Source organism: Ruditapes philippinarum, unplaced genomic scaffold (genome assembly GCF_026571515.1).
Source record: "Ruditapes philippinarum isolate M1 unplaced genomic scaffold, ASM2657151v2 ctg608_1_1_1_1, whole genome shotgun sequence".
In the NCBI taxonomy this organism is placed as follows: Eukaryota; Metazoa; Mollusca; class Bivalvia; order Venerida; family Veneridae; genus Ruditapes; species Ruditapes philippinarum.
In genome coordinates this window covers 873,515-1,006,872 of record NW_026859254.1, presented here as the reverse complement: position 1 = coordinate 1,006,872, position 133,358 = coordinate 873,515, and the positions used below count along the sequence as shown (strand labels likewise).

General features: G+C 32.0%; 4 protein-coding genes across 9 annotated transcripts; 1 reads left to right on the top strand and 3 right to left on the bottom strand.

Annotated features, from left to right (window-relative positions):
- Positions 1-32,586: 32,586 nt before the first annotated feature.
- Positions 32,587-39,487, bottom strand: LOC132755836 (zinc finger protein 883-like). Its single transcript, XM_060746766.1, has 2 exons — positions 39,368-39,487; positions 32,587-35,048 (listed from the first exon to the last, which is right to left on the bottom strand). Exon 2 carries the CDS (start codon positions 34,699-34,701, stop codon positions 32,902-32,904), a length of 1,800 nt encoding a protein of 599 aa, XP_060602749.1. The 5' UTR covers positions 34,702-35,048; positions 39,368-39,487; the 3' UTR covers positions 32,587-32,901.
- Positions 39,488-46,377: 6,890 nt separating this feature from the next.
- LOC132755835 (neurogenic locus notch homolog protein 1-like) lies at positions 46,378-57,955 on the bottom strand. Its single transcript, XM_060746765.1, has 12 exons — positions 57,833-57,955; positions 57,472-57,582; positions 56,788-56,841; positions 55,902-56,054; positions 55,178-55,207; positions 53,919-54,071; positions 53,371-53,481; positions 52,027-52,137; positions 50,910-51,043; positions 50,313-50,412; positions 48,147-48,311; positions 46,378-46,656 (listed from the first exon to the last, which is right to left on the bottom strand). Exons 2-12 carry the CDS (start codon positions 57,566-57,568, stop codon positions 46,415-46,417), a joined length of 1,350 nt encoding a protein of 449 aa, XP_060602748.1. The 5' UTR covers positions 57,569-57,582; positions 57,833-57,955; the 3' UTR covers positions 46,378-46,414.
- Positions 57,956-62,260: 4,305 nt separating this feature from the next.
- On the bottom strand, positions 62,261-77,568 carry LOC132755834 (fibropellin-1-like). 6 transcript variants are annotated; one of them, XM_060746759.1, is made up of 16 exons: positions 77,461-77,568; positions 76,941-77,051; positions 76,236-76,289; positions 75,234-75,386; positions 74,545-74,574; positions 73,548-73,700; positions 73,146-73,256; positions 72,110-72,220; positions 71,100-71,210; positions 70,614-70,724; positions 69,954-70,064; positions 69,633-69,743; positions 67,744-67,877; positions 67,105-67,204; positions 65,846-66,010; positions 62,261-62,596 (listed from the first exon to the last, which is right to left on the bottom strand). In XM_060746759.1, exons 2-16 carry the CDS (start codon positions 77,035-77,037, stop codon positions 62,355-62,357), a joined length of 1,794 nt encoding a protein of 597 aa, XP_060602742.1. In that variant the 5' UTR covers positions 77,038-77,051; positions 77,461-77,568; the 3' UTR covers positions 62,261-62,354. The 6 variants fall into 6 exon arrangements, with proteins under 6 accessions (XP_060602742.1, XP_060602743.1, XP_060602744.1 ...); XM_060746760.1 differs by lacking the exon at positions 77,461-77,568 and adding an exon at positions 77,312-77,439; XM_060746761.1 differs by lacking the exon at positions 69,633-69,743.
- A 2,967-nt stretch (positions 77,569-80,535) lies between these two features.
- LOC132755845 (uncharacterized) lies at positions 80,536-116,954 on the top strand. The gene is made up of 7 exons (XM_060746775.1): positions 80,536-81,234; positions 107,962-108,046; positions 111,692-111,754; positions 112,757-112,927; positions 113,485-113,655; positions 114,050-114,214; positions 115,950-116,954. The coding sequence occupies exons 1-7, from the start codon at positions 80,536-80,538 to the stop codon at positions 116,192-116,194; spliced, it is 1,599 nt and encodes a 532-aa protein (XP_060602758.1). The 3' UTR covers positions 116,195-116,954.
- The last annotated feature ends 16,404 nt before the right edge of the window (positions 116,955-133,358 follow it).

The following is a 133,358-nucleotide window of genomic DNA, read 5'->3' as shown; positions in this document are numbered from 1 at the left end:
GTGTCACAGGGTGAGAAAATGTGCAGCCTGACCGGAACTTGAACCCGGGACCCTCGGAATACTGTACTGCGGCTCCTAGTCATATAAGCTATCCGGCCGCTTTCAAATCATCTCTCCTAAATAGTGAACAGTTCTGAACTGTGACATACTCCCCTGCAATATTTAAGTTCATCCTCAAATTTACTGAGTTACAGAGAAATGTTAATTAAACTCTGAGCTATATTCAGTCACGGTCCCCCGTTTGGCGCCAAGTGTCACAGGATGAGAAAAATATGCAGCCTGACCGGAACTCAAACCTTGGACCCACGGAATAGTGTACAGCATCTCTACCACCTGAGTTATCAAGCCACTTACACATCATCTCCCCTAAATAGTGAACAGTTCTGAACCGTGACTATAAAAAATCATTTTGTTGCCCCATATTTAGCGTAGAATCGCCTTAAATTTGGCGTTTAATCATACTGTCACCTGTGCGTGGCCAATCGATGACTCTCTATCTTTTTCATTATTTTCTTCTGTTGCAGTCACTGTAGAGAAACTGATAGCGAACAGCATAGATCCTGATCAGACCGCGCGGACGCGCAGGCTGGTCTGGATCCATGCTGGTTGAAACCCATTATGTTGGTTTTGTCGTGACGCGGCTTATTTGTAATTGACTATGCACATGTTACAAAAATAAACAACTTCCTTCTTTCCTTATTATACATGTATATATAAATGTGTTACATACCTATTCGCCACTATTAGTGACTCTGAGACATTTATTAAGTTAAAAGGCCAATAATTTTTACTTTTAAATGTCCAAGTCATTAGATAAAGACCTTCGCAGTACCTAGGCCGGTGCTTAACAACTGGATGACAGCATAATATGTTTTGGTAAGGGAGTACACTAAGAAGACAATTGCATGAAACTGACACGTATATATTCCATCCCAGCTCATGAACGTATATTTGGGGGTAGGTGCAGCCCTTAAGCCAGGGCCTGGACCCGCCACTGTACGTATAACTGCCCCATTGAATAACTGTTTACGAGCATATTTTTTCTATTAGACTGTATACATATATAAAATTATATTGCATAATCCTTTACTACTTGTATTTATATTCTTTCAACTGCAATTTATGTATTAAGCGCTTACTACGTATTTTATTTATATATACATGTACATCTATACGGAAAATTCCGATGATAGGCGAATCGTGGAAAAATTCCGTTGATATCGATAACAGAGTTCTCGCCCCTTAACAGTTCACAAATCGCGACATAGTTTAAATTGTTTATCATAATGAAAGATGATCAAACATAATCCACAAAGCCTCGGACACCGAGCTTTATTAAGCATAAACACTGAATAATGGATATAAGCGCATCCATCAGGGAACAAAAAATAGTCAATCTTAAATGACTTCTACATAAAAGTAATACAAAAAACTAAACCGTAAATGGTTTGTTTAGAGCATGCATGAAGAAAGGTAATTTATACATAAAGGTATATGACGTTAACATTTTAGTATTCCAAATGGCTTGTTCCAGTTTCATTGTTATCACTCAATGAAAGAATTGGTCACTACGAAATGTTTGAATGAAATAATGAAAAATGGAATCCAGCATAATGCAAAGTTTAAATATCACAAAGCAAGATGGAATTAAGCATAATGCAAGTTCTAATGTCATGTAGGAAGATAGAATTAAGCATAATGCAAGTTCCAATGTCATCAAACAAGATGGAATCAAGCATAATGCAAGTTCCAATGTCATCAAGCAAGATGGAATTAAGCATAATGCAAGTTCCAATGTCACCAAGCAAGATAGAATAAATGCATTAATTCTGTTCCATAGAATTCTAAAAAAAATTACCATTAAACGCAGAACTGGTTTTAGAATAAAATAATCATCATTTATCATTCGGATAAAACTGATTAATTATAAAGTCGTGTCTGTGATTATCACGGCACTACCCATAACCGTGCCCATAAAGTCGTGTGTGTTGATTATCACGGCACTACCCATAACCGTGCCCTTATTACGCCGCCGCACAATAATCACACGCTGGTCACAGAACCGAACCACTTTATAAATTTGAACACAGTTGAAAATTCAAATTGTAAAATTTTGTGTCAACGTTGCTTGAATAGTCAGTAGAACCCCGTGACCTTAAATATATATCAATAACCTTCTCATTGAACTCCCTTCACTTTTACGTATGTATTAATATGTTCCAAGCACTAAATATATAAATATAACTACAGTCTAAATAAAAAATACACTCGTGAGCAGTTAAACGTTATTTAATGAGGTAGTTTTTTAAAGGGGACGTAACTTTGTCAATAATCAATTATACTGAAATTAAACAATTTTGGCTCATTTGTACATATATTTTTACCGTTGCCCATTTATCATCATAATCACAACTGTGTTTTGTCTTAAACTTAACCTGTTGGATGCGAATGTGTGTATTCAATGTTCTCAAATGGAAAAATGACACATCAATGATTGTCTATTTACATCCCTGGCAAAATATAAAAATCACACATAGCTATTATCAATATTTAAAATCACAACTGTCTTGAACACGAAGTGAAAACACGATAAATATAACACATTCTAAAATTAGAACTAAAACTTTAAAAAAAATATTTATCAGAACATAATAATAATTATAATTATTCATAACGAAGGTTGTCATAATTATTTAAAAATCGCTGCAATACATGCTTTTTAAAACACTCCCGTGTGTTAGAAAATTAATTAATTCTCACAAAAATTATACTATTAGATGCGGAATTCATTTGTAAATAAAATGGTGTATGATTTAACTATTTTGGAGTAAATCTAAGACCGTACGTGTGATTCTAACGGCACTACCCCTAACCGTGTGATTATTACGCCGCCGCGTAATAATCACACGCGTGGTAATATTAAAGCTGTAGCGTAATACTCACACTGGTGGAAATATTTCTCATAATCACTAACACAATGATTATTATAATTACTAAGAGGGTCATCATAACTATGTGGAGCTGCATGTCGACAACCAATATCATCATTGCCATTCAATGTGGTCAGTACCAGTACTATCGTCATTGAAAGATATTTTCTTTGTAATAAAAAAAACTTTAAAAACAAAACAATGATTATTCATTACGATCGGTCGTCTTGTTGTCATAAAAAAGAAATCCATAAAATGCCGTATTATTGAAAAAGAAATTATTTTGCGGAAAACCTTTTGGAAAAAAATGTATTACCAGTATGTCTGATTAAGTATATGACCGTACGTGTGAACCACACACCACTAGAGCGAAATTCATCACCAACACAATGAATAGCTTTTGCTACTAAGAGGGTTATCGTTATTTAGTAGCATTGAAACAACAATACCCTTATTATATAGCTTACATGTTTTCCCCTTCATTTCGGACTATTTAGCCAGCATCAACCTGCACCAATTTATCTTTACCTTAAAAGATTAGAAGATGTGTTATCAAATTCTTAAGGTAAACTGATGAATAATAAGAGCTAGTTTAACATATACTGAATTTAAGTTACTTTTATATCATATTATATTATGTAATTAACGCGAATCCTTAATTGTGCCTTTTTTACAATTCACGTGAAAACTGTTGTAATTAAGAAAATTTCATATTCATTATATGAAATACGAAAGCAATCTTTTTTATTTTTCATAATTAAACTACTGAAATAGTGTTGATGTCTTATTTGTTGAAAACTTCTATTATGATATATGTAATGGATATTTCTGAAATAATTGACAATTTTTTCGCAAACATATCCCTGACATATGAGTTACATTGCTATTCTATTCTTTATTCCACTCAGATCATGCGAACATGACAACATGAGGTAATAATACATTTGCAATAAACATAATAAACGAGGCTAAGAACGTTATATAAATATAACACAATATATTAACTATAGCGGGAAAGTTCATAATCAACAAATATAACTTCGAAGTTATACAGATCAACACTTTTTTCAGGTTCATGAGTCAATTGACAGCATATACACATGTACATTCTTTGGTGTATCAAAACGGAACGTGGTTTTTATATAAGTTTAATATTATGGAAATGTCATGCCAATTAAAAAAGAATTCACACCTTCATGGACCTCTGCTTTCCGTATACTTAACCCTTTTTCACACCATTACTATAACTAGATCTTTGCCATATCGAGTCTTCCTTTTACTTATTTACTTATTTATTTATTTATTTATTTATTTTATTTATTTATTTATTTATTTATTTATTTATTTATTTATTTATTTATTTATTTATTTATTCTTTTCATTTAATTTTGGATTTTACTAGTATCTTGAATTGCATGCAAATACACAAAGCGCAACAAATAAGACTTAACATATTTCAGTTAAAAAAGGGGGACAAATATAAATTTAAAAAAAACGGAGGGAAATCCATGAAACAGACTTTTTTTAACTATTTTAAAAGAGAGAAACCTAAACTGAAAAATATTTTTCAATTGTATCAGGCATTATTTATATTAATGTCTGTATCGAAAGATTGCACGCTGATATTTAGGAAAGAACATTTTCTGTCTTAAGTTTACACTTTAAAATCATAGCTTTTTAATAAAATTTACACCATTAGACGCGGAAATCATTTAGGAAAAAAATGATATATAATTGAAGAATATTAAGTGTAAATATAATACCGTCCGTGTGATTATCACGGCACTACCCCAAACCGTGTGATAATTACGACCCTGCGTAATAATCACACGCGTGGTAATATTACCACGCGTGTGATAATTACGCGACACCGGAACATTCTGACGCGTAATTTAATATCTGGAACGAATTAAGCGGACACTATAGCTATCTCATCGTAATGGAAAACATGATGTGCAGAAGTACCATGTATACAACATTTATAAGAATGTGGTAGCGTGTTATTGTTTTATAATAAAATGGACTACACTTCAATAGAGCGAAAGATTATGCGATCATCAAATGCAAATCAAAGGTATTAATTTCAGTTTTTCTGTTCAGGCGATATGATATTTATCATTATCATGATTTAATAAGTTGACTTTTTATGCAATATATGTTCATTGTACATTATTTTATGTCGATTATCGATTATATTAAGACCCAAAAGACGAAAAAGGTTACTTTCTTTTGAATGAGGAAATAAAAACTGAGAAGAAATCTCTGTTGTTTCTTTAAAAAATATAAATGATTTAGTAACATTTTCTTTATCTTTGCACATTGTAAGAATATTGATATAATATCTTTAGATACAGAAAAAGATAATAACATAATAATCAAGCGATTAAAAGGATATTATTAAAACTTTTAGAATAAAATTATTTTAAATGCGTATTTTCTTGTATCTATTATAGGCCATGTGAAGAAACTAACAAATAAGTTCGCTGAAAGTCGTATCTTCATTAGCCATGTTGAAAATTGTTACAAATTGCAGACACTTGTAAACAATTTACACGAGGTCATGAACTTCGACTAGCCGATAAATTATTAATGAATTCTCAGTTGTGGTTACATCAGCTGTAATGGAACTTACTGGTTTATTAGCTAGAACGATTCAAGCGTTTGATTAAAAAATAGGCGGAGTTATTCCCTTACTGTTTTATATTTATGACACCTTTATACTATGCTAATGCAGCAGGTTGCAAGAATTTTCACTTATTGTTTCATTTTATTGTAGAATATTAAAATAATACTTTAAGCAAATGTCAGTGTACAGGGAAAGTGTAAGGAAGATATGTTTTATACAATCCTTGTATAATTATATGAATGAAATACATATGCTATGAAATCATCGTATGGGAGTTATTTTCTTATTTATCTTAAATATATATATAATATTTGTCACGACAAAACCAACATAATGGGTTTGCGACCAGCATGGATCCAAACCAGCCTGTCTATCCGCGCAGTCTGATCAGGATCCTTGCTGTTCGCTATCAGTTTCTGTACTTGTATTATATTTATAAATACAGAATCTGGTTTTACATTTTATAAATCCATACAAAAATGAAGTTACTTTATTCTTTTATTTCATTTAAATGTTTGTGATCAATAAAACAAATGATGACGTTAAACTAGGTTGTATTATACAACGATTAACCGTTGTTTCAATATTTGTTTTCAGATAAAGGATCTTTGATGTGAAGAAACTGATGTAATAGAAAAATACAACAAGATATCACACCATACCTAGATTTCACCAAGTGCTGCTTCTCTATTTTAGTTGTTTTACTTTTCAGCAATTAACAAACATATCTTGGGCAATGAATTACACATGTATCGTACTAAAAATAAAATAATAAATAAGTGACGACGAAATCATTTTCATTTGTTTTTTAATTTGCGATTCCTATAGAAGATAAAAGATGATTCAATTTAAATATGTGATGGTTAAGTTTCTTTCTATAAATACAGGAATTCTAGTATGAAAATAGATATTTCACGACGAGTGAAATATCAAAACTTTAATGCAACAATGTGAAAATTAATCATGTATTTAGAGAGAAAAAAAATCATTTTATTATATACAATTTCTCATGTTCGACTTTTTGAAATTTGAAAGACAATGCTTTAACTTTGTGATGTGGCTGACTTCAGAAAAATGTTGTCTGGCAAGACACTAGTGAAAATACGGGAATAAGTTTCCCTGCTGTAAAAAATAAATTCTGAAAGTTTAAAAACAGGAAAAATAATAATCTACGCATTTTATGTATGCAATATTAAGGGTATTTCAGAATATAATGTAAAGAAGATTTTAAGGTGTTTTTTTTCCTACTGTTTACTTGATTGAGAGGTATGAAAATAAATATTTCACCAGTCGTAAATACACGGATAAGATATGATAAATTGATAATCATAATGAAAATAAAATTGAGCCGTGTCACGACAAAACCAACATAATGGGTTTGCGACCAGCATGGATCCAAACCAGCCTGTCTATCCGCACAGTCTGATCAGGATCCTTGCTGTTCGCTATCAGTTTCTGTACTTGTATTAGAGTTTCTAAGCGAACAGCATGAATCCTGATCAGACTGCGCGGGTGCACACGGTAGTCTGGATCCATGCTGGTCGCAAACCCATTATGCTGGTTTTGTCGTGACGCGGCTCAAATACCGTAATTATAGAAAATAGTAAATTTTCGGTCAAATATATTCTTCCCTCTGTTTTAAAATGAGTGCAGCTATTACAGCCCTCTTTTTTATTTATTTGTAATATGCATATTGACGAAAAATAGGCTATACTGCAGTAAAAGAAAGCTTATACAGACAAAATACGAAAAATGATAAAAACGCATTACATTTCGTCAATATTTCTGAATGATTTATTCATACGTGTAAAATAAATAAAAATATGTTTTACATTACATGTTTAATATAGTATAAACAATAGCATCAAGATAAACATGCTTATAGTTTTAAGTAAACGTGAAGGGTTATTTGATTCACATATTTATGTCCTTAACAATTTGATGACAAAGGGACTCCACTGAGGTTTTTTGACATGACGGGACTGCAAATAATATTTTGAGACTAGTACTCCATTTGATGTAGATCTATACTAATAACTTATGTGCAAAATTTCAGATCATTTGCTCGCTCCGTTTTTCTAGGATAATTATTATAATAGTGATAAATGACCCAAAATTGAAAAGCGTTTAAACGCTTTTCACTCAAATCGGATTGAGCATAGCACAAACATATGACTTTCAGTGTATTTCGGGTGTATCTCTTAGTTATATGTTATCAATATTTCTGTTTAAAGTGCTCATGTTTATCTATGTGAAAAATTAAAATGTTATGTTTTAAGCTTATAAACCTCAGTGGAGTTCCTTTAACAGATAAATGTCATCATATTTTATATAGCAAATTATTATTTTATCTATTTTATGTGAATTAATTATTGTATGATTTTTTTTCTCTACTATATATTTTCAAAGAAAAGTATGTAAGCATGTACCGAAAAATTATCAGATATTTTTGCATTAGTTTTTTTAACCCTCCTAATTCATATTTTAAAAAAGTATTGGTCGTCTTCAATTTATTAATTAGGCATTAATATTGACTGTTTAAAAGTAAGAGAAATATTTTGCTCTATGACTATTCATCAAATAACTCCGAGCAACGATTCCAACATTATCCTTAGAAAATAAACCCATATAGAAAATAGTGGAATATTATCCGCAGAACGAACAGGTGCAATGCGTTTCGTCGGAGGTTTAAAAGATAGGGGGATTGTTTCCCTATGTCAACATACACTCTCTCTATCTCTCTATGCATGTAAATTTGTTGCTGAAAAAGTGTCTGTAGGTCGACCCCCGGAAAAAGGACATCTGGAATTTCCTTTTTTTATTCTGGAACGCATTATTTATGTTTTATTATTATTATTTATTATCTTTTATTTCACATGTTACAAAATATATACATACAGTTTATACTGGAAATAACAATAAAATGAATATTTTAGCCATTGTATTTATTTGTTTTTTATTTTTGTATTAGATGTCTGTTTCTTAATTTTAGTATTTTTATCAAATAACTGTCCTGGAATTATTGAACTTATCCCTTTTACATATCCTGCACCTAACTGAGGTGTTTTGTTCCTTTTTATGGCTATCAAACTGGCTGGCGTGTTAATGTCCTGTAGAACTGAATAAAATTCCTCACTTCCTTCCGGGTGAATTGTAGCCAATGGTGATACGGTATATTTGATTAAATCCACAATATGTGTGTTTGGAATGATTCGGTCATGTATTTTAATACGACCTGATTGATCCCATGATATAATGTTAAGAGCGTTTTGTTTCAAAAAAGTATATAATGCTTTTGCCTTATTTACAATGTTTTTAGGCAAAGTCATCTGTATCAATTTCAAAATAAAGTCTTCTTCATCCGATACTTTACTATCATCCGGTAATTGTAAAAACTGTTCAGTACGTTCCTGTTCTGACATAGACGGTTGTTTTAATGTTTCACTATTATCTCCCAACATAGATTGCTTTTTAAGCTGATCATATTGAGCCTTGGGTAATAAAATTAACTCTCGACTCATTTTTAATGACTGGTAAAATAATATTTAAAAATAATGATAATAAATTCTGTTTCTTTATTAGCAAGCTCCTTTTTTCTATCCTACTTATAGTTTTGTCTGCAAGCATATACATTGGCTTTTCAAATGATGACATGATTTGAAGATCGTCAGTATTTATAGGTATTACACCGTTTAAAAAGTTGAAAAACAAAGCACATATTACATCTACTTGATAATTGGTGGAGTTTTCTATTAATAATTTTCTATGTTTAGGACTAGAGACTGACAAATAGTTTAAAAAAGTAATATTTTTCTCTATTAAAGTTTCCATTGTCACTTGTGAAATACATCTGATATCAATGTAAGTTACATATCTTATTTATAGTTTAAAGGAAGGAAACATCTTGTAACCTCACCAGGAAAACCATTAGTTCTTAACTGGAACCTTTGATCAGTATTTGCCGATATATCTACAAGTAGATAGCCATAAGACTGCGATACACATTTCTCATAAGCATCTAGAAAATAACCAGTTTTGCCAGGATATAACTGAGAGGCAAAAGTGACAATTTGTCTTTTATCTCTTCTATTTCTAAGTAGGAAATAATACTGTACTTGTAAACTTAATGTTTTTGAATACCGACCTGGCGGATATAGAGACTGGGTCAAAAATATTACAGATATCTTCAAATGGTGACTTAGTACAGTAAACAACTGCACAGCATCTTCTGACTGTGTCACTTGCATGAATAGGTCATCGATACATAATAGCATGTGCTGTCGTTCACATCCCCAACCTTCTAATGTTGCCTTGATGAAACGTAATTGTTTTAATACATTGTTTCATATCATCAAATAGAGGTTGCCATTCTGAATAACAATAAATAATCTTCCCTGGCGGTTCGCTGAACATTTTGTTTGCATTTTCCAGAATTCGTTTGGTTAAAACAGATTTTCCACTCATAGCAGGTCCGTTAATATAAATAATTGAGGGGGTAGTAAACTTAATTAAGCTTTCTTCTTTCCACCAGTCTTCCATTTTTAAAGTTGTTACCTTCACTATGTCAATATGTAGAATGACAAATCATATTCTATTGCTATGATAAATAACAAAACATTATTTTGTGTAAACTCTATTTTATTAACTACAATTATAATTTTACATACATTCACTAAACAAATTTTGAACAAATTCATATACATACATATCATTCACAATTTTATCTAAGGTAAAATATGACATTATTTCTTTATATGTTTTATGTTTCATTTTCATCAATACAAAAAACATAACATAATATAATATCCACAAACAGAAGAATACAATTGCTGTACAGCTATTTTATTATAGTAGAAAAATGTTGCATTGATTGTTAAAAACTGATTAAAATTACAGCAGTAAAATCCTGGGCTTTTTCCTAAACTGTCGAAAAATAATGCATTATCTTTATTCTCAAAGTAAAACAACACCCAATGTTTTCCTTTATTATATGAAAAATCGGTGTTTACTATGTATATACTTGGGTACTTAACAACATATTTTGGTAAAGTATCTTTAGCATAAATGCCCATTACAATATTTTGCGTCCCGGGTATTTGAGACAAAATATGTGTCATTGTATTAGAATTCATGGTTGAATAAAACGAATATCTCTATACTGGTCTACTTGTAACAAGGCGGGAAATTCCGCAAACATTAAACAACTTATCGGGGTGGACGTTGGAGTTTTAAATCTGACCTCTAGACGAGTATGGCCGGTTTTTAGGAGGTTTAAATATTTGCCACCTAGATTATTTGGTTCATTCACAAAGCAAAACAAAGTGTAACCATTTGCAAAATAGGACCTTTCAATTGTAAGTCCAGCGTTATTTTGTTTACTTTCCGCGCAATCAAATAAATTTAAATAAGCTGTTACAAATTGATTTTTATCAAAATCTAACTGTAATGGCCGACTAGGTACACTAACACCGTCAACATATAGTCCAATACTTGAAACATTACTATGTAAGAAGTTAAATGGATTATAAATGTAACTCCCATTCACAGCTGATTGATTAACAAAACCAATGATAATTTTGTTTGGTTAAGCATTTTGAAATAAATTATCCCATAAAAATTCTGAGGAATTAATAGATATACTATTCATCTTTAGTTCAGTTTTCAACAAAGGGTATTGTGCAGGTGTTATTCGCATTTGTTTTTCATGAGCAAGATAAATCCCAGGATCTATTTTCACCTTGCATGCTTTAAAAAGAACATTTAACAATACTAATTTGTAATTAGGAGATGCCTCTTTCGACATACACATAAAAGCATTATTGCTTCTGTATAACTTTAAATTAATATCAATTCCATTAACTAAATATTTCTCAAAAGAAAAAATATCTTCCATCAATGGACCTTCCAGCTCGAACTCAGCACTGTTTTTAGTATGAACACATCGTTTGATAAGTCCACCATTGCTTCCAGACATTCTGTCATTGTCTGATTGGATTTTTGACTGTTTTTTGAAAATAGTTTGACCATTACCAAACAAGTTGTGTTCAGGTTTCATGGATTGATTTACTCGCTTTTCCCAGTATTTCCAATCACTAATATACATGTTTTCCATTTTTTATTCAGTTAGAATATTTGCTGTTTTAGATGAAATGTTATTGTCAATGTACCATCTAAAAGTGAAGCCAAATTGCTTTTATGGTCTGTTATATATATATGAATTTCATTTACATAACCTAATTTTACAGGAATGTAATAGGGGTTAGCAAAGGTCAGTGCACTATGAACTTTATTGTACAAAAATACATTCCTTAATAATGGTAAAGAAGAACAACCAACGAAAGAATCTTTGCAAATGTTACTGCAAAAGTATAAGGATTCTTGTCTAGGAAAATTTTTAGTACAGTGCTAAATGCAAAATCTGTTAAAGCTATTTTCCAGCTTCCATCTAAATTTAATGGTTTATTAAGCTTGACACGAAAATTGTAAGTTTTATTATCTTTATAATAATCAACGCAGTCTGTAGATCGTAATATGATTCTAAGGTCATTCATTTTCAATAATGTCTTCAATAAGTACCCAACTATTATACTTTTTTGGCCAACCTAGCCAGCTGACTAAGGATTGTTTTACACCTTTCACTGATCGAGTTTTTATAATATTGTCTATTTGCCACTTTGTCTCTTTAGCTTTATTCACTTTTTGTAGTTCCTGTTCATAAAAAGTCCCAAGTACGGGGGTCTTTCTGTCAAATTCTATTATCTTGTATACAGGTATTCCTTGCCTTTTATATCGTTTTGAAATATAAAATAATTCACTTGTTCATCGATCATTGTATTCTCTTTGAAAAGGATGCTTTAAATGAGAAATGCGTAGTATGTCATCTATTTTATACTTGTAGTTTATCACTTGTTTTGATGCGGTTTTTCGTTTCTTTTGACGGGTGATATATTGTAAATAATCTGACTTCACTTTCGTTCGATTTTGTGACGTCAGCAGGGGTTAATCCTTTCAAGCTGGAATGACTTCTATGGTTATAGTTATAAACGATTTCTTGCAAGATATTTGTAAAATTAAACGTATGTTTACTTGCAAAGTATCTGTACATGGCCTTTTTAAGAGACCTAATGGCAATTTCACTGTAGTTTGCATGATTATCGCTTTCTGTTGCGTAATAATTGATATCTTGTTTGTAAAGGTACGCTTGAAATAGGCGACCTTTCCATTCTTGACCCTTATCACTTCTAAGAGTTACTGGACGTCTACTTGTTGAACTCAAAATTTTATTGAGCCCTCTTATAGTTTCCTTATTTGTTTTATCGTATAAGGGTACAACCCACATGTATCTTGAAAATACATCAATCGCTACCATTAGAAATCGTACACCAGAGTTATATTTAGATAAGGATTCGCATGAAGCTAGATCTATGTCCCAGAGCGAGTCCATACCATTTACTACAACATGGCCTCTTTTGAATTTACGTAGGACTCTTTTTCTGACACTATAACTGTCTTGATCACTCAACCATTGTTTAATTTTCTTAAGACTAATGGCGTACTTTCCATCTTTTTTAACATAACGGTATAATGTTAATGGTCCAGAATATGAGGCTGGATTTTTAATATCATACCATATACTTTTGAGGTACTGACTTTGATCAGCCATACTTATAAAATGAATAAAGTATAGGGGAACATTTCATTTAATATAAGGGAAACATTTCATTTAATATAATATAACAACATTTAAATGATTAATACATTTATTGTCACAGAAAACTTTACAGTAAATAAAGCGTTTACAGCAATAGTAAATCAATATGCTACAAGTATTAGGTATTACAACTTAATCTAATAAATTTGTGTGATCTTTATATCCTGTAGGATTACAAACATAACAAGATAATGTACCTAATACATTTGCATGGTTAGTTTGCATTTAACATGGTTGAAATTCATTAAAGTTAGGTATACATGCATTGATATCATTAAATAAGTCTTTCATTTTATTATACATGTCAAAGGATAGTATAATGTCCCTGTTTTGTTGGATGAATATTTATTGTTCCAGGTGGTGTCTAATACCTTCTTATGTTCACAAAAGGGTAATTACTTTGTACACTGATGTACTAGTTTTTCCCAAGATGGCATTTATAGTCTACATTCTGATTTCCCTGCTGTAATTGTAGGATATTACTGTCTAATTCTGAGATATATCTCTGAATTTCCCACCACATCTGTTCAGTCAAGGATATTCCATTTCTTGTTGGTTTCCCGTCCGACCATGTACGAATATGAATGTTGTGTTGATCATTAAATTTAGACACTGATTAAAAAAATCCCTTTATCAGCATTGAGTTCAAACTTGGTTGGGGTTTCCATAGATTTCCTCATTTCAGATAAGTTATATTGTACGGCTTGTTTTATATTAAGCTTCAGTTTCTTGGAGTTTTTCTGAGTTGCCATGACTAATTTCTGTTACAAACTGTAATTTATAAATATTGTTCATGTAATTATTCTTCAAAATTTCCAAAACTTGATGACATATCAAAGTATAGGTTATATGGATGTTCCTTCCAACAAAAACAACACCATCCTCTTTTCATTTTGTAGTAACATCCTATGCAACATATATGTGCACACTTTGGTATAGATCTTATATTAGCATGTATTGATATTATTCCACATAACATACATTGTTCTGTATTTGTATTTATCCAGTTTTGAGATACATTTTCCAAGTCAACTTTACATTCAATCCATGGAACATCTTCATAATTTGGTTATTTTGTAATGGAGCATTTACATGACCATCCTTTAAAAATGTTGGAATAACAGTTTCCACAACATAGATGCCCACATGAAAGTATTAGTTTAAAATGAGCTTTCAGCACTAACTTGCATAAGTAACACCATTCTGTATTTTTACTTCCTGAAGACGGAGTTACGTAATCAACCTGCTCGGTAGCCAATATGCCTTCATTAATACTATTAGCGGATGACATTTTAACACTTTTATATGTGTGCTTAAAGTTAAGAATTATATTTCTTTTTTAAAAAAACAAAAAAGATTTAAACCTTTTATTTAGAAGGCCTCTTGAATCCACCAGATAATGTACCAAAGTCTGTAGCAGGTTTATCAGGACGTCCCACAAAGCAATTGGCAGGTGCCGGATGTCCAAATATATTTGATGTCTGTGTCGTTGGTAATAATGGTTTTTGCGGTTCTGAAGAAAATGGATTGTTCACTTGATTTTTATTATCAGACTGGTCATTACATCCGTATCCAAGCATTTTAAGAAAAACACACTGAGGTGAAAATTTTAAGTGTTCATCTAAGGCAATATCAGTTGTAGGCCAATCCCGCACTTTTACGTGACAGGCAAAACACTCTGTCATGTCACCACAGCGAGTATAAAAAAGCAAGCCTTTGCCAAAGTATATTTGTTTGGTATTATTTGATTAGACCAGGTTTTAAAAGTTTCAAGTCTGTCTTCGTAAAACATCATATTTTGTGGAACCATTGTCGAAAAATCTATTTGCTCCATTATGAATGTCTAAAATAATAAAAAAAATGATTTTTAATATTATTTGTAAAAAAAAGAAATATTTATATTAAGGTATGATTTATAAATTTTATTTTAAAATAATGTTAAATAAATATATAATATAAATGTAACGTAAACCTAAGATTTTTAAATATGATAAAAATGTATAATACAAATACATACCTGATAGCTAATTGGTTGTAAACAGTGCGAAAGGGATCTGATTAAGTTATCAGTTGGAGGTCAACACTTGTAATGGTACGGCAATAAATCTACCTCATTATATAGCAATAAAAATCTGTAACGAGTCTAGGCTTGTTATCAGATAGTTGTACAGCTTCATATTTACAATATAGCGTGTGGGGGAAAAATGTAAAGGATTTCCATTCAAAAAAAATGGACATTGATTACGTCATTAAAAATGTAGGGTTTTCTATTCAGAAAACCGACATTTATATTACGTCACTATAAATGTAGTACTTTTTATTAAAAATTTGAACATTCAAAAAAAATGTCACATTTTCTATTCAGAAAATCAACATCGATTATGTCATTAAAATTGTCAAGTTTTCTATTCAGAAAATCGACATCATGACCTCATTAAAAAAATGTCCAGTTTTCTATTCAGAAAATCGACATCGATTACGTCATTATGTAAACAAATTGCCTGTGTATCCCCCCATTCATCATTCATTGACTCAAAATATAAAATGTCTCTTGCTGTAACTTAACGTTTACATTAAATTTTACTCCTATCAGTTTATTTGCAAACTCTCATTTAAAACGACCACAAATTAAAAAATAAGTCGTTGCTGTCATATTTAAGAATATTGAAGAAAAATTTAAATTAACTTATAGCATATTATTACTTTATTAACATAACATGAAAAGTACCTGACAAACATAAAAGTCCTAAGAATTTACGAGATGAAAACCAAAATTTACTGTGATGCATTCACTGATAGAGTTATCAAGGTCATCATCGTGTAGAAGTTATAAATTGTTTTAAATTTTATTTTTTATGAACTGGTAATACTTTTTCGACATTGTATACATTTTCATTTGCGATATCATACGGTCCAAATATTTAGGAATATCGAAAATTGTGAATTAGCTTGAAATGAAGTGCAGCAACTGCTGTAGCCGTCAGGCAACTTTACTATGATAATTTCTTTTTTAACCTTAATTAAGTCATTTAAACAGAAAATGAAATGCACTAAAATGATATTAACTGCATTTAATTACGTCATATCTAAAATGGGGTTCAATATGGCACCAGAAGTTATCGAGTAAATAGAGGACAAAACAGGATATTTTTCGAAAAATCTTTTATTTTTAGGAATACATTTACAATTTAAGTACTACTGTAACAGTAGTTTGTTATATGGTCACAATTCTTCAAATATTTCAAGTCGTGAAATTGATAAAACATTTACTAGTTAAAGATGAATTTATAATTTAAGTACAATTATTGTGGCAGGGAGAGTCCATTTAAAACCCGAGAGTAATTTCCCCAAAAGTTAATAAAATGTCGCTGGCAGCTTTTATGTCCGAGACTATTTATGTCAAAATTGTAAAAATTGTCGCGGCTTATAGAAACTCGTGACATTTTCTATATCACTTCTGTCCTTAAAAGTCAAGTTTTCTGTTTACAAATGAACGTATGGATGCAAGGTAATCTTTTTTCTTTTAACATTTGTTCGAATTTCACTGATAGTTTCTTATTTTTAAGTCAGAAAAATGTAAATAACTCTTACCAGAAAGGATTGCTATCATTTAATTTCAAATACTAAAATTAAGGTATTATATGTATTACCTGAGTGATCAAAGAAAGTATATTGTGTATGCTTTTTCTTAAAAAAAAAATGTTTTTTTTTCTTTCTTTTTTTCTGATTTTTTTTGTTGCTGTTCCTTTCTATCAGAAAACTTTCACAATAGTTTAAGGTCTAATATTTATTCCCTTGGTAATGATACACAATAATGTCAAATAAAACCCAGTAAGACAAAAGGAACTTAAACTCAGACCATTTAAATAATAAATAACGTTATTAGGGTGAGTCGCTTAAAAATCGTTTTGAAGACATGAAACCAATAGCAACGAAGATACATGTACGAATTTCACATAATTTTAAAAGTTTTACAAGCTAACCTTTTAAATTTTAAGACAGTGGGGTTTATACAGGTGCATTGGTAGATTACTAGGTTGAGAATGACGTTAATCGACAACAACACAACTGTTGTCTGTCGTTTTTTTGTGTTGTTTTTTGGGGGGAGGGGTGAGAATCATCATTAAGTCGAAAAAAAAACACAAGTCATTATAGCTGCTGTGTCAAACAAAACATCTTGATGATCATTATATCTCCTCCACATTTAAATAATTCTGCTATAATTTATTGCTTTCCTCTTATCATTTAAACTGTAATAATTTATTTAATTACATACTTATAAATGAAATAAATATAGAAAAAGATTGATGAATTTAAATGCATATTTTCATTTTCGTATTTTCACTGTAAAAGTTGTTTTTCTCTGCAGGTGTCTTGCCTGACTACTTTTGTTTTACATTCAGTCAATACACAATATCTAAGTGACATTCTTTCAAGTTTATTTCTATGCATACAGGAAATATGATAAACAAGATCATCAAGAAAATGCGGCGTACAATGAACGTAGCCCCCACCCGACCCAGTATTCACACATATTTTAAACAATTTATTGGTTTTCCCTTAACATTTAACTGTAATAATTTATTTTCTTTCCTGGGAAAGGTTAACTGCACTGCCTTAATTTATTGGTTTTATCCGGAACATTTTATCTGTAATAATTTCTTTTCTTTCCAAAACATGCTTAATTGTAACACCACAAATGACTTTCTCAATATAATTTAACTCGAAATAAAAAAGATGCAGTAAAGGGTTTCTTTCAAAACAGTAGAACATAATCTTAAAAGGTGGCGCGATAGCTCAGTTGGTTAGACCACTGATTATTACTCCTGAGGTCCCGGGTTCGATTCACGGTTATACCCTTAGGATATTTCAGAGACACTTTCAGTGTACCCACCTACATAGAGGTGTACTGGTAAGAAATCTAGGTAATCCTCGCATGTATCTATGCTATACACTGGGCATGTAAAAGAACCAAGGGGTCTATTAAGAGCAAGGGACTGGTTCCAGGATTCCCTTATATCTCATACTTGTCTTTAATGTATACAATGTATGCCTGCTTAGAGTAATCGCAAGCGTTTTTAAGCAGTATGATGTAGATGTAGTTTTACGATAAAATTCCGTTTTAGTCTTCACTTATATACGGAAGAATATCCCCAACAATTTTAAACTAGCCTTAAGACTGCATGCTTTTAACAAAATGTCAACTTCATGTAGTTTAAATCGGGGATTTCTGAAAGTGAAATCGTGAATTTAATAAGTTGAATTCGTGAAGATGAAATCGTGAATTCATCAAGTTGAAACGTGAGTTCATGAAGTTGAAATAATGAATTCGTTAAGTGAATTCTTGAAGTTGACTTGTTGAAGCTGAAATCGTGAATTCATAAATTTAAGATGAATTTGTGAACTCTTGATTTCCGTATTTTGAAAACGTGAAATCATGAATTTGAAATCGTGAATGCATAAAGTTGAATTCATGAAGTTGAAATCGTGAATTCATACAGTTTAAATCGTGAGTTCATGAAGTTTGAATCGTGAATTCGTGAAGTTAAAATCGTGAATTTACGAAGCTGACTTCGTGAAACCGAAATTGTTAATTTATGAAGCTGAAATTGTGAACCCCCGAATTCCGTATTTTTAAGACGTGAATTCATGAAGTTAAAATCACGAATTGACGAATATGTCCCAACATGCCTTTTGTACCTGCAATTTATGTTCTATGCGTAACACACAGACGAATCGGCATTTCGAACTCTTTTAAAAAGTAACGTTCACTTTACACATTAATATATTATTTCTAAAAAATTAAGAACATATTTGTTTTGTTAATAAATGTATATAAATGGATTACCTCAGTAATTATATTTTATCATGAACAGTGAATATAATATCTAACATACGTAAGTTTTTATTTGGTGTATGTAGGCATGCGCATGAGATTCCGGATCATGTGCGTTATTGATAGTCTTGTTGTTTTAAAGAAAAAGCAAAAACGGAATGTCATTTATAAATTCTAAAAAGCTTAAGTTTTAAAAGCTTTTACTAGAGAATTTATGGAATTTTAAAAGCATGTTAAAATTTATATAAACGGAAGCATAAGCTCCGCCTCCTGTATAATGCATGCTTTGCCTCTCCGATACTTGTAATTGCTTTTTATATCACTTTGAAAGTAAACATTAAAAGCTAGAAGCTATCCTTCGGGTCTGTGTTATCAAACAATCCCTTTAAGGGTCTGCTTCTATTTAGAATTTGTAAGTTTGTATCCAATACCCTTTTAGCTTATTGTATACCTTTCAGAAACAAAACATTTTAAATTATTATCAAATCTTAGAAAAGCCAATGCGATTCCGTGTTTTCAGTTTGCAAATTTAAATTGACCAATGGAAATCATACTTATATTTAGCTCTTACTTTAACTTCCAAAGGTAATAAAACCTTTCTCAGACAGGCTTCGTCTGAAAAATAAAAATGATAAAAAAGAAGTTGTGGATACTTTTAGGAGTGACATAAGAAGATTAATCGAACGGTAAGCGACATAAGTTTTAAATGACATGGCATACATGAAAAATGTTGTTCTGTGCAAGGATGGTGCAATGGAATTCACAGAGTCCCTTGACAGCAATAGTCACATTTTCTGTAATGATACCAAAATTTCTGAAATTCTTGAAGGTTGCAGACACAGTCACACATCGATGTTAAGAACCTTTCAGTGTTCTAGATATCAAAGATGTTATTATGCAGTGTATTGGTATTTTCCTTAGAGCAAACTGTTTTATTATATGCACCTTATAAGTATAAATATATGGAAAATCCCTGTTTTTGGTGTTTTTTTAATACAAATAAAAAAATAATCATAATGGCATAAATGCATATTAGATATTATTTCTCTACAGCAGATTTTTCTAATCTTACTGTTAAAATCTGGGTTTAAAATTCATATCAGTGTTAAATATTCTAAAAGAAGGGATATCAATATTTATCCGCATTTCCTGACATTCTGAATTTAAATTTGGAGCATCTTATATTATTAGCACTTCACAGTTTTATATTTTATTACCTGATTATTATACAAAACAATCATATTAAATATCAATCATTTGTGTTTATTAATGCAACATTTAAGCTATAATTATATATTTTTACTTACTATAACAATTAAGTATCAAAGTACCACATCAGTAAAATTGATGAATCTATCTCAATCCATTAGGAAGTTGCAGCACTTTGAATTCAGATTTGTTGGAAAAAAAACAATCGCAAAATAGTAATTTTTGGCAATTTTGAGACGTCCCCCATTGCGTTGGTAAACAAAATGCTGTTAAAGAGACTTTGGTACAGTCAACATATGTGCCATGTTTTATCAGTATTGAAGATTTTTTTTTATAGTTTCATAGAAGTTTGGACTTGTAGCAGGAAGCTTTTCAGTGAAAACAGCCATTTTTATGCGGTGAAATGTTAACTAAATGATATTTAGTTTATAGGGAAATACTTTTATATACAATTAAAGTGTCCAAAATCATGCTGTGAATTAGCTTTTCTGAGAGAGACTGTTTAAGTGCGTTTAACCTGCTGTAAAAGGGACCCCGGGGAAAATAACAATTTGCAAATTAAAGTAAACAAGGTTGATCATAAAGAATTTTTTTACAAAAAGAAATTCTTGAAATTTATTTCAAAACTTATTAACGCATTTGTATTAAATTAAAGTCCGTGACTAATATTATCATTTGTTGAATGTTAAGATGAGAAAGATAATCTATTTCAGAATTCTCTTGCAGAGCTGTATAAAAGTTATATTATATGATATATGATTTTTCATATTCTATTTTTAGAAATGGGTTTTAAATCTAAGTGAATTTGAATATTATACCAAACTTACCATTTCGTCTACAACAGTGCACACTACATAGTATATCTTCTTAAACTTAAACAGACAGAAAACTTGTAAGAATACGCTGACATATCTCATAAGATGTTACTTAAACATTCTATCATGGTACAAAGTTTAATCTTCACTTTCAACACTTCTTCTTTTAACATCAGTATGTTTTTGGAGTGTTTTACTTTCCCTTAGTTCTTTTTTTAAAAATAATTTACTAACTGGAGGCAAACCACTTAAAATTTGGATTATTAACAAGAAAAGGTATGTTTTATGTTCCATGCTTATTAGGAGTACTCTGAAAGGCGGCGTTCAAAGAACGGAAGTCTTTGACGGAAGTATTTTAAGTCTCAAGTCTCCCTTTCACACTTAAATGTTGATTCTTTTGTATTGCTATGCCTGGGTAGAATCTAATCTTATCAATGTCAAGCTATTTATTGGAAGGTATGTGGTTATTGCTTGTACATCACCCTTTGGCAACTTACATCATGGACATTTGAGAAAATCACAAATTACATAAAATACTGGAAAAATTGTTTAAGATCAAATAATTTTACGATTTGAAAAATGAAACAAAATCTGTTTTATCCTATTAATATGTACTAGTCAGTATCAGTTTGAGAAATAAGTGTTATCAAATATTGTAATTAAGAACATAAAGGACCAACTATTTATTAGTAAAACAGAACAGTACATGTACATCAATAAAATTGTTTAATTTTATGTATTTTCAACATAAAGCTAATAGGGAGATAATTTTGATAAAAATAAGTCGTATTACAAAGTACAAAAAAGTAAAAATAATACATTAATAAAATACTGTTAAAAACATTTCTTAAAAAGCCTAGTACATAATGATATTATTATCAACAGAATTTATGAGACAGTAACAAAATCCTAAATATTACTTATTTTTTCTTTGTGAATCTATTTGTTGACAGTCATAAAGATATTTCTTTAGATCAAAGATTACTGCTATACAATTGAAACACTGCCCAGTGAATAAATGGTCTAGTGCACAAGGTGTGAGCTTCAAAGTGCACTTGATGTGCACATTGAAGTGCACTTGATGTGCATATTGAAGTGCACTAAAATTGCAAATGAAGTGCACACGAAGTGCACTTTGTGTAACCTTTAGTGTGAACTCACTACAGCTGTTGACCTGTAAAATAAGTTTCTGATCAGTTTAATATTGTTTTTGAAGTCCATTTTGCCTGACTAGTTATTACTAACATATCTTTTCTAAAACAGTTCCATACTCAAAACTAAAACTACATAAATAGATTTTCGGATCTTCACAATGTTAAGGTCATCTAATTATATCTTTCGAATTCAGGTCTTGCGCAGCAATAAAATACAAATATAACCCATTGCGTACTACAAAAGAATTAGTATTTTCCTGCACAGATACAAATGTAAGAAATAAACAAGAAATGTCGAACAAAACATATGCCCCCCTTTCTAGCCCTTGACTCACATTATTTGTAATTTTGTAGAGAAACATGCAATAAATGTGTACATTGAAGTTTCAAAAATTTCAAGACAATGAGACATTTTAGGCCCCTGTGACCTTTACCTCTGACCTAGTGACACTTAAATCAATAGGAGTCACTTACTAGTTATGACCAATCAATATTAGAAATATAAAGACTTTGTGATGAACAGTTTTCAAGATAATAAGCGGAAACTATTCTGACATTTAATGCCCCTGTGCTCTAGTGACCTCAAAAGCAATACAGATCATCTGTTGGTAATGACCAATCAATATGTGAAACATGAAGAATTTGTGATAATTATATTTCAAGATAATGAGCTGCAATCCTCTACCATTCAAAGGCCCTGTGACCTTGACCTTTGATATTTTTACCCTAAAATCGATAGGGGTTATCTACTAGTTATGACCAATCAATATGTGACGATGAAGACTTTGTGTTAATTAGTAACAAAGTTAATGAGTTAAAATCATATTAACATTCAAGGCCACTGTGACTTTGACCTTTGTCCAAGTGACCCAAAATCAATAGGGTCATCTACTAGTTATGTCAAATCAATATGTGAAATATGAAGACTTTTTGATGAATACTTTTCATGATAAATCAGCTGAAACCATTCAGACATTTAAGGCTGTAAGCAGAAATCATATTACTATTCAAGGCCCCTGTGACCTTGACCTTTGACTCACATTATTTGTAATTTTATTAAAGAAACATGTCACAAATGGGTACATTGAAGTATTCAATTATGGACAAAAGAAAAATAATGAAGACTTTGCGATAAAAGTTTTCAAGATAATGAAAAATTTAAGGTCCCAGAGACCTTGACCTTTGACATATTGACCCTAAAGTCAAAAGGGGTCATCTACTAGTTATGCCAATCAGTATTTGAAATTTTAAGACTGTGATAAATAAGAAAATGAGCGGAAATCATTCTGACATTTGAGGCCATTGTGACCTTGACCTTTGCCTAATGACCCAAAAGTAAATAGGAGTTATTTACTAGTTACGGTTAATCTATATGTGAAATATGAAGACTTTGTGATGACTAGTTTTCAATATAATCAGCGAAAATCATTTGACATTTAAGTCCCCTGTTACCTTGACCTTTGACCTAGTGACCCCAAAATCAGAAGGGATCATCTACTAGTTATGATTAATCATTATTTGGAATTTGAAGACTTTGTGATAAATAGTTTTCAAGATGATCAGCAAAAACCATTCTGACATTGAAGACCCTGTGACCTTGAACTTTGACCTTGTGACCCCAAAATCGAAAGGGGTCACCTACTAATGTTGACAAATCACTATGTGAAGTATGACAACTTTGTGTTGAATACTTTTCAAGACAATCAGCGGAAACCATTTTGACATTTAAGGCCTTTGTGACCTTGACCTTTGATATATCGACCCCAAAATCAATAGGGGTCATTTGCTAGTTATGATCAATTACTATGTGAAGTTCGACAACTTTGTGATAAATACTTTTCAAGATAATCAGCGGAAACTATATTGACATTTAAGGCCCTTGTGACCTTAGCCTTTGACCTAGTAACCCTGAAATCAATAGAGGTCATCTACTAGTTATGACCAATCACTATGTGAATTATAAAGAATTTGTGATTAATTGTTTTTAAGATAGTCAGCGGAAACCATGTGGTCTACCGACGGACAGACCGACAGAGCACAGACAGACTGACCGACATTAGCAAAACAATATACCCCCTCTTCTTTGAAGGGGGGCATAATTATCGAATTAAAGTTTACTTTTTGTTTTTGTCTTTTATACTGCCTTCCCAGTTGTTGAGACGTTAAATTTATTCCCGTTTTCATTCATTAATATGACATGCTACGAATCAGCCGAAGGGAAACCAATATATGATTTAACATAGTATAAATCGGAAGGTATTTTTTGTTCCGAATTTATTGAAGGGATTCATTGATTAAAAAAGGGTACAGAGAGAAACAATTGTAAACACAAATCGCAGTAAAATAACCTTCAATTGCGCTACACACGCTAAGTTACAGACATGACTGAATTTCACATGTAAATGTTAAAAGAAATTAAATAAATAGTAAGTCTTCACTAATTTTGGATTTTCTAGTAAGGTTAATTTAATATATTGGACATTTTCTTATAATTATTTGGATTTTGACGAGATATTTTATCATTTTAATATTAATTATCAAAATCATTACTCAATTTTGAAAAAGTAATTTCGAAGGAAATTGTTTTTATCATATTTTAATGTAACGGGGCTTATTTTTAACATTAGGTCTAAGGCACAAAACTCTTGCTTAATGCTGAATTTAATAATTTTACAAAGGGAGACAAATCTGCCGGTCTTGTCTGATACTTTTCAAGGGAGATTACTCTATTGGTTTTAACTGATTTTATTTTACAGTAGCAGGTGTCCATGTCTACCACTATGTTACATAATATAAATATTTTATAGCAGTGAAAAAACAATGACCAGGAAAAAAATCATGCAATGGGCTTTTTATAACTAAAACACTGAACAGTGTTTGACTGAAATTACTTAAAAAAGGTATGAAAGAGAATGACAAGTTAATGTTATTATGGATAATTATCGATATTATTATCGGTTATCGTTATATGAATATCGTTGAACCAATGATAGCTCTAGCGATTTGTTATTTCTGTATGCTCGTGACTGGAGATTTCGCAAGCATTTTTTGCAGAGACTTTACCCTTCTGAAACTATAGTCTTTATTATTGCAAATAGGCATGAAACAGTGGTCTTATAACTTATTTAACAAACATTGACAATGTTGCAAGTTCTGTTTGTTTGAGCCTGTTTATGGACGGTACTGAAAAATGCAAGCTATCGTCGATAAACTTAAGAGACTTTTGTTTTCTTTCTCTATTGAAAAGAAAGACATGCAAAGCTTTATACCAGGCATTGCTTAATAGTTAAAAATAGCGAAAAAAAATTTTATTAACTTTATGTTTGCAAAAGTATCAATTTCAATCAAGGCTTTATTTAAATGTCAAATACCACCGCCACAAACAAAGAATATCATACTGAATAAAAAGGACAAAAATACATTGTACACACACACGTGTGTGTGTGTGTGTGTGTGTGTGTGTTTTAATTTGAAAAACGAAATAAAAGAATGTTTTGATAAAAAGGCAAAGAATAATCCAATCAACCCTCGGACATATTATGTTTTGTCCTTATTCAGCTGAATCACGGACACTTCATTTGAATTGGCACAACTTACGATCAGTCTTGATAGTTTGGCATCAAAACATAGTCCAATGGGTGTCTTGATTCCATCGTTTTCACAATAGATGTCTTTTATCGTTTCGTTACTGAAACAAAACTGGGCGACTTTATTATTATTTGTACCGCATATATATATTTGATCCCCTTTATCATTTGTACATAATCTACTCGGAACGATCAAGCTTTGGTCTGTGATAGTTTTGACCACATTCCCTGCTAGATCTATCACAGTGATTACGTTACTATTACAACTGGTATACATTAGATATTGTTTATCTTTAACTATTGTGATGTTTACTGGGGCAAGTAATGCCTGTGTCATAGGGCTATAAACACGATGGTGTAACTTTCCCGATTTTGTATACACTTCAATAGAACCTGAACATGGATCCACAACATTTCCACAACATACGTACAACAAATCATCGCTAAAAATCATCCCTCTACAATAGGTACTTGTATTAAACGACCTGTTCAGTTTCATCTTCTTTCCGGTTGTTATTATGTTAATTTTGTTCGGCGAAACCATTGATACAGCTGCTTCATTTGCCCCTACAGCACACACGCTATGAGGTGATGATTTAAAACGATATGAACCGATGAGTTCAAATGTTGGATTCAACCGTTTCAGTTTCAGATTATAACGGTCCGTCATAAGAAAACTTCCATCTGATAATTGGCAAATGTCTTGAATGTCACATACTACTTTGTCGGACTTTTCTTGAACGTTGAATTTACCTACATGTTCTCCTTTAATTCGATCCGTGTCATTAAATTTTTCATCATGTCTAAATGGTGACATACTTATGTGTTGGAAATTTTTGACATCATGAGTATTGACGGAAACATGTTTTGAAGACTGAGGTTCGATAGATTGTGATATTTGTCTACGTTGAATTTGTTGGACATCATCACTTCTAGTCTCATCAGAATCTTCTTGTGACGACTGTTGTTTCGAATTTGTTTCAATGTCTCCACTAATTTCTCCAATAACTGTTTTTGATTTTGACTCATCATTACAATGTTCTTCGAGGTTTGCTCTAAAAGGAACATTGTTCCCTAAACGCCGCCTTTTAATGCTGGAAGTGAACAAAGAAACATGTATGAACATGTCTGAATAGCAATTTAAAGAATCACCACTTACACTGGTGATTAAAGATTATGATAAACACTTCATGTTGTACAGAAAGCAGACGTTTTTTCTCTCAGTCACCTTTGGTAGATCAAAAATAAATACGTATTTTACAAAATGAATAATTGTATTGAAACACTTCAAGGACTTAATTTTAAAATCTTAATGTCTTTTAAAATCTAATTTTCAAGCTCAAAAACATACCTGTGTTTGTCAATCCTGTCGGTGTCATCACATGCTTCACTAAGTATGTTGATACGTTTACGAGAACTTCTTTTGTAACTCTTTGTCGGTAAAGGCTTCAAATTCGACTCACTCATTGTCACTTTAAACCACTGGTTATAATTTTAGTCCTACAAATTAAAAAAGTATTCTAAATGCGTGAAGTGCACATGATTTTTATAATAATTTTTACCCGCCTTTTACATTGTTACAACGAATTAACTTATGTCCTTTCCCTCACAATGTTTATTCAACTCCTGACGCCATTTTTCATATTTTGATATCAATATTTGGTTTAGAATAAGTTAATTTTCTTTATGTTAAAATTTCAAACACAAACAAATACCGGGATATAGTGTTATAACAAGTGTACTAAATTTATGCATAAATTCGTGAAATCCAATACTTACTAAATATTTAATATCTATTCCAATATTTCACCATATTGTAAACATTATGTTAAACTTTACATTGTTATTAGTAAAATACGAAGAGTTAAAGCTGTAAACATGAATGTTATACTATAAATAATTCTATTTTTACGATAAATCAATACAAATGGTTTAAAATATTGTACACAGGTTCGATAATTTACTTTCAGGTGAAATATATGTATCAATACTGAGATTGTATGTTAAGACTTGTTTTAACCAATTAAAATTGTGTCAAAAATTCACATAAGATATAAAACTATGAAGTTGTTTATAAAATAGTAAATTTGAAACTGTGCAAAGATAGATAAGCAAAGTACATTCATTTACAAGCAATATGCACTTTAGATTATTTATGCAGTAAAATTAACTGTTCAACGCTTGGTTTGATTTTTCTTAAACCCAATATAGTTTTGAAATGCCGTTCGATTATTTAGTACTAAAACTTTTAATTAAACTTTAAAAAGAAGCCATACTTGCAAAACAAATATTCAGTACCAAAATTTAGCAAGAAACCGTGTTCTTATACACACAATTGTAATATTTCGATGGTGAATGACGGCATTTTCCCGCCAATGTTCAGCATAAAAAATCTCCATTGAGGCTGAGTATTGTGATTTTCGATTTGATATAGTCCTCATATAGTGAAATAACTTGTACCAAACCTTCTTATTATCGCCGTTCCTGGAATGCGATATATGCAATAAACAATTTTTGACCAATTCTTCATGTACATTGCCTGCTTTTAGCACTTCAGGACGAACTATTAACAATCAGTACCAGTCTTAAGTGTCTTACAGAAAAGTAAAATAACAGCAAAGTGCAATTATTTTTGCTACATGTTATTTCTTATTAGAGAATATATGATAAATATGAGTACATTCTGCTTTTTTTTCTCAAAACTCTCTGGACTCACTTAATTGTCCCCCTTCTTCCTTGCGAGTCGAATAATAAGAGTCATTGGGTCATAGCTAATATAACAGGTCAGTTATAGTCCGTTACAAAGAAAACTTCGCAAAGAAATCAGGATTTCTTTATTTGTAAATCCATTTACTTTTCAATGGACTGTACCTAAAAGCACAGCAAATAGGTTAATGTTTTGATACACCAATTACACACTTTTAGGGTTAACATGTCTCATGATTATTACAGTGTTTGTTGCAAAGTTTAACCAAGCCGATACAACAAATAAACAAAAACATTCAAGTGTAAAGACCATCATAACCTCATATAGAATGATAAACACCTTTTTAGTAGTGCATCTTTATAACGCCCCATGTTAACAATATGATCAATTTCTGCCTTCATCTATAGGACAAGTAAAGTTATGTAGTATTTCATTGCATGTGAAAGACACAAATATATAGTAAGAGGTCTTGGCATTGCTTCTTTGCTATGAGAGCAAGCACATCCATGGGGCATGATTATTTAATGCGATCCATACTTTACTTCCATTAATTGAAACAATTCAATTATGTTTCTCATATTAACAAAGTTTATAACGATAGAGGGAAATCATGAACAAAAAACACACTTTGTGGTTGAAAAATAATTTTATATACTATGTTTGCATACAATAAATTAATAAAACTGAACAAATCAACAATAAAATAAATCAAATTTAACAAACACTTATGATAGAAATATTTAGTAAATTTAACAAACAAACTATGCGAAAGTCAAAATAAACTTGATTACAACTTTAAAACAAAACTTGAATAAAACTAATACAGAATATGTGTTATTTTTTTACAAATGAATTGTTCTATGGTCACTTGTTTATTGCTGAACATTGTTCACATATAATTGCCTAACAAGTACAATCTATTTATAATATTTCATCGATATTGTAATAGATAACCTGTTACAATTCCTCTCCTATTGTAACGTTGTTTGTCACCGGATACTCATTTCGCTTATATGATTAGTTATAAATAGTTTTACCGGCTTAACGGCCCTATTTAAACAAATGTTTGTATATATTACCCTAGACGCTTAGCAATGGTTATAACACAAATAAACGTATATATACGTTTATAACCTGTCAATAAATTCCATAACGAATTTATAATACAGCAAACTTTCTGTTTTATAGAGACAAAAGAGATTGCTTCATAAATTGACAGCAGCCTTGTAATTAAAGCTATACAAACTTTATGATTATCCAATAAAAGAGACGTTACAAACATGCAGTATTATAATATTTTATCATAGTTTGGGGACCTTTCTGTTGAAAAAGTGTCACAGTTAAATCGTATACATATACATGCACAGTGCGGTAACTGGAGTGCAGGTATCAGTTACCCGCACTCCAGATAATGCCCGTTGATTGGTTCATTTTTGCTGGGGTTTACATATTGTGACGGCAGAGAAAGGGAAAGGGGCAGAAATATCATATTCAAATGCTCGTTTATTGGTTAATATTTTCTGGGGTTTCATATGATGACAACAGGGAACGTGCTGTCATGTTAGACTATGATACAAAAGAGAAAGAACACCAAAACACTCGGCAATCTTATTAATACTCGGGGGCTACGCCCCCTCGTACAAATCAGATAGCCTCGTGTTTCGGTGCTCTTTCTATTACTTAGATAATACACGGCCATATAACCTGTCAAAAATCTTTAGTACGAATCGTAGTACAGCAGACTTCCATTTTTTAGAGAGAAAAAAGAGATGAATTCAAAAATTTACAACAGCCGTGTGGTGATAATAAAACGTGCAGTATTATAACAGCTATAATCACGACTGCTGTCAATTTATGAATTATTTAATTGTTTTTCTCAAATAAATGGAGTTTGCTGTTTTATTAGTTCATTAAAAAAAGAATCGTTGCAGGTTATATGGCCGTATTTTAATGGATGTTTGTAATATAATAAACAACCAATAATATAAAGTCATATCACCTGCCAAATATCTATGTAACCTCAAATTGTGTACTGTTTTGAAATCATAAGTGGTTTTCTTGATTAACTTTTGTTTTAATATTTGATTTACTGAGAATGATGGAACTGGTATAAAATACATGCAATTTTATTTCAATAATAATCTTAAACATTCAGTGTAAGAAATTAACAGCAATTAACTATCCAATTTAAAACTTACAATTATCAAAACCGTACTTTTTGGATTAAATTTATACAAGACTAACTCAAAGGAGCTCTTTTGTCTGTTGAGGTCCAAAGTCTAAAAATTCCCATAGAGCAAAGTTATGGACCATTTGAAATGATAAAGTATTAAATTCAAAATAATATTAAAAATGTGTATGAAGTTTATTTCATAATTAAAACTATAAAAATAGACTAAACAAATACTTTAACTTTCAAAAAAAATATTTTTAATGCTGTTAGTTAATCATATCACAATATCTGTTTTACATTAAAGGGCCATTATGCCTTAAAAATGTCTTGATTTTTATTTCCTAACTAAAAGCCTTTTAATTTGTTTTGTACATATATTATATGTGTTTTTGTTTTTTGTTGTAGTTTTCTTTTTTCCTGTTTTTTTTTTTTTTTTGCTATAAACCAATTGCTATATCTATACATGTAATTCAATATAAGGTATCAATTTCTTTTTCTCAAAATAATTCAGCATTTATTTATAGCATATACGAGGATCATTTAAATATTAACACATACTCATCAAATAATTCTCTTAATTGTAACAATTAGCTCAAAATATCGTATATAATACTATAATTATGCTTTATTAATTAAATACATAAAATAATATGTATGATTATTTTTTAAACAAACTAAGATCGTTATAGTTTAATCACAAAATAAATTTAAATAATTTGAAATAAATGAATGAAAAAAATGTATAATACCTGAATCATAATATTATACGGAATGTTTCAATTAAAAATAAATTCAGCTCTCAATTATAAAAATAGATGCAATATTGTGAATACATAGAATTTATAAAATATCTATTAATCTTATTTACAAAAACTAATAAACATAACAAATTATCTAATTATATAAATAGATCGAATATACAGATGCATGTACATGACTATGTTGACATAACACAATCCTGACTAAATCTATTTTAATCTCTGGTTTCATTAACATAAACAAGTGCTTAATCGTGACTTATATAAACATAAACAATTGCTGAATCACTTTTACATTTGTTTTAACAAAAACAACTGCAAAATCTTTACCTTCACGAACAAGAAAAACAGTGCTAAAATGAGCTAAAATTTTAATATACAACTTCGAAATATCTTCTTACATAATCATAAACAACTATTAAATCTCTGCTTACATATTTATTAACAACTGCTAAATCTTTGCCTACATATTCATTTACAACTGCTAAATCTTTGCTTACATAATCATTAACAACTGCTAAATCTTTGCTTACATATTCATTAACAACTGCTAAATCTTTGCTTACATATTCATTTACAACTGCTAAATCTTTGCTTACATAATCATTAACAACTGCTGAATCTTTGCTTTCATATTCATTAACAACTGCTAAATTTCTGCTTACATAATCATTCACAAATGCTAAATCATTGCTTACATAATCATTAACAACTGCTAAATTTTTGCTTACATATTCATTAACAACTGCTAATGTTTTGCTTACATATTCATTTACAATTGCTAAATCTTCGCTTACATATTCATTAACACTGCTACACCTCTGCTTACATATTCATTAACAACTGCTAAATATTTGCTAACATATTCATTAACAACTGCTAAATCTTTGCTTACATAATCATTAACAACTGCTACACCTCTGCTTACATATTCATTAATAACTGCTAAATCTTTGATTACATATTCATTAACAACTGCTAAATGTTTGCTAACATATTCATTAACAGATGCTAAATCTTTGCTTACATATTAAGAAACAACTGCTAAATATTTGCTTACATATTCATTAACTTTATTCATAAACAACTGCTTATCTCTGCTTACATTTCATTTTGTGCTTAAATTATCATGCATAACTGCCAATTTATATGCTTGCATTACCACAATTCAATAATAAAAAAATCTCTTCTTTAATAAATTCTTTAAAATTGTAGCCATTAATTAAAACAAAAGAATACTAAAATAAAATTGATAAGAATGCACTACTCTTTCTGAGTGCTTTAAATCTTATTTTCAATGTATTTTGAAAGTTGTTTAATCTATTATTCACTGTTGTAAGTAGAGTGATCAAATCTATTAAAAATATGTTTTTTGATTCCTTAGTTACTAGTTTTTCATTTGTCATATTCCAAAAACTCTGATTTCAGAGGCAATAAAATGTCAGCAAATTCATCCATAATTTTGCCATTTTGCTCAGACTTCAACATTATCTTCGCCCTCTCTTCTCTACGTTTGTGCATCCGGCAGGTTTTATGCCGCCTAAAGCTGCCTTGCTCCCGAAAACTTTTATCACAAATAGAACAATAATAATCTTTTTGTCCCGTGTGAATAGTTATGTGATTCTTTAGTGACAACTTGCTTGAAAAGCCTTTCTCACAAACAATGCACACGTGTGAACGTTGCCCTAAGTGCACGTTCATATGTGTTTTCAAATACCAACTGTATAAGAATTTCTTATCACAAAGTTCACAGCCATAGGGTTTATCAGTACCATGAATGGCAAAATGTCGTCTTAATGTGTGCTCTTTTGAAAATGACTTATCGCAAACTTGACATACATATGGACGCTCTTTGGAGTGTGTTTGGATGTGCTGTTTTAGGACGCTTGCTTTGACAAAGCCTTTGTTACATATATGACAAAAATATGTATAGTTTTGTGTATGTATTGCCATATGAAAAGTCAGCGTTTCGGCCGTTTTGAACAATTTATCACAAAAACCGCACTTGAATTTGTTCTCGTCATCATTTTCGTGAACTGACAAATGCCGCCGTAAAGCTCCTCTCACCATGAATCTTTTCCCGCACTTTGGACACAAAAAGTTCCTTTCGTCTGTGTGAATTTTCATATGTAATCTAACACTGTCTGCACAAGAAAAGGACTTTTCGCAGATTTGACAGAAATAATTGCGCTCGCCTGAGTGCACCATTTGTAGATGGCGTTGAAGATTCGAACTTGTTTTGAAAGGTTTATCACAAACTTTACAGGTATACGGCTTTATGTCATTGTGCGTTTCAACATGACGCTTCATGTTTCCTTTCTCTTTGAATCCACGTTTGCATATTGGGCACTCGTAATTATCTACTAGCGAATGGGATTCTAAGTGCCTGGTAGCATTTCCAGGCTGGGTAAAACCCTTATTACATATGGGACATTTATACGGCCGTTCTCCGGTATGTTTATTCATATGCTTCTTCAGTGTTGCGGAGGAGTAGAAACCTTGTCCACACACCTGGCAAACATTGTGCCGCATATTTCTATGAACCATTTTTTCATGAGCAAGCCGATTACTTTGATTTGTAAATTTCTTTCCACATGTAGGACACTTCAATCTTTCTTCCAAAGTCTTAAAATGTTTCTTCGTTTTGCGTAAAGAGGGCTTTATTTCTTCCATGCTGTCAGTGTCAGAACATCCCTCATAAACATTAGTTATCTCCTCCTTAACACGTACTTCCTGTTCAATCATAGTATTTTCCAGGGAGACACCATTTTGATATACCAAAATTGCTTTGTCATCCTCGTGTTCTGAGAATGGCTCTTTAGAATCTCTAAACGGTTCCGAGTTGTCGGAATAAACACCCGAGTCATATCGATCCACGTCAACAGCAGTTGATTCAAAACCTACAACTGCTATTTCCTGTTGCTGACCACGACCGGAATTATTTGACCCTTCTGCATTTTCTTTGTCGATTGTAGCTTCAATATATGATTGATAAACGCTTTGATACCCCATACATTCATTTTCAGTTTTGATTGTGTTGTCCAATTGGCTAATTACTTCATCTACCTCATCTGTGTTGTCAAATAAACTAATATTTTTCTCGATACTTTCTTGTCTTTTGACAGCTTTTTCGCCCAGCTCATTGTCGTTTTCATCGGTCAGTTGTAGCGTTTGCTCCATTGTTATACTAGCCATATCAGTCAATTTCAGTCCGTTCTTAACTGAAATTTTACTATTTTGATATGGTCAATGTGCAAACTGTATCACACTGTTTTTTCTCATTTAATTTCCAAACCATTCATGGTTTTCAAAATGCCTGTTTAAATATTTCTTAATAATTTTTTATCCAATCAAAAAATCAATAGACCGATTCAGATGCCTTGATAGTTCTATGCATGTTACTTCTGTGTTACATGTAAGTCGCGTGCATGTTACGTGAAAGTCGCGTGCCCGTCAGATGATGTTCAGGCCATCAACGTATTACTGTATCATCTACGCAAAGAAGTGTCGGGAAACTCTGTATCATTTTATTCTGAACATCTCTGCAAATACAAATCAATCATTTAAAGAATTGTCATAGATCTAATATTTAACCATTAAAAACCTATCGACTAAAATGGTACATTTACGTGAGTTTTTTATCATTTGTATGCAGATTGGATATGGTATTAACTAGTCTCAAAAGTAAAAAAAGTAGTCAAATATTTTAGTTTTATAAGTTCTATAGCAACATCTTGTTGACTTAAATCTTTGATCGTTTGTCATACAAGTTTCTACAACTAATATGTCTCCCTTTTAAACACACAAACTGGTATTATAAAATTTTCGGAATAAAACGTTTCCCAAACAAAATTCGTGTACATTGTATTTTATTGACATTTTAGTTGGAGTTTTGCAATATCTCTCTACAAATGATATGTAAATTGATATGTATAATGTATTACAACTCGACGCGTTGACATAATCTTTGCCATGACACGCATTATTAAGTTACCGTATGATAGTTTTGAGACTTTACTATTGAAGGCGTGTCACAGCAAAATCGTTTACCAATACATGCACAGCGCATTATCTCGAGTGCAGGACTATTAGTTACCTGCACTAAATGTCTGTAAAGAGCACGCTCGTTGATTTGTTCAATTTTTCTGTTTTTTTTTTTTTTCAGACGTTTGACTTATTGCGACGACAAAGAAAGAGATAACAACTGAAACTCATATTCAGATGCTCGTACATTAGTCAGTTACTCTTTTACTTTTCTTTGGGGGGAGTAATATTATGACGACAGGGATTTTTGTTTGATACAAAAGAGAAAGAACATCAAAGCACTCGGCAATCTGTTTTAAGATTGGAGGCTATGCCCCCCGCGAACAAATCAGGTAGACTGTGCTTCGATGATCTTTGTAATACTTAACTACATGTACAACGAGATTCCGATACAAATGTTCAGTTTTAGCCCAATTGTCATGGTTTATCATACCATATGTAATATAATATATAAAGGATGATAAATGAGTGTAGGTTCAATACTGGATTTATTGCATATGTTGAATAAATTAAATCACCCGAGCGTCTAGCAAGCATAATATATTTTCATTCAAAGAGTTCATTTTATTTTGTAACGAAAGTACATGTTTCCGTTTTCCACATTTATACACAATAACAGTAGAAACAATCATTTTTGCATTAATATGCCTATAGTATACGCTAACGTTTATCGCGCGCTGTCACGCTATGCTTGTAAACGCAAATAACGTTGCGACGGAATACACGTTTAAGCATGCACGGAGTGGTTAAAATGGCATGGATATGTGAAACAATTTTACATATAAAATATTATCTGGGGGTAGGGCGGTATACACCTACAGCAGCTCTATATGGAGAATTAGCTGGCACCTACACATGTGAAACAATGGAGATCTGTATGTCAACAATGGCATAGATTTGTTAGAATGGATGTAAATAGAGTTAATTATAAGATCTTTTTCTACTTTTTTGCGCAAGAAAAGTACTAGGTGTAAGAACTGGCAATTTTGATTAATTTTTATCAATTATTATATTGAAAAGTTAAATTTAGTAGAGTATGCACGTAGTTGTGTAACATTCTCGTCTAAGTTTTTTTATGAAAAAGTTGTTCAAAAATATATGTCATAACATATGGATGAATGGGTAGCTATTCTTAATAGGAATGTTGGTGAAAATGTGAATGGTTGTAATAAATTATGAACCTATAAGTTGTTAAAAAATGATTATAAAACTTTACATTTTTGTAAACTATATTTGCCACGTAAACACATGTCTGCACTAGCGAAATTCAGATGTGGAGTAGCTCAGTAGAGACTGAAAGATATGAAAACATTGCTGTTGAAAGTAGGATATGTCCAATATGTAAAATTACAGTTGAATGTGAAAAACATGTATTATTATCTTGTAATGCGTATGAGCATATGAGGTTACCTATGTTAGAAGAAGCTCGTAACTTAATGCCAGAATTTGTTGACCTCACTGATGAAGATAAACTTATATTAATTTTATTCTCTCCAACAATGATATTGTTAAAGTCACAGCCAAAACCTGTTACAATATTCTTCAACTCCGCTACAATATATTGTACAAGTAAGGTTTTTTAGACCACTTAGTGTTTTAGTTTCTTTTTTAAATTAATTTTAGTATAGTCTTTTAACATCTTTTTCAGATGACAGGTGCTTATAGTACACGATAGTAAATTTTATTGTACAAAATGTGATGATAGTAATTTGTATGATACAAATGAAACATATCTGTTTTAACATGATAAGTTTTTTTACCTACTAATATATAAATATCACCACTGACCAATCATCCATGTTTGACCATGGGTGATATAGTTTTATTAAATTTGTGAATAGTGCCACTTTTCTTTTTAGAACACTTAGAGATGCCACTTTTTAGAACTCTTAGAGATTTATTATCAAAATATCTTACAGCATTTCTTCATTTATTTTTTATTGAAGGTCAGTGGGGATAATCTAACTTTTATGATGTAAAATGGTCTTATAATGTATCTTTACTGTTAACAATAGGAACTAAATATCAATTGTAAATGGATAATGATAAGTATATATATGATATAGTCTCTTATAATTCTATTGTAGAATGGTCATATGTATTTTTTTTATCAATTTTTAATATGTTTTATGTATATATGTATGCATATGAAAGAGACTGAAATAAACTAATAATAAATGTATAAAATAGGTTCCAATCAAAATATTTATCCATATTACACTGTACATATATGTCAGTGTTTGAGAGTCTGAGTTAGTAAAATTAAAACTGACCAGATCGTCGCAGCTGCTCAGCAGATTTCATGCAAATGTTAAACTTAATTAATTAACAAATACTAACCTACTAAGTGGTTTTGCATCTTTACACAGTGCGAGCAACGTATGATACATTACTTAAACTGGGTAGTATTTAATGACAAATTTGGGCCGGCTGAATTAATTTAATATACAAAAAAATATTTAAAAATGAAATTATATCATTGGACAGAATGTAATTTCAGGACATATGTGCATTAAATTATAACTTAAATCAAATTACAGAAATTAAGTTTTACAATTCACTACAGCAAGAAGACTTAATTTGCAATGTGTTAATTAACAAATTTTAAATCAAACAATTTAACAATCAAATAAAATGACCAGAAAACAGAATGTACCGACGAAAAATAAATATGATAAAATGATGATGCTACTAACTATTTCATGTAAGATTTACGAAATTGCACTGTTCATGTAAAGATATGCTCGGATAAAATTTCTTATTATCATAATTATATGAGAGATACTGGAGAAAAGATACACGTGGTTTCTGGTTTTGGATTAAGTTACTGAGCAATAGTCGATTGTCCATAAAGTTAAATATCATGCATTAATACCTTGAAATCAAAATCTTAAAGATATATTACGCTCAAATTTTATTTTAGAAAATATTAGTAATTGTAACCCAGTCTCTTTGTAATCACAGAGTAGATGTGTTATGTTAAAATTCTACACACTGTAGGTAGTCACAATATGAAAAATTAAAATTAAAAAAAACGGAACAAAAAAGAAACTGTTTTGATTTTTTTAAAGAAAAGACCAATTTTACTTGACCTGTAATAGGGAGCGCAGCTTCCCATAATGGCATATATAGAAATTTTATTCAATTATTTATTTAAACTAGACATATGTAGTAAGAATCTATCATATTTTTGAATCAATTTCGGTGATTAAAATATTTAACCCTGAGAGGAGCATAGTATATCTTTATTGTTCAATAATAGATCTCTAAAATTTTGTCCAGCCAATTTATTTACAATAGATTTATCTACCTTTTTACTACGATATATAATATCATTATAGCATTTTTAATTTAAACTTAGATATTATAGAAGACCTACCCTTTAATAACAAATGAAATACATTTATTTCATTGTAAATGCAAATCAAGTTTGTTATAGATCTACAAATATATTCTAACTCAGTTTAAAACATGCTTAATACTTACACAACGTTTTATAAACTGACATACTAAAATACTATAGTACAAGCACGAACAATCAATTTAAAACATGTTTAAACAACGTCGAATCTTATCGCCGTATGAACATATCGATTATGTATAGTACAACAAAAGTGGGTCAACGTTTGTAAACCTATGTCATGTCATGTATACCTATACAAACAGCGATTCATACATGAATGACATTCATCATCGGTTTATTTTACGTGACAAGTTATGCACGGTTTACCAAGTTATATTTTACAATAAAATCAAGATAATTACGATTAAATCATCATAACAACACTTTAAACTATATCATAATGAGTGCACTTACCTAAATATACAGTCAAGCCACTGTTACAACGTTTAAACATTGTTTAAATCGGTCTTAAATGTGTACGCGTTTAAACAGGAAATAACATGACTATAAATGGAGATCTGGTTAGTAAGGGAAAGAACTCTCAAAGAATTACTACGTATTTGTTCGTGTTTGTCATGAAGAATTTTCATGGAATTTGCACAAAATAAACCATTTGGTTGAAATTATATTTGGTTATTTAAACAGACGATGATTTAGATATAATTGGAGAGTATTAAATGACATGTTGCTGCAGATTAAATAAACTAATTGCACCACACAATTCATGAATAGAATATAGATGCAAAATATGATTTAATATTAAATTAAAAATCAATAGAATTACAGTTTTTCAAATGAAACGTAACACATTTACTTTGGTCAATCGGCAAACTATTGATCAGTATAGTAAATTGGTTATTAACAAAAAAATAATTTCAAACACTAAAGTGTTCATAAGTAAGTATTGACCAAATTAAATCAACCGAACAGCCTCGCCGTGCTCGAGCAATTTAATTTGGTAAATACTTCTTAACGCTAACCAAGACTTAAAATTTACATAACAAACACACCTACTTACCGGTTGAAATTATACGCATTTCGTGTATAGTACTCGATTGAATGGGATAGTATTAAAAGTTTAATGGCAATGATAAAAATGAATTCAATGCATCAAGAAATCTGAAAAATGGAACGATTTCATAGGACAAAATATAATTTCAACCACTCAATAAAACATCATACACGTACGGCAATATGTTGTAAAAATGGGGGGGGGGGGGCACTACACATTCAATTTCCATATAGTTTAAATAATTTCACATTAAAACGACATAAATAAAGAAGCGGAGTACTAGTAGTTTAAATGTGTAGGGGAATATTGGTTGCATGTTTAAAAATGGATATTTTACATATTTTCATTTTTTTTTTGTCTGCTATTATATTATTCTTGTCGTTTACAAGAACAACTTTTCGTTAACAATTTATCACATAAACCATGGCACAGGAGTGTAATGAACCCTTGTAATAAAAACGATATTACTCTATAGCCTATATTACAATTACACTTTGATGTGACGTCATTTGCGGTTGATACAAACATAGCGTTAAAACGCGCACAAGTTGGCATTATACTATAAACATTTTTTTAAACATTTTTAGAACATTGTATTCGTGTAGATTCAATGCAAATTTATTGAACAAACTGAATAAAACAATATTAGTATTATGCTCGCCAGAGGCTTGTATGATTTTATTTAACTCGTTCAATAAATTAAATACACTAATCAATGACTATTTCTCCTTTTTGCTTATTCTATATTCGCTATAAAAATGACGTAAAGATCTTTTTGCTTTTCAATATTTGCAATAAAAAATTGCTTAAATATCTTTTTGCTTTTCAATATTTGCGATAAAAAATTGCGTAAAGATCTTTTCGCTTATTCAATATTTGCAATAAAAATTACCTTAAGATCTTTTTTTTATCAATATTTGCGATAAAAAATTGCGTAAAGATCTTTTCGCTTATTAAATATTTGCAATAAAAAATACCTGAAGATCTGTTCACTTATTCAATATTTGCGGTAAAAATTACATACAGATATTTTTGCTTTTTCAATATTTGCAATAAAAATTACGTAAAGAACTTTTCGCTTATTCTATATTTGCGATAAAATAATGAAAAACCCTTTTAGCTTGTTCAATAATTGCGATAAAAGTTACATAATACAAAGATGTTTTTGCTTAGAGCTTCAGCATTCAAATAATATTAATTTTGAGATAAAAAGAAAAACATACTCACATTGATTTTAGTTATGATATAACCTGAAAAGAATAGTTTTAAAACATAGAATAAGACGCTCGTGACCTTCACTGTTGTATTTTAGAAATACATTCATTACTTAAGGTATTGGAAGGGGTATGCATTCTATTATACCGGATACAACTGAGTGTATTACTCATTTTAGTTTCTTTCAAAAACAAAAAAAAAATCAAGAAGCTACAAATATAAAAGAAAACTCTTGATTAAAACTTCTTAAAAATTGCTAATTTTAGGAAGCAAAAGTAAAAAGAGTAAAAAGAGAGTAAAAACTAGCGCAGATTTGGTCGAATTGATTCTGTTCATAAGAGATAATAAAGAAGTGCAGACGCTGTCATGCTCCCCTGTCCCCTGACTCCCCTCCCTCCCCGAGCGCAGACTTTCCGGTATTCGATCAACAGTAGTAATTTAGTTTGAATCAAATATACTCAAACATTGAGGCGAGTAATGTCAACTAACGAATATTCATATGCTTATATAAACACATTTCACAATTGCAATAAAAAATAGAATAAAGTATAATTGAATCCCAAAGGAACACTCAAAACGGCAAAATAAAAAATGTTGCAGTATCGGTTTAATCAAGCCTTTTAATGGACCGTACAGTTATGTGCATGCAAACCACGATCCGCACATCCAAACACCGGCTCAAGCAGCCCATAGCACTTAGACATGAAATTGTGAAGTACCTAATAAATTAAGCTGCATCCGCAGATGTGTAAACACGTAACCTGTTGATGACAATCGTAAATGTTTTAAAGAAAAAAGAAAGAAAAGAAGTTTTTAATATGAATGAATGAATGAATGAATGAATGAATGAATGAATGAATGAATGAATGAATGAATGAATGAATGAATGAATGAATGAATGAATTGTTAAAATGTGTATCTATCGAAAGTATATGAATGAGTCAATCACTTTGATAATTTAGTTAAATAAACAAATTTAGTTATCTTCATTTTCTAGCAATTAGGCACATATCATACATGTGTAAGTCATTATATTTTGTTCCTATATTCATGTTTTGTTGATGTTATTTTTCTATTTCAGAAGGCCACATTGGCTGATTGCTGTAGTATATTCTAAATGAAATATATTCTTGAAATGAACAATATGATCTCCTTTTTGTTTATTTAGCTAGTCATAATTGTATTTTTATATTGTGATATTAGTGATTTTTGACTGTTATTTTTCTGTTTCAGTGTGTTTGTTTGTTTGTTATAACCAGTTGCATATTATATGCCTTGGTTTAATAAAAACTGAACTGAAACTAAACGCGTTACCTTCTCTAAATAAATATATAAATAATGAAAAATATCATTTAATAAGAAAGCATTGAGGATATTCAACAGGTTTTATTTTCAATGATTTCAGTGGTATGAAAATATATATTACATGAGTGGCGGAAGCATTGCTGTTCCAGGAGAAAGAGCGACAGTCTGTGGTACCCGGCGTTTCTTACGGACACGTTAAACATGAATCACAACAGCTGTCACAACACCATAGACCGTGTACATTGTGCATATCTATATCGGTACCCTCTTTGCGAAATCTACTCGAACGGTACCCTCTTTGCTCATGCACAGGCTATTCTTGGCTGTGCTGCTTTTTAAATTTCATAAATTTATACTTCCGCACATGATTGTATATAATTTATTTGCACTTGTTTATTTATTCATTTATTTATTCATTTATTTATTTTTATTTATTGATTTATTGAATAAATGTCAAGCCGAATAATTGCGGTCAAATTCCGACTACCTGTATTATAAAGTCTTATTCCATCCTTCGCGTTTTTTGCATTCTTTATGTACTGTCATAGGACGGGTACCCGTGTATTAAAACATTGAATGAGATGGCACCTGTGATAAAAAAAATCAATAACAAAGAGGAAAGCGCGAAGCAGACCAGGTGTGTTGGAGCCCGAGTCCGAATAAGCGTGATATGGTCGGGTTTTTTTTGACCGGCCATTTGTTCTTTCGCTTTATAAAATGTACCTGTTTTTCGTGAAAAAATGGAAACCTTTCTAACACCATTTGTGTGATTTCGTTGCGGATTATATACTGTAGTTCTGATGTTCTTCTTCACGTTAATATGTGACACAAAGCTGTAGCCCAATGAATATGGCCATGACTTGTCACTTCCTCGAAGGTGCATACATCAGTAACTAAATTTCTCATTCATCATAATGCAATGATTGCATATATGGATTATGCACCAAATTAATTAATAATGGTGTTTTAATCATAATATAGCAGGAAATAACAATGATATGGGTATTGTTGTTGATGATGACGATGATGATGATGATGATGATGACTATTGATGAATAATGATGAATCAATGATGACTAATGATAAGAGCTATAATTATACAAAAATGTAACGATTACTCATTTGTTACATTTCCAGTTTAACAGGACTGTCAATTGCTTGTACTTGCGAATATATATGGCAAAATTTTGTCGTCAGCAAATGTGGCTTTGAAGTGCCATTCAATTTTTGTTCTAAAGCCGTTAGTGTAGTATCAGTCAATGTTAGACCACAAAGCTCTAGCCAAAGAAATATAGCATTGAGATTTCCACGAAGAAAGGTGTTTTTCCTAGTAGCAATGTGTTTTGTTTTTTTTTTTGGGGGGGGGGGGGGTTATTATATTTTATTTTTTACTTTTTTTTGATCGGCGATTTGTTCCTTCTTATAAATTGTACAATTTTTCGAATACAAAACACCAACTGTGCCAACAGTCACAACACAAGTTGTGTGATTTCGTTGGAGATTGAAAATTGTATTAATTTGGAGATACGTAAAAAACATTTCTGGTGCCAACCTTTCCAAAAATTGCATTAGTTTGGAGTTCTCTTTTACATCAATGTAAAAAACAAAGCTCAAGTCCAAAGAATATGACCTGGAAATTACCGCGTGGACTTGTCGTTGTTTGGACTGAAATTTTGTTCTTTCTCTATTTTTTCTATATGAAGTGTCATATTTTTCGAAAAAAAAATTCCATTGTCTTGTGCCGACCTTTGAAACAACATTTGTGTGGTTTCTTTGCGAAATGGACATAGTATTACTTTGGAGGTTTTTTCTTAACGTAATTTTGAGGCACAAAGCTCTGACAAAAGGGCTATGACCTGGAGGTTTCCACGTGTTATGGTCATTTTTTTTTAACCGGCGATTAGTCCTTTCTGTGTATAATATGTACTGTTTTGTGTAAGAATCACAGTTTTCTGGTGCCATCCGTGCGATCACCATTTGTGTGATTTTGTTGCGAATATGTAATTGTTTTATCTTGGAGGTTCTATTTACTGCAATGTAAGTCGCAAAGCTCTAATCTAGGAATACTTGCCTCCAGAATTCGCATGACAAGATCTTTTTAGACCGGATTTCTTTATATAACTGGTCACATTTTCCTTCTTGTGCCAACCGTTAATAATAATAAGTATATGTTGTTTTGTTGCGTATTGGAAATTGTATAAGTTTGGAAGTTCTCTTTTACATTAATATAAGTCACATCATGGAATATAGCTTTGAAATTTCAGCGCGTGGGATGGTCAATTTTGTACCGCGATTTGTACTTTCCCTATAAAAAATTTATTATTTTTTGTAGAAAAACGCCTTTTCGGTACCAACCTTTCCAACACCATTTGTGTGCCTTAGTTGCGGATTGGAAATTGAATTAGTTTGAATGTTCATCTTTTCAGCAATATAAGGCAAAAACCTCTAACCAAATGTATAAGGCCTCGGGATTCCTGCGAGGCATGGCAGTTTCCAGGACCGGCGATTTCTTCTTGCTCCATATAAAATGTCATATCTTTCATAAAAGAACACCAACACTTTCTCTACCAGCAAAGCTAGAGTATTGCCTGAAAGAGATAATATTTAGTATTTGTTTTCCCTATTAATATCTAAAATGATAAATTTTGGTATTATTTTCCCCCGTTGGTGCCTTTCGTGGATTTTTTCCGTGTAACTAGACATTTTCCGTAGTTGTTTCACGGTGGTCTCCCTTGTTTATATTTCCCTAATGTGTTTATATCTCTCTTATCTCCATCACATGGCCAAACTATGTGTTGCATAATACTTCAAGGTTTCAGCACAAAAACTCACTTGTAATAGACTAATACAAAAACATCATATCAGTCACGGTTATTTGTTCAAATATAAAAGAGCTTCAGAGATAAGTATATAATAATCAAAGCACAGAAGGCGCTGAATTTGTTTTGGTCTCAAAATGTCAGAAAAGTGAAGGTTGTGAGATTTTAAACCAATATATATTTGTATAGTGTCAGCAATGCTGTCTCCAGTGTTATATCTGTAGTAAATTGCCAATGAGGCTTTATGCAACACTGATATTCAGTTAATTTGTATTTGGCTTAAACAATTAAAACAATCAATAAAAAGTTGCTTTATCTGGGATTCGAACCATAGACCTATCGACTCTGAAGCGAGCGTATAATTCCTGGACAACGAGGAATTATAAGAAATCAACTTGAAGCAAACCATATTATTCTAAGTTATATTTAGGGTTTGTAATCATTATTGATTTCGAGATATTTTTTACGGTTGACCTGTTGTTTAACACTGATGTAAATAATCATGTCATGTCCTTGAGTCAACATCTTAACTTTATTTTTCAGAAAATCTAAATAACAAATGTTAATTTAGGCGATCACAATCATCCGTGCAATTTTCAATGATTAAAATGCATAACAAAACCGGCAATTTGCGGAAATGTTAAAGATTTACACAATTTATCAATCGGGAATTATTTTCTCTTCCCTCAGAGGTTTAAAAATAATGCGCCTGTCATTTGACAATCTACGCAGTGAGCTCCCCTTAATTTTCGGCATTTGTGTACTTATAAAGGGGAGTAACTGCTTCGTAGAATTCGTGATGGACTACCTTCGGATTTTGCAAATAAGCATATCAGGGCCTGAAATTTCGCTACCATTATTTGTTTAGTCTGACGACCCAAACAAATAAAAACGATTATAGTCGCATGCTAGTGATTAAGAAAACAATATACAATGAACGATTTGTTTCAAACAAAATATATCACTACATTGGCTGCATTCGTACAAATTAATTTTAATTGACGATGAATCATAACACGATTTCCGTGTGTCATACTTTACAATAAAACACAACTCATAATTGAACAACCAAAAACGTCTATTACTTTTATTTTATAAATCAAAACTTTCCTACATAGGGCGCACCATCATTCGCGCGGATTTAAGCGCAATACAGTATGCAAGGGTGTTCCAAGAGAAAGAGCGACATGTGTGTGAACCGGGAGTTTCATACGGGCACGTCAAACACGAGTCATAACAGCTGTGGAACCACCAAGCACCGTGTAGATAGACCCCGCAGTTAGATGGGTTACTGTCATTATCAACGTCTTTGTTAGTAAATCCATACCCGTTATGCTTAGAGAGCGAGTCACCTGTTGATTGTGTTAAAGCAATTTTAAATGAATGAATTTTAAAATAATGAATAAAAAGTGCTTGAAAAATATTGTTGATAAAGTTGTAATGTTTTAGTATGAACATTTTAATATGATAAATAATAGTATTCTGTTCTAGAACAATTTATAATTTGCTATATGAATACGTATATGTATATTATTTGATTTTTAACATAGAATGCATATGTAAGTCTTTCGTCGTTTGTTATTATGCCTAATAATAATAACACTATTAACATAATAGGTTACCATATTACAGACCTTATCACCTTAATGACATAGACATAGTTTTATTGCTTATAAGCCCGTGATGACATGATAATAGCATAATTCAAGACAATGAACAGTGCACATGTCGACATTACTTAACATAAATATGGGTTACTTAATATAGCATGATGACAATATCGGAGAAGGTCATAACGACAAACTCCTCAAGTATTAATACATTAATGTTGTGTTTAACTTACACATATATGTATAGTATCATTTGATATAAATGATATCAAAAACATATACTTGATAAATAATTAAAGTTTTTAACCTATGAGAAATTATATATATTCAACAAACTAGAGGTTAGTAATATTCATGTGCTGGATATATCTACGATTCTTGCAACATTTTAAGACAAGAAACATAGAATATCATTGATGCATATTTAATTCATTTGTAATGGTAATAACTTAAACATATCGGCCTTACCGAAAAAATATATTTATATAAAGAGGAGATATTTCAACAATATTATCACATCTCAAACAATGAAATACCACGCAATGTATTTTTAACATTATTCATTTGTCACAACTCTTTCGCCATAGAGACAAGAAAAAAATGAAGTGTTAAAAGTTGCCGTAGAATATATCAATCATCTTTTGGAAATATATATCACTTAAATAGTATGCATAGTTTAAAGAAAAAAGACATTTTACTTATCAGTAGACTTAGACACTATATTAATATTAATGACTACATGAGATTGTTTCTACTAATGGTTTTACAAATATATAATTTTTATCATAACAGATAATTAAATGATGGATTTTAAAAGCTTTTTCAACAAATATTTCTAGGTTTCGTATCACTTTTTTATTATCTGAAATTGATACTTCTTTAAATTTATACACATTTGGTCTGTTCAAAAACTTCTTGTGTATATAAGTGTGTGTTACTTCTGAATACAATGCATTTAATAACATAATGATATTTATCTTCAAGAGTATTGCATATTGAACATTTTCTATCGTTTAAGGGTATTAGTATATGGGAGGACACTCTCAAACGTTTTAAGGACTGAACAATGTTTTAAACTATTAGTAATGTTTAAATATTCCTGGACAGATGAACAATAAGCCAATGTGTCCTACGCATGTATGAACACCTGAAATGTAAATGTTTTTATCTATTAATGTATTTTAACACAGTCATTATCAAAATTGTTTTAAAATTACAATCGGAAAATATACCCGCATTTCCCATGTATCTGCCGACATGCAAAACAAAATCATTTGGTGGCCCGACTGAAAAGTCATCGTACGTAGCAAAGTAATTGCTTCCATTCGCCAGTACTAGTTCCACTCTTAACTGGTATCGACGACCATCATTTGTAAGACCGTTCATTTTCTTCAAGCCTAAAAAAATCAAAGTACTGAAATACAAATGGGCTTCCTATGGTATCTAATTTTGGGACACTTTGCGCGTTGCGTTGTCAATTCTTATTATACCCTCGCACAACAAGGTTGTAAGGCGGTATACTGAAATCAGCTTCCGGCCGTCTGACGTCCGTCGGTTTTTCCTTGTCCGCCAAATAACTTAAGATTCCTTAGACCCACAATCTTCATATTTGCCATGGAGGTTAGTCATGATAAGAACATGACCCCTATTAATCTTGAGGTCACCAAGTAATAGGTCAAGGTCACAGGGGCCTTGACTGAAAAATATTTGTCCGCCCAATAACTTAAGAATCCTTTGACCCAAAATCTTCATATTTGGCATGGAGGTTAGTCATGTAACGTAGATGATCTCTATTGATTTTTAGATCATCAAGTCAAAGGTCAAGGTAACAGGGGCCTTGACTGAATAAAACTTGTCCTCCCAATAACTTAAGATTTCTTTAAACCACAGTCTTTATAGTTGACATGGATGTAGACATGATTAGCATATTGATTTTGAGGTCACCAAATCAAAGGTCAAGGTCACAGGAACCTTGACTGATAAAAGCTTGTCCAATCACTAAAGAATCTTTGACCCACAGTCTTTATATTTGGCATGAAGGTTAGTCACGATTAGTATTTTTTAGGATTGATTTTGAAGTCAGTGGGTCAAAGGTCAAGATCACAGGGGCCTTGCCTGATAAAAGCTTGTCCGCTCAATTGCTAAAAAATGCTTAGATTTACAATTTTCATATTTAGTATTGAGGTTAGTTATGACTATTAGATGACCCCTATTGATTTTTAAGTGACTGTAACAAAGGTTAAGGTCACATGGACCTTTAGTACAAAAAGCTTGTGTGCTCAAATGCTTAGGAATGCCTGCATACATTGTATTGATTTTGACATTTTCACATATGAAACATGTAATTATGTTATCATAAATTTATCATAAAACACCCACAGACAAAGCCGCATGGATGGGGGGGTGGTGTTCAAGGCATGCCGTTGCAATTTCAGTTTTGACATCAGGTCAAAGGTGAAGGACACTTTGATCTTTGCCACTAAAACATAAAAACATGTAGGATACATAACTTGCACTGGCTTACTACCCTCATATTTGGGTGGGAGGTTGTCCGTGAACTCTGAATGACCACTGTTGATTCTGACAAAGTGGTATGCGGGGGTATTCACGCCATGTCAGAGGCAGTTCTAGATATTATTGTTATAATTGTTATTATTATTATTATTTTCAATTATTATTATTATTATTATTTTTATCATTATTATTATTATTATTATTATTATTATTATTATTATTAAAGTGGTGCATGACTGACAAATATGCGGTAGCTAGACTTAATGACATGGTTTCAAATATGACTGGTTTTTTTTTTTTCATTTAAAATGTTCAACTGGTACAAAGGTGAATTTAAACATCAGATTGAATTTTTTTGTATCTTCAGCCAAACAATGACACTTTGAACTCTCACCACCTATAGAACTTGAAAAGACAAAGAGAAATAGAATCACTAAAGAAAGTCCAAAACTACAAAATTTACAATGTTGCAGTCTCGGTTTAGTTGAGCCTGTTCTTGTACTGTACTGAAAAGTAAAATTTCCGTCCTCGGCCCTTAGCACCGCCTGAAGGAGATTTTAACAGGAAATGGTAGAGTTTTGAATTTTAAATCACCCGCAGATGTGTTCATCTGGTGGTTATCATGGAACTTATATCGTGACTTTGGAATGTCATTCCATTAAAAGCAGCGTGAAGTCCCCAAGTAAAAAAATATGTTTGCCCTAAACAAGAAAACAATGAGCTAAACAACGAAAATGGAAATTTGAAATAGATCAGAATTTATAAAGCATGCATAGGTGACGATTAGTCACATAAGTACAACGTTTAAGGTGTAAGAGGGACTTAAAACCCAGTCACTAAGGAGATGTTATTATTTTAACAATTTGAAAACAAATATATTTCACCTGCCCAAAAATTGCTCCATACATCTCCAAACCCTTCTGCATAGGAAGAGAAACTCTGGTCTCCAAAATTCTGTTTGTTGTTTTCTCTATTCATGATGACCTGTGATAAACAAGATCTCCGCTAAATGGAACCGCAAAATGCTCCCCGAAAGTGCATTGACAATGCCGACTTAAACCTTAATACTCAAGGAAACTTTATAACTTTTGCTTCGGAACAACAAAAAATGTTAAACACTGCTTTCATAAAACTAAACCACGGCCTAGATAGGAATTAAGGAAATCTTTTTTTTGACATTGACCTTGACTCAATTGACCTGAAGGCTTGCGCAAGAGTAGATACTCACTAATGGTGCCAGCAAATTAATTATCTAAGAAAAAGGGATAAATCTTTTTAAATATTTGCTGCAAACTTCATACGACGACCCTAATATAGACCACATTAAGACAAATTATTATATTTCAAAACACAAGAAAACCATAAGGTTTAACAGAAATAGTTATCTCAATACACTATCTTCAAATGCTTTCAATAAGCGACAATATATTAGAATTGACAATACTAGGGTTTAACTGTAACAACTATTGAAACTGTGTTACCGTCCATCCACCCCCTGACGTCACCATGTCACACATGACGTCAGTAAGATGACCATTAATCTTCACTGTATAGACTCCGCTTCCAGAGTGATTGGTCACGTGATTATCTAAAACATCCTTACAATTCTTGACATCTGAAGTAAATAGATTGTTTTCATCATAAGAAATTATTTAATTTTAATGATGAAATTGTGATTACACAATGTTCAAAACGCTGTGCATTGACTGAGAAATAGCTCTGGCTGGCACAATGGAACAACTCTTGATGGTACGATCACATAACTACTGACGTGCGATGGAATGATTGCAGACGTTAATGTGCAATATTGAAAACTCGGTTGAAAGATGATGCAATGAGATGATACAGTGGTAAAAAACGCTATTGGACGATGGTGGTGTAACGCAGTGGCATGATGGCTAGAACGCGATTGAACGATGATGGTGTAACCCGGTGGTACGATGGCTAGAACGCGATTAAATGATAGTACAACTGAAAAATTACGATAGTGTAATGAAAATCGCTGTGGCACCATGTTAAAATTGGGATATTAAGGTGGTAATAAGCTATGGTATGATAGCAAATGTGCGAGCAATGTTCAGGTGATGAAAACGCACTTTTTTACAACTACATTGCATCAGTGCAATTTTACAATCCTGTCATCATATGTGCATCATTTGCACCTTTCGACCAATGATTTATAACCTACGAGTTATTATATAAAACGAACGTAACTTGACATATTATAAATGGTAATAGATAATGCACAGTGACTTATCACTTGAAATAAAAGTCCCTACACCCATGAGCAATAGCAAATACATTGACTTTTATATTTGTTAATCCCTTGTTAAGGCCACTTTCAAAATTAGTAGGAAAAATCTCGATAAAAGCCGAGCACTTAAAACATCCCTCTTCATTTTGGCGCTAATGACCTAACTATTGAATTGACAAAGCACTTAAACAGCCGTAAAGTAAAATGCGACAACTTTCCGAAACTACCGTGTTAGATGGATTCACCAAACACAATTGATCGATGCATAGCTCTTACATTCAGTGTTTAGCATATTAAATAATTTTTATTAGTGAAATGAAATTTAATTTAATAAAAAACTTTACCTTGATCACAATTCACACCAGTATAGCCTATATCACACTTGCAAGACAATCGTGTCCCAACATTTATACAAGATCCGTGAACGCATGAACTGCTCGCGCATGATAAAATTTCTGTTGAATAAAATAAATATGCAGTAAATACAAGCGCATGTAAGTAAAATTTGAGTATTCGGCAAGAATCGCCATTATCCTGGCACACAAAGGTAATATGGCAACATTGCCATTATCATTTTCGTGTTTAAATGCTGCATTCTGTTTAAGCCGTTGCTCGGGGGCGTGAACAATTACTTGAATTTTACAGTACCGTACGCGAATATACACAGTCCTTGATGAGTCGTTTTTTTAAAAACAAAAGAAAAAATTGCGTCGAGAGATATTCATGGCACAATCGTAATAAGTTGTTAGATTTGATGTTGTATTCGTGAGCGTTTCGTAATGCTTAATTATCCTTTGGTGGTTCTAGAGTGGTCTGGATGTGGAAGGGGTGTAAAATGTCTTTTATAAAGCATGTGTGCGTAGTTAGGTGATTTGCCATTTGTGATACCCGCAAGTGCTATTACTTAATCAATAGATGACCTTGATTTCGGTGAATTGTTGCCATCATCGAATGAGGTAGGAACTTTGACTTCACTATTTATACACGATTCCCGAGCGGTGCAGGTCACTTTCGCTGTGATTGACCTTTCTTATTGGCAGGTAAAGAAGTTACCATTACTCATACTTTTGGTAGACTGAAGACTTTTCTGATCCTTTGGAATCATTGATTCCAACAATCTTAATCTTGAAAATCGAGTACCGCTATAGCATTTATTTTCATTATCCCTCATGTACATACTAGTACATGTATTACTACTAATCAAATCAAGTCTGCAATTTTTATTTAATTTTGATGTGAATAATTCTTCCGAGGGATCACACTGTTCCAGATGTTGATTTATTACAACAGAGGCTTTAGAAAGTTGGGTCATACATCACTTTAGTGTTATAATATTATTCATTTCCATCGGGATCATTTATTCCAACATTGTTGGACAATTAAGAACCACTTAAGCCGGTGCTAGGTGGCGTGAACCACTAAAAATATTTCAGACAATGTACAACAGCATTGAAATCCATAACATTGCTTAAAATCTCATGATCCTTTAAATTCGGTAAACATCGGTATTTTTCGCCCCTTTCAGTTTATCGGAAAGCGTCAAGTGCAACAGCTTGACTCTCTTCATGATCATTTCGTCGATATATATTCAGGCTGTTGACTATATAAAAGAACGGAAATAAACGGAGAATGCCGACTTGTAAGGGTCGTATCGTATTCAATTAACAATATTTAAAAAAAATACTCACGCTTATCACATAATACACCGCTGTATCCAGATGAACACGTGCACTGATAAGTGCTACTATTTTGATGACACGTACCATGAACGCACGGGTTTGAAGAGCAGGGACTAAGTGCTGAAAATATAAACGCTATATGCAATTCCTATCTGCATATGACATGTTCAGTTTTAAATTAAGTTTAAATAATCAAATGCCATTTGAATGACTTTTTTAATTAAATCTATTGATAGTTATTGTCGATTTTTTGAGACATTGAGATGACATAACTGTAAATGGAATAATAATCATTGTATTACTTTAACAACAGCAATCCTATGGAAGTTTGAAAGATGTTCAAAAATAGTCACACTTGACTTGTTTTCCAATCCATTTAATCTATCAGTATGTTTGTATATGCTTACTGTATATATTTAATGCTGTACAAATTGAAAGAAATTTTCCTTAAACTAATGAAATAGTTCAGTCAGCCCCAGATGAAAAACTTCATTTATAATTATCTTCTATTTATTAAATAAATTCCCTGTCAGAATATATAGACTTTGCAAATTTACCATGACACTGGCCAAGACTTGTCTTTAGCGAATCCCATGGCAGATTTGTACACACTGCATCAAGTCCTGTCTGGCAACAAACTTCCGTCAGCTTCTCAAACCCAGGTACACATGAAAGAAAACAAGCAGCAAACTGCTTGAGAGATGACCATGCTGTTACGAGTAAAAAAAATATTTAGATTAGTAGGACTCTATCGAAAACAAAAGCAAATGATCTATAGCATGTATAAATGCAGAGTAACAAACTACTATAATAGTTTTTGTTTTTGTTTTTTAAATAGTAGGATACATCATCAAAAGGTGTTGTGGACATTGCTTGAAAATACCTCAACAGTGAGACATTCAACAATTAATAAGGATCAGAACGAATTGTGACATATTGATGATTGCATTTGCTACTTTCAACATCAAGTAATGTAAAAAAATTCTGAACTTTTATAATTGTATAGATATAAGAGCAGTTAGTTACGTAATTCATATAATGGCGATATATTGGTTTTTTATTATTTTTGTTTTTATTTTTCAAAAGTTTATCAATAGTTATATTTTTTACCGTAACATGTTAAGATTTATTTAGAATGTGAGTAGTCACAGTGAATACTTTCATTCATTTATAATAAGGTCACGATGGACGACACAATTTCAACTGCTGAAACGTGAGATGTGGTTCCAATATCTAAAAAAAGTGCCCTCGGAAGCACTGAAACAGCAAAATAACATGTACATTGCAGATTCTGTTTGATTGAGTCTGTACATGAGGGATAATGAAAAATTGCAACATCCCTCACGCCCTCTAGCACCGGCTTTGGCGGTACTCAGTTCTCAACACTTAAATGTGCTGGACTCAATGATACCGAAGGACAAGAAAAATATAGCTACACTGAAGTGAAGTCAGCGGCCCCAACCTCTATAACCTTATGTAATTTTATAATTTACCTTAAATTCTATATGAATAATAACTTGTTTGAATATTATTATGGGACATTACACGCCATAAATCCACAAAGCCTATCTTGAATGTTGAACAATGCTGAGCAATGATCCACAGTCTAGCACTATTCAAACAAGTCTCCAGACGTGTAAATTATTTACTAACCAATGTAAAAACATTCATGCATATTTGCTGATTATTGTCAAGTATGGCTATGGTATATTAGTTCTACGTTCTTTCACTCTATAATTATCCACAAAGAGATTGTGATGGAGGAAAACTGTTATGTTGTTTTTAGAAAAGACACAATAACTTAATTTCAACATACCTGTCGTCGTAATGCCATATGCTGTTAAATCTGAAAATGCATTTCAATTCTTCAATTGAGATTAAAGATAATTTTCTTCTATACTAATCAAATGTTAAACTGATTTTGAATTTTCTCCATCATAGGCCTCGTGCACACACTATTTTCTTATATTCATGTTTTTTTACTTCCTTTTTCTGTATTAAATTTGTTAATTGTTCGAAAGATAAAATGCTACCGTCATTTTGTGGTTAGGCCATTGGTCATGCCAACATAGTAATGACCACATGAGGTCATAGAAGCTTTACTTGAGGAGAAAGATCTAAAATGTTTCTTCTTACATTATATAAGAAATGAGCTAATACAAGAGCAAAACGTCCGACCTTCATAAGCTAGATGAATATTTAGTTTATCCAATGATAGAACTGATTCTTGGCAATATTTAAAACACTTATATGTGAATAGTTAGTGAATACGTTCATTAGACACCTTTATTACCTTACCAGAAAAGCCGTCTCTTTTTGATTAAAAAATAACTTATATACATTGTGAACAAAGTAGCTATTGCGTCCCATATAATAGTAGTTCATTTTTTAAGAAAATAACCGTTTTTTTACTGTAAATAACATACGCAAAATATACAGTAACTGTTCATTATTACAATTATCTAACTCTACTATTTACAATACCTTTGGCCAAAAATGCTTCCAAGATATGCCAGCGCTAATAAATAGCAAATACGTACCAACACATGTTCCTAATTTTGCTTTGAGTGAAGTCCAAGGCAGATTGGAACACACTGCATTCAAGCCAGTGTCACAACATACTTGGGTAAGCTTCTCAAAGCCGGGAACACAAGTTAATGAACATGATGAAAATTGCTCCAACGTGGTCCAATCTATCAGTGGAACATTCAGAAAATAATAATAGCACAATATAAGAAAGAACGAGAGTATATTTATAGGTCTAATGCATTTTGATAAAGCCAAAAATGACGTGTCCTTTGTTTCAATGCAATGTTTGGGTATCAGTCTATACCGTACCATTATGACGTTTAAATTTTAGGCTTTAGATATCCTCGATGCCTTTTAAGTGTTAGCAAGGTGAAACCCGAAAGTGATACATTAGCATTACTTTGTCAAGCTAAAAGGAAGTTGTAAACTTACAAATTCGAAAGGGCCAGCCCTACTTCCCCACACTTGGTGAGTCTATAGTCTGGTCAGTATATTTGCTAAGTCTTACTTATTGCATTACTTTTTACAGGAGCTCAACAGATGTCAAAAAACCCACAATATATAATTTGAAATTCGTATATAGATTAAGTGAAACACTTACAATGGAAGCATCTGCAATGATAAACAAAACATATGCTCAAATAAATTATATGTTGACACTCAATTATTTTTCTGATTCATTATCAAATTTGAGTGAAAAACGTTGCTAAGCTTTTCATATTTGGGTCATTATGCACAATAAACATGACGATTCTGGAGGAATGATTTGCAAATATGCAAAAGAACTTCATCAAATGTTATACAAATCTCGGAAAAATATTTCCAGTACCGTCATGTCCAATAACCTCAGCGGAGATCCCTTAAATGTAGTTTTGCAGCGATATATACACTACTTACTTTGCTTGGAATTTGTCGTTAGTATAAATCTCTTGTCAAGTACTATCCCGTCATCTTAAAAACAACAGTATGTACAAATGAGCATAATATATTTTCATTTAAATGTGCGTCTGAAACAACTCTATTTCTAAAACAACAGAAAATTGATGTGAAATATACAAATACAAATTATTATTTTGGCTACTCGTTTTTTTTTATTTATTAAAGTTTTATAAAATATCAGATTATTGTTCAACGTGTGAATAACAAATAGGTGAAAAATACACATATTAGTAATATGCTTTTGCCTTCGGATATGTTTTCCTACTTTTCACATATTATATTCATTGTGTGTTCTCAATATATTTTCATCTTTGAATTTACCAACCAAGAGTTCAACCACTGCATCGTTCCTGGACAGACTTTCAGGCAGTTTATCACTACTAGTGCTTTTACTTTTGCAAGGAACTGATATAATTATGTACAAGCCAGAGGAAAGGTACGGTGCGATTGACCATAGAAAGGATTTCATGATCAATCAGAACAAAACTGACCTGCACCGTCTGGCAATTTAAATCGTATCGCCCGATTTACAGTCCAACGCATTACCAAGTGAGCAGAAGGTGTAGAACGGTGATGATCATATTACGTCGAAATAAAAAAAATGTTGCGTGTCCCGTAAAAATATATCAATATCATGATTACCTTTATCGATTCCTAGCATGTGTCCGTTTGTCCTTTCGAATAAGAACACACAAATTGATAATAAAAATATGGATTTTGTGGCTGATATATAAGTCATTTTGTGCCAGGTACCTGCAACAGAAATCTCTAAAGAGCACCACAAAAAAAACGGCACAATTGAAAATATTGCACAGTTGAGTTTAGACGGTAGTGGATAGTGCAAGCTAGAGTTCAATCCCTTTTGCACCGGCCTAAGCACAAATTTAACATTTAGATATGAAGAAATTAAATAAGACAGACCTTATATAAATTTATCTTTTTATGCAATTAATAATATATGACAATACGGATAAAGAATGAAGTATGGTTAAATGAGTTACTTTTTTTTGAGAATTCCAGCGGTATTGTTCTACACTTTTGCTAGATACATTCAACACATATCACATCCGACCTTTTAAACAGAAATAAACTTTGTGATTTACAATATTAAAAGATAACAACTCTCACCTTAAGCTTTAGTAGTATCAAGTCCTAAATTAATGTAGAATATGCGATAAGCTATCGTTTATGGTTTTATGTTGACCCGCAAGTGAAGATAAGTAACGATTTTCTTTGATTTTAGAACGTGATTCTCAACATAAACAGAAAGAATAGAAAACAGATGAGCATCTTTTACAAAGGACATGTATTTACTTGTGTGCGTGCGCGTGTGTGTGCGTGTCCAATTATGCTGCCTCATTTATGTTCTTATGTAACAGTATACTATATAGAAGGACAATTGTAAATGATTTATTGTAAACATGGGGTTTAAAGGTTGACCAACATAATACTTTATTTAATTTTTGTAAAAACTTTGAGTAACTTTCTAATATGTAACACAATTATATATATTCTTACCATTTTATTCAAAATATATTTACTATATACACTAACAAACATGAGTATAATCATAAAATGTCTACACCAACTTAGCCTGTTTGCTTCCATGCAAATTGACGGTACCGAAACCATCAGGCACCTTCTCGTTGCATGATCTTGGTCTGTGGCGTTTATCTCTATACGGTCAATACTAACAATAAAAATTAAAAATAGTCTGATATCCATATTCAAAGGGGACAACAATATTTAAGTTTTGTAGCATGTTACGGGTTAAAGCAAGTTAAACTGTCAATACAATATGTAGATTGAAGTCTTTAGACAAGTCATTGAACATTTTTGAATAATATTTTCACTTGATTTTGTTTGCTTTATTTATTTTTTATATATATATTTTATTTATTTATTCTTGCTTCAAGTTGTTTATTTCACTGTCTGCAATTCACGTTCGTTATACGTTATACGTTCCATTTATTCGTTCATCATGAGTCATTCAGCATATATAAAGACAAAGCGCGATCTCGACCACCTACCGTAGTTTTTTTAGTTGAACAAACTATCCTTCAGACTTAAGATTGATATAATTTTTATTTTTATTATTTAATGTTAAATGATGATATCTTCTTAAGCCGACTCCAGGGGAGTGTGAACGGTAGCTTGCAAATTTCAATATTGAACATGAATATGTTTAATCAATATTCAAATCGAGCCTGCAAAATCTTAATTTTTGGCATTTTTAACGTCTTAATATATCTATTCTGTGTATAGACATCTTCCAATGAAGTGATGAGGTTGTTACATTTAGAAGAACAATACAATGCAAATAATTGGTATGAACTACAATGAGTGGGTACCTTTTGAGAGAGTCCTGTAAAATTGGTCAAGGTTTTGTATTGGATTGTAGCATTTGTCTGTTTTGACCATGTCTGATTAAAAAGTTCATTAAAGATGACTATACAGAAAAACAAGATCTATTATCTAAATGGCCATTCGTCTGATTCAAAGTTGACGGTGAAATGTTTTGCCACAGCCGCATTTTATGTATGTTTTTATTGTCCACAAAAGGTGTAAATAAACGGAAAAAAAAACAGAAGTAAGTTATGTACATTTCTTGACTAGATATACGCAGATCAACTTATGTTAAGTTCAAGACTCGATGTTGCTTTAAGATTTATGTTGATGATATGCATCTCTTTTATAATGATAAATTGGAATTACATCGTAGGGTACTAGACTATTTCTGATGCATATTTATAACTTATCTGCACGTACGTTGTTTTTGATCAGTATTGCAGTTTGTATCACACCGGCATTTGTCAATGTTGAACTGACCACAATGAATTCAATTTTTTGGCAATGGTTGACACTGACCAATCTGAAAATGGTGTCTGTAGAATGGCAATATTACAACCAAAATCAATTTCTGCAAAATGGAACAAGGGTAGTGCATCAAAATTGCGCAACACTTTACTACAAATACCTTTATAGAAGTATTGTAGGTAATGTTATATTATCGTCAAAATTTACCATAAAATATCAACCAGTAAACGTTTTGTAAACGCTCCAACGCCATACCTATAAAGAATATAAAAAACAACACATTTGCTTATGCTAAATAACTTGGTTAAGAATAAACTAAACTCATAAATTTTCTGGTTTATGATTACTTAATTGGTATCACTACCAGCCGGAAAAGATATGAATATATTATGTGATTTTAATATTATATTTAATTTCCCAAAGTGTACAGTTGAATTATTCTTTTTAAACTTAAGGAAAAAGTAATTTAACTGAATTATCCACAGTGTTCGGGTTAGTTGAATGAAGTATTCCTTTTAACCTTTAGGAAACAGTTATTTAATGAATTATCCACCGTGCTCGGAATTATCCCTTTTAACCTTTTCATTAATGTCAATATCTGGTTTTAACAACTTTGCTACAATAGTTATCACACTTTTTTGAACATTTTTTCCATTACGAGATTTTGCGAAGATTTGGAAAGGAAGATACCTGCTAAATTTGGACACAATAAAGCTAAGTGTTTCTTAAAATTGAAGAATTAACTTGTTTATTTCCGATATTGTAAACACTTGTATTTGAAGCCTCTGTAGTGGGGCATGAAAACATCCGAAATTGTCTTAATTACAATATCATGAGTCCGGACATATACATGTATGCATAACTTTCTAACCTAATCCAGATAATTGCTTGTGTTTTACTATTTTCAACCTAAAACACAATATACCAGCGTCATATTCTGAAACTTTGATTATTCTATTATGTATTCTGAAAATGATTAAAGCTAGTGAAAGAGGCCAGGTGTTGCACACTTGGTGTCCAAATTTTCAATGTCAACGTATTCTTAATAGACATGTATAACTGTTAACGTTTAAGAAGGATAAACTAAATATAATTAATTCATTTTAGAAGTCCAATCTTTGTTGAACTTTAAAATTCACCTGATAAAGGTATGGACAAGACATTGAATAACATGCCTGTCGTTGCTGCGGATCAGAATTGTTTTATGGAATAATCATATGGGATTTTATCTGTGTTCTGTCCTTGTCTTTTCATGAAATAATCATTGTCAGTTTATCTTGGGTCTTTTTCTACTAGCAAAGCTAGATTATTGCCTGAAAGGAATATTTTGTTGTACTCGTTGCCCCTGTGGATGGCTTTTAGGTTAATTTTCGGTATTTTCCCCCTGTGGTGCCTTTGGCCGTTTTCCTGTGTTAATAGATATTGCCAGCATTCTCCCTTATTGATTTTCCCGCATTAATATTATTAGAAATTATTTTTGCTTACTTATTTATGTATTTGTTTCAGCTTTGTGAATTCACGATTCACGATTCAAGTGCGTAAATTTATGATTCCAATTTTATGAATTTACTCCGACTTCAACTTCATGAATTCAATTTCATTAAATTCAGGATCTAAAATTCACGAATTCCAATTTCGACTTTAGGAATTCATGATTTCACTTTCACGAAGTTAAACACGGGAATTCGCTTAATAAGTTAAAATCCTTATTTTCCGATGTTGAAATCGTGAATTCATCAAGTTGAAATAGTGAATGCAAGAGATTTGAATTGATGAACCCGAGAATTCAAGAAGTTAAAATGTTACCACTGACCTTTCGTAGCCAACACTTTAATGCTTTTTGAGGCCATGCCGGCTGGCTCGATCCTAATATTGTCAACGCTTTAACGTTTTAACGTTTAACGCTATCCACTTTCGGTTCAAGCAGAACAAAGATACATAAGTTTGATTATGTTGTTGTTGTTGTTTTTGTTGTTTTAAAACATCCACCATTTATCGCATATGTATTATTTTTCATATATAAAAAATAATAATGACAAATCTCTAATTACTACAATCCATTATCATTTATTACAACTTATTTCATATCAAAATCACAAGGACTTTAAAAGGCCCATTATGCCCAAGAAATAAATTGATATTGTGTTATTCAAAAGTTTTTTTCACTTTTGATGCCCTATTATAGCTCACAAAATGATATATTTCTATTTACCTTAAAATACGGAAAATTTGATTACACAATCACATTAACACAATCACAAAAGCTTTTCTTTCTTTTCTTTTTCTTTCTTTTCTTTCTTCTTTTACGTTCTTTCTTCCTTTTCTTTCTTTGTTCTTTCATTTTTTCTTCCTATTCCTTTCTTTTCTTTCTTTTTTTTCTTTTCTTTCTTTCTTTTTCTTTTTCTTTTCTTTCTTTCTTTTTTCTTGCTTTCCCTTTTTGTTCAAATAAAATATATCTTCAGAGATTATATTATAATAATAACGAATAAAAAGATTAATCTCGCGTACCACGGACTAAGAAAACAACATGCAAACAAAGACAGCTTTTGAACAACAACATCTTTTCATTTGCTTCACTCTTTCAAATTTATTTCAATTGACGATAAAACATTACAAGATTTCAATGTTTAATAGTTTACAATAAAACACAACTCACTATTGAACAGCCAAAAACGTCTATTACTTTTATTTTATCAAACACAATTTTCCTACATTGGTCGCACCATCATTCGCGCGGATTTTAGCGCGATACAATATGCAAGGCTGTTCCAAGAGAAAGAGCGACAGTTGTTTGAACCAGGAGTTTCATACGGGCACGTCAAACACGAGTCATAACAGCTGTGGAACCACCAAGCACCGTGTAGATAGACCCCGCAGTTTACCGAGCTACTGTCACGATCAACGTCTTTGTTAGTAAATCCAAACCCGTTATGTCCAGATAGCGAGTCACCTGTTGATAATGTTAAAACAGTTTTAAAAAACATGAAAAAATAAATAGCATTGTCATTTTTCCAAAACAAATGACTATAAAATGCTCATCTGCAGAAAAAAAAATCTTGTTTGGTTTTATTAACCTGTCAATTCCATACTCATAACACGGTCAATGCACACAATATATTAATCTTCGGAAGATTTTCGGTAATTTCCGTGAGATGCACAAAGTGAGATTTGATAAAATAAAATTTGTGTCTACGAAGTTATTATACTGATAGCGCAATAGGGTTATCAACGGGTTAATGATTTCTAAGTGTCCTACGTAATGTATGATCGAGACCGTGTACGTCCAATGTTGTTTTTTTTTCTTATTGATAACTACTTTCAACATTATTGGAACTATGATTGTTTTTAATGTTGTTCGTTTTAATTTATTGTGTTAAGCAATTATTTGTTGTAAAGTCTAAACTCTTTTTTCTAAAAAACAACAACATGGTTTCAGAATTAATATTTATAATTCATTCGGATTAAAATTAGTAAACGTCATTTCAATGGCGTAAAACACAATACAAATCGAGACAATGTTTCTAAGCTAATTCATGTATGTGTAGACAATCCTGGAAGCAGCCCGGTCATTCAATGAAAATATTCTGTAAAAATGAGAAAAAGAGTAGGCCTAAAATCAATGGCAAAAGTAGGGATCGAACTACAGACCTGTAATATATCAGACAATCACTCTTCCGTCTGTGCTTTCGCGGTTTTTATATGGTTCTTGCATTAAGCTTGTGTGACTTTCAAAACATTAGTAAAATATTCCATATTAATTCTCGTAAGTACACGGACAGAGCCGAAGTGAAATCGAATATTTAAATGAGTGCTATAATGTATTCAAAATTGACAGGTCAATAAAATCAGATTATAGCAAAAACTAAGGATAAGAGCGAAGCAGACCATGTGAGACTAAAACAAGTGTTCGAGCATCACACTAAATACCGTGTTCTGATATATACTGGACAATGTGCTTGAATGATTAAAATCAACGCTAAAATTTCCAATTTTTACCGGCAAACTGCAATTTAAGATGTCTAGTGGTCTGTTCACACCGATATATATGATAAAGAATGAAAATGTAAGAGTTGGCGAAACACGATATTCTTATACTTTGCGATAATGATTTCTGCAAGCGCCTAGAGGTAATACTCCAACACTGTAGTGAGTGTAACATATAATATAAACGATTATTTACAATATAACACTCGCCTTATGTTCTCCATGTAAAATGTAAAAATATGTTTACGAAGAATGCAGTCGAATCTTTTGTTCTGTTTATTTCAAGTAGCAGATGCAAGTTACTGGAAAGATTTATTAATTCATGTTTATGACTTCATATGTTGTTGTATTTGTACTTTAATGTGTTTATTGTATTGATAGAATGAAGACACTGCCCAATATTTGCTTAAATGTATCCGATACTTGTACATCCAAGGTTTATCATAATAACGGACATGTAGTTATTGTTTCGTTTTTGCAGATGTCTCAGAGCGGGACATAAAAAATGCAGTTAGAAATTAAACTCGCACATTGACCAAAAGAGTATTAACTTCTGTTTCTTAGCATATATTTACTGGAAAACGATTGTGTCCTCACCGTAAGTTTAAATGCAAGAAAACCTTAACATTATTTTGCGTTTGTTTTTACTCAGACGTTTACTAATTTAGTATGTTCATGTTAGAAATGAACAGTTTGTTTCCGGTACAATGTTATTACAAAAGCAATTTTGACTTAAATTCAGATCTACTTCATATATTTCTTGCACGTAGATCTGTTTAAAACCGTATTTGTTTCGCCTTCATTGTGATCCGTATTTCATAAGAAGAAAGCTTTTTTTAGCCAATCAAACTGTCCTTAACATATAGACATTAGACGAAGTGTACTAAGAAGAAAACAAATTGTTGATTTTTGTTATAAAAAAGTTTGAAGTAATTTGAAACAAATAAATTGGAAATAATAGAGTCAATTTTAATGAGAAAAATTGTTTTACCAGTTTATCTGCCGGCTTTATGGACAGCGGAGATCGTGAAAATTACCTACTCAGTATTGGTATTCAAGCGGTTAAAATTAGAAACCGCATTGCTTTCAAAATTGGCTGTTTTAATGGTGACGAGAAGGTGACCTTCTATAACAATAGCGTAGCATTAATAAGGAGCTTATTTGTATCAGATTCCTTAACAAAGACAGACAACACAACTAAACAATGCAAAGGACTAACGGCAGCACTTGGAAATTTGTGATGAATGTTGTCTTTTCATTTAGTGCATTCTACTTGATTTACTGTAGCCAGTGAAATTGAATTTTGGTTTCTTCGAATTCTTTTGATTGAAACAAAGCAAAACAGCAATTGTGTATAAGTTAAAGTTTTATGAAAAACTGTAAAAATGAAGGCATAACTATGATGAAAAATCAACAAAATAATTATAACTGATAATGAAAATATACACATGTTCACTTTATTATTCCAATATGTACGTAAAACCAATAGAGATGTTTTAATATTTAAGGACTTCTAAAAATTAAGTCTGTAAATCATGCGTTTGACCTGTACGACTATGTATTTCTTTTAACAATCAAAAAGCAAATAACATTAATTGTCTGATTGTAAACAAAAGATGCAAGCAATTTTCAATTTTGCATGGAATGCACAAATTGATACAACTGTCCATTACAAAGACAACAGAGAACATGTTTTATGTTAGAGAAACTCCTCGAAGTGTCTATTATGTGTGAGAATAAACTCGGCGCATAGTGTAATGGACAGTTTTCGGAGATTATCCCTAACATAATGTGCCCTACGTATATGAACACCTGAAGTGTGAATGTTAATATCTATTAGAATGTTATTATCTATTAGATTTTTGGGTTCCGGGAGGAGTATGGTTGCAAAGCTGAAACTTAAAGGAATGGACGGAAGGGCATTACCAGGAGTGGAGCCTGTGGCTTAATTTGACTCAACACGGGGAACCTCACCCGGCCCGGACACTGCAAGGATTGACAGATTGAGAGCTATTTCTTGATTTGGTGGGTGGTGGTGCATGGCCGTTCTAAGTATGTGGAGCGATTTGTCTGGTTAATTCCGATAACAACGAGACTCTAGCCTATTAAATAGTGCGGGGATCCTCTATCGAGCCCCGTCAACTTCTTAGAGGGACAAGTGGCGCGGTCACAATGATCATTAAAATTGTTTTAAATTTGCAATCGGAAAATATACCCGCATTTCCTACGTATCTGCCGAGATGCAAAACAAAATCCTTTGGTGGCCCGACGGAAAAGTCATCGTACATAGCAAAGTACTTGCTTCCATTAGCCAGTCCTAGTTCCACTCTTAGCTGGTATCGGCGGCCATCTTTTGTAAGACCGTTCATTTTCTCCAAGCCTGAAACAATCAAAGTACTTAAATATAGATTGGCTTCCTAGTTTTTCATGTTTTGCAAGAACATATTTTTTGGGTCAACCTGTTGAAACATTCATGTGCATTCTGAGTTTGTTTTCGTTACGTCATGCAGATAAGTCCTTATAAATACGCTAAACACACTTCCGGTTCACAGAAATAGTATGTCTGAAGATCAGTCTAAAAATAGTACAGGTATGTGTTTCCATGTTTTCTAATAACAGCATATCATTTAGCAGCAAAATATTTAGACTGAAATTTTAAATATGCCTAGAATAGGTTGCAATTTTTGTTTTCAAGTTTACAAAACATGTAAAACAATAGAAGATATTACATAAGAAAAATACGGTTACCTTATATTATTATTATTATTATTATTATTATTATTATTATTATTATTCAAGAGGTACATGCGGTAGCTAAACTTAATGGCATGATTTCGAATATGATTTAGTTTTTCATTACTCCGAGTCTATAACTGTTCAATTATTAAACTTGTACAAAGTTGAAATTGAAAATTTTAAATACAGATTGAATGTTTTGTACAATCAGCAAGACAAATGTAAGAAGGAACACTTTCGAACTGTCACTACCTATAGAGCTTGAAAAATAGAGAGAAGTATAATAACTAAAGAAAGTCCAAAGCAGCAAAATTAACAATCTTACAGGCTTGGCTTGATTAAGCTGTTCTGGTACGGTACTGGAAAGTAAAAGTACCTTCTTCGGCCCCAAGCACCGACTGAAGCTGAATTCAACATTTAATATGAAGTGGTAGAATTTTGAACTTAGAGTCATCAGCAGATGTATCTATACGGCGATTATAATGCAACTTTCAATGTGACTTTGAAGTGTCATTCTGTGAAAAGCGGCAATAAGTCCTAAAGTAAAAAAATACGTGTGCCCTACACAAGAAATGGGCTAAACTAAGAAAATGGAAATTTGAAATATATCAGAGGTTAATTGCCTGCATAGGCATAATTAGTCACATAAGTACAATATTTTAGGTCTAAGAGGGACTCAAAACCTAGTCACGAAGGGGATATATTTTAACAATCTGAAAACAAATATATTTCTCCTACCTGCCCAAAAGTTGTTCCGTATATCTCCAAACCCATCTGCATAGGAAGAGAAACTCTGGTCTTCAAAATTCTGGTTGTTGTTTTCTCTATTCATGATAACCTAAAAAACAAGAACACCGCACAATACTCACCGCAATATGTTTCTCGAAAATGCTTTAACAATGCTGAAATAGAAACCGTAATACTCAAGAAACCTTACAACATAGCCTTCATTGTACCGACTTCGATTCTCCCGAACAACAAACAAATCTTGATACAATTTTTCCTGACAGTTCTGAACACTACCTCAAGAAATCTATTTTTAAGATTTTTTGACATTGACCTTGACTCAATTGACGTGAAGGCTTACGCAAGTGTAGATATTCACTTGAGGTGGAAACAAACTAAATATCTAAGATATATTCTGAAGGAAAAAGGGATATAACTTTTAAATGTATGCTTCAGGCTTCATACGACGACCGTAATATAGACTACATGTAGGCAGATTATTATATTTCAAAACAAAAGAATACCATAAGGTTTAACAGAAATAGTTATCTCAATATATTGTCTTCAAATGCTTTCAATTAGCGGCAATATACATGTATTAGAATTGACAATACTATGGTTTAACTGTAACAACTATTGCAACTGTGTTACCGTCCATCCTCCCCCTGACGTCACCATGTCACACATGACGTTTGTAAGTTGACCATTTATCTTCACTGAATAAACTCCACCTCCAGTTTGACTGGTCACGTGATTATCTTGAACGTCCTTACAATCTTTGATAACTGAAATAAATGTATAATTGTATCATAAGAAATGATGTACTTTTGTCAAGATAGATGTCCGGCCAACCCAAATCAGATTACGATAACTAAAATGCAATGAAAAAAAAATTAATGTAAATCAAATTTAAATAATATGACGACTTGAGCCATCTGAAAGCTAATAATAACATAGATGACTAAAATAAAATGTTAAGAAATTTTTATACGAATTTAAAAATGAAACTTGGACCACTCCAGCATAAATGATAATAATACGTTCATGATAAAAACATGTATAAAAATTCAAGATTACTCTTTGGAACAACAAACTTGTTTTGATGAAGTTATGTTCAGACGAATGAAGGATACAATCTTCATAGTCAATGTATTGTATCGTCGCCTTGGTGCAGTAACTGATTAACTTCTATGAAATATTATAGGAATTTACCTGTTACTTCATTATGCTGATTATATGACGATATAGAAAATGCGATTGTACTAAAGTCAGTTTCGATGTACAAAAATGAAAAGGCAGTGGCTCGATGGTGCAACGCAGTGGCACGATGGTGAAAACGCAGTGACACGATGGCAAAAACACAGTGGCATGATGGTGAAAACGCAGTGACACGATGACAAAAACACAGTGGCATGATGGCGAAAACGCAGTGATACGATGAAGAAAGCGCAGTGGCACGCTGGCGAAAAAGCGTTTGCCGATGGTTAAAAATCAAAGTTCCATGGTAAAAAAACGCGATTGCAAGATTGTGAAAACAAGAAGGTAAAAGTGTTATGGTACTACTATATCAAAATGCGATTGCACGACTGTAAAAGCTACAAATGCGATGATGAAATAGTGATTACACAATTTTCAAAACGCTGTGATTCGGTTGAGAAATAAATCTGGCTGGCACAATGGAAAATATGTTGATGGTACGATCGCATAATGACTAAATTAAATGAGTAATGGTATGATTGCAGACGCTAATGTGCAATAGTGAAAACTCGGTTAAATAAAGATGAAATTGAGATCCTACTAGCGTAAAAACGCGACAGAACGATGGTCTAACGCGGTGGAACGACACGATTGCACGATAAAACAATGCTAGTGCAAAATTGTAAAAAACACGAAAGTGTAATGGGGAAATCGCTCTGGAAAAATTTCACAGGATTGTTAATCACCAAGCCTATAGTTGTGCAGACACTCTTGATCTTCTGCTTGATTTTATTTGCACAGTAATGGTCTATTAATTGTCCGTTTTTAGTAAATCAAGCTTGTTCTCTCTACATCTCCAAAACTGTTTCGGTAATTTCAAGGAAACGTCACAGGATTGTTTGTCAAAATGCCTAGTTGTGAATAGTATATTGGTTTTCCGCTTAAACGTTATGGGACGCATGTTAAAGCCTTTCAGTGACATCTCTTGATTTTATCATTTCACTACCTTTTCAATCTTTTATTTTTTTGTTTTCATCTTATTTATTTGTTTTTTATTTATTTAATTTTTTTTTGCTTAAAACGCTAAGCCACAAACCCAAATGCACATTTCATGTTTAATGTCTATAAAATAAAGAAAAAGCAGCCCAATACGATGTTTGTTAAAAATCAGAAGGAATATTGTATCTTTAAGACTGAAGAGAAAAAAGAGAAAAAGTGTCAATTTCAGCTTGAAATGTACATTTTATCTAAATCTTTACTGGGTACTAGAGTATTGAACAGGTATACATTTGGTTAACTTGATTTTTTTAAATTTTGATTCTGGAGGCGTGGTGCTTTGATACCTTGGTCACAAAGTAGGCCATGGAATCCCGAGATACATGTACAATGAAATTCTCCGTTTGCACGTGGGAAGCAGACGCCATTGACACATGGGCTAAATGAGCAGGGATCGACTGTAATTAAAGACAATACAATTTAAGTTGGTAAAAACGTCATTTTTACGCCCCTTTTGGTTATCGGAAAGCGTACAGCTTAACAGATTGGCAGTCTTCATGATGTTTTTGTCGATCGATTGCTTTTATAAAGAACGGAAAAAGACGGAATATGCTGAGTTTTCAAGACTGTATCACATTCATTGAAAGCTTATCAAAATCAATACTCACGCTTATCACATGATGTGCCGGTGTATCCTGGTGAGCACGCGCACTGAAAGTTGTGTTTATGTTGATGACACGTACCATGTACGCACGGATTTGAAGAGCACGGACTAATTGCTTGAAAAAATAATGCATATGCAATTATTGTTTGAATAGACTATGCTCAGTTTTAAATAAGTTTGAATAATCTAATTTTATTTAAATGATGGTACACTGTTTTTAATTTTGTTCAATTTTTGAATCATTTAGACATCAGTACTATAAACTGAAAAATTATTATTGGACCATTGTTTTTCTTACAGCAATCCATTGAAATTTGGATAGAATAGTTCAAGATATATGCACAGAACGGCATAATATGGATCCTGTTCAAGGGCTTTTTTATTTTAAAAGACCAAACCACAAACCCAAGTGCACAGTTCAAGTATGAAGTCTATAACATTAAGAAAATGCAAGTGTAGCCCAGTACGAATTCTTTTAGAAATTAGTGGATATATTTATTCAATAACAATTGTAAATGGCCGAAGAGAACAGAAAAGGTTAATTTCAGTTAAAAATGCACATAATATTTCAATCGTAACTGAATGCTAGAGTTATGAACCGGTATCCGTTTCATAAACTTTATTTATAATAATTTTGTTTATTTTTGGCTTGCTGCTTTTATACCTTGGTCACAAAGTAGGCCAGTGAATCCCGAGCTACATGTACATTTAAATGTCCCATTCGTCAGTGTAGAGCAGACGCCATGGACACATGGGCTAGGTGAACAGGGGTCAGCTGTAATTAAAGAATATATATAGGAACAAAAATAAAAATATTACTCTTTTTCTAAATCCAGAGCTAGTATCTTAAACAACAATGCAAAATTGCAACTATGCATAGGCATCACAATTAAATACAGCAGAGCAATTTGTTGTGTACAAAAACAATTATATCCTTAATATTGCTTGAAGTACTTCAGATCGTTGAAATTCGCTAAACATCGATATTTTCCGTCCCTTTCAGTTATCGGAAAGCGTAAAGTTAAACAGTATTACTTTCATCAAGATCATTTTGCCGATCTGTTTACATAAAGTACGGAAATTAGCGATGAATGTCGTGTTTTGAGAATTCTATCATATTCATTTAACGCTATTCAAAGGTAATGCTCACGTTTATCACATGATGCACCGATGTATCCCTGAAAACACGTGCACTGAAATGTGTGACTTTTTTGATGGCATGCACCATGTACGCACGGATTTGAAGAACACGGACTAATTGCTGGAAAAAGTAATGTATAATTAACTACTTTTTGCATAGAAAATGCTAATCTTCAGAAGTAAGGTTTAATAATCTTATTTTATTTAAATGATGGTTAAATATTTCTAATCCTTTCGATTTTTGAGACATTGACATGACATTACTTTAAACGGAAAATTAAAACGTTATTATTGGATCATTCTTTTTCTTTTATTACAGCAATCGTGTGAAAATTGAAAAGAATAGATTAAGAGATCTGCACCGCACAGCATATGGATTCTGTTCAAGTGATACGGATTCTGTTTTTGTTTTTTGTTTTTTTTTTAAATAAAACACGAGCCGTAACCGCAGTGCACAGTTCAAGTAAAAGGTCTTTGAAATGGTACAAAACTCCAATTGTAGCCGAATACGATATATGTTAGCAATCAGTAGAAATATGTATTCAATAACAATTGTACAGGACTGACGAGAAACGAGGGGGCCAATTTCAGCTTAAATTTTAATGTATATTACAATTAAATCGTTACTGGGAACTTGTGTAAGCCTTTCACTGTTATTTTCGGCGTATTTGCCATATGGACGGCTTTTGCCGTTTCTATAATAATCATAATAATAATAATAATAATAATAATACGTTAATAATAATAATAATAATAAATATAAAGAAAATTATACCATCGACAATAATTTTTTTATTATACTAACAGATTTGGAAACATATATAATTACTATAATACGAATAACCAATAATAATAATAATATTAATTAATAATATAGTAATTTCTTAGAAAACCCTCTGGCAAATAGGTGATCAATAAAACAATAACCCTCTGGCAGCGAAAGGGTTAAGATTAGGACCTATACGTTCAATAAACTTTTTTTATAATAATTTTGTTCATGAAGGCGTGCTGCTTTAATACCTTTGTCACAAAGTAGGCCAGTGAATCCCGAGCTACATGTACAATGAAATGTCCCATTCGTCAGTTCAGTGCAGACGCCATGGACACATGGGCTAGATGAACAGGAGTCAGCTGTAATAAAAGACAATACATAGAAAAATATATTACTATTTTCTAAATCTAGAGCTAGTATTCCAGACAAAATTGAAACATTCAATTTAATTGAAATGTATTATATATATTTAAACAAACCCTATGCTAGACAGTACATTTGCTTATATAGAATTGAAGGTTTCAAATTTGCACATAGATCAACTGGTGTATATGAAAACATTAAATATTTTTTAATTGTGTTCTTTTTTCTTGGAAAAGGAAAAAACGGAAAGAGCGAATGATCTGAAATTTTTCACACACGTTATTGGTCAAACCCTAACTTAATTGTAAACAATTCCTCAAAGATCTTAATAAAGTAATGCCTTTCTAATGCACGAGTGTAAAAGTATTTGACATTTAATTATCGTTGTTAAATTGCAGTTATCTTAATGTTCATGCCATCTTAAGCCACGTGTTATGGAAACGTAATACGGAGCCTTCTCGTGTCCTCTTTTTCTCAGTTAAACACATTTTTCTTTTCCGTTGATAAAAGCATGCGTGAGCAAGATTTATGCAAGATAAGGTACGAATGCTGATTTGTGCTATTTCATTACACAACTAAAATGCAAAATGGCACCTATGTACAAGCAGCGTAGAGTAATTAGGTGTCGTAAGAATTTATAAACGCTTTTCACGCTTATTTTGAGTCACAGTTAAATACAGAACATTTTGTTTTGTACAAAATCATTGAAATTCTAATTGAAAATTGAAGTACTTCAGATTGTTTTAATTCGCTTAACATCGTCATTTTCCGTCTCTTTCAGTTATCGGAAAGGGTAAAGTTAAACAGTTTGAATTTCTTCATAAACAATTTGTCGATCGGTTGACTTTATAAAGAACGAAAATAAACGGAAAATGTCGGGTTTTGAGGGATCCATCAAAGAACGTAACTCAAAAGAAATACGCTTATCACATAATGCACCGATGTATCCCGATGAGCACGTGCAATGAAAGCTGTTACTATTTTGATGACACGTACCATGCACACAAGGATTAGAAGAGCACGGACTTATTGCTTGAAATATCAACGAAATGTAATAACAAGTTTTAGAGTAAGTTAAATAATCTAAGTTCATTTAAATAACTTTAATTTTTTGACAGTATTTGTCGATTTTTTACTCATTTGGGCGATAACTGTTAAGGGAAAATTAAAACGTTATTATTGGACCACTGTTGGGTTTTTTTATTACAGGAATCCTTTGAAAGTTGGAAAGATGTTTCACAAAGATCATAAACATGTTTATTCTTCTCTTTTCTTTATGAAATAAATTCTCCCTTTCAGAATCTCTAGACTTCGCCAATTTACCATGACACTGGCCAAGACTTGTCTTCAGCGAATCCCATGGCAGATTTGTACACACTGCATCAAGTCCTGTTTGACAACAAACCTCCGTCAGCTTCTCAAACCCAGGTACACATGAAAGAAAACAAGCAGCAAACTGTTCGAGAGATGACCATGCTGTTACGGGTGAAAAATAAAACTGTTATAAGGAGTGGTATGACTCTGTCTAAGATAAAAGCACATGATCTATAGCATGCATAAATGCAGAGTAACAAACTATGATAAAAGTTGTTTTTTTGGTTTTTTTTGTTAACAGTAAGATTCATCATCTAAAGGTGTTGTGGACATTGCTTGAAAATACCTCAACTGTGATTTAGACATTCAACAATTAATAATGATCAGAAATAATTATGACATATTGATGACTGCATTTGCTACTATCAACATCCAGTAATGTAAAACATTTCTGAACTTATTGTATAAATATAAGAACAAATACTTATCTAATATAATGAATTTGTTTTTCAAAAGTTGATCGAAAGTTATCTTTTTTTGGCCGTAACAAGTTTAGTTTTATTTAGAATATGAGTGGTCGCAGTGAATACTTTAATTCATATATAATAGAGGCACGATGGCCGGCATAATTTCAACTGTTGAATCGTGAGATGTGGTTCCATTATCTAGAAAAAAAGTAACCCCTCGGAAGCACTAAAACAGCAAAATAACATGAAAATTGCAGACTCAGTTTGATTGAGTCTGTACATGAGGGATACTGAAAAATTGCAACACCCCTCACGCCCCCTAGCACCGGCTTTGGCCGTACTCAATTCTCAACACTTTAATGTGCTGGACTCAATGATCCCGAAAGGAACACAAAAAATAATAACAAGTTAAGTCGGCGGCCCTAACCTCTATAACCTTATGTTATTTTATAAGCATACTAACTTGTTGTTTGAATTTTTATAAAAGATATGTTATGTTATTTTAGAATAGAAACAATTATAACTTAATTTCAACATACCTGTCGTCGTAATGCCATATGGTGTTAAATCTGAAAATGCATTTTCATACTTCAATTGTGTTGAAAGACACTTGCCTTCTAGGCCAATCCAATAAAAAATGAGTAAATGATTTTGAAATTTCTACGGTATTGTCTTCGTGCAAAGTATATTTTCTTAAATTCGTGTTGTATTTGTCCTACCCTTTTCTGTATTAGTTTGTAAATTGTTCAAAAGATCTAAATATGCTACCGTCAGGTTGTGGTTAAGCTATGTACAGGTCATGTCGACATCGCAATAACCACATGAGGTCATACAAGCTTTACTTGTTGAGAGATTTTAAATGTTACTTCTTACATCATATCAGTAATGAGCTTAAACAAGAGCAGAACTTCCGACCCTTCATAAGCAAAATAGATATCTTTAATTTCCAATGATAGAACTGATTCGTGGCAATATTTAAAACCCTTATATGTGAATATTAAATGAATAATTATGTACATTAGATACCTTTACTACCTTACCAGAGAAGCCGTCCCTTTTGTTTAAGAAGACTTACAAAGTAGCTATTGTGTCCCATATACTAGTAGTTCATATTTTAAAACTACGAACTGTTAACTTGTAAGTTCTATCTACAAAGACTTTGCTACTAAAAAATAGTATTTCCCAAGATTTGGGCCCAAATGCGTCAAGATTGCTTAAAATTACTTACCAACACATGTTCCTAATTTTGCCTTAAGTAAAGTCCAAGGGAGATTGGAGCACAATGCATTCAAGCCAGTGTCACAACATACTTGGGTTAGCTTCTCAAAGCCGGGAACACAAGTTAATGCACATGATGAAAATTGCTCTAACGTGGTCCAACCTATGAGTAGAACATTCAGAAAAAAACGATGTCTTATTTCGTTCACAAAATGTCGCTCGTAAACGTGCGATAATTATCGCCTTTTCTAAAGATCGGGGATACTTATACTAGCCAATTTAACAATATAAGTACTAAATTGTGCCCTTTTGGGACAATAACTATCGCGTGTTACTTTGTCCTTTGTTCCAATGTAATGGTTGGGTATCAATCTAAACCGTACCATTAAGTCTTTCAAATTTTAGGCTTTAGAATTCCTCGAAACCTTTTAAGTGATAGCTAGATGGCACTCTAAAGTAACTTTAACATTGTCATACATTAGCATCACACTGTCAAGCAAAAGGAAGTTGCAAAACTTACAAATTCGAAAAGGTCAGTCCTTCTTCCACACACGTGGTGAGTTTATCTTTCTAGTTAGTATACTTGGTTAGTTTATCATTTGGTTAGATAAATATAATTCTTTAATCTTATATCCTTACTAATTGCATTACTTTTTACAGAAGCTCAACAGATGTCAAGAAAGCCCACAATATATAATTTAAAAGTATTACATAGATTAAGTTAACCATCTGCAATGATAAACAAAACATATGCTCAAATAAATTATATATCGACAATCAATTATTTTTCTGATTCATTATCCAATTTGAGTGAAATGCGTTGCTACACTTTTCATCTTTCGGTCTTTATGCACAATAAAATTGACGATTCTGGAGGAATGATTTGCAAATATGCAAAAGAACTTCATAAAATGTTATAAAAAAATCTTGGAAAAATAATTCCAGTACCGTCATGTCAAATAACCTCAGCGGAGTTCTCTTTAACGCAATTTTGCAGCAATGCACTACTTACTTTGCTTTGAGTTCGATGTCAGTATAAATCTCTTGTCACGTAAAATCCCTTCATCTTAAATGCAAAATATGACAAAATGAGCTACATGTATTTATTTTCATGGAAAGGTGCGTCTACAACAAATCTATATTTCAAAAAGCAATAGATAGGCAAAATTGATGTCAAATATACAAATACAAGTTATTATTTTAGCTACTCAATGTTTTTTTCTATTGATTGAAGTTGAAACAGTATCAGATTATATTAAAAGGTTTGAAAAAATAGGTGAAAGTAAAGATACACAGATAAGTAATGTGTTTTTCACTTCGGATATTTTCCCATTTTCACATATTAGATTCATTGTCTGTTCTCAATTATCTTTTATCTTTGAATTTACCAATGAAGAGTTCAACTACAGTATCGTTCCGGAGCAGGCTGTCGGGCAGATTATCACTACTAGTGCTTTTACTTTTGCAATGAACTTATATAACTCTGTACAAGCCAGATGAGAGGTACAATACGAATGACCAAAGAAAGGATATCATGATCAATCAGAACGGAAGTGACCTGTCACACTGTCTGGTAATCTAACTCGTATCTCGTATCGCCCGATTCACAGATCAACGTATTACCAACTGAGCAGACTGTGTAGAATGATGATGATCTTATTACGTCTTAGTAAATGAATGTTGCGTGTCCCGTAAAATATATCAAAATTACGATTACCTTTATCGATTCCTAGCATATGTCCGTTCGTCCTTTCGATTAAGAACACACACAGTGACAATAAAAAGATGGAATTTGTGGCTGATATATAAGCCATTTTGAACCAAGTACCTGCATAAAATAGAGAATAATAGAACTTCCTAAAGAGCACCACCCAAAACGGCACAATTGAAAATATAGCAGAGTCTAAATTTAGACGATAATGGTTAGTGCAAGGTAGAGTTCACGCCCCCTTGCACCGGCTTAAGCACAAATTAAATTTTAGATATGAAGAAATTAAATAAGAGTGTCCATATATAAGTTAATCTATTTATGCAATTAATAATACATGGCAATACAGATAAAGAATGAAGTATGGTTAAATGAGTTACTTTTATTGAGAATTCCAGCGCTATTGTTCTACACTTTTGCTAGACATTTATCATTATGTCGTCATTGTAATAAACACATATCACATTCGTCCTTTTAAATACAAATCAACTTTTAGTGATTTACAATATAAAAATATAACAACTCTAACCTTTTAGTCGTATGATGTCCTACATGAATGTAAAATATGCGATAAGCTATCGTATGTTGAACCGCTTGTGTAGATAAGTAACGGTATTCTTTGATTGTATTTAGATTTAAGAACGTGATTCTCAACGGATTTAACTCATTACAGGATTGGAGCAGTACCTCTAGACGCTTGCAAAATTATCACAAATTACACAAATATCTTTTTTTCGCCGATTATTACATTTTTCATGCATTTGCATACAAACATCGGTGTAAAAATAAGAATAAGACCTTTTAAAAATCATTCCGTTAGGTAAAAAGGCAAGATTTTAGCATTTCGTCATTCAAGCGCCTTTTCCTGTATATACCGGAATACGGTATTTAGTGTGGTGCTCCAATCTTTTAGTCTCAACATATACAGAAAAAAAGAAAACAAATGAGTACCTTTGCTTATTTATGTTCTACTAAAGTAACATACTAGTATATATATTGACAATTTTAAAGGATGTATTGTAAACTTGGGGCTTAAATGTTGAGCAGCATCATACCAAATTTCATAATTGTAGAAATCCAACTTTGAGTTAGTTCCTAAAATGTAACACAGTTACATATTTACCATTCTATTCAAAACATATTTACTTCATTGTATATAGACTAAAAATGAGTATAATCATAAGGTATCTGCATCCACATTGTTTGTTTGCGGGTACAGAATCTATCTACCCATGCAACTTGACCGGCGCAAAACCAGCAGGCACCTTCTCGTAGCATGATCTTGGTCTGTGCTGTTCTTCGTTACTCAGTCAATACAATAAAATGAAAAGTCATATGCCCATATCGAAAGAGTGACAAGATCATTTAAGTATTTAGCATGTTACGGTTAAAGTTAGACCAGTTATTGAACATTTTTTGTATATTTTCACTTGAATTTTTTTGCTTTTCTCATTTTTTTATTTTCTTTATTTTTATTTTTTATTTACATGTATTTATTTTTGCTTGTCATGTTTCACTGGCTGCAATTCACGTTCGTTTAACGTTCCATTTATTTCTTCATTCAGCATTTATAAAGACAAAGAGTGACCACGACCACCTACGATAATATCCTTTGTCGAACAAACTATCCTTCAGACTAAAGATTGACATGAACTGAACTAACCATCTCATGTTAAGTTAAATTATGAGGTTGTTACATTTAGCAAAACAAAACAATGCAAATAATTGGTATGAACTACAATGAGTGTGTACCTTTTGACAAAGTCCTGTCAAATTGATCAAGGTTTTGTATGGGATAGAAGCATTTGTCTGTTTTGACCATGTCTGATTAAAAAGTTCATTAAAGAAAAACTAGATCTTTTCTCTAAATGCCCCTTCATCTGAATTTTATTTGGGCAATGGTATGAACAACCTGTAGTCAATATGCAACAAATGATGCAAGCTCTGTATCAAGAATGGCACAATTTACCTAAAAAAAACCACATCAGACACCTTACTTGAAGTATGAGGAAAAGGGTTGAGGTTATCATCCGGGTACGTGGCGGTTACACATGCTACTAAAAATATATTGGCTACATAATTTCATTTCATTTTAGGTTACGTAATCGTCAACATTTACCAAAAATATCAACCAGTTAATGTTTTGTAAACGCTCATACACCATACCTATAAACACTTAAATTTTTGGTAAAAAACAACACATTTGCTTAAAATCCTGTATGTTGTGATCAAAGTGGTAAACCACACTAACTGAAATTATATATATATGTGCATAATAATACAACTTAAACAATTTTCAAACACCGAAGAATACTTTAAATATGTACTGCAAATATTTGTGCATATTGTATGCAATCATTTAAATAAATGCATTCATTTCTTATTGTAAAATTTGACTTAAACTTTATAGAAGATAAATTGTTTATTACCTCCCTTTATTTACATGGCATTTTAAATTAAGTAATATTTTTATAAATAATGACCTTTGGAACCTACAATATTGATAAATCTTAATTTTAGCATCATATTTATGATTTAAAACCATGAAATTATTTTTTTACCAAATTTCATGAATTTTTATAACCTTCCCAAGATTTTTGGAGAGCACTGTATATAAAATTCAAATACTGATTTCATCTTATTAATTTTATCCATATAAACAGTCTTAGCTTATCGATAAATATATTGATATAAACAGTAGTAGCAATGTCCTTGCTTAATTGAACTTTCTCTAAACTTAAAGGACACGTGCTTTTCAATTTTCAATTTTTTATTCACAAAGCTCTTTGCCTTTCTTTCTTTGACAAGCTAACTTCAACTTTACCGAACACAGTAGAGATTTGTCTCGGTTTGTAGAGAAAAAAGGAACCAATATATAAAGGTTTATATATAGTTTACAGAAATAAACATTCTAAAAAATGTTAGGAAACGCCGTTCAGCCGATTATTTATTTTTATTATCGTGAAAAACTCCCCACTAAACAAAAGAGCTTTTTTTGAATAATATTTATATTGTTAATCCCGCAGACGCATAAACACGCATATAAATTGGTTTCTTCGAGCTTTGTACAAGTGCCTCGGCAAGCTGGTCCATTGGTATAACCGTTATATTGCGTGGGGATGATGTAAACTCAATGTGAGAAACATTCTGGTCGTGAGATACATCCACAAGTTTCACATTTTTATTGGCTTTGTCTGCTATAGCGAGTTGATCAGCCGATAGAAATACTAGTCCAGTTGCATAGCACACCTTCTTGTCACTTTCGTACTTGAAATTGACTTCGGTAATTTCTCTATTGTTAACAATTCTGGTGAGTAATAAGGTTTTGTATCGGGTTTTTCTATTACTATCTTACCAAAGATAGTGTCATCTTTGATATGTTTGTTTGTTGGGATATATGTCATGTCGCTGACAAGATTTCTTCCAGAAATTCAGTTCATTTTTGCTTTCAAAATACTTGACCATTTCTTTGGCAGCATGCTTTGCTTGAACAAATAATCAGTTGTACTTTTTCTCTTTTTTGTTTATTTTTTTGTTTGCTTTAAACGTTTGTAACGGCTGATCAACTCGCTATAGCAGACAAAGCCAATAAAATGTTAAAATTATGGATGTATCTCACGACCAGATTGTTTTTCACATTGAGTTAACATCGTCTCCACGAGATATAACGGTTATACCATCGGACCAGCTTGCCGTGACACTAAGGGATGAGGAACGTATTCAGCTACTTACAACAAGAAAAGGTTTGACTAAAGCAGAACAAATGAGAACAGTCGGAAATTGTCGAGGCTTTAAATATGATGACAGGAAACTTATTGTTGCGTTCGATGGTAAAGTTAGGCCAAAAATAGAAATCTTAAGACTTAACGGAGAAGTACAGTGCACTTTCCAACTGAATGAGTTGGGGTCTATGACATTTACGGAACCAATATGCAAAGGTTTTAGCCCAGATAGCAGTTGGATGTATGTTACTGATTTAACTAAACTGTGTCTGTTCCGTTTATCAAGGTTTGGAAATGTTACCGGCACATTTGGAAGACATAGGTACATGGGTCTCGCAGTTAGTGCTGGTGGCTCTGTATACGCCTGTTCAATGTCAAGCAACTCCGTATTTCAGTCACCTGATGATCTGTCAGAAGACGAAGCAGTGTTGAACATCAATGACGATATTGAAGCAACGATAGCACTCGCTATTTCCAACGTTAAGAAAATTATCAAACTGTTCTTACAATATTTTCTATTGACCACAGTTAAAGACACATTATGTCTCATACATGAATATTTTGTTCCGTCTTCAGGGAGAGTAAACATAAGTCTAATAATGTTAAATAATAATTTCGGAGCTTGTTAAATACTCGAAACCAGAAGAATGTAGCACAAAATTTGAACTTTTTCATCATTTAAGTAGCGACATGTAAGCAAAGTACATTGTAATATTTTTACTTCCATACATTAACAATAAATCACTATAATTGTGCTTATTGCCTAAAACCAGCAGTAGCAAAATATTATTCATGGCCAATGTGTAACATTTTGGAAGTTATAAGAAGTCAAATTAATAATAAGTGTCTCCTGTATTTTGTGGAAGTATCGTATGGCAAAGGCCTAGAAAATATTCGCTGCAGATAGATATCTTATGTTGTATGAACAAAACCATCTTGAAAATAAAATCTTAAAATTAATGTGTAAAGTTGTGCTTTGCTTTTCTTTTGTACTTTTGTTTATTCTTAGCAAAAATTTCTGAACAATTGCTATTTTTAAGCAGGAAATTATAACATCACTTGGTAACCTTTTAAAGCTGTCATATGGCACTTGACACCTACTGTTATGAAGTATGAAAACCTGGAAGAGATTTAAGTTTTTTACGTTGATTTTATCTCCTGCCTCCTGTCTCCTGACCGTCTTGTCGTTTCAACTAAGTATGTAATCTGTTTGTTTTTTTCAAAACCCATCAATGATATTGAAAGTTATAGAAAATGAGATTCCCTGAAAGTATTCCATTATTAAATAAAAAAATAACGTTTAACGTTGTTATGGTTTGCAGCTTATTCTGTTGGAACTTCTCGGCGTTTGATCTGTCATGACTTATATGCATAGCTCTGGCAAAAATACCCCCTTACAGTTCTACTGAGTGTGCCCATATAGCTGTTTACATACATGCATGTTAAAATAAAGGAAAATACTACAATAAGAGAAAAATCAATCATTACATATTTGTGATCTGACTTTGGTTTTAATTAATAGTACGTATAAGCCATAAAAAGGCACCAGAAAGACATTTATCACAGGACCACATGTGTCGCTAGTGTATCTATTTGTATAAAATATATAATGAAACATTATGACAAACACTGCTTTAAGATAAGGTAAAATTTCCAATTCCACTAGGTTGAGAACATATCAAATGTAAGGACTAACAAAATTTAATAACCGAATACCTGTTTTCAATAAAAGAAACGCTTGACTAATTAAAAATGCCGTACAAATGTATCACTTTCAGCATATGATAGAAGGGGGTGGATATTCCAGGCGGACGGCGGGTATGATAAGTTGGCTGGCTAGTATAGACAAAACCACTTTAACCACTTATCTCTAAATATTTGCCTTGTTATTTACCCAGTGTGTAACGACCAGAGCTGCATCAGTACTAAGGGTGTAGTACTTAAGTACCAGTACCAGTACTTGGCAAGTTATGCAGTACCATTACCACTACTATATTTTAACTCGGTACTGCAGTACCAGTACTTTCTTGGGGGAAGTAATTAAGTATCAGTACCATTACTTTTATATATTCATCAAATTCCGAATAAATACACAGTGTCAAACAAATAATTGCAAATATATTTCAGCAAAGAAATAAAATCATAATTTACTTTAAAGTTAACATAACATTTTTACAACTTTATTGTTTTAACATACTTCTTACAAACAATATTTACAACATATATTCATGTCATTTCTTATTGTTTAGTAACCAGTCAACTGTAATACACTGCAATCATCTTTCATTTAAAAACACAACAGTATTTTGTTGCTTTTCACACCTTCACACCTCTGTTTACTTTTCATGGTGCTAAAATATCTTTTGAAATAGGATTATTTAGAATAGAAGCAATTTACTAGTGATTACTTTGCTCTTTTACTAGTAAATAGATGTACAACGAAATAAAAGATTTTAATAAGGATATTTTAGGGTTAAGAGTAATTGAGTCTGTTTATATCTCAATTTAATTTTTTCTTAAAGTTTTTTGTGCTTTTTTATGATGAATAAAAAGTATTAAGTATTTATTGCCATCATCTAAATAGAGAGTAAAGGATATTTCGGACAGAATCTACAATCTGAATATTTTTCATGACAAGTATATTTTGCTGCAGCGATGGTGGAAAAGAGCATATACTTTAATACAATTATCTGAAATGTTTATGATTCTAATTAATTTCTTCAATAAAGATATAGCGTGAATTTTTTTTAATCAAAACATAATTAGATTAATTACCCAAAGGCATTATCTTTATGTTATAAACACTTCATAACTTATTTAAAAATTCTCTTAAATCATGTTGTAGTTCTAAATATTGAATTTTAAAATGAAATATGGCCTGTGCAATATTCTAAAATATAGCTTTGTCCTTTGTAATGAAGTAAACATTTATTTGTTTCTAAGGCTTTATGGCAGTGCCTTAAATTCAAAGCATGAATAATTCATTTAAATCGTTATTAACGCCAGAAGTTCTGAGGACAGATATATTTGGTTACTTCACAATCCATTAATTTTATTCGATAACCATACGATATTGTTGGTCTTGAATATACCTTTTCAACCATCTGAATACAATAAAAAAGATAATTGCATTATGCGTATAAACAAATGTGTTTCAGTACTAAATGCACCGGTCACGGCTATAACATACATATATAAAATAAAATTACATAATTATATTAAAATAAATTGTATTGATAGGAAAAGCACTGTAATTCTGTGCCAAGATATCATGTATAAGACCAATTCACTTGCCCCCCCCCCTCCCAGGTTATTGGTTGGTTGGTTAGGCTTTATATCATACCAGAACAGTTCATATTAAGATTGTCCAGTTTTACTATTGGAAAGAGGTCTCAGAAGCCCCTCCTTGTTATATTTTAGACACCTGCGATCACCGACGTCTGTACCTAGGATTGGTAACTTCTTTTCAGAAAATAATTTAAAATCCTTAGAGGAATTTTAGAACTACAAAGGTAAGGGGCAGGCGGTCTGAAGTCAAAGACCTTTACCACTCTTTATTTCTTTAAGGCATCACCTAATGCATTGTAAAACAATTTTAAATGAATATTCTATACTTCATTGTTTTGTTTCCCCTTTATATGTTTGAAAGAAATATGTTATGAATTTATTATTACAACTTTTCAAGACTTTAATAGTGAAATGTTCTTTATTTGCTTTTTTTGATAAGTTGCACCAATTGTAATGCATTTTTGGTTACCTTCCATGAAATGAAATATATCATTAAAACATTATTAGTTACAGTAGATTTAACACAAGAAACAAACGTATGAGCGTATGTGCAGCAAGTTGTTGTGTGTTTTTTTCTCACCAAAACGAAAGTTACGTCTAGTTTTTATCAACAGAATACTTTGAAAATTTGATGCATGACATACAATAAATCATAAGGACATGCTTTACAAACATGTATTTTATGCTCAGAAATCAATAACTTTCTTATTCTTTGGAAAGGTCAAATAAGTGTTTAATAATAATTTGATAATGAATTTAGAGCATTTTAGATAATAAAAAAACCGTGGAGAGTAGCACTGGATCTGCTGTGATGTGTCGTAGAGTTAACAAAATGTAAAAAAATATAGTATTTTGACATCTATACAAACTAGATCTTATAAATAACTATAATTTTACAACTTACCAAGGAAAAAAGAAGCAAAGGAAAGTTAATCTATATGGCCAATGTGTAACTTATTTGGAATCTGAAACAAGATAAGTACAGAAAAATATGATAGAATTTCTGAGGCTTAATGGGCCTTTTTTTATAAATGTATCTTTGATAGATCAATTAATTAAACAAATGAACAAAAAATAAATAAATGAGTGAGTCAGTGAGTGAGTGGATGAATGAATAATGATTAGTTGAATGAATGAATGAATGAATTAATCAATTAATTAATTAATTAATTAATTAATTAATTAATTAATTGATTAATGATCCTAAGCCTTATTTCATTGAAATAATTTTTAACTGTATATAATGTGATCGAACAACCTGGGTGTACAACAAAAATTACGCTGCTATCTGTATCTTATGTAATCCAAGCCTAGGTGTGCAACAGGACTCACGCTGCTATTTGTATGTAATGTAATTAAAGCCTGGTGTGCGACAACAGTCACGCCTCTATATGTATATCATATAGTCAAGCCTAGGTGTCCGACAACAATCGCGTTGATATATGTATCTTTTATAGCCGAAGCCTAGGTGTACGACAACACTTTGCAATCGTATGTAATGTAATTAAAGCCTGGGTGTACGACAACACTAACGCCTGTATCTAATGTAGTCAAAATCTAGGTGTACGACAACAGTCACGCTACTATAAGTATCTAATGTTGTCAAAACCTAGGTATATGACAACAATCACCCTGCTTTCTGTCTCTAATGAAGTCGAGCCTTGGCGTACGACAACAATCACGCTACTATCAGTATCTATTGTAGTCAAAACCTAGGTGCATGAAAACAATCACGCTGGTTTCTGTATCTAATGTAGTCAAAGCCTAGGTATACGACAACAATCACGCTGGTTTCTGTATCTAATGTAGTCAAAGCCTAGGTGTACGACAACAATTACGCTACTTTCTGTATCTAATGTAGTCAAAGCCTATGTGTACGACAACAATCACGCTGCTAACTGTTTCTAATGTAGTCAAAACCTAGGTGTACGACAAAGATCACGCTGCTAACTGTTTCTAATGTAGTCAAAACCTAGGTGTACGACAACAATCACGCTGCTAACTGTATCTAATGTAGTCAAAACCTAGGTGTACGACAAAGATCACGCTGCTAACTGTTTCTAATGTAGTCAAAGCCTGGGTGTACAATAACAATCACGCTGCTATCTGTATCTAATGTAGTCAAAGCAAGGGCATGCAACAACAATCACGCTGCTATCTTTATCTAATGTAGTCAAAGCCTAGGTGTACGACAACAATAACGCTGCTATCTACATCTAATGTAGTCAAAGCCTGGGTGTACAACAACAATCACGCTGCTAACTGTATCTAATGTAGTCAAAGCCTGGGTGTACAACAACAATAACGCTGCTATCTACATCTAATGTAGTCAAAGCCTAGGTATACGACAACAATCACACACTGCTATCTGTATCTAATGTAGTCAAAGCCTGGGTGTACGACAACAATCACGATGATTTCTGTATCTAATGTAGTCAAAACCTAGGTGTACGACAACAATCACGCTGTTACCTATATCTATTGTAGTCAAAGCCTAGGCGTACGACAACAATCATGCTGCTATCAGTATATATTGTAGTCAAAGCCTAGGTGTACGACAACAATCACGCTGCTTTCTGTATCTAATGTAGTCAAAACCTGGGTGTACGACAACAATCACGCTGCTTTCTGTATCTAATGTAGTCAAAGCCTGGGTGTACAACAACAATAACGCTGCTATCTACATCTAATGTAGTCAAAGCCTAGGTATACGACAACAATCACACTGCTATCTGTATCTAATGTAGTCAAAGCCTGGGTGTACGACAACAATCACGCTGCTATCTATATCTAATGTAGTCAAAACCTAGGTGTACGACAACAATCACGCTGTTACCTATATCTATTGTAGTCAAAGCCTAGGCGTACGACAACAATCATGCTGCTATCAGTATATATTGTAGTCAAAGCCTAGGTGTACGACAACAATCACGCTGCTTTCTGTATCTAATGTAGTCAAAGCCTAGGTGAACGACAACAATCACGCTACTTTCTGTATCTAATATAGTCAAAGCCTAGGCGTACGACAACTATCATGCTACTATCAGTATATATTGTAGTCAAACCTAGGTGCATGAAAACAATCAGGCTGGTTTCTTTACCTAATGTAGTCAAAGCCTAGGCGTACGACAACAATCACGCTGCTTTCTGTATCTAATGTAGTCAAAGCCTAGGTGTACGACAACAACCACGCTGGTTTCTGTATCTAATGTAGTTAAAGCCTACGTGTACGACAACAATCACGCTGCTATCTGTATCTAATGTAGTCAAAGCCTAGGCGTACGACAACAATCACGCTACTATCAGTATCTATTGTAGTCAAAACCTAGGTGCATGAAAACAATCACGCTGGTTTCTGTATTTAATGTAGTCAAAGCCTAGGTATACGACAACAATCACGCTGGTTTCTGTATCTAATGTAGTCAAAGCCTAGGTGTACGACAACAATTACGCTGCTTTCTGTATCTAATGTAGTCAAAGCCTAGGTGTACGACAACAATCACGCTGATTTCTGTATCTAATGTAGTCAAAGCCTAGGTGTACGACAACAATCACGCTGCTTTCTGTATCTTATGTAGTCAAAGCCTAGGTGTACGACAACAATCACGCTACTATCAGTATCTTATGTAGTCAAAGCCTAGGTGTGCAACAACAACAACACGAAAAACAGCAACTTAGTTATCACTGACGATTTGAAACAAAAAGAGTAACTTTTAATAGATATGTTCTTTATAGAACAAAAAGCATTGGAAAGTGCGTTAGAAAATTAAAACATTCTGTTTTTAAAGTGATATTAATATATTATTTTTATAAGGCAATGAAGTTTTAGTCACTAGTGTTATCAATATGTGCACTCAACAGCACACTTTTTAAGATTAAGTAATGCGAATGGATAGAATATATCATAATCAGTACTTCAAAATTAGATTATATTCTGATCTTATTTGTAACAAGACGTTTACCTTTGAGACTTAGAAAGCTACAAGATTATATGACAAGATGTAGAAATTTTCAACATGTACACTTTATTAAAATGTTGGCCTGATGGGTTTTTCTGTATTACCCTTTTCAGTATTTTTTCCCATTTTAAGTGCCTTATTTACATCTATGTAAAAATTTCAAATTATATATTTTTGAGGATCTTACTGGATTGACTGGAATTTCTACCAATAAAATACCCGGTAATTTAAGTACAATAGCATAATGATTATTGATTTACTGATTTGATTACTTCTCTTCCGTCGCTCAAGAAATAGCGGAAGTAGTAAATCTAATAATTATACTGAAAGAATAATAACTTAAAGGATTTTTTTTACTTTACTACAGCAAATTAAGTTTGTTGCCAGAATATTCCCACCGGTTCTTTATAGATAGTAATATAAAAGACAAGTATTTAAGCATTTTTAAAAATCTCTAAAGATTCTGTTCTGTTTTGAGAAAAAATAACGCTTGCTTATGTTCCTTCTTTTAAAAGAAATACTCCGAATATTCTTTACCCCGCAGGAGCCTCTACACGCTGGTTCCGAGCTTCGTACATGAAGATAGTATGTCTATCTTATATCAAATAATATAGGTAATCAGACAATAACATGGCGGATGGCGTAACCCGTAGGTGCACCTTTAGTAAGGGTAATTTGTCGTCCAATTTGTTATCATATGGTTTAAATTCTCCATTTTGACTGGCTGATGGAAGGCTGTGTAAATGAAATGGTCATATTCAGGAACGGCGACGGTAAAATGAAATAACATTATCTTTTTATTATTTATCACACACTGAATTGTTTGTGGGGGATCACATAAAATTGGATATAATTGAAACAATTAATGCCAAAACTAAAAGATAAATCGACGCAGTAAATCAAGGCTATATATTTTGCATCTTTTCAAAGTCAATTTTGCGTGTGTTTTTTTCTTCATATGCTAGTACTGTCATGATGTTTTCTAAATACCAATGGCCTGAACACTTGGCGCATTAAATGTTAACGTTCCCACGATGGAACCGAATGTGATTAGCATTTGCCATCAGCATAGAGCCAGGCCAGTTGTGCAGTTTACACGGCCTCATACTGATGGTATCTTTATTATTGAATCTTTAATATTAAACCCCTTTGTTCCCAAATATTAAGTCGGCCATAAAACAAATTCAACATGTTAAGAGATAAGCAATATCGTTTCATTACATGATGATGTTTGATTTTCACTTTAGTCATAGTTACTGAATCGTTCGAGAGATAAAATATTTTTCATTAAAATATTCATGGATTTTTTCCCCATCTTTTTTTGATCTGTGTCTGTAAAATGATTAAAAACATATATACCTGAATGATATGATTAAAAGGAATAAATTGATTTACAGATTAGCAAAAATTGTGAGATATTACGAAATAAAAGTGAATTTATTATTCATACATTATATTACGGTATGTCGTATTAATAAAAATATTTGGTACGGAATTTGAGCGTAAGAATCAGTTAATATGATGAGTCTCGTTAAAAACCTCCCGAGAAGAATCAGTTAATATGATGAGTCGCGTTATAAACCTCTCGAGAAAAACTGAAAGAAGTTTAGCAGATAACATAGGAATAAATGATTTTAATTTATTTTAAGTAATAAAAACATGCCGGGGATATTGCCAGTTCGTTAGCTTTATTGTTGATTATTTACTTGAAGGTGGTCGCATGTGAAAATTTGGGAACGTGTAATCCGTTTCAGTTGAAACGAGAGCATCTGAATATTCGTCCTAAAGAGCACATGATTCACGAGATAACAACTAAACACCATAATTGTGCAAGACTTTGTTTCTATCTGACAGCTTGTAAATCTTTTGATTATGACAGACGGACGAACACTTGCAAACTGAATGATGCTGACAGCACGGAAGTACAAACGACAGAGTTTGAGACCAGAGTACATGCAATCTACTTCGATATCACCGGGTGACCATAGGTTTGTTTTCCTAGTTTCTATTTGTAGAAAACAATTGATATGTCAAGACTCGAATCAAGTCGAATCTGCAATTCAAATAATTGAATGACTCGAAAAATCTAATAGATTTTGAGTTAAAATCTTGCAGTCATTTCCAACTGGAGCATGAACAGAAACATAAAGTGCATTAGACGCCGGTCCCATTAGTAGTTTTTGTTTTGGTGTAAGCGATCCGTAAGCCATGGCAGCGATCTTTACAGCTAAAGAAAATCAGTTCAAAAAGATATTTTAGTTTATTTAACGTTTCTTAAGTATTGTGAAGGTGTAATTTGTACGGATTATAAAGGGACTTTAATCAGATAGAGGTACTAATATTCGTCACACATTACTAAAATTGATCGAGAATGAGTATTAACAACTCGGACAGTGTACGTTGATGGTAAACAATTATTTCAAGTTTGTCGTGAATATCTGTGATGGGGAAAATAAAGAAATACAAAAATGAACAAAATGGAGAACATTAAGCAAACTAAAAGCAGCATATGTAACTCCTGTTTAGCAATGCATGTTATAGTGTTAAGTAAACACAAAGTCCGAGTTTAAGGTGACATGTTTATAAAAAATGTACGATAAATAAACAAAAAACGCACTTTTTGCCAAGGCATTCAGAAATTATTAATTTTATTGGCACCATAAAGGAAATTACGAACAAAATGTGCATTACTTTGTGCTACTAACGTTAAGTTGTGCGTAATCTCAAATAATCAAATAAATTAATAACGATTCTTGCCAAACGATGTTTTTAGATTTTACTGCTGTTTATAACACAATTGTCACTCTGTCATTTTTAGGTCAATGTTTGCATGCAAATATATCAGTTTCTTAGTCAAAGTTTGGAAAGCAAACTTCATTTCATTCTGAATAAAACTAACCAATGGATCATTTTTCAAGTTGATTTTGACAAAAAGTGGCTTAAATAAGAATATTTTGCCTCAAAATGTAAACTAGGACAAAAAGACAAAGAAAATGATCCTTCTAATCTGGTGACATATTTTGACAATGAACAAATAAACTAGGATAAAAAAACAACAAAGAAATGGTCCTCTTCTAATCTGGTGATATATTTTGATAATGAACAAATAAATTAGGGCAAAATGTCAAAGAAAATGGCACTGAAGATGGAATGGACGGGTAGACTCATCAAACTGCATACACATGTAAAGTTTCTAATAAAATATTTAATTGTTAATAACTTTAGTGAATGGCCATCAATAAACACTACCAACAAGGTTAGCTAATGCCGCCGTCAACATCGATGTTGACTGATAAAATATTGACAACAGTTCCGTTAAATCCTAAGAAATGGAGCATAAATCATACCATATTATCTAAAGTAAAGGATTCATGTTTATAATTTTTGCATAAAGAGAACGGCACATGCTATGCGTAATAGAAATAGCATATGAGAAATAGGCTTGGTAACACTGTGTTGTGTTTCCTTTTATGTGCGTTAATAACGTTGGTAATTTGTGCCCAAATTCTATTAGAATTTAGTGACAACATTATTATACACACATTCATATTTTAATAGTTTGTCAATGATAACGTTAAGCTGTTTCTTTATTTACAATACGATTGATAAGGTATAATGATTTGAAGTCAAAAGAGAGCAGCGGAAAGTAAGAAACCATTTAAGCGCAGCAAAATACAATCAGTTTCAGGTTATTAAGTTCCAATACATAAAGAAATCAAAGGAAATAATCAGAAAAGGCTTTTAGAAAGTCATTCAGCAACCAAGCCTCTGCGTTCCAGTCATTTTTAAGACCCTTTTTTACAGCTTTTGCAGATCTTTCCAATGCAATTTAAATTTTCCCCCAATTAACCATCGTGTAATTTGTGACAAAATAATGCAAACTCATTATAAATGTTTGTATACAAGCTGTTTAAATTCTGTAAAGATAGCACTGACATCTGTTTATGTCAATTTCCGGAAGAATGTGATGTAGTTGAAAATGTTGAATGCTAAGTATTTGCTAAAATGTTGATGTATAGATGATATCAATAAAAGCTAAATGCCCGAATGAGCAATTGAGTTTGTTATTGATATTGAATCATTAAAATAATAAGTGGAAACACAATAATTTAGTATCTTAATAAACATATTTTAAAACCGACTTTTTCTTTGAAAAAAATATACGCTGAAGTATAACAATTAATATTTCAATTTAAAGCAATATATCTTGTGTCAGTAGAGAAGACTTGTAAGTAACCGATGGATAGAACGTCATTCCAAAAAAATAATCAAAGTAAAAAGCCATCTACTAATTGCATGAATAGGCAATATGAGTAAGAGAGAAAATTTATTGGAGGATATAGAACACTTGAAAGTAAACGTCATTATGGGGAAAACTTTAACCTATTTTCAAATGATATTTTCACGTTTTAAAATGGTCAGAATTTTTGTTCATGAACACTTAACTTCCTTCACAGATACGTCTACTGTTCAATGTCACATTGAAGGTCTATGGGAAGAGAAGGTGTACACCCCTAAAGGTAGGAGGCGTTCTCAATTGTATCATTATCACTTTGATACAAAATAATGTCTTTTGAGAAATAATAAAACGAAAGAAACCCTTGATTTTGATAGATTCTTATTGGTTATTCTGCCTTATTTTGCTTTTTTGTGTGTCCACCACTGAAACCCATGAAGTAGTCCAAATAAAACCGAGCCTGCAACATTAATGTTTTGGCTGAAAACCTTAAACCCTGTTACTTCTTATTTCAGACTGTGGTCAACCTACGACAGAAAATGGATTTGCAACATCAAGGCCTTTCCATAATTTCTCTTATTCCTTTGGGTGACATGTTTGCAAAAAGACACAGGGCATCAACAAATTATTTCTAGTACTAAGGGCGTGCAAATTCGATAAAGCAAACCAACGATAACCTGCTACTTACTACCTGACTTATGCCAAAAAAGCGGTCTACAAAGCGGAAGGGGAAAGGCGCGTGTTTATTTGAGAACCCTCATGTATGGTTGTATGACGGACACCTTTTATTAGGGCCGAACCACCTTGGTTTAATGTCACAAATTTCTGTACATTCCAGATCTCGTCGGACGCTGTACAGTAACCGGCTTTTCAGATAAAAAATCATTTATTTTGCCAATACAACAAAATTACACCACATTAACTATTTCAGAGTATAAGAGTGTAAAGTCCAGTTAAAACCGGTTAAACTATGTTACTGTTAGTGCCTATATCCTCATTAAGCCTAGATTAAATGCTAACTCACTTTGTAATGCAATTATCAAAATTAGCTTATTTATTATCGATCCCTCGTAATGTAATTATTAAACTGATTTCTCCGTTACTTTACTCTTTTCATTCCAACTGACTTAAAAGAAAAGAATTGATGCAAAGCATCAAAGACGGCGACAAAATATATTTCTAGGTGAAAGTATTAACTATTGTGCAATACTTACTGTCATTTCACTTCATATTGAACTGAACAGAAAACAAAATCAAATTAAACCTTAAACTGTTGGCTGTAACTGACTTGGGCTTTGCACTTCCATTTTGAATAGTACCACTGATCATCAATAAATGTGTGGACAAAAATAGTATTGTTGACTAATGAACAATTCAAATTGAGATAAGACTTAATGGAGAAGTAGGCTGACCTTGATCTGCATTGACCAAGTTTACCCAAAATATTTAGCATTTTGAGGATGAAAATATAGTAATGAGGAATAAAAACTGATCCATTTCGTAAGGTTAGTAATAGTATATCAAATTGTTTAAGAATTCTCGCTCCTGTTTACTCTCAAGTGTCTATGTATCAATGTAAGTTTCTTATAGCATTCAATAACATACACACAAATCATTTTCTAATTTATTTAATATAAAACTACACATATTACTGCAAGTGAACTTCCTTAATCTTGGTCAAAGGTGAGGAAAAGTAAAAAACAAGTTTGAAAATACTAAAATTATAAAGGCAGAAATCATTTTAAATTAAAAAATAATAAGCAAATAAATAAAAATACTAGAAGTATGAAAAACATAACTACAATAAAAGACCTACATATTTTAACTCCGATCATAATACTGTGCCCAAGCTATATTTTACTTCTGTGACATTGACCCTCTGAACTGTGATCCGCTAAATTCTCAGCGATAATTATTTTGAAGTACCATTATTTTGTATTAAACCAAGATTCTTGGTCAAGGTCATGATCCATTAATTTTTTTAAGACAACATGTGTTCAAAAAAACAGGGAAAGACTAAAACGCGAAAAGCAATAGATAGTTCTTTTTAATAATCCATTTCACTTCAATCAAAACCTGACTAACAGTATAGATAACAAAACAATAAACAATGAATAACACACACACAAAGAATTAACAAAGACCATAAAAAATCTTAATCTTAGAAACGTGTACGTTAAATAGCACTGTAGAAGAACTCGAAGTACAGTTTGTTGGACTAACCAAACTGAGATTCTTGCATAACTGTTTGCAATCATAACTATGAATTAGCACAAGATTATATTATTAACAAGCACTAAAAACAATTCTTCATGAATTTAAAAATCGGATATGAAAACGATTCACCTCTGCCAAGTACGTACCTTTTTTAAAAGACTCTTCTTGTTATCACATGAACTATAGAACTGCAAAGTATTTGTTTGAACTTCGTTCTTTTTAATATTTGCTGTTACCAATTCACTGTACTACATATGATAGATGGGATTTTATAATAAAAACAGGAATGCAGAAAAATGCTGATATTATGAACAACAAATTTAATAATAAAAACAGGAATGCAGAACAATGCTGATATTATGAACAACAAATCTAATCATGTGAAAAAAATAGTCCTGCAACCCAAAACATGACTTCAACTACTGAACCGAGATATGATAATGTACATAATGGTATATTGATCTGAGTATTTTATATGGAACGCCGTGATTGTCTTATGTAATCAAAGTTGTTGTTATTTTGTGAAACGATGATATTATTTTGTCGTTTGAGCGTGTTAACATGTGCAATTTACATCATGTCTTGTCAAAGGAATTTGCTGACTTGTACAAACAACATTTTAACTTGTCAAATGATTATGATGACATGTGCAGACAACATCCTAACTTGTCAAAGTATCGTGATGACTTGTGCAAACAACATGTTAACTTGTCAAAGTAAAATGATGACTTGTGCAAATGACATGGTAACTTGTCAAAATGTAATGATGACTTGTGCAAACGACATGTTAACCTGTCGAATTAAGACAGTCACGGCGTTCCATAATTTTATTTCATTTTAGCATGTATGCCACCAAACAGCTATCAAGGGACTCTCAGCAGAACTGTCAACGGATATTATTGTCAGAGATGGGACTCACAATCTCCACATGGTGATATACTTATGCCGCACTTTACCCGGATATATCTGTATCAGCTGCAAATGATTATTGTAGAGCTCCTGGAGAAAACTATCTTTGGTGTTACACTACCGACATATTCAAACGATGGGAAACTGCCAAAAGCCTGCGTACGTTTGTTAAATATTGGATCAATTAAAGACAAGTTTTGTACGGAATGTGTATGCACTTCCTAACATAATATACCGGTTTACGATTACATCTCGGTTTTATTGAACATGAACGGAACGTGTATACATGCGGATTACATGTAATCAGTGAAATTCAATCATTTAACCTTCAAGGAGGTCAAAATATGAATGAGCAATGGTCATATTGAGTTTGATAATCTCCAAAGTTTATCCTAGAAATGATGCCGCATTATAAGTTGTCAGTCCATTAATAACAACAAAAAAGAGAAAAACTATAAATAATTTCATCTTCAAGGTCGAAGTCATTTATGAGTGAAGGTCAATGCTTGTCTAGTTAGCTTAAAGGTCTTACTCAGAAGATTGCTATGTTCAAGTTTGAAGACAAGCCATTCAACAATTACAAAGTAACTTATAGAAAAAAAAATCAGCAAAGATCAAGCAAAATGTAGACATTTGACCTTGAAGGTCTATGTGAAGTTCTTCTCCCAAGGATTGTTCCGCCAAGTATGTAGGCAATACATTAAGAATTTCAAAAAAAAGTCAAGATCAATGTTAATGTTTTGGGGATGGCAACGGAGAAAAATGACAAAACATTAGCCTTAAAATACAAGAAGAATCTTTTCATAAATAACAAAGTGCTTCTTGTCAGTTACTTGTTGTCGTCTACTAATTTGATGAAAAGAAATGAGCCGCGTCATGGCAAAACCAACATAATGGGTTTGCATCCAGCATGGAACCAGACCAGCCTGCGCGCAGTCTGATCAGGATCCATGCTGTTCGCTTACAAATTCTATAACAAATAGAGCATGTAGAGAAACAGATAGCGAACAGCACGGATCCTGATCATACGACGCGGATGCGCAGGCTGGTCTAGATCCATGCTGGTCGCAAACACACTATGTTGGTTTTGTCGTGACGCGGCTCAAATATGATGGACATCAGGGAGATTATATCAATGAGTCTCAATTGACATTTTCACATGATTTTGTAGCCATCTAATATTCTGACAAAAAAAAACACAAACAAACAAAAAAAACGGGACGAAATGTTTTAATTTTCAAGACTATTAAGAATAGACTGAACAAACGTTGCATCACATCCATTCGCTTTAAGTCTTTTGAGTTTCATCCACTTTTCAGTAATAATTTATCAAATTGGATTCAAATTCAGGGAATGTATAGTGTGATATGCGGTACTATAGTGTGATATGCTTGTACCGCATACAATTATCTTATTGAACTTCAAGACCATTTTATTACAACAACCAAACATTAGCATAATAGTTTTGTCGGTTAGATGAAAAGTTGACAAACAGATCATTAAGTTTGCAGTCAGTCTGATACCGTAGCAATCCGAGAAAAGGTTTTGCCCATAAACAAGATAAAGAAATGTAATACGTTATATGAAATTTATAAATACATGCCTGATATGCATATATTCAATGGCCTAAGTAATTGAAATTTTAACGTGATGCACTTGTCTCGAATTTCAATATATCAAACATCGCCTATTGATTGTCACAAGACAACAGAACAAATACATAATTTAATGGAAAGTGAAGTAATTAGTTTAATTTTTGGATGGCTTATCTTGCGACAATGATGAAATTCATGAATTATTCAAGGCATTTAATTAATGAACGATGAAATCTTCTATGGAACATTGCGCTTTTTATGGATATAATTTACTTTAATAAATTATTGCCATTTCAATTGCATTTTGAAATTTTATATCTATACCCAACTATATTTTTGTGAATGCATGACATATCAAAGCTGTGAAGTAGCAATTATCAAAGCAACAACAATGACTCATCATTATCATCACCACCACCAACACTATCATTTTCATCATCATTATCATCATCATCATCATATCATCATCATCAGCATCATCAGCATCATAACCGTAATCATCATCATCATCATCATCATCATCATTATCATCATCATCATCATCATTATTATCATCAGCATTCATCATCAACATCATCATCATTATCATCATCATCATTATCATTTGTCATTATCATCATCTCATCATCAAAATCATCATCATAATCACAATAATTATCATCATCATTATTTTTATCATCATTTATAATTAGCATTTGCCCTCATCATTCATAATCATCATGGTCATGATGATCAACATCATTTCTCATCATCATTTATCATCTACATCTTTATGATCATCATCGTTGTCATCTTCACAATAATCATCATCACAATCATCATTATCACATTCATCATCATCATCATCATTATCACAATCATCATCATCGTCATCATCTTAATCATCATCATCAGCAGCAGCAGCAACGATCACAACATTCTTCACATCAGAGATCAAACACTGATATATGTTGCAAAAAAACAACGAATATCCGTTAAATGGTTGTTTAAATTATTGTCTTGCGGTGACAATAAATACACTCAAAATTAGATAGTTCGCTCTTAGGTATTTTTCACTAATTCCTTAACACCATAAACAAAAATATAATTATATGCTAAATAAATATGTTTAAAAATCATATTTTCTTAAAAAATATATTAGTTCGGGGAGTTTGACCCTGTTTATTTGTGGCGTGAAATGTATTTCTAATCCCAAATGATTTACAGAAACAAAAAACATGTAGACCAACATGTAGCATTATTTTTTCCTCATAACGACGAACTACTTGACAACAGAGATGTTATACATAACGGCTATATGATAATGTCCGTAACAGAACAAGATGCTTAATGTAGATCTATGTGTGAAATAATTGGTTGATTGTTCCATCATACCGCCGACTTACTTTTTTCTCTCACCTCATAATTAGTATACATGAACATTTTTCAATTCATTGTGTCCTAAATTGTGATCCACTATGCCTTTCTTTATTAATGTCAAATACTTCTGTTTTTCGTAGGGCTAATTGACCTGTCGCTACTCGCTAGGCAGGCATCAATAGTCCTCAGATGAGTATTGCTTTAACTATCCTGTATGATTTGTGATTGATATTATTACGTTGTGTATACCACACTTACAAGAAATTATATATGTTTATTTCATGCTTTCCAGTGTTTTATTGTAATATATCAGATGATTATATCCTGATAAACCACTAGTGAAATTTATAAAATATAATTTTCACTGTAGCCGGACTATATCTGAATGCGGATGAAAAGAAAATCATAACTAAATGGAATAACAGGCAGAAATAAATGCCGTCATGCGTAAATTTTGCTTCTTTAGGAAAAGAAAGTCGATGTCACTATACATCATGTTGTAAATGTAACAAAATTAGAGAAATTTAACAGAACTATATTTCAAAATTGATGATGTGACGTCATGATGTGATGACGTCACAAAGGAGAATGCGCGACGTTACGCGGCAAAATCAGTAAAAATTACTTAAAATCACTTAAAACGCATGAAATAAAAAGAAAATTTATTTGTTTTACATGTAAGATTGAAATATATTTCATTCGTGAACACCAGCTATTATATTTTCACTCGTGGCTACGCCACTCGTGAAAATATTGCATCTGGTGTTCACTCAGTGAAATTATATTTCGATCTTACATGCAAAACAAACAAATATCCTCTATGTATCTTAAATATGCAAATAAAACAATTTTCAAACATCGAAGAGTATGTATTATAAATGTTTGTACTGCAAATATTTGTGCACAATATATATAATCAATAAATTATATCTATTTATTTCTTATTGGAAAATTTGACAAAAAATTAATAGAAATAGATTTTTTATTACCTCCCTTTATTTATATGAAATGTTAAATTCGGTTACATCTTTAGAAAATAATTTTTATTGGAACTTACAATATTGATTTCATAAATCTTAATTTGAGCATCATATTTGTGAGAAAAAAAACAAAAACAAATTGTGTAACAGGATCTTTAAGTATTCATGAATGATCTCGACCAGAATATTTGTTTTTCAGTAATTGTTGAGAATTTAAAAAAAAATGTTTTGGCATTAGATTAAACTCCGTGTAGAAAATAATCAACTAAAATCTACTTACGTATCCGCAGATAAATATAAAAAGTAAATCAATCGCGTAATTACGCTCAGATTAGCCATACAGGTCAGATTAATTTGTTCTAGCTATACAGTTATTTTTTTTATTAAGATATGGTTTATACATACGAATAACAATTTCCAAAGAAACATTTTTTTAGGTACATACATGTAGAAAAACAAGTTTTGATATCGCGGTACGCTATATGAGTTTTCCCAATAATATAAAAACAGAATTACCCACATAGCAACTTTTATAATAATAATCATCATCATCATCATCATCATCATAATAATAATAATTATTATTATTATTATTATTATTATTATTATTATTATAATTATTATTTTTATGATGATGATGATGCTGATGATGATGACGACGACAATGATGATGATGATAATAAAAATAATATTTTTTTTATCCAATTAGTAAACAAATCTTTTTCTGTTTACTACACTCTAAGCGTTTTATATTTGTCCACCAAACAATAATCATGTGAAAGAGCATGTCAGATATCAGATAGGTAATGTGTCATATTAAGTTGCAGAGAATTTTGCTGCATTAAATAATTGTTAAAAGGTAATTATAATTAAGCAGTTGTAATAAGGTTATTCATAGCACGTGACCGCTTATTGAGACATCGTTATTAATGTAATGAAATAATCTAGACAGGAGGAAAGAGAAACGAATTTTGTTGTTCAGTATGCCAAAAACAAAGTAGCAAGCTTTTTTAAAAACAATTCTAGAATCTTTAAATTTTATTTTATTTCCTTTTTTTATTTTTTTTATTTCAAAATGAAAAAAAAAACAATAATAATATATTTTATTATTATTATTATTATTATTATTATTATTATTATTATTATTATTATTTGCAAGCTTGCAAGCTCAAGTTGATAATGTATATAGTTATTCGTCAAAATGGGGGCTTAAAATAAATGTTAATAAAACTAAAGTTTGTGTTTTTGAAAGAAGGAAATCTGTACATAATTTTAGTATAAACATTGATGGTCAGTTTGTAGATATTGTTGATAATTTTTCATATTTAGGTGTAAAATTTTCTTATACGGGTAGCTTTTCTGAAGCAACTAAGACTCTTGCAGAGCAAGGCCTTAGAGCATATAACAGTCTATTGGGTATTTTTGACAGAATAAAGCTAGATGTAAAAACTAAACTGCACCTTTTTGATAGTCTGATAACTCCAATTCTGTTATATGGTTCAGATGTATGGGGAATTTACAAATATAAAGATATTGATAAACTGCAAATACAATTTTATAAATATGTACTTGGTGTTAAAAAACAAACTCCTAATTGTGCTGTCTATGGAGAACTTGGTAAATTTCCTTTGTCAATTTTATGTAAAGAAAGATCTTTAAAGTTTTGGAATAAAATTGTTAATAATCAGCATTCGCCTATATATAGCATGTATTTAGATCAATGTGTTAATGGAAATAATAAATGCTGGGCTAGGCAAGCTCATACTATTATTAATGAGTTAGTATTTTCATATGTGTTAGACAACTATAATGTTATTTCTGATTTTAGCTTAATTTTTAAACAACGCCTTAGAGATCAATTTATACAAAATTGGCATGAGCAAATAAATAACATGCCAAAACTCTTTTATTTTAGGAATTTCAAATCAAATTTTTGTTTTGAGGAATATCTAAATGTAATACAAAATGACAAGTTAAGAAAACGTTTGACATGTTTCAGACTTGGTTCCCATTCTCTTGAAATTGAAACTGGCAGATATATAGGTTTAAACAGAAGTGAGAGAATATGTAAACTTTGTACTCAAAACATGATAGAATCCGAATATCACTTCCTGCTTTGTTGTCCATTTTATTCAGAATTAAGAAAACTTTTTATTCGTAATGCATCTTTTCCCACACTGAATAAGTTTTATTATATCATGTCATCTAATAATAAACATAGATTATTACTGATAAGTAAGTACTTGGACAAAGCTTTTGATTTACGATCTAATACCATGGAACAAATGATAAATAGACGAAATTAATGATATATTATTAACACTACTTTGTTATTTGTTAATTTCAAAACGAAACTGATATTTGAAATGTTTATATATGTATCTTGTAGTTATGTGTGCTATATTTCAAGATCTATGTATGTATATGTTTTGTATGTATTGCCAAAGGCAAGGATTTGCCGATTTGCAAACAAAATTTGAACTTTGAACTTTGATTATTATTATTATTATTATTATAAATGTAGTAATAATAATATGACTAATAATAATAATACATGTAATTATAATAATGATAATGATATATATGATAATGATATATAATATTAAAAAACAGAATCTGTAAACTTTTGATTCTATGGTCATCGACAAAAATATGGCGTGAAACACTTTTATCTTAACTGCCTTAAGTTATTTACAAACAAGTAAAACTGGTACAAATTGTCTATATATTAAAATTTGAGAATTATAAATTACAGTATACCATGATTGCTTGAAGAACTTCAGCTAGTTTGTCATAATATCTCAACAAACAGAACAGACGATGTTCTTCAATGACAAAAGTCAGTAAGTAAAAGTCATAAATACATACTATTTAAATTTAATCATTATCATCGTCGTAATTTTATTAATTTGACAAAGTATGTTGGCTGAGTCCCAATCGGGGTCCTTACTCGCCGTGTCTTGTTTGTACAAAACTTTAACAACAATACAAGTGGCGTTTATTTTATTTTTCTTCTTCTAATTTTGCGAGAAGTCCACTTTGTCTTTTGCAACAAACATGCATTGTCTTTATACCCGATTTTATGAACATATTTTTGTGACGTAGTATAATACTAGTATCGCGTTGTTCAACCCTATGTCGCAGACGTTCGTTTCCGCAGAATGATAATTTGTAAGACTTCAATTTGTCTTATGGATGCACCGTATCGATGTACAGGTTGTTGTTAAACGCAATGATGTGATTGGGGTTAATTTATTGACATTTCTTTTAAGAAGAAATGGTTCCTGTTGAGAGATGATGGTTTTATTTGTGAGGAAACACAGATAAAGCTGGACGTGGTTTCAAACCAAGCAACAAGAGGCAATTTTTAAATGTTTTATTTTTTCTCAATTCACCAGGTTCGACTATGGTTTTATTAAGAAATTTATGGTGATATCTGTATTTTCTCCTGAAATGAGTGTAAACGGGGGAGGAAGGGGATGGAGAGAGAAATGAATTTTGTGTCAAAAAAATACAACAGTCTTATTCATCTTATTTCTTTAATGCCTTGCTTATGTATGTACAGATACAGACATTATCAATGTGGAAATTTGTTGCAGCGTTAAAGTAAATGCATGTATGATGTTTGCAAGCAAAGTGTAAGTTATATAACTTTAAAATGCCAGATTGTCTTCCATTGTATTCATATGATATAAAAAAAGAAGATCAAAGCTCAAGATGGGTTATCCCACGTTAATGACATATTATTCTTATAAAAAATATATAATATACAGGGTACATTTAAAATCAATTTAAAAAAAACAATTTTCTAATGTGATATCACGACAAAATTTACGCATCGCATTCGTAACATGAGTTGCCAAATATAAAAAAAAAGTTTTGGGAAACAAAATAAAAGCATTTTGGGGGTATAATGGGTATCTAAGCATAAAAAATAACGATGTGCAAAAACTTAAAGAATTGTTATTTGTTTGCAGTACATCGCGTTTCAATGAAATCTATCCACCAATAAAGTTTCAAGTTTATACACGTATTTCCGATATTTACTGAGTTATGCTTCAAGTTATCTTTTATAGAAATGAAATTAAAGATGATATATTATTAGGCGGCATGTTCATTAAATGTTAATGAGGTGGTGAAGTGTGGCATAACAACTAGCAAACTTGATAAGTCGCGCATTAAGGGTCTGGTTATGTAATGGGAATGAAGCTCAGATGAACTTATTCAAAATATCTGGTAAAAATAAGTAAGAAATTGATTGAAAGGAATTTCAGTGATAAAAAGAAATAAAAATGAAAATGAAATACAACAAACTAAGAGAAAACGTTGTTTTCTTAACCATATTGTTAATTTTTAATTTGAGGGAGATCGCAAGCGAATATACTGAAACGTGTATTCCGCTTCAGTCAAAACGAGAACACCTGAATATTCGTCTGAAAGGGCACGTGATTTACGAGACAACAACTGACCACCATAATTGTGCAAGATTTTGTTTCTACCTGGCGGCTTGTAAATCTTTTGATTATGACAGACGGACGAACGCTTGCAAACTGAATGATGCTGACAGCACGGATGTACAAACGGCAGAGTTTGAAACCAGAATACACGCAATCTATTCCGATATCTCCGAGTTGCCACAGGTTTGTTGTCATTGCTTTATTTCTAGATAATAGTGAAATATCAAAATTATTTCAATTTCTTTTTTCGAAGAAAATTTAAATGATTAAACAAAGCAAGAACAAACAGCATAAAAAAAGCAAATAAATTTTCACAAAGAAAGAAACAAACAAATATACAAACAAACAACTAGAAAAAAGAAAAGTATAGAAGATAGAAGGAAATTCCGTCTTATACGATACACAGATACTACCAGTTTTGGTATCACTTTATCTCAAAATACTAACCCATAAAAGCGAAAAACCCAAAACAAACTAGATATATAAACAATAAATAAAAAAAACTTATACTAATTCCAAAATGTATTGTGCTAATTACAAATAAAAAACCCCAAACAACATACATATTAAAAAATGACAAAAATAAACAACACGTGAAGAAAACAAACAAAACTGATTAACAAAGGGAAAATAAATTAAAGAAATAAAAAGGACATAAAAAAGTAGGAATAGTTCACTCGCAATGACAAAAGGGCGAAATATAATGAATTACTCCCGTCGTAAAGTTACGTTTTTCTACCATCACCACTTTGGTTAACTACCATCACCACTTTGGTTAACTACCATCACCACTTTGGTTAACTATCATCACCACTTTGGTTAACTACCATCACCACTTTGGTTAACTACCATCAACAATTTGGTTAAAGATTTATTTTTTATTAATTCCAAAATGTATTATTCTAACAACAACAACAACAGCAGCAGCAGCAGCAACAAACAACCCACAAACAAATAAACTAAAAAATAAAGAACAGAAAACTATAAAGAAAGAACTGATTAACATAAAAAAGAAAAAGAAGTAAGTAGAAATATTTCAAGAAAAGAGCGGGACGTTTACTTTTTAAAACTATTGTCACCAGCTATACCCAAAATTCTAATCGTAAAATGTATTTGGCTCAAACCTAACTATCAAGAAATTTAAAAAGACAATTGTTTATTTTATGTTTTAGTGGATTACTGATTTATCGGTGATTTTTTTTTGATAATTTCACAGCGAAAATGATCAAAATATAATTTCACACTTTTCAATGACGAAACTACTTTTTATGATTTTGCCCATGTGGTACCTCAATTTTATTTTTGATGACAATTCTGGCAATGTCAGGCTGTTTAAAGAAAAAGCAAAGCTGAAATTGATAAATGACTTAAATGTCAAAAGTAATAAAAAGAAGAAAACTTACTTCTATTTATTCAAATTCCAATCACCAAATTTCGTCTGATTTTTTTTGTTTCATTTTTACAGTCTGAAAAATACATCCCTTCCACATGCAAAACTACTCTTGGTGACATTTGGGCACATTAAAGTATCCTACGAGCAATAACTGCCGTATGCTTTATGAAAAATTGAAAAGCAATGACAACCAGCAGCCCGAAGAATAAGTAAATAACCCAGCGTTCCTGAGCCAGCTTCCAAGTTTTCCATTTTCCTAGTTGCTTTTTAATGTTTTCACATCTGTCCAAGCTTATTTTTTGTTTGTTACGATCCTCAAATAAGTTTCCTTTCTTTTAAAAAGGTGTTTAACTAACAAATCCAATTGATATTCCTCTGAATCAAACACAATTATTTTCCTCCCGTGAAATACACAACTTTAAAAAATGGCTGCCGCTTACATTTAACAAAGCCAGGTCTAATATAAATTCGTAGTAAGTAACAGAAATATGGATGGATGGTTGGACTTTTTCTCCTACAAGAATTGTTTGTTTTTATTATTAAAACAAGCGATCATTCATATTATGTTAATAAAATGAATAATATCACCGTCATTTAACGTTGATTGTCGAACTTATTTTCAGCTTAAGACTTCTTGTATTTTGTGAGAAATTCCGACTAATTCCGACTCAATGGGGTAAACAGATTTAAATATTAAAGTTAATATTATGGAAATTTCGTTTTAACTTGATTTTAAGCATAAAATAAAAAGACAATTTGTTTGTTTGTTGTGTAAGATGTATTTTTATTTCAGCTCGTGAACTTTAAAAACAGTATTCTTATTCGTGGCTACGCTACTCGTGAGAATACAATTTTTAAAGCCCACACGATGAAATAAAATTTCATCTTACACACAAACAAACTAATATCATCTATATATTAAACCAGTAGCAATATAATATGATAGATTTTAAAAATGATATATTTAAAGAACGTAAAGTGTAGCATTTAGTTTTATTCATGATAGCCTTATTAGTCATGTACAGAACATTTTTTTATTCACGTACATAGAATACGTTACTTCTTTAAAATATCATTTGTTTTACATATTTTAAAGGCCCGTTATGCTTCTGAAATGCTTTTATTTTTTATTTCTTAAAAGCTTTTTGTTTTGGCTGTACGTTTCTTATTATTCATTATGCAATTACCTGAACTATCTTTTTTTTCAATTTTGCGTTTGACAATCAGTACAGTTATAGTTATTTGGAATTTTATATGGAAGTCAAAATACATTTGTTTACATTTTACTAATTTTATGACAAATTGTTTTACGTTTAGTGCTACTTCTTCTAACATGCTCTAACACCATTATTTATACGCTACACAGTTCATGTTTGCCATTTTTAAAGAAAAAAAAACAACAAAATATTCGTTTCTGAATGCTCCTTTAAATATTTCAACAAACATTAAATACATTATAAAAATTGTTTTAAATGATGAAAACATAAATGAGCCGCGTCACGACAAAAACAACATAACAGGGTTTGCGACCAGCATGGATCCAGACCAGCCTGTGCATCCTTGCAGTGCAGTCTGATCAGGATCCATGCTGTTCGCTATCAGTTTCTCAACTTGCTATAGGGTTTGTAAGCGAACAGCATGGATCCTGATCAGACTGTGCGGATGCGCAGGCTGGTCTAGATCCATGCTGGTCGCAAACCCATTATGTTGGTTTTGTCGTGACGCGGCTCAAATGGAATGTTATAATTGCCAAGATATTTTCAAAAGGAGTCAGTTAAATGATATAAAATCAGAAGGTTGCGAATATTTAATCATGCTTGGCCATCCACTCTTGAAACAATAAATAACTATCTATTTCACAAAGTTTCAATGGGTTAAACCCCTCTTTATGAACGAGTTTGTTGTTAATTTTTCTATTTTTTTTCTTATTGTTATGATTTCTAAATACAGCAAAACGTCAAAAGCTAATGAAAAGCGTTTGTTTTCATTGAACTGATTATATATACTGTTAATTTTCTAAATAACATACCAATCGTCATTTTCTTACACTGTTATCTACAAACCAATACAGGAAAAAAGGAAAAAATAAACAGCAAACTTCTTGCTAAAGAGGGGTTTAACCCTTCGAAACGTTGGAGGTTGAAGAACTCTATTAAAATTAATTGTACAAACTTTCTAATGAATTCTCACTAAAGCGAATTCTGTCGTTTTGCGAAAACTACATTACATTTTGAGAGAATGAAATGGTTTGGAAAGTATGATACTAAATGTTCTTCTAGTTGTTAAAAACAAAATTAATAAATGAAAAAAAAAATATAAATCAAAGCACAGAAGGCACTGAATGTGGTTGGTCCCAGAATTTCAGAAAGGTGCGTGAAAATTGAGATACCAATAAACCAATTTGTTTTTGTAAAGTGCCACCAGTTATAACTATAGTAAATTGGCTGTAAGACTAAATGCATCACTGATATTCAATTCAATATTTATTTGGCTGAAACAATTTATAAAAAAACACTGATGTAAATAATCATGGAACTTAATATAAGCATGTTTGTATATAAAGAATAACACAATATATCAAAACTTCGACTAATCAGGAACTTTTTTCCCCAAGATAGCTTGAAAATGAATGCGCCTGTAATTTGACAATCTTTACACAGTGATATCTCCTTAATTGTTCGGTGTAAGTGTACATATAAAGGGAAGTAACCGCTTCGAGGAGTTTGGACTACTTTCGGTTTTTGCAAATAAGCACATCAGGGTCTGAAATTTCGCTACCATTATTTGTTTGAACTGACGACCTTAACAAATTAAAATGAATAATATGAAATGTGAATATGAAACAGAAACAGACGTATGTAATCAAATTATAAGCAAAAGTGTTGAAAACGAATTATCATATCTGTTTTTCCAGGGAATTGCAGGTACATGTGGATCCCGGCCTTGTAGTCCGAAACAGCGTTGTCTGCCATCAAACCCACCACGATGTATAAACATTGGTACGTAAATAAATATTCAAGTTATAATGGTTTATTTTTTATATTTATTTCAATCTTGAAGCCAATGGGCGGCAGATTCCTTTTACTTTTCGCTCTACCCTTGATGTTTGAAGCAACCTGAATACTTTTTGAATCATTGTTTTTGAACGCATCGAATTCATTGTATAAAATGTAAGCAATTCCTATTGTTTAATAACGTATTTCATATAATAGTGAATTTAAATGGTTTACTAGATTCGATCATCTTGTGGTAAATATTTCTCTTACAGATTGTATATCAGTAAAAATTGCAATTTATGTTGTTCTCGTTTTTATGTTTCACATATACGGCTGGTTGGATATTGTGATTTACCACAATTGTTTCCGTTTCTTAATGAAAAAAAAAATATTTTCTTAAAACTTATATGTTAGGACATGTTTAAACATGGAAAAACGCGATTTTGGGTAAATTCAGATATTTTCATCATTTTCTGTTAACCCATTACACGATATACACGCTTTTTAACGCCTTTTTTCAACCCCATTTTTTTGTTGTCTCAAATGGTGAAAAATTCCTTATTTAGGCCTCAACATTTGTTTTTATTTGAGAAATGTTGTTTAAAAAAGTGAACACTTTTTCGGCGCGCCCCCTATCCAAAAGACACATCAGGGGGTTGCGAGAAGGGGGATGGGCGCCAGTCACCTTTATCGCCAAGATAAGTTTAGACTTGTGAGAGGCTAAAAATGACCCCAGATCGATCAAAAGGTAACGTGTAATCGAAGTTGGAAAGCCTTTGACTCTATCTCAATCAATTGAGAAGTTACAGCACTTTAAAATCAATTTTGATGGAAAAAATCAACGCAAAATAGTACTTTTTGGCAATTTTGAGATGTCTGCTCGTTGCCATGGTAACAGGAAATTTAAGAATGAGCACGTTGTTACAAAGTCAATATTTGTGCCACGTTTGATAAGTATTGAAGCCGTTCTTATAGTTTTATGTGAACTTGTAACGGGAGAATTTTCAATAAAAATAGCCATTTTTCACAAAATGCTCATGCAGTAATGGGTTAAAACGAATGAATGATCTTATAATCTATCTGTTTTTCTTGCATGTTTTCCACGAGTACATCGGTGTATCTTGTGAATAATATTTCAATCTTTTTTTCTTACGGTATTTATCCTTTAGTGGAGCTTGTGATTTTTCTTTTAGGTTTTATAGGTCTCCTTACTGAATTCTGTGTTTGGGTCTTGTGACTTTCCTTATTTACATAGTACGGTTTAGTAGATCTAATTATTTTTGTTTTGTTTTTATGTTTCCTTACTGGGATGATCACATGGCATATTTTTCTTGTTTTTATGTTTTCCTTACTCAATGCGGTGGATATTGTGAATAATCATTCTAGTTTATGTCACCATTACATAATGCGGCTAGATGGATCTCGTTATTGTCTTCCTTCCAAAATTCGTAAGCAACTAAAAAGTGACCTACATTACTTAAAAAAAGTCCTTACATTATGCGACTTGGTTCATCAAACGATTTCAAATTAATTTCTAATTTTTTTGTATATTCCATGACAACAGAATGTGGTGACGTTGAATCAATTGATAATGGAATTATTGAACTAGCAATTACTAAATTATTAACTTTAGATCCAATGACTTACATAATTATACATGTACAATTTTTGTACTTATTAAAGAGTGACTAAGACATGAATGAATTATGGAACAATCTAATCACCCCTGTAAGTGTTTGCTGGTTCGTCAACAGAATTAAGTTAAAAATATCCAGCCCGGTCTTACCGCCATTAAACATCCGGTCCCCTTGTGACAATTTATAAAAGAGATACACATTCTGATATACTTTATATTTTTATATATTTTTACGAAAACATAAAACCATGTCAGATGAGCTTAGATCCATGTAAGCAATTAAAAGGTGAACAATAAATTTTCCATTTGTGACAGAACGTGATATAATTGAAGAAGTTAAGTAATAACTGTTTGCTTATATATCATATGTAGAGATGATAACAGATATGATAAATGTTTTAGAACACATATGTGTTCATTGATTGATGAGGAAAAAATCATCGAGACAAATATGACCAACGGTAGTCTAGAAGAATATTTTGCATGATGTCTAGAATGTGTTCGTGCATATAACAAATGAAACAATAATCTAGCAATTATAGAAATAAGAACATCGTGTCCTACCAAGAAAAAGATACAGTAAAGAATGCAAAATATCTTTATACTAATAGACAGAAAAAATGTTACCATGAACACTTACGCCAATAAATAGTTGAATTAAAATGCAAAGTGATACCCAAAAAAAGTTGCATTGAAGAAAGTAAAGAAGCTACTGTAGTTATACCAAGAAACAGTAAAAGTTAAGAATGCTAAAAACTTGAAGTTGTAGGGTCAAGAAATAGTAAAATTAAAAGGCACAAAATACTATTGATATCACGAAATAGTAAAATTATAGACTACTAAGTTATAAAAAAAGTTTAAAAAGAAGGCAGAGAAACTGAAGAGATTATTGACATTCATGTAGCCCGGGTCTCCACGATACCGGTGTACATATTTTATACAAGGTGTTTTTCATATAAAAATTTACTGACTTGAAAAAAAGAAGGAATAAACAACTTCATTAACATTTAATCCTCTTAAAATTACATTACAGAGTTCTGTTACTCTGAAATTCTCGCTCATTGCGAATGTAAACAATGGTCGACCATTTTGTATGACGTATGCAAAACAGACTTCATGCTACCGGTGCACTGGTAAAAATGTTATTTATATGGAAAGCCATTGCAGTTTTAATAGCAAATATATCATTTTAGCATTCTTGTATTCATATCTGAAAAAAAACGCTTAAAAACAACATAAAAACGTGTGTTTCAATAATTTATTGTTCATCTTTTATGACTCCCAAGGGGTCTCTGTTTTAGAACCTTTTCCTCCCAATTACAGGTGTATATTATACCATGTGGCTGGATTCAAAAATACCCCTTCACTTAATTTTAGTGTTGTTGTGATTGTCTGGTCCTTTTGTATCATTGATTCAATTTTATTTCTATATGATGAAGATAAAATATCGATATGGCACTTTACACAGGCTCCCTTAAAAGACTGAATGAAACTGACTTTTTAATTTTCATAAACTATTTTATATGCAGTAATGGCTTTCCATTAATTAATTTTCTCCCGCCAAATTATGTCAAAAGGTCAAGTGACATTTAATGGAGGTTGAATGACGTCAGCACCTGTGATTTTTTTTTCTTGGAAAAAAATGTGTTTTGTAGAGAGACTATTTTATGCAATGGAAAAATAGGATAGTAAAATAAAAATCAGGTAGGATATGTGAAATATTTCCTTCAGAAACTCTTGAAAATGTTTAAAAACTTTGAAATAGCCAATATTACTGGGAGAATGTCAATATAAACACTCGGTAGGTGGTGTTGACAAAAATATCGCGAGATTTGTGAATATACCGGTACCGTGGAGTCACCGGTATCATGGGGTTCGAGTATACTATTGTTTCACTTTATCATTTGTGTTTGAAAACTGGTTGCTCTGAAAGTTTATCTTTAATTGTATTTTTTACAGGATAAATTCTGATTATTGTTTCGTTATTATTTCACAAGCAATTATCTTTGCAGATATCTCTACTATCCAATGTCACGTTGAAGGTAAATGGGAAGAAAAGACGTGCGTCCCAAAGGGTAAATGACGTTCAATGTTTTCATAGTTTATCCTGTGTGAACAAGACATATATTGATAAAATCATCTACTCTAGTTCCAACAAGAGCAAACCAAACACAGAAACAGACAAAAATTATACATTAAGAAAACAAACAAAACAACAACAATAACAGCAGCGACCATGTAACTCCGTTTTTACTGCAATAAAACTTTTTTTCGTATTTTCACAGGTATCTTGTCGAACTTCTTACTTCTAAATTCAGCCAATAATCAAAATTGAAAATCATCTATGTTTTACACCATTTTACTAACTGGTAAATGAGAAGAAAGAAACGAGCGACCCAAAAGGTAGAAAACGTTCAACCCTGTTTGAACATTTTAACAAGACATATATTGATAAAAGCATTTTAGTTTCGTTCCGTCAAGAGGAAACCAAACACAGAAACAGGCAAAAATTATATATTAATAAAACAAACAAAACAAAAGCAACAACAAAAACAACAAAAAATATTCCGTTCTATGTTTTTGCATGTACGACCTAATATATCAAGTACTCGCCATAAAGAATGTCATCATTAAATGGGTGTCTACATTTCCTTCCTGAAGTTAGAACAAAATGGAGCTTACATTTATACAAATCATTATATAATGAAAAGCAGATTTGAAATGATTGTAGGTCAAATCATGTCATCTTAAAATATATATGCACGACCGTATAACTCCGTTTTCATCTCACTGAAACATTGTTTGGTTCTTTCACGAGTGTCTTGCCGGACTACTTATCATTTATTTTCAAGTATTAAATTGACAGAACTGAAATATCATCTATATATAACTTCATTTCACTCATTAATCATTTTTATCAAAGTTCTTCTAATATTGTGCGTGTGCTAACATTTGTTCACAGCTGATGTCTGTGTACATGTACTAAGTTAACGAAAACATAACATGTTGAATTTATGTTTTTGTCGTATCGGACGACTTTTCAATGGTGACCTTTTCATTGTTACTTTGTAATTCAGATTGTGGTCAACCTACGACAGAAAATGGAATTGCAACATTGCTGGACTCGTCTAATACAACATATATGGCACTAGCTACTGTCACGTGTAACGAGGGATACGAGACGAACATATCACATGTCAGGTGTCAGTCTGATGGCACTTGGTCTGCAGGAAATTGTTCAAAAACGAGTATGACTGTCTCGTTTGTTCCAACATGTTGAATAATTATGTAATATCGGTTGTCCTTTAACTTATAAATACATCAATTTTTTGTAAAGCGCTCAAATGGCTTATGTCAGTTGGGCGGGTAATGAACTCAGCTGGAAACTTCACATTTGATAGATCTCATTAAGAAGAAGCGAGCTGGTTTAGAACTATAACTCTTTCGTTACTAATGTTTGATATATTGCCCTTTGTAACATAAGCGTCTTATATGAAAAGAAAATATCACAAACCAGCGTTTCACTGTAATATGCTTCATCACTTTATATGATAAAAAATAAACATATGATTCAGATACCTTCATTTATACTATTATTAATTGAACATGTTAATACAACGGTATTCCAAATAGAGATCTAAGTATGACTTTTGATATTATGATACGTTTTGAACATTTGAAAGTTAAATTCAATAAAGTTTCACCTCTGGTGATTTAAATTTCTAGATTGCACACCTTTTCAGGTTGTGATGCATTTTTGTCGTGTCTCACGACGTTTCAATGGTGACCTTCCTTTGTATTTCAGATTGTGGTCAACCTACGACAGAAAATGGATTTGCAAAATTACTGGACTCGTCTGATACAAGATATATGGCACTAGCTACTGTCATGTGTAACGGAGGATACGAGACGAACATATCACATGTCACGTGTCAGTCTGATGGTACATGGTCAGCAGGGAATTGTTCAATAATTAGTATGATAGTCTTTTTTTGTTCCAACATATTGAATAATTATGTAATATTAGTTTTCCTTTAACTAATAACATATTGCAATTATTTGTAAAGCATAAAAAAGTGATTATATGGCTTATGTCAGTGGGGAAGGGTAATGAACACAGTTGGAAACTTCACATTGGTTGGATCTCATTAAAAAGAAGCGAGCTGGTTTAGAACTATAATTCTAACACTCCTCGTGATTTTGTCACTAAAGACAAAGAAGAAAAAAGCCGGTGTTAAACTGTCAATAAACACTGGTTAGGGACTTTTGTATGACTTTGATGTAATGGTACTTTTTTAACATTTGAAAGTTAAATTTAATAAAGTTTCACCTCTGATTATTTAAATGTTCTAGATTGCACACCTTTTCAGGTTGCGGTTCATTACCAAGTATTGCAAATGGTGTCGCGACTCTTTCTCTACCAGGATCAACTCTATATCTAGATACAGCTACACTTGACTGTAATTTCGGGTTTACCGCTACTCCAGCCACGTTTAAATGTTTGTCGTCAAAGTCATGGGAACATTCGCATTGTGGTAAGATCTGCTATTTGATTTACGATTTAATTAATTCGGACTTAATCTAACTCATGTTATGGTGATAAAAAATAAGTCAGGTAGATGCTGATTAAATGAGCCAGACAGTGTGAAGGTCAGCTTTATCTCTTGGCGCAGTAGACATCAATGTGAAATGTTTTTACCTATGACCGGCATTGACGTTGTTAGTCAGGTTGTTGACTATTGTGCTTTGTATATTAGTGACTTCATGGTGCAAGTGAATTCAAACTCTTCTTTAAAGGGATATTCAGGCAAAATAATGACAATAATATTAAAATGATCTTAAGTACTCAAATCACTCTAAAATGGCATTTCTTAAAGTTTCAGCATGAATTTCTGCTTAAATTCTATATATTTTGGGTTTTAAGCGTAAATATGTCTATATATGTTGAACAAAATTTAGACGCCAATGGAATCACCGAATAGTTTTAAAACAAGTCAAGTGACTTGAACAAACCCTTGAAATGACAATAACAGATATTATGGGTATTGTATAATTGAAACAAGTCATTCATTTGACATGTTCTTTAATGTTTACAGAGTTCACTGTGACAACTACATGTATTGTGAAATCCTAGCGCTCTAACCTGACCCACGCAGGTCAAGTTAGGAAACCACTTTTTTATTCTTTAAAAGAGAAAAGTTCCTTTGATCGTCTAATATATTCATTTTGAGAGCATTTACAGAAAAATGAATGAAGAATTCAAAACTAAGAAATGTGTCTCCCTTTAAGGTCAAAATTGGGATCTGCACGTTATGTCATATTCTGACATTTAAGGAAGCAACTTTATTGTTGCGCTTTCCTCACTATCACTTGATGGTTATCATTTAAACCAAGATAATCTTTTTCAGCAGTTTTAAGGTAACATCACTGTCTCTGAAATTTAAGATCGAATTAACTGACAGACAAGCGTTCTCCATGTTGCCACTTCATTGCTCTTCCCATTATTCTTTTTTCGCCAAATAACAGATTTAGGCTACAGGAAATCCTTACTGAATGAAAAGCATCAAATTTACCGTTATCATACACTCACTAGATTATCAATATTAGGAAGTGTAAGCCAAGAAGGACTGACGGATGTACGTTCAAACTAGAAGATACTTATGTTACTCCTCTATTATTCTTTCTTTTAATCAATGCAAAAGTACAGTTTACATTAAATCATCTTCCACACGAGTATCCTATTTACGATAGCAAAAAGGAGGTCTTTCATACGCGCCAAGATTTAAAACAAATTTTTTAATAATTTACAGGTGGGACACTGGGAAAACCGCTTCTACGTATTATATATTTAACGATAAAAAGCCACATTTTACTCATATCATGGTTATTGTAGTTTCCTCGATATAACTTTTTTTTTCTATTAGTTATATTAATATGCTTGTTCAATATCTTACCTTTTCATCTCACATTCCCTAAATTTGGTTTGCACGTTTGCAAAAGTATCTAGAGCATCGACAAATCATTTCAATCATTTATGGCGTAGATAACAAAACAATGCTAACCAAACTTTGGAACCTAAAGATGACCCGCCGTTATTCAGACGGATGTAGACGGGTGTAAAAAAGTTAGCCTTCTGTTAGAAATATAACATTTGTCATCGTAGGATACCCACGGCCGAACCAATAACATTAATCAAATGTTATGCCATCAACCGTGGGTATCCGACGATGAACATTTGTATTAAAAGTTTGTTATGTTCCTCTATTTTAGCCTGTATGCCACCAGACAATTACACCGGAAGTCTGGATAGCACCAAAAACGGATATACATGTCAGAGATGGGATTCCCAAATTCCACACCACCATACAGAAACTAACGACTCACTTTACCCGGATACATCTGTATCAGCTGCAAATAATTATTGTAGATCTATCGGACGAGGCTATCTTTGGTGTTTCATCACCTACGAATACCTACGATGGGACTATTGTAATGAGCCGACGTATATTTGTTGAATATTCGATCCAAAAGACATTATAGACTTAGGTCTGTCCATTGATTCGGGCTGACTTGTCGGTTCCTGTAATGCAATGAGGATGACAGTTGTATACACACCTTCTGACCAATAAATGCGTCGGTATACTACTCATTTAAAATGACGCTTTGAAAAATTTTCTTATTAATTATATTTCTTTTTTTTTTCAAATTAATTCAAGAGACCGACAATAGGTCGATTTTTATGAAAATTCTCGTAGGTTTTGTTACAAAAAATGTACAAACCATCTGATTTCGATTTTATTAGAGTTTTACATAATATATAAGAAGACACAGCTAGGCGAAGGCAAACGACATAAGATCTTGTTTTTCTTCATTTTAAAGTATAGATCTGCCATAATAGCACTTTGTCAGGCCGTGTCGTGTTTTCTCATGACACGACACGAATCACTTCATGACGTCATTATCCTGTACTCCTATGATTCCAATATTTTTGTCATTCGCAGCGGCTAAAGTCCTGCTCATCCAAAGTTAAAGTTTTAGATTTACACCTAATGTTTATAATTGGACTTGTGTAAATACATTTTTCAAACTTTTTTTTATGTATTTTATATTGTCACATTCACGCTTTTTAAAGTAGATAGATGTATGATGTACATTAGATATGAAATCTTTTTCATTGATTTTTGTGTACAAATCCATAAAAAATAGACTTAGGTTGTTGTATAATATAATATTTTGAATGAAGATTGACTGTGTCTTTCGTCAACACAATACTTAACCGAAGAATGTCATCCATACAATACAACTTATATTTTTTGGTAATGAAAGCCCATTTTGCTAATTCACGTCTTATTTCCCATAAAACTTTTTTTCTATTAATTATATAAATGCTGTTCTATATACTTTCTTTTCATCACATTCCATTTGTTCAGTTTGGAAAGTATACTAGAGCATCGACAAATATAATCATTTATTAAATAACAAGAACATGCACATCTAAAGGAACTTAGAATCAGCGTTATCAGTTGTAAGACGGGTTTAAAGTTGCCTCTTTGAAAAAATTTGTCATGTAGTTTTACCACACGTAATAATTTAAAAAGTTTGCATCAACCATTATCCGAGATGAACATTTGTATTAATTTTTTTATTTTTCTAATTTATAGCCTTAAGTGCCACTGCTTAAAACGAAGTCTGGTAATGCACCAAAAACGGAATTGTCAGAAATGATTTCCAATTCCACACTACCATACAGTAAACTAGATCATTAGGATACATGTATCAGCTGCAAATAATTATTGTAGATCTTTCTACAGTTTCTTTGGTTTTCATACTAGATAACAGATAGACATTTTAATGAGCGAAACGTAAGAAATTTGGGATTCAACATTTACTTAGGTTTTTGACGTACTGCGGTTGCCTGTAATGCAATGAAATTTGTCCACTTTTGACAATTGGTGCTATACTACATTTATTAATTGCAGCAATGTTGTGTTGTTGTTTTGTTTTTTTGTTGTATTTTTTGTGTTTTTCTTTTTTTGAATGAACTTAAAACTTTTCTATCATTAATTGACCAACTATCATTTTCTGAAGTATTTTTTACAAAACAAAACCATATGATATTGTATAATTAAGTTTAACAAATATATCAGACTGAGGTTAAGATTAATACAACAAAAATTAAAAGATGCAAAATGGTTATGGGTTGAGAAAAAATGAAAGTCTATCCTACGCTAAACCGCTAAGTACTGTGATAGTATTTCGACTTTTGAACACAGCTAACGAAGCAGACGACATGACCTGTTTCTGTTTAAATAAAATTGAAATAGCATTTTGTATTTACTTTTTTAGAAACAATACTATGACGTTTATCCCTGTACTCACGATATTCCAATATTTTTAACGTGGCTAAATCTATAAAAGTAAAGTGATTTCACCATAATTGATTGTTAAATACTTTTTAATCATGTTTTATTATATATTCAATTATGTTTATATAAGTGATTAATGTATATTCATTATTGAAATCTTTCATTGATTTTTTGAGCAAATCATAAAAATAGACTGGTTGTTAAAATTAAATCTTGTAAGATTGCTTGTTTTCGTAAAATATTAACGGAATGACCATAATCATCTTTTTTGTAATAAAAGATACATGTTCAATAACGTTACTTATAAAACATATCCTTTGTGAAAGAGACTTCAACTTTTTATATTATGAAGAAAATTTACAGAAACAAAAATGGTCAAGAACTTGGCAATCAAGAAGATTGGAATCAAGCGTTAGTAAGTTGTAAACATTTAAAGTTCTATTTGTAAAAATTATGTATTATTTTACAACATGTATATTAAACGCTTGCTTGCATACTTATATTATCTGGCATCGACATCCTTTATTTTAAATTATATATGTTTTTACGATTTCTTTAATAATATATGGACAAAACACTTCACATTATTGCACTTACTTAACAATGGTCAGGAACTTGGCCAGCAAGATAGATTTGTCACATCCATTTTTCTTGCATCTATGCCATACAGTTTAATATTTAGCTGATTAGACACTGTCAATATGCATAACTATGTCAACCAATTATCTGAAGTTATCTGTTCTTCCTTTCTGAGCAAATAGATACACAATTTAAGCAGGTTGGTTACCAACAAGAATTAGTACCAGAGTAAGTTTGTTGACTTAACATCTACTTAGGCTATTGTTTGACCGTAGTGCGTTGACTTAAAATGTTTTTATTCCGGTGTATTATTTGACCGCGTTGTGGTGACTAAACATGTACTTATGCTATCATTTCACCCAGTGTGTTGATTAAACATGTACTTATGTTATTATTTGACCGCAGTATGTTGACTAAATATGTACTAAGGTTATTGTTTGACCGCAGTGTGTTGACTTAACATGTACTTACGTTATTGTTTGACCGCAGTGTGTTGACTTAACATGTACTTAGGTTATTATTTGACCGCAGTATGTTAACAAAACATGAGGCTATTGTTTGACGACCGACAGTGTGTTGACTAAATATGTACTTAGGTTATTGTTTGACCGCAGTGTGTTGACTAAACATGTACTTTGGTTATTGTTTGACCGCATAGACATCGTATTTAATTGTAATTCTGGTGAATCTATGATAAGAACATTTGCGGAACTGCTTTTGATACATGCAACAGTACTTACACCTACTTTTGGATTGAAAATAAAATTGAAATTTGCAAAATAATATATGTACTAATTAAAAATCAAACATGAACTATACAAGTTTTACAATAGCAAGTTCTTCTAATCAAATTTAAAAGTAGTAAAACTATTAAACATGTGATCATTTCACAATTTAATGTAACAATACGGCTTTTTAGATAACAAACGATCTGGGCAATATTCACAATAGTCTCATATTTGTTTACTTAATATCATCTTTTGGATTTTTGGTATTGAAGCTTCATCAAAATCTATTGCAGGTTTTGAGTTTATCAATAAACATCAACGTTAACAGCCCAAATGATTAGTCGTTCTCTTTATGTTAGTTATTTATCAAATAAAATTTACATGTTGATTATTATTTTGTTGTTAATATATTTGTTTGTGATTTAATTATTCAGTTGTTCAATTATTCAATGAGGTCTATTTTGAAAAAAAGTTTAACAAAAGAAGAAAACTACAAAACAAATGGCACCGACGCACATTCTTTGAAAGGAAGTGGAAGTATTTTGAATTGCCGCGTTACGTAAAATGTTCATGATATGACTAACTACGTTTTCAAAAAAGGATATACAAATTGTTCTCAATTCATATCATTTTAATGTTTAATTTAATAAATACATTACTGAATTTTAAAGTACATTTGTTATCAATTTTCCCTTAAAATAGCTTTTTTTTTACTTTTTCCCGTTTCTTTATAAAAAAAGCTGTCGTTTTTTATTATTTTGTTTTTTTTATTTTTTTTTTGAAAGTTTTTGTTTTTGGGAACCAGAAATTCACTTTACCCCCCCAAAAATATTTATTGAAAGGAACTTTTTTTTAAAATGTCAGTTTTTTTTTCTATTTTTTGATAACGAGGTCGAAAATGGATAAAAAAAATTAGTATCTGGCATTTGTTTGTTTTGTTTTTTTTCCCTTACTTAAATTTTTTTTCTACAAAAAACATGCGTTAATTTAGGGGAAGGGAGACTTTTAGGTCAATGCTTTATTTTTTGATGTTAAATTTTGCATTTTTACAGCACAGGTCATGTTTATTTTGGGATGTTTTAAACCCGGGTTTGCTTAAACCCAAAATTTTCCAGGCACCCTCAGTATATAATTGTCCCTTAATTCCTTCAATTTTTCCCACCCCCTTTCTCCCTTTTTATACCAAAAACCCGTTCAAATTCACTTTGAAAGATATCGGGCCTTTGTTGTAACAGTCTGTCCTACCCTATTTTCAATTTTTTTTGTTTTTTTTTTGGGTTTTACGTCCATCGACACGTATGGGGTCATATCGCGAATTTCCAGTTTTACTGGTGGGGAAGACTTCAGGTGCCCTTCCGTCCCATTTTTTTCAGGCAAAAAGGGGGCCCCTTTGATTTTAAAACCCACGACTTTTTGGGTTATGCTAGCTGGATAGCTTCCTCACATGAATTAATCCAAAAAGTCCTTTTGGGGGATTCAAACCAAACAGGGGTTGGGGGGGCAAGGGGTTTTTGAGTAAAACGACCTTTAACCCACCCCGGCCCACGGACCCCCCTTTTTAAATAAACTTTTTCCCTCGGCGAAAGTGAATAACGCAGACAACACCCATCTGCGCCTCTAAATGTTTACAAAAATTTTTTCAATTTTGAAAAACTTTTATTTCCCCTTAAAGTTGCTTAAAGGTTTTTGGGGGTTTTTTAAATTAAGAAAAATTTCTCTTTTTGGGCACAAATTATATATATATTACAAAGTTAACCGCTTTTACTGAAAAAGAAACGGTCTTCAAAATCTCCTAATGAAGATGGTAATCAACTTCTCAAAATTAGCACAAAAACTAGTAACAAATGTCAATTTTTTTTTGTTTCAAAATTCTTTCCCCAAAATAAAAACCGGTAAAAAAAGGGACCCGGGGTTTAAAACCCTTTGGTGATCCCCCCCCGAATGGGTTTTTGGGAACAAAAAAAAGTTTTTCTCTTGAAATTTTCGATTTATGTTTGGGGAAAAATTTTAATCGGGGAAATTTCCAGATTTAGGAAGCCCAGAGTTTTTTTGGCACGGGGACTGCCACTTCTACCAAATGAGATTTATCTACCGACTTAGTTTCTTGTTGAAACCTTATGTAGTTTTACAGTATGTCCCGGACAAAGTTCACAGTGTTAAATTGAAAAAGGGCAATAACTCCAAAAATATGAAAGGCAGAGTTACTGTTCTTTTGCACTGTACTTTATTTAATAAGATCTATCTGCCTACAAAGTTGCATAGTTATAGAATTATGTCCCGGCAAGATTTTTCTAAAAGGGTAAATTTTTAAAAAACGGGGGCAAAACAGATTTTATGGTTTTTTTAAAGGGCATTTTTCCCCAATGGGGACTATAAAAAACAAAGTGTCATGTTGATATCTTTTAATTTAAATTTTTGAGTTTTGTCCATAACAAAGTTTTAAAATTTAAAAGTGAACAAAAGGGGAACAATACAAAAAAAGGCAAGGCAAGTTAGAGCTTTTGTTCTCGAACATCTTTTTATTGAAAATTTTTTGACCCCAAAAGTTATATGTTGATATCTCTTTTAAACTTTTGGGTTATGTCCCCGGGGAACATTTTTTTTCGGGGGATAATTAAAAAACGGGGCAAAAAAGAAATTATTGGGTTCTTTTGCACCCGGGACTTTTTTTAAAAGAGACCCACAAAAGGTTTTATGTTGATATCTTTTAATTTTTTTATTTATGTCCCGGGGCAATTTTAAAATGTAAAATGACTAAAGGGGAATAGCTCCCAAAAAAAGGCCAGGCAGAAATTTCGGTTCTTTTTGCAATGCACATTTTTTCCGTTGAGACCTAAAATTTCCAGAAGTTTTTTTTGATATCTTTATGTTTTTTAAAAGTAAAGTTCCCCCGGGCAAATTTTTTAAAAAGGGGGAAAAAATTTTCAAAAGGGGGGAAAATTTGAGTTTTTGAATCTTTTACACTGCCCCTCCGCCTCAATTCCCCCTTTCCCCGTTTGAAGTTTTAAAAAAATTAACTCCAAGGGTTTTTCAAGGGTTTCTTTCGAACAAAACAAAGGAAAGGGCGGACGGGGACAAAGCGGGGTTTAAAAACTTTTCCCCTTTGATGAGAAGGGTAAATGTTAACCATTTTTAGAAAAACATTACCCCCTTTTTCCCAAATACGGCGCCCCATGTGGTAAAAAAAAATTGCACCTAAAACCTGAGATAAGAAATAATCAAAAGTGTACGCCCGAAAAAAATGTAAATACTTTTTGTTTCACACCAAAAACAGTTATTTTTCTGATTAAAAATTTCGGTGGGCAAATTTTAGGCTTTTTGGCCCAAAAAAGTACAAAAACCCCACTCGTCTCCTTATTTTTGCCCCCCCAACAAACAGTCCCCCGGTCTGTTATCCCCAAAAAAATGAACTCTTATTTCGGTTTAACGGGGATCCCCCTGTTTTCTTTAGTCCTCCTTGCCCGGTATTTATTTAAGCTGAACCCCGGGGGGCCCTTTACGAAAACCCCACGTTGCGGTTTTCATTTAAATCATTATACCGAAAAATTTTTTTTTTTAAAATTTATACTTAACTCCCGTTAATTTTGTACCACTTTTAATCGTTGTGTAGTAGCTCCAAAAGGGGATCAGGTGCCCAAAAAACAAAAAATTAGACCCTCCGCCTGTGTTATCATAACTGAGTTTTCAAAGTTGCCTACATTTTTTTTTTACAAAGATTTTTATTAGTCGAGTATTTTTTAAAGTTTTTAACGGTTTTGGGGTTGGGATTGATTAACAAAAATATCAAAATTTTTGGAAAAATTTGGGAAACCTGATGATTGTTCCAAACCAAAATTTTTGCAAGCTCGGTGCTTTTTAACCCCGTTAAGATGGCAGTGGGGTTAAAAAATTTTTAAAAACTTACGGAACTAAAAATACAGGGAAAACCCAAACTTTTAAAAATGCCCTAGTAGTTTAATTTTTTAACAAAAGTAGAACAAACATTGCGAAAAATTTATTTTAAAAAGCGGGTTTTTTTTGAAATAAGACAATTTTATTGGGCATCAGCACTTTTTTAAAGGGAAAATATTTTTAAAATTTCCCTTTATAAGTTAAAAAAAAAACTGATTTGATAAAAATGATAAATTTTAAAACCTCTTTACCTGAGTGCACACCCTTTAAATTTTTATTTGTTGCACTGTGTGCGGCTTTTCATCGGGGGAAAATGTTGAAATTTAAAATATTATGAGCATATTTGTTTTTTTTGCGTGTAAAAAAAGAAAAACTTTTTTTACATAGAAATACTTTTACGGGGTGGTTATTTCCCTCGGGATTTTTTTCCAAGAAAAACGGCCCCCACCCCCTTTAAATTTTTTAACAGCCCCAAAAAAATATGGGTTGGGCTGTGGCCGAAATTTTTTTAAAAGGGCCCTTGATTCGAAAATTTTTCCCCCTTTTTCTTGTGGGGTTTGAATCCCGCCAGGTACAAATTTGGAAAATTTCAATGGGGCAACTCCCCATTAGCTTTCGGAAGGGTTTTTAGTTTGGGTCTGAAGGGGCCCCGGGGGGGTATCTAAAAGGCTAAATAAAATGGACCTGTGACAACAAAAGGAAGGGGACGTAAAAAAAACAAAGAAAAAAAAAATTCCAAAATAATATACATTAAGTTAAAAAGGGAAATTTGATAGAAAAACCCCTAGACACCAAAATATATTTAGTTTAGTTTTCAAACTTTAAATGTTTAAAATAAAAAGTTAACCGAAATATTTTCACTACCCAGAAATAAAATCATGTCAAAAGATTTTTTATCTTTTGAGTAAAATCCGAAATGAACGTTTAAATTAAAAAAAAGTGATTAGTCTTTTTATTAGTTTTAAAAATTAAGGATTCTTTGTTTACTTTGGACTGCTACTTGTTTTCCCAAAATTTTTAAAAGGTCCCTGGTACTAGAAAATTTCAAGGGTGCAATCCCCCGTCCTTTTGCAAACTTCGAATCTTTAACAGGAAAAAATTTAAAGACTTCTAAATGTAAATACCTTTTATTTATTTTAAAAAGCTTGGTTTCAAACCCCCCAAATTTTTTTTTCCTTTTTAGGAAGTTTGTGTCAATTTTATTGAGTGTAAAATTCGGCCGACAATTTCTTTTAAAATTTCCTTTTTCAGTTGAAAACCGTTTCAATTCATTAAGCGGGTTTTATTCAGTCAAATGTAATTTTTCCTTTGGGAGCGTGAAAAATGGGCCCAAAACACTGTTTCTTTTTTCTTTTCTGCGTAAGGTTTTTTAAATTTTCAAACTTTTGATTTATTTTGAAAATTTTTTGCGAATAATTCGTTTCACCCAATAAGTGTCTTTCCCTTTTGTTAGATTTAAATTTGGTTTGGGGTTTCCCTGGAAAATAAGGGGAAATTTTTCCAAAACCCCCCTTATGTTTACCAAAATTGGGGGGGGGCCCAAAAGGGGGCCCGGGTTTTTCGTACCAACCCCCTTTTTTGTTCAGCCCTCCCCCTGTCTCACCGGACAAATTGCAACAAATTTTTTTTCCGGCAGATTCCCACTTAATTAACTTTTTAAAAAAAATTTTTCCTTTTTTTTTTTTGCAATATAGGGCCCTGGAACTCACTTTCCCCTAAATTTTGAGGGCCACGACCTTTGGGCCCCAAATTTTAAAAAAGGATTGGGCCCCTCTTTCCCCCAGTGTTTAAAAAGGAAAAAATTTTTGGGTTTAAAGTTTTTTTTGTTTTTACTTTCTTTAAAATAACACTTCAAAATTTTTTTTTCAACTTTTCTACATGAAAGTTTTACTTTTTTACCCTTTTTCCAAATGGATGGATGGATGTTTTGTTGCTGCTGTTGTTTTGATTTGTTTGTTTTTTGGTTGGGTGTGGGGATTATAATTATTAATAATATAATTATTATGATAATTATTATTATTTAAGCATAAATACCTCCGACTTTTTCGCATATGTACTATGTTTCCATAAATAAAAAGCCAAATTAATGCCGAACTTTACTTCAATTCACTTCATATCAAAATATGACGAATTTTTAAATTCCCAGAAATAAGAAGAAGTAAATATTTTTGTTATTCAAAAGCTATTCATTTTAGTGTCTTGTTATAGCTTCCGAAAAAAGGGAAACAAAAATTTTATTTCATACTAGCTCTCTGTTTTTAAACCCCCCGGAAATTTTTTGGGCCAACCTGCTATTAAAAACCTTTTTTTTAAAGAACGGAATATTTCTGTTTTTTAGTCAAAGGTTTTTTCATGATCCCGGGTTTAAAACCGCTTTCCCTTTTTTTCCACCAAAATTTAAATCCAAAATTTTTTTTTTTTTTTTTTTATTTGGGCCCCCCCACTATTTCTATTAAGAGCACTGATTTAAAATCAAAACCCCCTAAAACTTAAAAATTTGTTTCCAATTTTTGCTGAAAGTTCTTTGGGGATGGCAAATTGATTTCACAAGGGGGTCAAAAAAACCCTTTTAAAATTTTTGGGGACATTTTCATGAAAAAAGATTTTTAAAATTTGGTTTTAAAGTTGCTTAAGTATCTATTTTTCGAAAAAAATTAATTTTTTTTTTTATGAATGATGTTTTTACGCAAAATAATTTTTAATATTGAAAACAGGCTAAATTTTAAAAAATTTATATTTAATTTCTTCAGAAATAGTTTTTTTTCTCATGATGGGAACATTTTAAAATTTTTATATATTTGCAGGTTAAAATCAATATTGTTTTTTCAAACAAAATTTACAAAATAAACCCTTTCCCTAGAGTGGGGAAGAAAAAGATAAGAATATTCACCCTTAAACCCCCCCGCAATTAAGACCCCCTTTGGTCCCGGGGCCCATGGGGTTTTTAAGTATTACTTTTTTTTCAGAAAATTGTTTTTGCTCTAATCAAAATTAAATTTAAAATAACCCAGAACCCTTTTTTATTTTTTAAGGGGGAAAAAAAGTCAAAGATCAAAAAAGTTTTTTTTTTTAAAAGCCCCAATTTATAAAATATCCACAATTGAACCCAAAATGAAATACGACCACTTTTTTTTATCCCAGAGGGTTTTTTCCTTTTGTTATCTTTCCCCCCCACCCCCTTTGTCCTCTATATAAACATCGTTTTGAATTTTACTTAATTCTGAAAAATCGATTTTGTTATTTTCATTGATCTTTTCCTTTTTAGTTTGTTCATGGCGGTGCTCTTCCTTCGGACGTCATTGTAACAAACACATAAAAAGTTATAGAAAATTACACAAATTAACAAGTACACGTTTACTATATGCTGTAATGATTTTTATTGATAATTAAAAATGACTTAGCAACATTAATTAAAGAAACTTAACAGGAGGCTTAACAAGATTTACATAAATAGATAACCACGTTCATGTATTTGATTTCATTTTAAAATGTCAACGCACACGCCCCCATCCACCCCCCCGCCCCCCCCACCCCCCCCCTCCAGGATCTTATAATAACTAAGCCTTTTGTTTTCCAGACAATTTCCCATATTCTCGTTTCCCTATAGAGTGAAAAAAAACCAGAAAATTCATGATTTACCACAATAATAAGTGGCTATTGTATTCATATTGTATAAATATTTCTTGGCATTGGACTGTTGCTGATAATTATTTTGGGCCACAACCTTTTCATTAAATCGACTAAACATACCACTATCTAAAAGCATTGTCGGATTGCATCTTAAAGTTGAAACGTGAATTCACTCGTATACCTATTTCTTTACATCCGCAGAGGCATTTAAAATACCACTTAAGAAGAGAATTTCATACTTCATCAGAAAAAAAAAAAACTTACACTGGTTCATTTAAGGTACTGAATTATTTGTAATCCTGAGTTGGTCGCATGGCAACGCTTCCTATACATTTTTTCGTGCAATTCCTAGTTTGTTGAAATCGGTGAATATAAGAGATAATTGTGAACTCGTTGCAGTTGAAAATTCGTGAATTCATGGAAAGCTGAAGATGTAAGTTCATGAAGTTAAAACGGTAAATTCGATATTTGATTGAATCATGAATTGTGCAGTTAATCGTGGTTCATGAGTTGAAGATGTGAATCTGAAATTTTTAATCGTAAATTCGAGATTTGAAAGTTGAATCTGACATCGTGCACCGTTAAAATCCGTGGCATTTCATGAGTGAAGTGTGATTCCTGAAGTTTAAATTCGTAAATTTCGGATTTCAGTATGTAAACGTTTAACTCACGAAGTTGATATCGTGCTTCATGTAGTTTGAAGGGTCCCCCACTTGGTCTTTTCGTACATAGACAATAAAAGTTTATTGGTTTCTGTGACTTGAACCTTGGGGATCACAAGCCGAATTGGCAAGTATAGAGCTGAAATTTACCATGTATTGTCGATTTTCGACTTCAAAGTGTGGCCAATATACATGAGATATTTTTGGCAGACAACAAATACCTTCCCACCGTATGGGATTCTGTGCAATTGAAGGCACTAAGGCCTCAGCAACGTGGTCAGCCGGAAATGCCAGATATGGTTGAAAATGACAATGTGTGTAGTTACGGGTGGTTTTTCGGCCTTCACGTGGGCAAAATACCGGGTTTACCGACCGGACACACTGTATGCCGCGGGATGCGGTCACACCTTTTGCTGCACATATATTCATATATTGCTCCTGTTATTATCTTTCTCATTCTTAATTGCCTTCATTTGGTCTATTCTTGGCCAGCGGGCCCATCTGGGTATACTCCCTATTCCCACCATATGGGGTTCTGTGCATTGGGCTGGGCATCACAGGGGTAGCCGGAAATGGCCAATATATATTTGTTGAATAGTGACCGTTATAGTTACGTGATTTTTTCGACTCAAGTCGGCAAAATCCAAGTATTCCCGAACCGGACACCCTATGCCAGCGGCACTTCACGGGTCACACATTGCACGGACCAAACTATTCATAAAATTTGTCCTGGCATATGATTTTTTCTCATCTATAATTAGCTTCTTCATCTTTGTTATTACTACGCCAGCCGGAATGCCAGAGATCCGGGTGATAAGAATATTTTGAAACTTACATCTTATGGAATTTACCACTTGTCTATTACACAGTTTGAACTGTCTATTCTCTGGCTAGCGGATTTCTGACGGAACCGGAAATCAGGCTAGTGCCGGCGAGTAGCCGGAACAGCCGGACGAGAAAAAATATTTTCGGCTGTTCCGGGCGGTCTGGATAACTTCCAAGAACATTAAGCATTTTAACTTGCGTAAACCTTATAATCTTCATATGTACCTTTCTGAACAAGGAAAAATTTGGATTATATATTTCTGGAGCATAATGGTAGCTTTAATACTTGAAATACCTTGACAATTGATCATTCATACATAAAAGCCTTTTCCAATTTTCTCATTTTTCTTTCTTTCTTCACTTTCTTTCTTTGTTTCTTTCTTTCTTTTTTTTGTCTCTCATTCTTTTAAATTAAATATTTTCCTATGTATTTTGTTACATAATTCTTCCAGGTTTCAACACAAAACTGGCTTATAAGAACGTACTCTAAATCACAGAAATCCTTTTTTTCGTTCAAAAAAATGGGAATCTTCAGAGATACACCATAATAAAACTATTAGACTCGCATACCGGACGGAGAAAAAACTTACAACCAAAGACTTGTCTAAAACAAATATAGCTCTACATTGGCTGCATTCATACGCATTTATTTTAATTGAAGATAAGACATAACAAGATTTCATGTTTTCGTTACTTTACAATAAACACAACTCACTATTGAACAGCCCAAAAACGTCTAATTACTTTTATTTTTATCAAGTCAAAACTTCCCTACATTGGTCGCACCATCATTCGCGCGGCATTTTAGCGCGAACATACAATATGCAAGGCTGTTCCAAGAGAAAGATCGACAGTTGTTTTGAACACAGGATTTAAAACGGGCATCAACAGGGTCCAAAAAGTTGGAACCAAGCCCGGTAGATAGACCGCGTTTGTGGGTTTTCTGTTTATAAACGTTTTTTAGAAAATCCAGACCGTCATGTCTGACAGCGAGTCCCTGTTGTAAAATTCGAAGTTAAAATAAAAAGCGCAAAGCCCGGGGCTTTTTGTAAAAAAAAAGTTGAGCAAATGTTTTTTGTTTTTTGTTTTTTTTAAACGAAGAATAATAAGAAAAGGAAAAAAAACATTTAAAGTAAAAAGGTGCTTTTTCCGGAATTTTCCCCGAGAAAAAGTTTAAACAAAAACAAAAAGGGCGGGTGTAAGCGAGCAGGTGGTGTCCGGTCTGGGTTTTTTACCTTTTTAAATTTGGGGTTTTTCTTACCTTTTTGGGGTTTTTAAAATTCTTTTTTTTTTTTTTTTTTTCAAAAATTTAAATTTTACTAACATTTTGTATAATACCCAAATTAAAAAATTTCATGCTTTTCATTTATACTGCACGTTTTAACGTGTTTTTAATTTTGGTTATTCATGTTTGTTTTTTTAATTAAATATTAAAAAAGGGGGGTGTAAATTTATGGTATTTTTTTTTTTTTCCTTAAAAAACTTTTAAATTAAAATTACAAAAAATTTGTGAAATGAAAACCTGCGGTTAAAAAAATTTTAAAATTGTTTTTGTAAAAAACCTGGTTGTTATCCAAATTGACTCGGTCGGACATGTCAGCTATTACCTACGAAGCATACCCATAAAACAGCTAAAAAGTAAAATAAGGAACCAAAAAAAGTTTTTTGGTAAAAATTTTTAAAACCTAAATTACCGCATTTTTTTTTAAAGGCCACTGCAAAAAAAATCTTTGGTCCCCGGGGGAAAAAATCATCATTGAGAAATTCTGGTCCCTTTCCTTCTAGTTAAACCTTAGTTGATATCGCGTCGTCTTTGTGACGTTCATTTTCCCAAACCTGGCAAAAAAAAAGTACAACCAAAGTACAAAAAAACCCATGTAAATTAAAATTTTAATTGTACTTAAATTTAAAATAAATGTGCCTTTTCTATAATGCTTTCATTTCAACAATTATAAATACTTAATTTCTGCACTCTTAAATACAATACTACTTTATGCGACGAGAAAAGCCAAAGGGGGAGCATTCCATCCCGATAATTTATTGATAGATAAATACTTTTATTTCCTCCAATATTTGAAGAGCTGAAATGCAATAGCAAAATAGCTAAACTGTTTAAATTATTGCATTTTCTAAGCAGTTAAGTGCCACTCAAATTAATTAAGATTAACAATTTGAATGCAAAAAGTTATCACCTACCTGCCCAGAAATTGTTTCGTACATCTCCAAACCCATCTGCATATGATGAAAAGCTCTGATCTTCAAAGTTCTGGTTGTTGTTTTCTCTATTCATGATGACCTGTTAAAAATAAGAATACGCTGAGCAAGGTATTCCCTGGTCTTGTTTTGTCAGTGCTTATAACACAACCTTTCCATGAATTGAGGATTTTTTCGGTCTAAGGCAATTTGCTTTTTTTTATAATTGACATTCGTTACCCGGAATCTGCCGGACAAGCAAAATGTTTGTTTTGTTTGATTGGGTTTTACGTTACATCGACACAGTATAGGTCATATTGCGACGTTCCAGCTTTATTGGTGGAGGAAGACCCTAGGTGCCGCTCCGTACATTATTTCAGGCACGAGCGCGCACCTGAGTATAACCACCGACGTTCCGTAAGCTAGCTTCCTCACATGAAAGAATACAAGTCACTGTCGGGATTCGAACCCACGGCGCTGAGGGCCAAGTGGTTTGAAGTCAACGACCATAACCACTCGGCCACGGACACCCCAAGCAATATGTGTGTTTTGTCATTACCAAACAATTATAATAAATGATCGTATTTAAAAAAAGGACATGCATGAATCTACTAGCAAGGATTAAACACCATCTATCACTGCCGTATATCTCTTTCACAAAGGTGACTGATGTTAGACTTGACGTCACTTTGTGACAGATTTTTCACAGATAGCTTGTCCGGCAAATTCCGGGTAAAGGATGACAATTATCCAATAAATCTACCGGAAGTTACGTTGAAAACAAATTGCCTTATCCTACTCATGGATACGTTGTGTTTAAAGCTTTGACAAAAATCACCAGGGAGAACCTTGTTCACGATATACTTGGTTTGTTTGTTTGTTGTTTTTAGGGTTTTTTTTGTTTTTGTTGTTTTTGTTGTTGCCTTTTTTCTAGAAACAGAAAATACCATGCTAGTGTCTGATATTACAAATATTATCAGGCAAGGCTAGGGAAAAAGAAGGGCGCGGCTCTGCCGAGCACTTTATGTTTTTATCGAGCCGAGTCTGATGCAATTAATACTATCAGACACTTGTTTGGTATTATATTAAACATGTTTAATTTCAAATGAAACATAAGCCTGTCAAGAACCTCTCGAGTTAATGCGCGCGCAGTATTATGCTAAGGGTCATATCTATTAGAACTAGTTCCAAATGTATTAATCATATGTAAAAGAGACTTTAATATTCAAAAATTCTGGTTTATTAATTTAATATTTTTAAACTATTAAGAGGTAAAAATGTTCCATTCTCATTTTATTTAAATATGTATTGATAAGGTGTCTAATAAACCTGAGGGTGATTGATAAAGCAAAATCTATCAGGCATGCAATTTATCAACATAAATCAAGGTTTGTTTGTTTGTTTGTTTGTTTGTTTGTTTGACAAGGTTTCACGTCACACCGACACAGTATAGGTCATATGGCGACGTTCCAGTTTCACTAGTGGAGAAAGACCTCAAGTGCCTTCTGTGCATTATTTCAGGCACAAACAGGCACCTGAATGGAACCACCGACGTTCCGTAATCTAGCTGGAAAGCTTCCTCACAATAAAAGAATCTAAAGTCCCTGTTGGAATTTGAACCAACAGAGGCGAGAGGCAAGTGCCTTGAAGTCAACGCCTTAACCACTTAGCCACGGACGCTCCGTAGGAATTAATGCAATATCATGGTTAAATGCGATTGAATGGACAAGCCATATATAATATATGTATATGTTGTAAAGAAAAACTCAACCCGTACCAATTATTCAATGATTATAATGTAGACATACTGAAAAATGTCAAGAAAAAGACAATCAAAGTAAGTCTAACAGAAAATGGATATCTGGACATACAGACGAGTAATGATGAAAATTTAAGGCTTTGTTGAAACTTTAAACACAAAAAAAAATTAAAAATTTGAAACATTTACAAAATAGGGTCAAAAAAAAAAAAATTTAAAGAAAAAACCGCCCCATCCCCCCCTTTGACCTCCCCATGTCCCCAAAAGAGTCTTTTAATTTTCCCATTTGATTTTACTTTTATAGCCCTTCCGCCCCCCAATTGTAAACGGCCCGGGGGGTTTATCTAAAAACATCCTTAAAATTTCCCTGAAAACTAAAAACCGGGAACAAAAAACATATTTACAATAAATGAAATAATAAAATTTTTTCATTTTTCACGGGAAGGGTTTTCTCAAAACTAATGGTGGCAAATTTTGGGGCCATTTTCGTATAAGCATGTATTTTTTCTTTGCGGGCAAAAATACTTTTTTGCTGTGGCAGGACAAAGTTTTTCCCAATTTTTGCGTTTTTTGTTCCGACCCTATTCGCCACAGCCCTTATAAAAAGCATGCCCGAAAAGATATGTGCATTGTCTTCTACCAAAAAAGTCTGCACATCCAAAGTACAGTTCAGGTCAATCAAATATCTGCAACATTTCAATTTTGTCAAATTGGGCAAGTTCTTGAAGGATTTTCGTCTTTCTCATAATATATCCAATTTGGTTTCTTTCCCAGTTTAAAACCCATTTACAAACACAAAAAATTATTGTTGTTGAAAATCTATATAATATACATAGCGTTTTAAGTGAACTTGAACTTATTTTTTTTTGGGCCCACTGTAGCTAAAGTCATACAAAATCAGTTAAAATGCACCGGTGTCACTTTATTAGACCATAATCTTCCTTTCTTAAACAGTCAAGGGGAAAGTTAAAAGGCTTGACTAAAGCACATTCCCACTTTTATTCTTAGTTGTGTTTCGTAGAAAGTCTTAAGTCTTAACTATATTG

Bases quoted from the DNA above. Each gene is read 5' to 3' on its own strand.
- LOC132755834 (XM_060746759.1), bottom strand. From the start codon at position 77,037: ATGGCTTATATATCAGCCACAAATTCCATCTTTTTATTGTCACTGTGT. The intron at 74,575-75,233 runs GTAAGTAATTTT...ATGCATTTTCAG, and splicing joins AAAATTAGGAACATGTGTTG to ATTTAACACCATATGGCATT. The intron at 72,221-73,145 runs GTATTTCTTTTG...CTTTTATTACAG, and splicing joins CGGTGCATTATGTGATAAGC to CTGACTCCTGTTCATCTAGC.
- LOC132755836 (XM_060746766.1), bottom strand. From the start codon at position 34,701: ATGGCTAGTATAACAATGGAGCAAACGCTACAACTGACCGATGAAAAC.
- LOC132755845 (XM_060746775.1), top strand. From the start codon at position 80,536: ATGGATGTATCTCACGACCAGATTGTTTTTCACATTGAGTTAACATCG. The intron at 81,235-107,961 runs GTAAACATAAGT...CTGTTTTTCCAG, and splicing joins TTGTTCCGTCTTCAGGGAGA to GGAATTGCAGGTACATGTGG. The intron at 113,656-114,049 runs GTATGATAGTCT...ACACCTTTTCAG, and splicing joins AGGGAATTGTTCAATAATTA to GTTGCGGTTCATTACCAAGT.
- LOC132755835 (XM_060746765.1), bottom strand. From the start codon at position 57,568: ATGACTTATATATCAGCCACAAAATCCATATTTTTATTATCAATTTGT. The intron at 54,072-55,177 runs GTATGTTGAAAT...TACTCGTAACAG, and splicing joins ATATGGCATTACGACGACAG to CATGGTCATCTCTCAAGCAG. The intron at 50,413-50,909 runs GTAACACAGTTT...TGTTTATCACAG, and splicing joins CGTCAGGGGGTGGATGGACG to GTCATCATGAATAGAGAAAA.